Genomic DNA, 144179 nt, shown 5'->3' with positions numbered 1-144179 from the left:
TTGGCTTATGTGCTTGCATAACTGTTACAAACTCTTTATATATTTTTTTATATATATTTCTGTATGAATATTGAATGTTTTCTTTTACCATTTTAGAATTGTCACATATATTATAATCACTAATATACTGTTCATACCTACAATACACATATTTACCATTTTTTAACCGTTGTTTCATTCATCTCACACATACAGACCATTTAGTCTTTCGCCCACATACATACATCAGGTGATCATGTGCCGCCCGTGGTACCTCATGCTTGCAATATGCAAAACTAAGGAATCATACCTTAGTACTCTGTGATTTACATTTTATAAGATAGAAAAAAGAAAGAAATATCTGAGCGTGTACTTAAAAAGAGCGGTAGGTAATTGGGAAGAAAGAAAAGTCATTAAAAACAATCTTAAACAATAAATTCTTCGGAAAGTTTCGGATTTGAATCTCTTGTCTGTCGCAGATCCTTGATAAATGTTATGAGGGGACCGACTCTACATTTAACGAGGATTTTTTTTCTTTAGGATATTGTATATATAGATGGCCTCAGTGGTACAGCGGTTACCACCTCTTTACTTCCGAAGGTTGCGGGATCGAAAAACATGTTACTTATTTTGTAATATTGTAAACTTATTTGATATATAGTTTATTTTTACTTACATATATGACGGCCGTAATGGTCTAGTGATTTAGCGAACCGCTTTACTTCCGATGGTTTCGCAATCGATTCCTCGCACGGTACAAATATTTGTATTCTAGTATGTATTTACAAAAAATGTATCCATGTGTTCATGTCAGTTGTCTAGTACCCATAACACAAGCTCTGCTTATTGTAGGACTAGATGGCGCAATGTGAGTTGTCCTAAGATTAATCTATACATATAAATAAAATTTGAGTGTCTGTTTGTAATATTGAATTAACCGTTTTTTACTATGAATATAAACACCAAAATAATATTTTTACAATTTTAGTCCATCTGTCTGTCTGTTTGTTCCGGCTGTTATGGCTGGACCGATTTTGACGGGACTTTTTTTGGCAGGTAGTTAATGTAATAAGGAGTGACTTAGGCTACTTTTATTTTAGAAAAACAAAAGTTAAATTCTACGCGGTCAAAGTCGCGTGTATATATAGTAGTAAGTATATATAGAGAGAGATATTACCACAGAGAGAGATATTACAGAGGTAGTAATATATATATAGACAGAGAGAGAAATCTACTCTAGTCAAAATATAATTTAGTATTTGAAGTCTGGTCAAATTGCATTACTGAATCATCTATACATCAGGCTTCTTGTTATTAAAATTACCAATCGACTAATAACATGTAATTTTCATATAATACATTGAATACTCTGCTTGAGGCTATAGGGGATGTTACTATATTTTCTACCCCAAAATTCACCCTAAGATTTTTCGAAAAGCTTTTTATATTTAAATTCGATTCTTGGCTCGTAATGAAACACGATGGAAAAATTACTACCCCCTACGTATATATTAAAATGTATTGGAGAGCAGCGTTTCGTATGAGATTTCAAAGGGAAGGGCTTCTAAAGAAAATGAGCTAAGATCTATGGGTACAAAATTCGGTACAATCGGGGAAAACATACTTACTTATATTAATTATTTTATTAAAATAAACTTCAATAAAATGACTTTACAGCTTAGTTTGATATAAACCATTTGATCTATAAACAAAATAATGAAAATTAGAACTAGCAAAATCACTAAGAACTGTTATTCGTATCCAGAATGTTGTCTCTTCGTGAATTGATTAAAACATTATCCTAAGAAATATAACATGACAAAACAGTTGGTTAATATTTTGTATGTTTTATAGAATATATACAATTGTAGAAAAAACAATCAAATACAATCTTTGCTCTATATTGTTTCATTTTAACAAATTTAAATTATTTATATTTTTCCATACTTTTGTATTGTTAGGTAATATAATACATTCAAACCTATTAAAGTTTAACTAAACTTCATATCGAAAAATTGATTATAATATATTACAATTAATATATATATAATATATTAATTGTAATATATGCGCGTCCGTACTGAGGGCCCAACTGAAAATTAGCGCTGGAAACTATTTCTAGCATTATGCTGAGTTGTGGCCAAATTGACTCTGGTTTTTTAATGTGTAAATTATTCTTGTACTTCTTATGTCATTACTGTAAAAACGAGTTAAAAAAATTCTACTCTATTCTATTCTAATCTAAAAAAAATACAAAATCGACATTTTAATTATTCGACCAATTTTGTTTATTTGTGTATTTCAAAATCAAATACATATTATATTATTCTTCTGTTATTATGATTTTCTTCAGTAATGTTCTGCAGTTCAGTAATGTTCTCTTTTTTTTTTAATACACACCCATATTAAACTTTAACAAAACGTAATTTTCTATTAATCTGTTAAAAATAATAACATTTAACTAGATGTATAATTCATTAAAGAATACTAAATTATAAATGTACTGGCGCAGAACTTGTTAAATCAATGCAATATATTTTCAATTATGTTAAACAATTCTCATCTAAAAAAAACGCGACATGCCAACAAGACTTCGAACAGTTAACTCATGCGTAGGTAAGTTATGACTATTTTCCCATACTGAATACAGGTTAAAAACAGCTACAGTTTACGGGAAGTGAGTGGAAAATAATGACCGTGATGCACGTAAGGAACACTATTGTCTCATGCTCAGTAAAGCATCCATAAATAGCACTATTAAAATAGTTTATCACGTTGATTGAGTATTGAATGTGTGAAATTAATCAATTTTAACTCCTCAGATCATTTTTATAAATGAACTAGCTGTACCGGCTAAAATTAGCTAAAAATAGAGGTTGGTGGTAGAAAGCTAAAAAATTACTGTTGAATGTAACTTTCAATGCTAAATCATAATGAAATAATATATAAATTTTTTCGACAAAAATATGACAAAAAATATTTAGGGAAATAATACATAAATTTTTTGGACAAAAATATTTAAAAATAAATATTTAGGGGTAAAAATATATGTATGTTGGCCGATTCTCAAACCTACTAGATATGTACATAAAATTAAAAAAAAAATCATTACACCAGTTTCGGAGGAGTTTCGTAACAAACACCGCGACATGAGAATTTTATATATTAGATATATATATAAAATGGTGATATCGCCTATTGTACGGAATTCGCTAAAAGATTGTAAGGGGAGCTCAAGGGGGTTTATTTATTTAAGGAGGAGCTCTAGGGGGACCGCGTGGACTTCCAATTCAACCTGTCAACCTTATATATTGCTAGTAATGGCGGATTTAGCATTAGAATTATTAATTGGAGGATGGTTAATGGTAAACCAGTGGAAAATGATATGATGGGCTTCAAAATATTTTCGGTTTGATTCCACGTACGGCGCGAGGAGGTCAACCTCCCATTGCTAATAATCCCCCCTCCTACTCGTTACATTAATTTAAATAGTTAAAACAGAATGAAAATATTAATAAACACTGTTTTACATAACTAGTTATTTAGAACCAATTTTTTAGGTTAAAATCCTCAGATCCTAGCCCTCAGATGATCTCAGACTAAAGTCATATCCGTTATATATATACAAAGTTGGGGTCCGAAACTTGTCTACTTATATCCCAATAATCAAGGTTAATTCAATGTGATCTTCTACTATTAATAAAGAAAAGAATAAGTAAAGAAAAAATATAAATTAACAGACAAAATATTATTTTTACTCCGTGTAAGTAGATATTTATTTTTGTAACATTTTCTACCTCGCCTGTACTGAACGGCACACCCCAATAAAGACGGGGTTTTTCCAAATCAGATGCACTCCCCCACGGCTTGTTATTGCGCATTATTAGATTTCCTACGTGCCCACCTCCTTATGTATACGCTTATATACCTGCAAGCGAATATCGATCTTATTACTTATATTTTCAGTTTCCATTTTAGTATTATTAATTTTACGGTAGGGAAATAATTATAATACAAAACATTTGACGTTCATAAGCGGACAAAATGTCTTATATGATAAAGGATTTTTATTTGATTGAATTGATTAATAAACTAGATACTATAACTTACACCCGTGACTATATCTACGTATATAATAAAATACGAATTCAACATTTTGTAAATTCAGTGATTCATAATTTAAGAGCCACGCTCTTGTCGGTTAAGCTCTTGCCACTTTTCACGATCATTCTCTTTATACGTTCATATGTTATTTTTTATTTCTATAAATAAAGTTTCTGATCTAAAAATAGTCTAAGCCTTTTTTTTCCTTATACTCACTAAACGAATACTTGAATGACGAGCGTGCATGGCAATAGTTGTTCATGCACTGGATTTTCATTTAATGTTATACATAGTCACCTATATAAATATACATTGTAAATAAACTGACTTTAAAAAAAAAAGTAATACAATTGAGTTTCTTGCCAGTTCATCTCAATTGGATCTATATACCGAACTGGTCGGTAGAGAAAATATTAAAATTATAATATTAAGAATTAATGTTCATAAGCGGCTAAAATGTCATATATGAATAATTTTTTGAATTTGAATTTGAATTTATAGCATTTACTATCGACATTTTTTTTTTTATATTTAAATACATTTTTCCACAGACATATTCGTCCGTGCCTTTTTTAATTTACTTTAATATTATTATATTTATTTAATTTCCATTTTTGTACAACTCCAGCCGAGATGTTACAATTTGCCTAACAGTGACACCGAGGCAGACCTTATCCGTCTGGCCCAGAACCACCGCTGGCCGGCCGAGTGAGTTGACAACATGCAGTGTCACCCATCTTTATTTGGAAGATTAGATTTATCAATATGCATATACTATCGACATTGACATCTCTGTATTCGAGTCACCTAGTGACCACAGCTAGTGAAACATGGTCGAAACTTCAAGAAGTTTTAACAATAAAATTATTATCTATATAAATAAAAGAAAACTGACTGTTTGTAGTTTCCAATTGACAGCTTTTCACTTAATGCATATGCATTAAAAGCAGGTTTACAACTAAACGACAGGTTATTGATATGAAAAAAATCACGAAAACGGACATATGTCCTTTTTTATCTTGAAACACAGTAGACGAAGTGTCTCGGGTAAGCTAAGTTAATCTTTTTGATTTTTTCATTCATTTTAGATGAGTTTAGAATCACAATAATGAACATTATATTAGTATTAGCTCGGTCATAGCTTCTAAATTAATTATATACTTAATTTACATTTATATTACTTCCAAACTTATGTAGTGTATAGTCTACCAACCACATTTATATATATAAAATATAATATATATAGTAAATAATGCAGTCTAAGTCTAATCTCTCTCGGCGTAGTGATTTGGCCTTCTAACCTTACACTAAACCAAACAAATATAAATATTGCTGATTGAAACTTTTGTCTATAAGTTTTTCAATATTATAGTTTGCGTATAATTTTATGTGCCGTATAGAGACAGTAGCAAGAAAGTTAGAGATGGCCTCTTAAATTCTTATTACTGTCATTATTCCTGGATATACCACATATAATGTTAAATTATATTGATACTGTTCAAAACAAATACTGTTATAGTTTAATTTACTTTGATGAATTAAGAGAAATATAATATAATAGTATTAATAAACATACTACGCCGACCCCAAATAAATGGGTTAAGGAAGAAGGAAATTAAGATAATATCTAAGAGGAATAAATTAGAGTATTAAGAATGTAGAGTCTTTAATATGTGTTTTCTTGAAAAAATGGTCTAGTTTAATTCGCTATAAATATTATTATTATTAAGAAAGAGCTTTGAAAAGCGCCTGACAGAAGTGTCCATAATGTGACTATTTTGAAAAAAAAATAATTCGCTAACAGATAATAAATACCAGCTGCATATCTCAACCATAACGAACCGTACCACTAATAAAACAAAAATAACAACCGTTTGTTAAAAAAAAAACAAAGCCCAACCAGCACAATGCGGTCCCAACGTCCGAAACAGAAATAGGGTCAGCGATTCCCACAAAACGAAACTGCGTGACTAAAAAAAAACTAATTTTAATACATCTCATCTGCATATTGCACCTTTTCCGTATTAAGACAATATCGAATCCTGTACCGGTCCCGGCATCTGTTCTAAACTTCTAACCCTAGTGGAGTCATTGTTTATAGTTGACAAAGGTAAAATGACACAATGCTTTCCGTTGACACAATTACTGCAACCCCTGGAAGTAGTTGTGTTAAAACAAAAAAAAAAGATTGTTATAGCCAGGAACAGGTTTGCATTATCATCAGAAAGGGTAAAGTGAGATGTAAACTTGTGAAGTGTTTCATAACTTAGGGTTGTCTATCACATATTTATAAAAATATATCGACATGCTTCTATACCTGAATGGGGTAGTCAGCAATATTGACAACTGTCTACGTTATGGTGAATATAACACTTTATGTATAAATATATTATTATTATCATAAATTAATAGATGCTTGCCCACGGCTTGTTAAATTCAAAATCATTCATTTTAGCCGCTTTTTAACGTCAAGTTTTTGTATTAACATTTTCCCACCTACCGTCCAGTTCAGTACACAGCTTCAATGAAGATAAACTGGCAAGAAACTCAACTGAATTTCTTTTTTATTATTATTATTTTTGTTATTGCGCATTATTAGATTTCGTACGATCCTTCTTCTTTATGCTTATGTACCTGCAAGCGAATCTCAACCTTATTACTGTGTTGTTAATCACATGTTAACGTGACGTTCGTGTATGTTGGCATCGGGTACCACTTACCATCAGGAGCCATCGTCACCGTCAGGGCTGTCAGCGTGGTTCATCTACATAATAATTAATGAGTATTATTTGCGCAATTTTACCTAAATAACAAAATAGCTTTAAATATTACACAAAATTAATGATTGTCGAATATGAAATTGTATCAAATGTTACACATTACTAGCGGAGAGTGGCAACCCTATAAATCCACTCATATTTTAATTATAGCTTCCTCTTCCCCAAGCTCCTCGAAGATATTGTCCCTTTTATAATTCATTCGTATACAGCGTTAGAAATTATTATAAACAGGGACCGCATGCAAATGAGTTAAAAATTAAAACTCATAAACAATATGAGTTTTATTGTAATATAAATAAATAACATACGAGTATGTATATGTCACAGTTCGTTCTCATAGAATTTGAATTTAATAATTTTGTCATTGAAATTTTTATTTTTTTTTATTTTTATGGGACTGTGTGAATGGCAACTAAACAAAAAGTCATGTTCGTCGTCTACAAACATGAATATCTACAGATATTATAAAAAAAGAGTGGATGATGTAACGCTATGGTTTCCTTTCTGAGGACCCATTGTTGAGGACTAAGATGTTACTTTCATATTTTTATAATTATATTACCATAATATCTTATCCTTCAAACTAAATACTGTTTGCAAAGCTGCTAGTGACAAAATTATGTGAGAGGATGAAATTCGAACAAATAAAAACAACGATTTTTTTACTTTTTATACAGAATAAAAGTTTATCTACACTTTAAACATGTTATACAATATATTCCAAATTTGGAAACTTGACAAATTAATTGCCAACATAGCATTATGTATACTTTTTGTTTGAGGAATTTCATACAAGGTGACAAAGAAAGCAAGCTGTTTGGCGGCTGAAATAAGTGAGACTGAGGTACGACTTTTTACACTCTGTAAGTGTTATTATTTATTTATTTCAAGAACTTAATATTATTTATATAATAACTAGCTACTCGCCCTGGCTTCGTCCGGGTGTACATCTATTATACATACAAACCTTCCTCTTGAATCAATCTATGTATTAAAAATGAAAACGCTTCAAAATCCGTTGCATAGTTTTAAAGATTTAAGCATACATAGGGATGGACAGACAGCGACAGCGACTTTGTTTTATACTATGTAATGATATTGATCCGTAATAGCACATTTAAAGTTTAGGTATATAAAGAATGAGTACATAAGCAAAGATTTTTTTACACACTATCATGTGGTTGACCCACAGAATATTTTTTTTTTAGGTCGCGGTATATAGTGGCACAAAAAAAAGCGTAGCATGTGTTATGGGTATAAAACAACTGATAGAAATACATTTTTTAATATACATATATTATAAAGAGAATGCACCCAGACCGATACAAATAATCTTACTGATGAATACAAATGTTTGTACAGTGCGAGGAATTGAACCCGCAATTGGAAGTAAGGCGGTGTGCGAAACCGCTACACTACCGAGACCATCATGCACTTAGCCTTTCAACTTCATAACTTAAAATTTAAACGAATTATCGACCAATTTCGACCACAGATGACCTCAATTTAAAATAAGTTCTTAATCTTATTACTGTCATAAATTTAGAACTTACAACTTGGTATTGGAACAAAATGGGTTGTTTACGAGCAAAAGGTGCATCAAAATTGCCGCAGCCACCTTTAAAAATATTGCATTTCAATTAGCGATATTGACTTGCTGTGAAAGTTGTACAACCTGTTGGGACATCGTTAATATACAATTCCTTTACTGACCGCAATAATTATAGTAATTGCTTATGCATTCCCATATTTCATATACAAGCTGTATCTCATGGTGTTGCCTATGTGAATTCAAGTACAAAGTCCTTATATACTTCTTCCTTATTTCATTCATTTGGAGTCGGCGTAATATCTTTTCTCTTCCATTCATCTCTATCGCAGTCATTTGGTTTCTTGCTATGTCATCTTTCACACGATCTCTTTTCCTCTGCCCTTATAACTATCCATATTCATGTACACCACTTTCTTTGAATATTCTCTTCATTCCTACGAATTATATGCCCAAGACAAAATTAGTTTAAAGCCTCTAAAGATACTACTACATCATCATTATATAGTAGAAAACACCTAGACCAATACGATTTTACTCATGAATACAAATGTTTGTAAAGTAACCGCGGCCATCGAAAGTAAAGTGATATGCTAAAGTAATTAATATCTTTTATATTAATTTAATAAAAATATGATTATATACCTACTATAGTTACTTTAGTAATAAAAGAAATGAGTCATAGTTATCAGAACAGACCAGTCCCTACAAGTATTTGTTTATCAATAATATCAGTTGTAAAAAACATAGATACGTTTAGTCATAGTGTAGAAATTATTGATTTTTACCGTTTTTTACCATTAACCACGCCATAAATGTTCACCGCTTAAATGCAGTGGCAATAGGCAATCATAATGTCACATTAACACGATTTATGAACACAACGTGGCAATTTAACGATGTTATTGTAAATAGGCAATCAATATCCGTCTTAAATACTTTTCAATTTTGCAACCTTACACGTCTAACGCTGATGGAACTCCCATTCGAATGTCGATCTTATTTTCAATGACATAAAGACTCAAAATTATACATCATCTGTGGTAAAATTGTAGGAAATAATTGTTTAAGGTATATATTACTGTCGGATATGAAAATTTACAGCGTGACATAACGGAAATAAAGTTTTTAATTGGACATTCAATTATAATCAAGGAACACTTGATGTCAGTAATCGCTTTGTTAATTGACTGATAGTCTACTATTTTATAATGAACGTTATTCAATAAGAAAAGGAGGGGATTCTTATATGCTGGAATATGGGAAGGTGTACCTGCTGGAGCATTATTATTAGGATAAGTTCTTTTTTTAATATCCTTAAATCCCTTATATCCTTTTATCCCTTCCGTCGTTGATTCTTAACTCGTTATTACGCACCTCGTCTGAAAAAACGGATTAAATATAAAATTTAAAAAAGTTTAAATTAAGAAAATTAAATTTAATATTACAATGAAACTTGTTATCAAAAAATATATATAAGATTAAAGGAGCTACAGGCAATTTCACCAGGAATGCAGCGCAATGATTTTCAGGATCATGGAGGTCAAGTTAACGCGATTTTATCACAGTGGCCTAAGTAACTAGATTATCATCTTAGCACACAGTATTTCAGCTTACATATATTCAGGCAAAGCCAAAAGAAAAAGCTAGAATTTTTGTATTGTATACAAAAAAAAAATTAGACAATTACTGAATAATGAAAAGTCCGTTCTCGTTGTTAAAAACAAAAAAAACATTAGTTTATGAAATAGAGAAAAATTAAAAATAAAACCAGGCAATTACTGGAAAGTCTGATCTTGTTGTTAAATTTTACTTATTTGATCAAATTACAGTCAACTATTGTATCTCTACTTACCTGTCAATACCTATGTACGGAATTTATACAAACCATTATACATATAAAATTATATCATTACATAGTATAAAACAAAGTCGCTGTTGCTGTCTGTCCGTTTCTATGTATGCTTAAATCTTTAAAACTACGTAACGGATTTTGAAGCTGTTTTTTTTAATAGATAGAATGATTCAAGAGGAAGGTTTATAATATGTATAATATAAATACACTCGATCGAAGCCGGGGTGAGTAACTAGTATATATATAAAAAACTATCCTCATGTTAAAATTAAATTAATATAACTTCAGCTGTTTGGTCATGAAGAGGTAACAAACAGACCTATTCTCGACATATCTTTCTTTTTTCTCGGCTTTGCGGTGAGACATTACTTCTCTGTCAATTTTCTACCGCATATATCACGGAGAGTGTTCAGATTATTACCGATACCAATTACCATCAGTTGAATTTCACCGTCATACTACACCCCAGAAACTAAAGTACCATCCCGATCATATAGGTGAATGATGGTCCACCGTACGTTATTCATGAAACTTTTTGCCACAACCACACTGTGGAATCACCTTCCAGCTATGGAACTGATACGATATTGAAGCCTTCAATATATACCTATATAATATTATAAACACGTAAGTTTGTGAGTATAGATATAGATGTTTGTTACTCTTTCACGCAAAAACTACTGAGCGGATTTTGATGAATCTTTACAATAGTATAGCTTATACATTAGAAAAACCTAAGACGGGTGAAACCGCGGGCACAGCTAGTATATATATTCTTTATTTATTTTTAGCACTTTGAAATACAGTAGTAAATATAATTATAGACAAAGTGAGCATATTATAGACAAAGTGAGCATATTATAGACAATATAAAACATTCCGATAAGAATCTTAGATACCCGTCTATCAATTGCAGCTGCCTATCACTTTTCAAACATATGCCGCAATTATACATACAGTCTAGGCTATAATAAATACTTTTTTGTCCTAGGTTATCTGCTTACGCACCTTTGTAATAAATAACCATTAAAGTGTTTGACGGGTAAATTTCTTTTACGATGTTGTACATTTCTTTTAATTTACTTCAAATCTAATTAAATATTAACGGCCTCAGTGGTCTAGTGGATTAGCACGCCGCTTTACTTATTTACTTTACTTAATGTGTGTTGCAATTATGGGCCCCATGAACAAGCTCAGAGTCACTCAGAGGGCAATGGAGAGGGCTATGCTCGGAGTTACTCCGCGGGATCGAATTAGAAATGAGGAGATCTGCAGAAGAACCAGAGTGACCGACATAGACCGAAGAATTGCAACTCTGAAGTGGCAATGGGCGGGACACATAGCTCGTAGGACAGATGGCCGTTGGGGCAGTAAAGTCCTCGAGTGGCGACCACGGACCGGAAGACGCAGCGTGTGAAGGCCTCCAGCAAGGTGGACCGACGATCTGGTCAAGATCGCTGGAAGGCATCGGATGCGAGCAGCGCAGGATCGATCGTCGTGGAGATCTTTGGGGGAGGCCTATGTCCAACAGTGGACGTCTTCCTAGTTGCGATTATGATGATGATGATGAGGACCGGTCGCCGCGCCGTGGAGTTTCTTGGGGGAGACCTTTGTTCAGCAGTGGAGGACTAACAGGGTGAAATGATGATGATGACGAAATTAAATAAAATAAAACAAAATGAAGCGGAATATATTCTTATATATTTATTATAAACGCGGAAGTTTTTTGAGTGCGAATGGATGGATGTATGTTACTCATTCAGACAAAAACTACTGAAAGGATTTTAATTAAACTTTACAATTATATAACTTACCAATCAGAGAATAAGAGATAGGCTTAAAATTTATGCGGATAATATCGCGGGCACAGTTAGTGTAGAATAAAAATGCGAATATAATTGAAAATTTATTGAAATGAAAATATTTTGAGATAAACAGAGAGTAAACAGGAGAGCTGTGATAACAGAAGAGAATATTTGCCATATAAAGGGCTAAGATTGTCATTATTATCTAAGTGTTACCATAAAAAAATTTGAATTCCATTTTATGTAAATTAATACATTATATACAAAACACTCAAACCGATATAAAAAATCATACTTATAAATGCAATGTTTTCGTCGTGCGAGAAATCGAACCCTTACCATCGAAAGTACAGCGTTCTGTTTAATCGCTAAACCACTGAGACCAAATAGATTTAAATTTTTATAGAGGCTAAAAATAAATTGTTAGGTACAATGTAGTAATTTCTACGGTCTATAATCTAAGTTCTATATCTAGACGTGCCGTTAGAAATGAAGCATCGTTTTTATGTGAACCTAAGACTTTTTGCTGCGAATACCGTATTGTAACAAGATACGTCATGGTAACAACATTGTAACAAATTGTATGGAAATTCTATACAGTTGTAGGTGAATGTATGTTTTTTATTTGATACTAGCAATTGGCCCTGGCGTTACACGAGTATTATTTTATGAAATTAGAATGGCAAACAAACTGACGTACCGCCTAATTAAAGTGAATCTATCGGCTATATACATAACATATATAACAGTCATACACCAACTTAAATGATGCTGGAGGTTTGTAATTATACTGCCATATGTCACTTAAAACATATTTAATGAAGAGATGAAAGAGTGCAAAATACAAAACCAATACTTTGTTCAAGAAATACCCCCAGGTTTTTGTTGAACAATGTATTGGTTTTGGCATAAGTGTGACAGTGTTTAGACGTTTAAAATTTTTCTTTTTTTTAATTAAATCGATAATTGTATTTTATCAATGTTATTCTTGTAGATGCCCGTTTTTTATTGATTTGATGTATTTTTTATGCATAATTTTAAAAACATTGGCATTCTGCACTTATTCTCTATATAAATTAAAAGTGTGCGAAATTTCATACTTCTTTTTCTAACACTGTTATAAAACTAAAAATTAAAATGTAATTAATGACATGAAAAAATAAACTTGTAATAAAATAAGATACTTTATTCCAAGAAAATTATTAATTATGAACATAATATTATCTTATCTGTGACAATAGTGACGCAAGATTTTTTAATTAATTATTTTGTTTTTTCAGGGGTCGCGACATAAAAATGGTTAAGAAACGATGGTACCCAGAACATGATAGTTTCAGAATATTAAAAAAAAACAAAAAGACCCTTGAAATATGCGATGTTACATTGTTGTCGCAACGGGGTGGTAATATTGGAAACATAGCATTTAGTTATCCCGCGAAGTCACGTGATATGTCAGATGACGCCCCACTGGCGCTACTAAGAAGTCACGTAATTTGTAATATTATCTTGTAATACATAGTTAAGTAGTGTAACAGTATATTAATTGACAAGGATAGAAAAAGTGTATTTTTTTAATAATTTTTTTTCAGGCAACTAGTCCCATATTATAAATATAATAATAATAATCTCAGGACAATTCACACAGCGCCATCTAGACCCAAGTTAAGCTATCTAAAACTTGTGTTATGGGTACTAGACAACTGATACATATATACATAGATATATTTTTTTTTTGTAAATACATACATATTATACATAGAAAACACCCAGACCGATACAAACAATCAACTCATGAATAGAATTGTTTGTGCCGTGCGAGGAATCGAACCCGCGACCATCGGTCGTAAAGCGGTGCGCTAGACCACTAGACCACCGAGGTCGTAAATATCTTATTGACTAACATACATATAATATTTAAAAACTATTATATTGATATTGTCTGTGTGGTCATGGTACTAAAGACGGCAGTTTGCCACGGTAGTACCGATATACCACCTTTCGGTCAGTCCTCCTTTATGAAGGTGGGCAGCATGTTGGTGGGGACCAAGACCACAAACGCTTGGAAACTCGCATTGTAGCTCGACACCAGCTGCTTCACTCGTGTATAGAAACAATTAAAGTTATATGACGGTATGTTGATTTATTAGAGTTAAACCGGACGACTCGTACCGACGACGAATGGCGGACTACTACTGGTTGGTTGGTTTTTCCTGAGATCCACTTTGTTAAAAATCGTATGAAGGACCACGTATTTGAGCTGACATGCGGCAAGCTTTGTAAGTGATGTTTCGGTTATAGGGTGCAGATTAGGCAATGAAATTACGGGATAAGAGGCGTGATATCTTAGTTCTCTGGAATGGCAATACATAAATAGAATAGAATAGAAAATTATTTATGAAAATAAACTTAATTTAAGCACTTTTGAATCATAGTCATCATTCTTTTAATCTACCGCTCATTCGGAATGCTGTCACACAACAAGAAGAACGAGCAAGAAACTTGCGTGTTGCTCTTTTAAATAATTATTGTTATTTTACATTTCCAATTCGAAACGTGTGAAAACAAATCACCAACTAGCATTAATTTTAGCATGAGTGGTATCACGGGTGCCACATGATAACGTGATGGCCGTAGCATTGTTTATGTAGTATATAGGCGATGGTAACCACTTACCGTCAGATGGCCATTAGCTTTTTGCCATCCCAACTACATAAAAGAAATGATAATGTGGATCCAGGATAGATGGTAGAAGGAACTCAAAATAATTATCTCGTTTAGGACAATCTTTCTCATTTATGAATGTTCTCATTTTTTATTACTACCCCTTCTGTACAGTTCGATTAACTACTTCATTTGGCAAGAAATAATTTTAATTTTATTTATTTTTTAAATTTAGAATTCACCAAATTTTTTTCCAAAACAAAATATGAAACAGACTTTTTTTATACTAATGATAGTGGTAAACAAGCACACGGCCAATCTAATGGTAAACGGTAGCCTATGGACGCCTGAAACACCAGGATTGTCACATACCCGTTGCCGACTTTTAAGAAACCGTAATATACCCTTCTTGATAAACCCCATGCTGTAGTTATTGACATTTTTCTTCCGAAAGGTTTATATGTAACCATCTTGGCTCATAGCTGGTTTTACCGTTAGTTTACCATGAAAGGTTGACAGAGCTGACCTCATTCTCATCCCATCTTTCTACTTTAGTTATTTCCATAGCATTATGTCATATGGTATACTACTATGGGGTAAAGCAGCCGATATAAATACTATATTTATTTTACAAAAGAGAGCCATACGTTCTATTTATGGTATGGGTTCAAGAGAGTCATTACGTCAGTGTTTTAAAGATTCAAATATCCTCACCGTTACTTCACAATACATTTATGAGAATATCATGTATACACGGAAGAATTTAGACAGTTTTAGAAAACTTAAAGACTGTACAAATAGAAGCTTACGCAATAAAAATAAGCTAATTTTACCTAAATGCCGCCTGCACAAAGTCAGTAATTCATTCTATGGTAATTGCGTAAGATTTTATAATAAACTGCCAGAATCTGCACTAAATCTGACAGAGAGGCAATTCAAATCTTATATTAAACAATTTTTGTGTAAGAAAGCCTATTACAGGATAGACGAATTCATAGAAGACAACATATCAAGTAAATAATTAGTTTATTAGCATACAACGTTATAATTTGTTTATCTCATTGCTTTCTTGATTCAATTATTTTAGAAATATGAAAGCGTAGCGGGTTTTGTATTAATTGCCGCATGCATTCTTATGTGAAATGTGAATACTATAAACATCAGATGGCAATTGTGAGTAGCTATGACGTGGTCTGGTGTTTTGAGTAGTCATGCTCACTAAAATGTCCAGACTTGTGGCGGCGTGGTGGGCCGGGTCATTGGGCTCCCTAAAATATGGTCGAGCGCAGTGATGGCTGGCTCATCCGTCATACTCGTGAACGGGTGCTGCTTGTAGGGACTGGTCTGCTCTAATCACTATGACTGATTTCCTCTTATTAATTGTTTAACCAGTTGGTTATGTATTCAATATTTTTTTCTTTTTGAGTATTTAATTGAATTAGTGCTAATCGGTGGTTTGTATTCACACACTTAAACTTAAATTGTAAGTAAGAATAAATTATTTAAAAGAGCAACACACAAGTTTCTTGCTTGTTCTTCTTGTGATGAGACAGCATTCCGAATGAGCGGTAGATTAAAAAAAAAAAAAAAATGTTATGACTATTCAAAAGTGCTTCAATGTAAGTTTATTTGAATAAATGATTTTCTATTCTATTCTATTCTATTCATCATCCTCCACTGGTGTTCCGCCAGCATATGCTGTTAGCGCAGATGGGTGCATCATTCCATCATCAAGTAATCAGAACAAATCCAAAATCATTCATTCGTATACGTAAGTTATTTCAGCTTATGAACGTCACGTTTTTTGTATTAATAGTTTTACCTTACTAAAATTAATTATTTTTAATTATCTACACGGTAAATGAAGTTTAATTATATGTACATTTTATTTGCCCTTTTTTTTAGTTTGTTGTTTATATTGTATTTTTTACATTGCACTGAATAAAATATTTTTCTTTCTTTCTTTCTTTCTTTCTTTCTTTCTTTCTTTCTTTCTTTCTTTCTTTCTTTCTTTCTTTCTTTCTTTCTTTCTTTCTTTCTTTCTTTCTTTCTTTCTTTCTTTCTTTCTTTCTTTCTTTCTTTCTTTCTTTCTTTCTTTCTTTCTTTCTTTCTTTCTTTCTTTCTTTCTTTCTTTCTTTCTTTCTTTCTTTCTTTCTTTCTTTCTTTCTTTCTTTTTTTCTTTCTTTCTTTCTTTCTAAAATAATAAAGTCCCCTTTAGTACTAATCCCTTCCGTACTATTAAAAACATATTTTGTCTACATATAAACCTATTGGAATTTATATGTTCGAGGTGGATAATGATAATGTATACAAATAATTCTGTAGTTTATTGACAGCATCCTCATTTATATAGTACTTAATTAACCAAGAAAAGATAGAATCTTTGCTCTATACTTAACTAATTAAATAAAATACAGAAACGGATAGTGTTAAAAATAATTATTTCTGTATTCTCCGTTTAATTAAATATAACATTTATCTTAAGCAATTTTATCTCATCTTTCCTGTAACCGAGATACAATGAGTTCAAAGAAAACGATACGTACGGTACAGTTAACAAGTTTACTAGCTAATAAGTGGAATTAAAAAGTTGCAAATTATTTCAAGCTACCCAATTACAACAATTATTATGCAGATATATATATACGACTTGAAATATTTCTGTGCTCACGCAGGAATCGCCCCCGGCAGCATTTCGTACACGCAACTGCCGATTACAAATTAAAAAAAAAACAAAAGCTTACGCTACTGGCAGGTAAATCAGATACTAAGCGATGCATGAAAAATGACTCCGGCCTGTTTCTAATTAAAAAAAAAGTAGTGACAATAGAGTTCTTAATTCAAATTCAAATGCTACAAAAAGTGGCGTACCCTTATTTTGTGTCACTGGCATGAAACAATGGACGCGCGAAATTTGACTACACTCCTTTTGATACATTTTTGATTTAAAGCCGTGCCGTGAAAGAGTCCGCGAACAGTGAAACGAATGGCGATGTTTTAGACAAAGGAACGTTTTTTTCTAGGCGTTTTAAAATATTATAATAAAACTCACTGAATGGCAGCACTTTTGATTTTAATCAGTTTCTAACGGGAAGTTGTATTTTTTACTACCATAAAAACTTTACTACGACCGGATTTAAGTGAAATTAAACTTTATATTTTAATATAATTATTTAAGAACTATATACCTTACTAGCTGAATCATCCACGAGTTACTGCCGCTTAGTAGTTCTAATAAAATATTCAATAAAATAATTAATTTGACCAAATTAAGTAATTTTGGTTACTTATTTATTTATCATTTATTGTGATACACCACTTTAATATTTAAGGTGTTACATTCGGTTGAAGTTTGAGGTAAATGAAGAATAAGATCGGGACACTTTTGTCATCCGGAATGGTAGAGCATGATTATTTTATTATATGTATTATGCGAAGGAAAGAGGACTATGTTTTAAAGAAAGCATATCACATGTGGATTGACCGAGGATGGATGTAAAGGAAGATGACCGAAAAAAGATAGATGGATTGTGTGAAAGATGATGAAGCGGAGGTTTGATACCTGTGTCTGATGAGTGAGAGGTGCTGAGGGTTTTAATGAGGAAAATATGGAGATAAAATAAAATGCGACTAGTATGACAGCGATATATAATAGAATGGTAACAAAAAGAATATGTCAAACAATATATTATTATAAAATTAAAAAATAGTATAAAAATGTATCAAGGAGTTCGCTACAGATAATATGAATAAAAGGAGAGTATGCTCAGATATGATGACCGATAGGAATCAATGGAAGATCACATGCTGCGCCGACCACGAATAATAGGATAAGGGCAAGGTAATGATGATGTACGTGATGTTCTTGGTATTGTTCACGTATCTGACGGCCTTGATGGTCTACCAGTTTAGCACTCCCCTTTACTTCCGATGGTCGCGCGTTCGATTCCTCGCATGTTACAAACATTTGTATTCATGACTATGATTGTTTGTATCGGTCTAGTTGCATTCTTTGTATATTCTGTACGTATGGAGAAAAAAATATCTATGTACATGTATCAGTTGTCTAGTACCCACAACACAAATAGCTTCTCTTAGTTTCTGCATAGCTTGGTACTAGACGGTGGTGTGTTAATTACGACGGTAACCATTTACCATTAGTCTAGTCAGTCCTACAGTTTATATAAAAAATGTACACTCACTTGTCCCAAGATTATTATAATCCATGGTTATAGTACGAGTGTTATCGTAGCTCTTTGATTATAATGTATTGAGCAAGACAAGAGGCCTTTTGTATTCCACGTAATGACTACTTAAGCTTTAAGAATCTCATGAGATTCATGCGCAGAATGAAGCCTTTGACGTCCGAGTGACTGCCAACATTATTTTTTATTTAATTTTGTTATGCATGAAGCGGTATGATGTAAGCACTGTTTATAAAATGTATATTTAATTTAGAGTCCTATGACGGGAGATTTAATTGTTTTATAGAATTAGATAGATAAGTTAGATAAAAATATTTATTCACACAAACAAAGAGTACAAACAAAATTCAAATAACACATAAGAATAGTAAATAATTATAAAAAAACAATACATAGATAACACTTTAACTTCCACATAAAATAAACATTAAAATACATATTAGGTGCCACAGGGATACGAAAGGGTTGAGCTACTCAGTGAAAAATTTACTCAACGAGTTAAAACACTGATTTTCAGTAGCAGCCCAGCGGTGGTGCGATCGCATGCAGCGACATATTCACTCAACAATCTTAATTTTCCAAAAAACAGCAATATTCATAATATTAATACAAGATTTAAAGACAAACTTGCTGTCCCCAAGTATCGTTTAGAAAAAGTTAATAGGTCTTTTATGGGAATAGGTATAAAAATTTACAATAAGATACCAAAGGATATGTTGGAATTACCCTTAAATAAATTCAAAACATCTGTTAAATCATATTTACTGAGCAAAGCCTATTACTCACTAAACGATTACTTGAATGACGAGTGTGCATGGCAATAGTTGTTCATGCACTGAATTTTCATTTAATGTTAGACATAGACACCTATATAAATATACATTGTAAATAAACTGGCTTTAAAAAAAAAAAGTAATTCAATTGAGTTTCTTGCCAGTTCTTCTCAATTGGATCTACATACCGAACTGGACGGTAGGGAAAAAAATAAAATTATAATGTAAAAATTTGACGTTCATAAGCGGCTAAAATGTCCTACATGAATAAATGATTTTTGAATTTGAATTTGAATTTGAATGTTACCAAAATTACGTAATACGTTTATGTGGCAGAAATACAAATGTTAAGATATGTGTGGTAACCAGGAATGTATGCGAGGAAGATTGAAAGTTGCATCAGTTATAGACTGTTGTAGCATGTAACCTCAATGTTTTATAATATTTTGATGTCTACTTCTTGTATTACAATTTTACTAATGTCTACATATTTTTATCGTTTTCTTTAATATTATTTTTCTTAAACCCCTAGCGGTGCCCTCAGACTAAAGTCGTATCCGTCAGACAGGAGTTGGCCTTCAGCCGCTCCATAAGACCTTCCGGGGGTTTGGAGTGCCATCTGCACTCGCCTCCTAACGTCCGGTGAAGCTGTAAAGGCCAGCTGGGGCCAACAGCATTAGAGTAGTCCGAAAAAAAAAAACTTTCTCCAATATGGACAAGTTGCGAGGTAACTGATTAGGTTGGTTGGGACATGTTATGCGGCGGAGCGAGGACTATGTGTAAAAGTAAGTGTTTAACATTAACGTGGTTGGATGGAAAGGAAGAAGATGACCAAAAAAGATGTATGGATTGTATGAATATCTTTCATACAATACATACATTTTTTGGTCATCTTCTATACATTTAAAGCGAGAGTAAGCTCAGACATGATGGTTGATAGGGATCAATGGAAGAAGAGGACATACTGCGCCGACCACAAATAATGGGATAAAGGCAAGGTAATGATGAATTATAGAAGAACAATAATTTATTAATTTGTATATTTTTTATTTAATAGTAAAAAAAGGTTTTGAAATAAAGTTTTATATTTTTAATATTTCTTCAGTGATTAACATCTTTTAATTTCTCAATTTCACACAGAAAAAAAAATTAAAAACATATATCTTCCAACAAACCTTATTTTATTTATTTATTTCAAATTGTAATAATATAAATTGTCTTTATGGTCACGGCCCTGACGACGACAACCTGCTAAGGTAGCGCCAATACATCACCTTTTCGGCCAGTAGCCCACCTTCATGAAAGTGGATTGCATGTTGGTGAGAGAGAACCCGGGCCACAAACTCGCGTTGTGACTCTATGAATGACATATATAATGTTATATCGATTAGACTAGACATACCTATTCGTGTACATAAAAAACATTTAGTACTCTAATAACTAGATTGCTATCTTAAGCGATCCGCTATAAATAAATAAATAAACTTAAAGTGTTTGCAAAGTTTCAAAATAATGTACATGCGATAACTGCTCTAAAATTCAGTTTCAAATTTTGACCCAAATAAACGGACAAGGTGTTAAAAGTTTTTAAAAATTACTCTATCACTATGTAAGTACTTTTAAAAGTGTATGCAGTAATAATAATACAATTTTGTAACAATTAATTCCTTATTAAGTTATTTCTTCATTAATAAATGTAATACTTTGGTATAAGACTTATGATCTTATCTACTAAAATACTGACCATAATAAAATGTTTTTCTTATAACGGAGTGGCAAACGAAATGTGGTTAGTCATATAAAAATATAAGTTGTTACTAAAGTGTGTATTAAAATGTCAACTAGAAATAATTTTAAATTTGGCGCCAATTTCCTTTCTCACGCACACATGCTTAAACCAGCCCTTACAATAAAAATAGCTTTGTCAGTAAAGCAGTCCGTAGTCTTTCTATTAGACAATAGATGGCGCGGTATCATTTTTCTCTTTGAAAATTAAATAAAAATAGAAACATGTAAGAAATATTGTACATTATGTCTAATTACATTTTGTATTTATTACATTATTTACGAAATTAATGCATAGATTAAATAAACAGATAATTATTTCCCATAGATATTGTGTTCTATTGATAGGATAGTTCAGGTACTTGTCAGAAGATGGCGTTAGCAGTATCATTCCATAGTATCTCTAGAGGTAAAGCATGAATATTAGCATCCAAGGCCTTGTACGTGACTTTTAATATAAACTGTCTCATTTTCCATCCAAATTGCCTCCTCACATCTCACTCGCTACGCTTTTAGGCATTTATATTCATTTCTCACTGCCTTTATGAAGATGTATGTACTTGGTAAAGTCCAATAAAAGATGGGTACGAGTTAGATTCCACTCTTATTGGAATTTAGTGTATTGGAAATATAAATTCCAATTTAGTTCTTTTATATTGGAGAAAATATAAGGATCATACGTCATGTCCTATTAATTTACAATTAATAGTAGTTTATTTAATTTGATTGTATTTTGAAGCCAACTAATCACTTAAGTTGATTGATATTATTTTATTTTTTAAGTATTTACTTAAACATCGATTAACTTATTCTATTTCCTACTAAATTGCATCCAAGACAGTAATAATCATAGAATAATTAACTATTTTAAGTTTTTTTTAATTATTTCAATAATAAAATCTCTCTAGAAACTGAAATAGGTAATTTTATTATGTAGCTACTTAGTTAGTGACATTAAGTACATTTTACACGGTCTTAACACAGGTATCGGCCTAGATCGCTTACTGCTTTTGTTCTAGTTGCTATCCACCTCTTTATAGTTTGAGACAGGTTTAATACCGAATGTCAAGAAATTTGCAACTTCTCTAATGGACCTAAAGAACTATTTAAACTCTGGCTTATGTTGTATATTATTTGTTATTTGTTTCTCTAAAAATATTATTAGGTATTCGTTTCTGACTAGTTGTGTCCTTCAGCATGTCCTCATGAATGTAATAGGTCTAAGTGAGTATCTTTAATTACATTCCGTCCAACCATTCATAGGTAGGTAATTCCATAACAAACACCTAAACATACAAATTTTATAAAATAATACCTATCTACTACCTATCTAGGAGATTTAGTACATGATCGCGTATTATACTATTTTAAATAATATTTCATAATTAGAACTCATCTTAGAATAGATTTCTACACAACACTAATAAGTGCAAAAATATATTTATCTCTTTCTACATAGTCTAAAGTTATTGACTATATCTTTTACATTCTGCAACTATCTCACTCTAACATTTCACCCTAATCTCCGCCCATTTTTATAACAAAAGGCTTTTTGAGCGTAGTGGGGACTTTTTTCGATTCAATTCCGACAGTAATAATCATGCGCAAGCGCCGATCATATCAACAGATAACGGAACATTAGATACATTATATTTTGCATTCTAAGTAACTATAAGTGAATTGCTATTGTTGTAAATAACATATTAAGGATAAATATTTTAAATTTTTGGAACAAATATCATTCATGAATATATTAAAATAATGGATTAGTGATATTTTGTGAGTGTACAATGAAAACTAGGTAGACATATTATTTTAAAATCAGGTACAAGTAGATATAGTGAAGTCATGTATATTTTGTTACCTTCTGTAGCACTTTTATCGTGATTATTTATTTATTTCAAGAAGTTGATGCTAAAACAGCTTGCAAATGTGTTCAATATAAATGTATCCACCTATAGCGTAGTAGGTATATATAGGACTATTTATATTAATATACAAATGTAAAGCGTTTGTATGTTTGGCTTAACGCGCCGATCTCATAAACGTTGTATAACGCATTTACTTAGGAAGGCTGTATGCTATCACATACATCACGCTACGACCAATAGGAGCAGAGCATCAATGAAAAATGTTGCAAAAACGATGACGCAGATGAAATTGCGCGGGTCAATTGTACATAGCACCATTATATATGTATATACTATGATTACTGTGTATGTATGTACGTGTGATAGAGACATACAATCGCGCTACCAGTCTGCCCTCAATCGAGTTCTTTGTCCAGACTTGGCACCGTGAAGCGATGCCTATCTCTGGCTATCTCGCCCCCTGTGTGGCCAGGTACGGTCAGTCTATCAAATCTATTATATATGTAATGTTTTAAAAAAAAATGTACCTAACAAACCTCGTTGATCCATTGCTTTGTATAGATGTGGCTTCTAAAATTGAATTATGGGATTTAGAATAGATTTCTAATGTTGCGAATGATCTGTGATGTTCGATCATTATTATATGAAGTGCTTCGTTCGAAGATACATATATATTTATCATGTAAAACTGTTAATTATTATAAATGCAAACTCTACCTTTCTATTTGTTCTAACTAAACGGCTGGACATGTCTTAAAGTAAATTGACGTGAAAATAGATTATATCACAGATAGGACAGACATGGCCTATGTTTACGTAAATAAAGTACTACTAGGAATTACTGGTAACCACTAGTCATTAATACATAAGTTAAATAATATTCGTGTAATAAAGTCTGTATATATGCGACAATAAAAAAAATATAATTATTAATTGTTTATAAACTGTAACAAATGAGTTACTTGCCGTTGTCTAATTTTCCTGAATAGAACAAATAACCAATCGTCTCTTCTCTTGTTTATTATGTGTATTATGTATTATACTTATAAACAACCAATCATTACTTTAGCAGTTTCATTTAAAAATAGAAGTGTTCTTTGGAATTGGTATATATTGATAAAAAAAAAATAATTGTAATTAGGTATTTAGTTAAACAAAACATTCTTAATTTAAAATTTCAAGTAAATAAGAATAATCATATCTATTTTATTTAATTAAGAAGGTTAATACTGCTATTGAAACTTGTTTAAATTTGAAATTGGAAATGAGTATTTAAATTTGAAATTAGAAACGAGTGTCGAATTTTGAAAACAATAATGTTATTTCGATAACTTTTTTTTTTCGGTTTATTCTTTAAAGGAAAGGCAAAGGAAATTATTTCGAATTCTATTTTTCGACACTAGTCGGTGTTGCTTGATTTCTTTTTAAACTTATGTGCCATCTGTACACTAATGGATTCACGTTTTCAAACAATGAGTTAATTAATTGCCTAATCGCTGAGCTTATGTGAATATTCCTGTGTTGATTTGTTAACGGCCCCCCGAGTTGTATCAACATTGTTTAGCTTCTGCAATAATTGTTGCCAGTATTGTATATAATTTATAATTACTTATTGTCTACTCAGGATACCTGGGCAGGGGACCGTTAGTAATAGAAAAGCTCCATTGCCAGTAAATTGATCATATCAGTTAGACCTTCACATTGTCACCATTGGGAATCATTGTGGTTAACTTCAGGTGAATTTGTTACGATGAGTTAACTGATCTGACCAATATCAGTCTCGTCCACTAGTGCCTTGTGAATAGCTTTTAATTCTGTTTTATCTTCTTCAGCATATATTAGTCCACTGCTGGACGTATGCCTCTTGCATAATTTTCCACTTATTGCGATCTGCAGCGCATCTTGTCCAGCTTTGTTTTATCTATGAAATAATTTTTAATTATTAGTACAAGAGCTTACAGTCCTGTAAATAGTATTTATAGTAATGTTTTCTTTATAGTCTTACTACGATCGATATAATTTGTTCTGCTTATTTTTTTATAATCTACTGTTATATATTATATACCCCTTTTGATTACCACCATCGCTGGCTGCATCGACCACAGGATCCTACACTTAGTCCCATACATCTATACCTATATACTAAAATACAGTTAAGTAAAACAAAGTTAAGAGCATTCGGGCGAATCCATGGTATGCAACTAGTTCTATATAAATTTGGCGGCCTCGATGGTTTAGCGGTTTAGCGTTTTACTTCCGATGGTCGCGGGTTCGATTCCTCACACGGCACAAACATTTGTATTCATGATTGTTTGTATCGGTATGGTTGGTTTTTATGTGTAATAAGTATGTATTAAGAAAAAAATAAAAAATATATATGTATCTATATGTAGTATCAGTTATCTAGTACCCATAACACAAGCTTTAGCTAGCTTAATTTGGGTCTATATGGCGCTGTGTGAATTGTCCTGAGATTATTATTGTTATAAATAACACCTTTTCCAATTATATCTTCATCCATATTACTGGCAAATATTACCTTCTTATCTCTTTAGATATCCCCATCGCGTGCCATTGTTTCCTATAACAATAAACATAAAGGAATTCAACATTTTAACAATAAAGTTAACTAATAAAGTTTAAGTTCAATTAACTACAGCGACGGATTGTTGGTGATATTAAATGAAAGCTGCTTACTTGTGACAGTATTGTGTCAAGATAACTGTAGAATTTGGTTTAAAATATAAGCGAGTAGCGATAATTAAGTCTAAAAAATTATGTCAGAAAAAGTCAAGCATAAATTTTGACAACTTACTCTATATTTTAGTCACTGACAGACTACATATAGAATGAGAAATCTATGAAATTGCTATGGTCGCTAATTGTTAGGACTAAATATTTATAAGCCATAACACAAGCTTTAGCTAGCTTAACTTGGGTCTAGATGACGCTGTGTAAATTGTTTTGAGATTAATATTAATATTATACATAAACATCGTTTCCAAATCTTCATCCACACTACTGGCCTATACTATCTTCTTATCTCAACAGAGTCTATGTAGTGTGTATTGTTAATTTATTGTATATTATAAATGTACAATTATAAATTTTATTAATATTATAATCTCGGAAGTTTGTGAGTATGGATGGATGTTTGTTATTCTTTCACGCAATAAATGAAATTTTACGATAACAAAACCACCAAAAAAGATGTGTGGGACTGTGTGGGTATAGGGCGCTGGGGTCGGTGCAGCCATCGATGGTGGTAATTAAAGGCGCAATATGTAAAAGTAACAGTATATTATAAAAATATGTCGTAACAAACTATATATGAAAAAAAGAGGCATAATAAAATCAGAATATAGGCTACAATTTTTGATGCGGGTACATCTAGTAAGTAAATATTTCAGGTTGAGCTGTGTTTGTCAACTAACTGTATGCAAAAGGCTGGACGTATGTGGATCAAATTTTGTGTACATTCAATGAGTTTTTGGGAGGTTTAAAGACACAATTAGACCCAGTATGTGGTGCTGCTTTTCTGGAGAGAATAATTTCTTGCGTCAGTTAGTTTTCATATAAAATTTAATATATAATTTCATATATCATATAAAAAACAAATTGGTTGTTCCCTTTTAACTTGAGTCAGGGTGAATGTTAGCACACCTAGGTCCTAAAGTGTGCTGGATTTAAGGTCTCCCTACAGGCATCCGAGACACTCGATCGTACGATAACGCAACTGCCACTAAAATTCGCGGTTGCACAGAGCAATAATAACATTACACTGAAAACTATTTTGATTATTATCTCTTTAAATTTATCTATGTTTTTTACTACACTGTTTTGTTTTCTACGTTAGTTATTGATGTAAGAACTGCACAGGAAATGGTATTTTGGTTATATATGTATTATATTTACTCAATGTGTTTTTTTATTATACGACTAATCAGTGAATCACGGTTCATGTTAGCTTTAAAAACACACCAGAATCGATTCATTCGTTTAGTAGCTGCAGTGACACAGACATACAAACACAGATTCACGTAAAATTTTCTATAAAATATTTTCCTATAGATTTTTTTTATGATGGTGTGATGATAACCGTGACGAGAACCGTGGAAAGCACATCAGTATATGATGTCCGTGATTCATTGTCACGTGTCCGTGACTCATGCATTGTCAATCTAGAGGACTAAGATGTCATGTTTCTCTATATTCGTTTATATGATGAAATTTCAACAGAAACGCAGTTTACAAAGCTACTCTACTCGCCTTAAATACATGCCGATAACTTTTTACAAAGTTTAACCCACCTACCTTAATAAGTCTAACTGTAGATTACTCTATAAAAATTGGTAAATATAACAGTAAGAGGCATTTGGTCAAACAAATAACAATGAGCACTTTAAAAAAATGAGAGACAAATTTCGAAAGAATTCTTACAAAAATAATTACCAATTTTGGTTATCGCCAACGAAATATTCCAATAAACCTCTACGTCCGTCGGTTGCTCTGTGGCTAACGAGACCCGATGTACCGATAAACCAGATTTATAAGCGTGATAACGTAACTCAGTGTTGCATCTCTGTACGTTTTATTGGTCTGTACGCAGTTATAATTGGTCGGCCGATTGTCGTACGTATAAGGTGGTTGACGTTTCAGTTGATAGCTTACCTGGATAACCACATATTCATTAGGTGCCTTTACATATACGTTCTTTCGCGTGCGAATTGGTTTTCACGCAAGAAATAATGTGCATATAAATGTAGAGAGAACAAGATAGACCGCCAGCTCGCGGATTCCCTCATTCTTCAATCGCGCTTGTTTTAGTGCCTTATGTGATAATTAATTATCATTGCAAAATGGCGGACATCGGACTACGAAGCAAAGACATAATTATAGATATTGATAATTTATAAATCATAATCGTCATCATCATCATAAACCCACTTCAGTCCACTGCTGCACATAGGCATTTCACAAGACACGCTACTGTGCACGATCTTCAGCCCTTCAGCCTTCAGCCCAGTTATTACCGAAACCGTATGTCGTCGCTCTACCTAACTGCGGGGCGCCTTACACTACGTTGGCCAATTCAAGGTCTCTACTGTTGAACAAGTCTATTCCAGCGAACATCGATTCTGCGACAGATATAACCAGCCCACTGCCACTTCAACTTGCAAATACGAAGAGCTATATGTCAGTGACCTTAGTCTCTGAATCATAAAGGTATCTGTAGAAAAATGAAATGTATGGAATAAAAAAATAAAAATTTAAAAGACAGTGAAACGACAAGATACATACGAGCAATTACGCGCGAAAGAGTGAACACAAAAAATAGTAAATTGCAATCACTCATGATAGCGCGCGCTGTCTTTTCCGCGCTAAATCGCGCGCGCTGGTTATCCCGCGCTAAATTGCGCATGGTGTCTTTCCCGCGCTAAATCGCGCGCGCTGGTTATCCCGCGCTAAATTGCGCCTGGTGTCTTTCCCGCGCTAAATCGCGCGCGCTGGTTATTCCGCGCTAAATTGCGCCTGGTGTCTTTTCCGCGCTAAATCGCGCGCGCTGGTTATTCCGCGCTAAATTGCGCGTGGTGTCTTCTCCGCGCTAAATCGCGCGCGCTGGTTATTCCGCGCTAAATTGCGCGTGGTGTCTTCTCCGCGCTAAATCGCGCGCGCTGTTTATTCCGCGCTAAATTGCGCCTGGTGTCTTTTCCGCGCTAAATCGCGCGCGCTCCTGATCGCTCGTGAAAGAACGTGCCGTGTAAAGGCAGCTATTCTTTGATGTTTCACTCTGCTTATTTATTGTATTTTTTTATATGGCTGAGTTTATTAAATAATCTGATGGCAAATAAGTTAACTATTTTTGACATATATACCCCACATGAATTTACGAAAATGTTTCGTGTACAAAACTAGAAATTTTATGTTGGAATTATTTAAAAGAAAAAAAAATGTTTATTCTTTTGAAGACAAAATTCATGCTTTATAATTTGGCAGTACAGGTCGTTTTTAGAGACATTTCGTAATATTCTTTTAACCAATTCAATTCAAATATGGCACGCTTATGTATCTTCTGGATTCACTTAGTTTATTGCTAAATAATATTTATATAAATTTGTCAATAATATTACTCTAGATGGGTAAGTAAAATTTGTTTAATTTTCCTTTAGTCTCGGCCCCATGCAATTTTTTTTAATTCTGACAATAGTTTGCATTGCAAAACTGAAAATACTTTTTCCTCCTTTAATGTTTTTAATAAGCCTTTATAATGTAATGTGTTATTGACTCTTTGTTTTTTTTTAACGAGCCATTGTACCTTGTTGATGGGCAGAGTAGGTGTGCCTGAATGCCATAGGCATGACGATCTCTATGGTATGTGGTAACATTGTCATGTAGTACGTAGTTATGGCATCAAATAACCTCACGATTGTATGTAGGAGTTAGCTGGCAACCGTAATTGGTTGTGGTTGATTATTTTACATTATACTAGCTGATCCCGCAAACGTACTTTTGCGTTATAATTTTTTTTTTATTTAATTATTTAATTTAAAAATACCAATGACTTACAAAATTTTGACTGTGTACTTGTACTACAGGGCCGTATATAATGACTTTGTTCTACAGGGCCGTATATAATACAATAATTACTTATCTGCTAGTTTTATGACAGGTATACAAATCTTATTACAACTTACTTTACTATTTTTTTAAACCTGACAACAAATGCTTTTATGATTAGTAAACAAGCAATACAATCTAGAATAATATTTGAACAATTATTAGTAATTGAGTGGGTATGTGTGAGTTCAGTTGAGGTAAAATAATTGAGGGTAGGTATCAGTACCGGTCGTGTACGTCTGGATTTACTCACTTCGTATATAGCATGTTTCAAATACTTATATCACAATTCATAAAAAGATGTAAAGTGTATATTATTAGTTATGAAAATGGCTATTAAAAAATAGGGGTTGCTAATAGAAGGGTGAAAATTTAGGGTTGTATGTATTTTTTAATACCACATTATAAACAAAATAAAAAGACAATTCTAAAAAATATTTTTTTTTATGTTAGTGTTGTACAACCGTTATCACTTAGGGGTATGAAAAATATATAGGAGGCGATTCTCAGACTTACTTAATATGCTTATAAAATTTCGTAAAAATCGGTCAAACCGTTTCGGAGAAGTATGGTAACTAACATGGTTGCAGATTCGATTTCTTGCATGGTACCAACATTTGCATTAATAAGTATTATTGCTTGTATCGGTCTGGTTGTTTTCTATATATATTATGTATGTATTCACAAAAAAATATCTGTATTTTTATAACTTTGTATGTTTTGGGTATATATTTATTATTTATATAAATTTAAGACAAATATTTCAAAAGTACATGTGCCGGACTTAACATCATGTGGGTTTATTTACCATTCAACATGGGTGGTGGAGAGAATGTTGGCGGTGACAGTATAAATAAGTGATATATGATGTGTGATAATGTGATATATAATAGATAAAACATATAAGAAAATATATGAAGACATAGCTACACCTACATATACCATATTTTTCCTTCATTTTTTCAAACTCAGAATTGGTTTGTTTATTAGATATGTATATAATAATAATTAGGGTGGAAGAAGGCCGAAAAAGAGTTGGATGGACCGTGTGAAAGATGATATGGTAAGAAAGAGAGTAAATAACGGACCACTGAACAGGGATGAATGGAAGAGAAATAAAAAGATAGAAAGACAGAACACAGAAGAAAGGTTACAAGTACAGATAATATTCCCGTAATTTTCGGTACACAGATTATATATATATTTACTCTGCAGTAAATTGTTGTAATAAAGTAAAATAAAATTATTTTTTTAATTGTTTAAGTATTTTTTGATTTCGTCCGTTAGAAACATAAGAAAAACCATAGTTCAGTTTCCTCTTAATAATGTTAGTTTAGATAATTCGTGTTGTGCAGTGAGAATACCGCCAATGGATTTAGCTTCTATTTGCCTACCCCATAAAGAATCTAGCGTTAAGACAATTAAACTGTTAAATAATTTGTTCACTTGATGTAAAGAAATTATTAATGCGAAAGCGAGTGTTTTATTCAGTTATATCATGCCGTTTTAACGGCTTAAAGTATCGTCATGAAACTTCGTGTACAGATAGCATTTGGCTCGGAATAGGATTTAGCTATAAAAGTCCTGAGGAAAACTTGTTTAGAACAAATATAATAATCTCCGTTTATCTTAAAAAGATATCCAAAAATTTGAATAGAAAACGCTGCAAAGTTCAGCTTGCTCTCATAATAAAAGATTTAAAGGAGTTTCCTACGAAATTGCACACCGTATTCGTTCAACCCTCGCGAAGTCAAATAAAACCGCGGAGCGACTTGCACGCAACATGACATCGAATCATAAGAAGTCATTAGGCATTCAAGCGAACCTCGAACGAACCCTAATTTCGTAGCGAACACCCGAATACTGCCATATACCACGTTTACTTTAACAGTTTGATAGCATACACTATCTCCGCAAAGTATACTCTAAACCCTTACTTATACAGTCTATTTTGAAATACACAATTTCGATGACAATAATTCACATATCAATAAAATTGTCAATTGAAATTGGACTTTATGTTTGGAGGAGTAAAGTTCGAATTCGCTTGTATGTTGGCACAGTCAACAAAAACACACGAGAAAAAACCAGGCATCTTTTTGCGTCCCTCGCTCCCCTAAGCCCGTGGGGGTGTGGGGTGAAGAAAAATCCGCGTGGCGCGGGGTGGTAAAGGGCCCCCGTAGTAGTTTTTCGTCGGAATCACGCGTTCGCGACACAGTATTGATTTTCCGGCACATACTCGCGTTCAGGTGGCGAAAGGTTTTTTCAACTCCGCAATTTATACACTGTAATGTCAGAAAGATATTTTTTTAATACGTAATACTACGTAATATTAAAGGAATCTTCTAACAGAATATAATCTATTTTATTTCCTATCCTGTATTTTTTGAAGTTAATTCTTATTTAAAAACACAATGATCCCGTACAATTAATACTCAGAAAGACTTATACTTACATTATATTATAGATGAGTATAGATTATTTTATTACCTTTGTTTTATCTGTGTGTTTGTATTACTTATTTCAAAATCATATCATGTGTGTCATATTGTATTCTGAAATGATACTAGTATTAATATTTGGTCAAATTTGAAACAAAACCTTACAACAAACATAACAATAGTTTTAAAATATTTACTGACAGTTTGAAATATGAAACTAATTTATATTGAATTGATATTGTATTTTATTGTATTGAGCGTGTGATATTGTATTTTATAAATTTCAATAGTATTAATTATTGGATAAGATATTGGATAATTAAATGGTGTTTTTTTTTGATTTCGTTGTTTAATAATACAAAGTTTGTTGCTCGTTTTTCTTGTTATGAGTCAGCTATTGTATTTAGTGAAAGAGTAGTAGAATTAAAAAGTATGACTATATTTTTTTTATTTATTTAGGAGACTTACACATATATAGTTCACATTTACACATTTATCGCCAAACTTATAGTAAGTATATCTGAATAAAGATTATTTCTATTTCTAATAGCCAACAGTTATTTATTATATTTAATAACATTTTTATTGGTGTCCAATTGAATCAATCGTCAATTATTAAACTTAATTTCTACATTGTTTATCAATACGTAGTATAAAACAAAGTCGCTTGCAGTGTCTGTCTCTCCCTATGTATGCTTAAATCTCTAAAACTACGCAACGGATTTTGAAGCGGCTTTTTTTAATTGATAGAGTGATTCAAGAGGAATGTTTATATATATAATACATGTACACCCGGACGAAGCCGGGACGAGTAGCTAGTCTGACTTAGTAAACCATGCGTTTGATATTACCTATATTTTTTTTAAGTAATTTGAATAGCAAATAGCTGATTAGCGGCCCTCCTGATAACCGGTAATCGTCGTCTATATTAAGAACAGCACTACGGACATCACATTGTGATATGATACCAGTAATGCTACTCATACGTTGCCATTCTAAAGGATAAAGAACTTATGCCTTCCAAAGCACAATAGATCTATATAGGTCGCAGTGCTACAGGTGCTACAAACATTTGACAATAGCCCAAACAACACAATTAAAAAAATAGGCCTTCCATCCTAAAAATTTCACTATCTAACCTGTACTCTATTGTAAACTGTTTTGGTTATAAACGTTTTGGTTATAACCAAAACAGTTTACAAAGCAAGCTGCTTGGCGGCTGAAGTAGGGCCTGAGGTAATCATGTAACTTTTTACTGCCACTGGTACCTCTATCCCAGATATTGCCATTTCACAAACACGGCCTTCACATTGACAGCCTCGGTGGTCTAGTGGTTTAGTACGACTTACTTCCGATGGCCGCGGGTTTGATTCTTCGCACAGTACAAAAATTATAATCATGAGTATTATTGATTGTATCGGTGTAGGTCTTTTCTATGTATAGTATGTATTTATTTACGGAAAACATATATATATATATGATTTGTAGCAGTTACCTAGTACTCATAACACAAGCTTTAGCTTGCCTAACTTAGGTCTGGATGGCGCTGTGTGAATTATCTTGAAGTTATTATTGTAATATATGGTTAAAATAAGGCAGTTTATATAATTTGCCATAAGTAGGTAGTTGTAACTTGTTAAAGGTATAAATTGTTGTGATGATGATCAACCGTTTGTCGGCTAATAAACGTCTTCCGAGCAAGAGGTGTTTCAATTATTACAATTATTATTACATAAAAAGTTACCTACCTAAATATTATTGTAAAATAAACTTTATAGCTAAAATAATTATCCTATTTATAGTTTACAACTGCGAATTCCCACACATTGCTTATGCAAATATGGCAAAGGTGTGGAAGATTAGCATCTTATTGTGATTTGGCGATTCGTTCCGAACACTTCATGTTTGTTCGCGATTCGCCGCGGCCCGGTGCGACAGCGGCTTAATACTTAACCCGTTTTGTGCTGTTGTCATTTTATATAGATTATTTTTTATATACAGTTTAATATTTAGATATAGGACGACATAAATTTGATTACTTATTACTTTCTATGACCTATTAGTTACTATAGTTATAGAAGACTGTAGCTGAACTGGCGACAGGAACCCTTTTCCTATTTGCAGTTGGTATTGGTTAATTACTGGTATTTTAGGATCAGCTGATATTGTAGCCGATCTATATGTCGTTTATCTGGAAACTATTATTGTTATCTTCTAGTGAATTCGCTAGAATTGATTCAGTAATCAATTTTCATATTTTTCCTTCAATATCGCCACGTCTTTCGTTATAAAATAAACACCTGAGATTTTACCAGTTAAATCTTAGAAAAAAAAAATTCTGTGTTGATAAAACTTTCGTAGCATTGTTAGCTATGTCATTTATCTGTGAACTATATATATAGACCCAACAATGCTAATCGTAATGCATAAGATACTATCAATTTCATCTCAAAAACTAGGTACATTACAATATTAGCTTTATTATTACCTACTTATTATGTGGTTTTCATCATTAAAAGCAATTATGAAACGTAAACAGTCCGCAGAAAGTCCACAATGGTGCAGCAAACAATAGAAGCGAGAGCGAACCGAAATGAATACGCGACAGAACAAGGTGCGCTTTTTGTTTCGACCCAACGATTTTGTTCTCAATTTAAATATTTTATACATGTGACAATAGACAAAAACCGGTACTTGTAACTGTAAAAAATTAAATATAAAAATTATGACGGTTGGCCCTTTGTCTCTTAATGTATGCAAATGCCATACGGATGTGATGCTGTACGGAAGTGGAGACTGATTTTTTTGTGACGTTACGACGCTTGTTGTTGAATTCCTTGTTTTGTGATTTCATGACGGATTCATAATATTTTTTATTATTATTCATATTGTTTTATATATACATACGTACATACTTTATGAGACACATAGCTGTAGTATAAACGTAACACATACGTAGCATATATATATATATAGATAGTGTAGTTTATTTTGATTTATCTCAGGATTTACCATATAGATGTATTTTATATGAATTTACTGAATATATTTTTTTTATAGAAATAGCTGGTACTGAGTTCTATTCGATTTTTTAATCAATGTTTCCACATTGAAAGATTGACTCAAATGGAATAGAATTGGTACGAGTGAGACCCCGTCTGTTCGGGGGTTATTAGGCGTTATCACACTACGTCCCTTCAGAACTACGGTGCGCATTGTCCACGATATCATAACAAATGAATCAAGTCAAATCAAAACAAAAATCATTTATTCATTTAGACGCTTATGAACATCAAGTCTTTTGTATATTTTTTTTTACTTTCCATATTAGTGTCAGCAATTCAGTCATTTCTGATGAGTAAGGTATAATGCCTCTGCATTTGTGATGTTAAAGTTATAATATTATTTCACAATTCTTTTACATTCTAAGTATGGACGTATGGATTCCAATGGGTACGCTTGTGTAGTATTTTTTTTTAACAGATGAATATGAAAAGATTTAACTACCTGCAATAACGATATACGCTGGCGGAGCATCAGTGGAGGATGATATCAATATAAAGTCAGGTTAGTACAGAGAATAAGAAACCAAGAAGGTGGTAAGAACGGCGTGGAGATCGACTTGACATAGAGCAATGCTAGCAATGGGGTCAATAGTCCCCATTACTAACAGTCCCTCCCCCTCAACACCATCAGGTAGTAAAACTGCTTGTTTGCAGTTCCCAGTAGTAAAGAAGTTAATGCCTAATATTTAAAGAATCATAAAATCGGCAAACAACAGAATTGGAAAACAAACGGAAGTAACTAATCACAAACATCTTATAACCGTACGTGTTTACACTAGATAATTGCCGTGACTTTGGTCGTGTAAACGAACTCTATGCCTAACTTGTAAGTACTTATGTACAGGTGTAATGGTATATTACAGCTTAATTTGTCACGATTCATGCCATACTATTATTATTTTAGTGATTACAGAAGAAGAGACATGAAAGCTTGTAATCTGGCCTCTGGAATGTCAACGAGTTGTATAGCGGGTGTCACGTGATAACGTGATGGTCTCGTGTAGAGGCGACGATTTACTAGTATCAGAATATAATTTACAATGAAAACTTACTATGTATTAATTACGGGTTTTTTTTTAATTATATCCGCATTGCAATTAATTTAAAAAAAACCAGGTATTAAAATTTTTTTTACTGATTTCGTGTTGGATCACATGAAAATGTACACATTCCACTCGCCTACTCTAGGCAATATATTTAACATACATATACACATACAAAAAACAAACTTACATAAATAAAATCAAAAATTATTCATTAATTTATGATATTTTAGCCGCTTATGAATGCCAAGTTTTTGTATTCGCATTCTTCCCTATCGTCCAGTTTAGTATACAGATTTAATTGAGAAGAACTGGCAAGAAACAAAACTGTTTTTTTAAAGCCAATTTATTTAGATTAAATGAAAATCTTGTGCATGAACTATTGCCATGTGTGCAATACAAAAGTATCTCTATCTGTCTGTTTCGTTTCCACGACTAAACGGCTGAATGTTTTAAGCCCAGGGGGTTTAAACCCTTAGTTCCGTGATTTGATGCTAATGTTTGCAAACATTTATCTGAAAAGAATACGACCTGAGTTTCTTGTCAGTTCTTCTCATCTCGAAATCATTCCGAATTGACGGTACATTTGATATATCATAAGAGTCTGTAATAGACCTACATGAATAAAGATATTTTGAATTTGAATTTGTAAAATCAGTGATTTTCGTGTTTTAAAAAAGTAAAAATATGGAGCGTCCTTTTCTTCCAGTTCTTATTTTCAATTTAAATTAAATTTTTATAAATTCGAAATTTAAATGGCCACATGTTTTTATTAGTGGCCAGTATTATCAAGCGCCCTTTGCTCCAGTAAGCAAGCCGGTGATACAACCTGCTTATACTATGGAAATATTCGGAATATACAACAATCTATCTATATATATTTATAAACTATTACATTCTGAAGTCGGTCAAAATATACAATAGCCATTAAAATACAAAGTAGTACATTAGCGCGGAGTGAGACAACAATATGGCAGGACAATATTTCAACGGTTATTCACGAACGATTAACCTGCATTACACTGTCTTCTTCTAACAATTTATTCTGCTCTGGGTTTTGTTTCCTTTCCACAGATAAAGACCTTTTTAATACTGTTTCACGGTTTAAAATATAGCTTCGCCACAATGAGCTTGTTAGTTTTCTAACAATATATGTGGTTTAAGAAAGTTTAGATTAATTACTTATAGAAATCAAAGGTAGCGAATTCAGGTCCTGACATCACTACAATTTTTTTTGTGGATCAATTTATTTTATTTCAGTGAATCAAAAATATTTTCATTGTCTGATGAAAAGACCGATAACAAATCTGAAAGCATCCTAGTTTAGGTACTAAACTACTTAGGACGTGAACTTAATTCTTGCTGACTTAATAAAAGTCTTTATTTATCAATTAGACCTGACATGATGCTCATCATATCACCTGCCACTGGGGCTCCACCAGGATATACCGTTAACGTAGGTACTATTCCATATTCGCCCATTAAAAAAATACCAAGTACGTGTTAATAACGTGTAACAAAACACAAGATTAATTGTCAATATTTAAATAACAATGGCGGGCATATTCGTTATTGACGCGAAATCGTTGGAACAAAATGTATTGACTAAACACAACTAAACAATTGTCATTTCATACAGTTTGCAGATAATAAAATTGGGCTTGAATAAATTAATAATTATTCATTCATTGTTGTATGGACATTTTTTTGTATGAATGCAACAGATATGAATATTAATACAATGTTTTTGCGTAAAGAATTTATTTTTAAAAAAGGAATCAATGTTTGTATTATCTGTTCTATTATTAAAACCGTTTTTGTTTTCGATTTACGAATACTGTTGGAGTTCCGACTTTCGAATATAGAATAGAATTTTAATATCAATTTATTACAGATAAATAAAATATAGAATAAAAATACTTTTTAGTCTGTATTAAAGATTATAGATGCGTCATAATTAAGGTTATTTTATATGTAGGTATATAATGTAGCAAAGTAAAATTTTTAATACATAAAAATAATTACTTCTATGTTTTATTTAAATTAATTTCACAATAGTATTTATAGGTTGGTATAGCACTTTAATAGATAACTCACCTGAATTACTGCTTCCTAACAGATTTATTACAAAATGGAGGAAAGCATATTTTCTTATCAATATAATAAAGTTTAAAACGGGCAAGAACAATTTTTTAAAATTTGTTACATAATGGGAGTGGCAATAAAGCTGATGACCCACCTGGTGGTAAGTAGTAACAGTCGTATATATACATTATCAGCACTACGGACATCACGTTATCATGTGATATATCGTGATACCTCATATGCATCACCTCTCCGGAGGCCTAAGGTAATATACCCTATAATTTCACTGCCATATCTCAGTCTTTAACCGAAACACAGTGTATGACTTGTTACTTATTATAACTTTAAGAAAATAACACCATAGTAGTAAATCATCTATGGATAAAAGATGCATACATTACGATACAATAACGCTCTAAATTTGACAACACAACGAAAATATTTGATCTCATTACGCATACAAACAGTATTCCACGCATCAACAGTAAAAATCAATAATACTCACACAAAACTCGCCTTTGTCCCACTGTGCGAAAAGTTAAAATATTCGAGACAGACCCTCCAACTAAGACTTTAGTGATATAGACATGCAAAATAGATCTCATGCATCTTCGTATTCAAAAACGTTCGATATTCAAATGAGCTTCCATTTTCTGTTACAGGATGCGGAAGAGCAATTTTGACACTTCGAAGAATGGTTCGAAACCCTTTTTTACTTTTTTATTCAAATTAAGCAAATGCGTATATCTACCATTTTTTGAGGCCAGTATCGTGAATGTAGATAAAGGATTTTTTTTCTTAATAAACACGTTAATATATTCATGCTCTTTGGTGTCCGTGAGAAAGGAATACCGAGTTGTGTCGTGAGAATTTTGATCTTATAGATGTAATCGATGGGGTTGGATGTTATGGAAAGCTGTGTCAACATCGGTTTTTAATATGCTAATTCATTGATAGCTTTTAACACTCTTCGATTATTGTACTCGGAATCTAAATGAATCTGTAATGGAAAACAGTATGATTGTTACAAAAAGCGTATTTCTTGAGGTAATGTAATTCACATACAGTGATTTTTAATACATATAAATATATATCTTACTTCCTAAAGTAGACTTTCTATAAAGTCACTTGCATAACTACCTCTCGGTTCAAGTCACCCTTATTTTTGCAACTTTGAAATATGAAAGTAATATTACAGGTTACGGAGGCATGACACCTAAAACCTTGGGAATGAGTGGTCTAAGTCTAGTCCTAATTTTAATATTTATAGACATATAACCTAACATTTAAATTGTCTTATTTATTTTATAGGTAAATAATCACAGAATTTAGAGAATGACATAATTATTACTGGCGAGATAGCATCAATGAAATAAAGGTTCCAAATTCAAGCATAAAAAATATTATTTATATTTGAATTTGGAATCCATTTAATTAACCGGTTCAACGTTCATTCGCACAGAAAAAGTTGAAAGATGTGCGTCTTGTACCCTTCCGCGTGGCGGTATTCAAATTCAAATTTGTCCCCTGTGGGCTGCAGGTGCACTGTCTTATGAAAGAATTTCCGTTTACGCCAATGTTTTAAACTATAATTTAGTTTTTTTGTATATGGGGTTAAAGTTATTAAGCAAATAAATTAATGCTTATGATAGAGACCTTCGGTTTTTCAAATAATGATTTGAATGGATTCCACCGGACTATAATGAAACATATTTATACAAAAAAAAAATTAGTACAATTCATGTTCAGTGATATTAGTTTTTAATAGTATTTACAATACCAATATTGTTACAAACAAATAATTTTTATTACAAATTTACAATTAAGTGTTTTTAAAGTGTTTTTAAATTTCAGTTTTTCTTTCGCAGAATATGAACTGTCGTTCACTTTCTAAATAATATGACTTTCCTTCTGATATGAATATTCATCTAGTTTCTAGCAGTAATTAAAATTTAATTACACTATCAACTACATCTATTTTTTTTTTTTTGAGAAAAAGATGCATGATTTATGCATCTTTTTCTTGTTCTTCTTGTTCTTGTTCAGTCATTTAGTCTTGTAAAACCAATAATCAGATAGATAAAACACATTCGAATTTATAATATTAGTATTGATTCTCGGACAAAATTAAGCAAAAAAAACTTACTACTGAATGAAAGGTCGTAGAGCAATCGTTTAAAATGAATTCACAGTAAGAACACACCTGGGCCAAAAAGACCGGTCGTGATTCAACGTCGCATCCGCGCCTCATTTGCATGCAAAGGGTTAATTCTTGCCGATTATTTGAGCTCACGCATATTTTTAATTATTCAAGGGTCACATTTTAATGTATGCACTTTTGTAATGTCGCAAATTTATTTCTCTCGTACAGATTCAGTCTATCTTTGCAGTTTGTGGGGAGTGTACCTCATCATGAGATATATGTAATTAGTTTAAAGTAATGTTTATTTACAATGCTATCCTGTGAGAAGTTATGTTATAGAATAAAAGAATTAAAACATGTTTTATGTTGTCAAACAATGTTTTCTTTTCAAATTCAACCACGTGGTATTCTAAAATCAAAATGAAACGTTTGGAATCACCTATAGGTAAGTATTTTATTTTACTAAAATAAAATGAGATGTACATATTATGTATTTACTGTGTTTCTTAGGGACCGTAAGAAATGAACTGTACTTTTTTATATAATGTAATTTCTGAATTTGTTGTTTTTGCATATTTCTTTGAAAGTATAAAAATATGAAATGAATTAACAATAATTTCATAATAACAAATTTTTAACATATATCATGCAAGTCTTAATTTGTTGAACTTTACAGGAATATTACTAAAGTAAATATTAAAACAAAAAAGTACAATGTTTGTGGTTAATATTTAAAATACGTTTTGATATTTTAATATTTCGGAAAGCAATTTCAAATTTCGAATTTCGAATCCGCAGTGTACCAAATCAGGAGTAGTGATGTACCAACGGCCATGCATCACGGATAATGATTGGATTTGCCCCGCCTACGTCATCAATCACTAGAAACGAGTGACGCCGAGTGGGTGGCAACTTGTCCCAGCGTAAGGTAACCCCTGACTTTGCACAACATTTTTCTCGGCTAGTCCGTTTACGATAAAAGTGAGAGACGGGGGTTAGGTCAAGTTATAGTGGTTGTCCCGTGACTAGGGTGGCACGTTATTTCGCGAAGCCATTGTGTCTTGTTAGAGCTATGGTAATGTCTTGGATGGTTGGATGTAAGTAAATTATGTTTTTTTTTCGGCGTGTGTCAGGGGGACTTGGTATCTAGCGGGCTGGGATATAAAATATTATTATTTTGCGTTGACTGATGGTGATAAAAAAAAGAAAAGTCTTTTGCAACTGTTGTCTATGACATAAATTCAAATTAGTAATTACAAAACCGCAAGTAACATATTTATATAGTATATATTTTTTAAGTTACAAACTTATTATAAAATACTACGTGTGTACCTTTTCTATACTGTCTAGTAATGTCTATATTAATAATTTCGTCAAGGGGTACGGTAGACTCGAACGAAACCTTATGTGAATAACAAAACATAAAAAAATATTGATTTCGAGTCGACAACATATATCCGCAAAATTCGGATTATGGAGTATTTCGTTAAATTCTAATGACACTGACAAACAAACTGCAGTCGCCATCTTTTCATTTCACTAGCATTTTCTACGGTCGTTGACGTTTCGCGAAAATATTGTTTTTGACACTTTTTTATAATAAAAGAGTATGTGTTTTTTTTTAAACCTGAAATTGGCCGATTGCGAGACAAATTTGGCAATTTTTTTTATTAATTTGATTCACGGCTCTGGATACAAGTTCTTTTTAGCCCAACATAAAGTTTTACAAAAAAAATTAAAATTATTTGTATAAAACCTTTTGCACTGTTTATTTAGTATATTTATTAAATACAATGAACGAAGCTTTACAAATCTATGCCTTGCTTATTTTTAATATTCCATGAGGACCGATGACTGCAGAAATATCTACCCAGATTTCACCCGAGCGAAGCCGGGTTTTCATCTAGTATAAAAATAATGTTCCAATTTGTATGCATAAAACAAATATATCTCATTTTTGTCGCTTATATCAATACTCAATTTTCAAAAAATTATATTTTAAAAATGTCTTGTTTATATGACATATATACGTATATTCATATATATATACATTTATAAATATTATATTATGTTAATAGTATATACCTTATTGTTGTTTAAATATTGCAAGATAATGTAATAAAAATCTGAAGTTATCTTTTCTTATAATTTCAAATATACAAATTAGATTTTTTTTCGGTTCTATTTATTATTTAAAGGAAAGGCAAAGGGAACTGCGCCCATACAGCCAATACAGATTTGATATATAGGTACTTAGTTAAGACATTGATACTTGACAACTGAAATCAGACTTGAAAGTGTTATTATCTTTAAATATTGATATAAATAACAAATTCTCAAATAGTAAAGGTAATTTTCAAACTGAACGCCTCAACTATTGCCAACACACTCACCGCGGTAATATAATAAGGGAGAAAAATCACCCGTACGGGGGAGTAATCCCAAGGGGCGGGGGGTTGGGGGGGTGGGTAGGCCGAAATTGAGACGATGTAAAGAAGATTACAGCTGATGTATTACGTGATGAGAAGGTACCCGAAGACAGGTTTATTTTTTTCGGTTCAAATACGGAAATAAAATAATGAGCGGAGACTAGCGCAAAGTCAGGGGCTTAACTATGTATCGCCGTTGCTAGGTATAATTATTAAATTGTAACAGATTAAAATTTATAGGATAATCTGTGGGCCATTTGAGAATTGCAGATTGAAAGAAAGAAAAAAATATTATTCACATCAAATATATAATAAGTAAGTAATTGTAGAATGAACATTCTACCTAAGTTTAGAAATAGAAATAATCTTTATTCAAATAAACTTAATACAATCACCTTTGAATAGTATTTTTTTTATTTTAGCATTTATTCAGAACGTAGACTCATCATCATCATCACAAGAAGAATGTGCAAGAAACTTGTGTGTTGCTCTTTTAAAGAGATGATTTTTTATATAAATAATTACACAATAACAGGTAAGAGGCATGTGATAATCAACATAGAAACGGCTACGCACTCAATCTCAGTGCAATCAGATAATATTGTCTGCGATATGAATTATAAGATTTTCCTATTTTTATTCCTAATACATTATTATTGTTTACTAACAATCTTCAATTTTAAAATAAGCTTTTTACTAAGGAAATGTTTTATACGAAATTTTAATATTTTTTCAGGCATTTAGAATAGATTCTGGTAGTTTGTCACAAAATCTTAGACATGGACCCTATTTTAAATAGGGGTTTTTCAAGAGCACATTACTCTCCTGGTGTTTCAGGCGTCCATGGGCTATGGTAACCGTTTACCATTAGATGGGCCGCATGCTCGATTACCATCACTTTATATTAAAAAATGTTAAGTACTACGGTTCGCAATAGCTACTGTAAAATTGTCCGTACATAATTGCAATGATTTGGACTACCCGATCTAAGATTATACTTAATATAGACAGCCTCGGTGGTCTAGCTGTTTAAGTATACCGCTTTACCTCTGATGGTCGCAGGTTCGATTCAGTTTCGTATATAGGAAGATGATTGTGTGTATGGGTTTTTTTTTCATTTATAAATCATCTACGTATTTACGAATATATCAGTTGTCTAGGTCATATAATACTCTGCTTAGTTTAGGACTATATTGCGCTGTATAGATTGTCCTGGGTTATTATAAAATCATATTTTTTGTAGATTTTAATTTTTAATAATCTAATGGTCACATGAATCTCTGTTTGCCCTATGTCTTTGGTTGACTGGGAGAAAATTCTTCAAGGTATATTTGTGTAGTTGTACATTGAAGTTTTTAATAAATTAATAAATTATTATTTTCATTATCATTGCGAAAATTTCTTCCTGAACATATACATTATATATTACAAGTAGTACACCTGAGATGTATGAAGGTGATTCACTATTAACTCTATAAATTAATGTTAAAACTCTTACTTGTCACAGTCCTCCATTTTGATATAAAACAAACTTAATATATAAAATGGGTGACGGTAAATAAATCGGGGGGCCTATGTGAGTCTCCGCAAATCTCGACGCAATATCTTGGAGAAAAATAAATTCGCCGGAGAGGAGTTTGTGCACACCTGACGTACCTATATTTATGTATTTCTTTATAGGTAACCGTGTTAGGACGCGTTCACCATAGAATAGAACAGAACAGAATAGAATAGATAAATATTTATTCAAATAAACTTGTACTGAAGCACTTATGAATAGTCTTTGAAAATATATTTCTCTGAAAATGGTGTATAATTTTCCATCCTCGATTTTAAGTATAGCGCCTAGGTAAATAATCCTAGTATAACTCCTCTTTACTATACTTACAAAGTGTTTTTGTTATTAGAAGTAATAGATTTCTAAGTATTCTTTAAATTTGATTAGCGTTATAAATATATAGATAACCCAGGACAATTTACACAATGCCATCTAGTTCCAAGCTAAGCCGAGCTTATTTTATGGGTACTAGACAACTAATACAAATGCTTAGATTTCTTTTGTAAATATATATGTAATATCCATAGAAATCAATACAATTGAGTTGTTGAATGTTAGTGCCATACGAGGAATTGAACCCGCGATCATCGGAGGTAACATGGTGTACCACACCCCTAGACCTCCGAGGCCGTCTTTAAATATCTTAATATAAATTGAATCACTTTCGTGTATGTCATTTTTATCGAACGGGGTTTGAACCGCTACAATTATTAGACTGTCATATCTGAGCATACTCTCCTTTTATTCATATCATCTTTACCATAATCCATTTTTTTATATTATAAAATTATCAAAAATATATAAGACATATTATAAAAAATGTTGATTACAGTATGTACGAGTCCTATAGCGGCCCAAGCTTAACCTCCCATTTCCATACATATGAGGTAGGAGTTCGCAACTGCGCTGGAAATGTAGCTACACCCTCTTTGTGGATTTTTTCGTAGCCAACTTGGCTTTGTCTTGACTTTCTATAACCCGCAATCTAAGAAGCCAAGTTGCAATTTCTAGTTAATTCCATAGAAAGGTTGTTTCCAGACATCTCTTTACATATATCAATTTTAAAATTGGAATTGGTTTGAAATTCAAATTCCTTAATGACAAAATATCCTATAAATACTATTGATTGAAATACAAAGTTATAAAGTCCGTTACAAATATATTTAAAAATAGAACGATTTAGTTTTATGTAGTGGTTTCCGTAGTATGAGAATTTCATAATCTGCGCATTTCACAGATAAGATTTCGTTTCGAAATAACGATCTATTTAAATCTATTCTTAAATTATTACTTTTTATACCAAAAACAAAAAGGTTGTGATATAATTTATATATATTACTGTATTATTGTAAAATGTTTATAGCCAGTTTACAATATCAATACGCAAAATTGCAAAATTAGTGATCACGTGACATCACGTAATAAAATTGTTATAGCGAAACTCGTATCATGGTTGCACTACATGACGTACTTAACTAAACGTAAACAATACAAAAATAAACATACCTATACAAACATAGGTATGTTTATTTTTTATGAATGAAAGCAATATATTTACAAACTAATACATCTTATAAATAACAAAATGAAAAACATAATGGCGCCGAGAACCAATATATCACGTAACGTCACGGACGGCGCATGCGGCTGACACGAAAATATTGCGATGCATCAAAACTGCCAAGAAGCACTACGAGAAAAACGAACTTGGCCGTGTTATTGCTGCCCAACTCACAAGAGATAGCGAATTACACAGTAAAGTATTAATGTTACGTAATATTTATTTATATAAATCTGTCTTATTTACATCTATACTGAGATGTCTGTTTAAAGATTACGGTAAAATAAAATAGTTAACGTGTGTTCAATAAAAAAGTAATGCAGATATAATTAATCTATTAATTCATAAATTTGAATAAAAAAAAGGGAGAGAAAATTTAAGAAGGATAATTAATTACTTTTTAAATATGTACACATAAATGTAATCAAAATTAAATATTTTTATTAATATATATTTTATCGTTTGCCTTTGCCATGCTTGCATCTATTCGCCATTTTAGTCATATCATAAATGATGAATCATATACTGTTAATAATATATAAATGTAGGTATTTGATTATTAATTCAAATAAAAATTATCAAACAAATACTTATAAAATTATTGGTAATAGGAAGATGATTAATAATAGCTATATCTATTTTTTAAATTAATTATTTTTATTAAATATTAAACATAAGTCTCCACCAATAGCTTTACATTACTTTAGCCGTTCTCTTATAAATTGTACCATACGGCGCTTAGAAACGTGGGGGTGGATTGTGTCTTGAAAAATGGAAAATGCTTCCCCAAGCTCTGTGCCGATGAATCTTATGATGTATTCTCATTTGATATTCGTGTTTATAGCAGGATAGGTGGGGGTGGTCTGCAAAATACTTAATATCAGGGGGAGACTTTGCACAAAGTCGTTCTTTCAGTGGCTGGTAATCAAACATATTGTGTCCCCATATATAAAAAGTTTGAGATATAGTTTATTTATCAGTGACTATACAAAATAGTCTACGTTTATTGGTCTTTTCTGTGTATATTTTTTATGGATGATAATAGAACGGTTGCCAGTGCTTATGCTCGGTCTGGTCTTCCATTATAATCCATAAAAAAATATACACAGAAAACACGTATGTGTTTTTTTTATGGATGATAATGGAATTATCCACCGATTATGCTAACAGTTAAAACTGTTGCTGGCGGGAAACCAGTGGAGGATGATGAAATGAGCATGAAGTTAGGTTCGTTAGCACATCTTGGTAAATGGAGATTTACTACGATGGTTTCCAGAGGGAACCGCCCTGTCACCCTGACATGGTATATTGCTTACAAATGGGTTTTTAGGCCACATTACTAACAATCTCTTCTCCACTTTGTGTGAATTGTCCAGGGTTATTATTATACATGTGAAAGTAAATATTTAGTATATATATATATAGGTATTAGAGCTAGGTAGACTGAAAAGTTGGCTGCGTCAGTCTCATCTATTTCAGCCGCTGAGCAGTTTACTTTGTAAGCTGTTTTGGTTGTAGGGTGTAGATTAGACAGTAAATTACTAAGCTAACCCACTATACCCAGGTTGATACAAACAATCATATCATCATCTGCTTCTTCCTTATCCCATTTATTTGGGGTCGGCGTAATATGTTCTCTTCCATTCATCTCTGTTCGCAGTCATTCCGTTATTTACTCCCTTTCTCACCATATCATCTTTCACACAGTCCATCCATCTCTTTTTCGGTCTTCCTCTACCCTTATAACCATCCACATTCATATGTAACACCGTCCTTAGGATATGATCTTCATTCCTACGCATTACATGCCCATACCACGATAGACGATTACTCTTTAACTTCTCTGACATCGGTGCCACTTTCATACTTCCTCTGATACAAACAATCATACTAATGAATGAATGTTTGCACTGTGCGAGGAATCGAACCCGCGACGATCGGCATTTAACCGCTAAACTATCGAGGCCGTCAAATCGAACTCTTTAAACATCATCAAAGCACAGGCATATAATCTAATTTCTGACTTTTACACACAAATTCGATTTATCATAACAACACATAATATATAACAGGTATATACATATAATATTTACACCTGTCTGCTTTTCAGCTCGTACGAGAAGCAAAACTCTCAAACATCTATTGAAAACCCGAAACAGGGGGTGTACCCCTCGCTACCACCCCCTCGTTATTCCACTTCCCTTCTCCCCTTTCTTTCCACTAACTTCGCATCGTCATCCGTATTACTTGGGCCTTAACTTATGTGGGGTACATGGGATTTCTTACAGCGTTCAAAATTGAACTGTTGTCGGACCGCAAAAAGTCTATATAAGCTTGCAATCAAAAAGCAATTTACAAATGCGATCAGCGCACAAGTTTGGAATCTATTATTGACGGCATAAGATTGGTTCTGGTGTGTGTTGGTCTAGATCAATTTTTAGATAGTAGTTCGTACTGATTCCTTTGCATTACTTTTTCCTTCTTTGTAGATGTATTTTACGGGAGTTTAAGGTCTTATGTGGATAGAAGCGTCGCGCATCGTGACGCAACTGTTCATGCTATGTTACTATGTTATAATGTATACATACATATAATACGTTATATACATACATATAATATTGGAAACTCCAACAAAAATAGGTATTAAAACCTCTTCAATTATTTATTTTGTAATATTTAATTATATTATGTATTATATATCGTGATTACGATTGTCATTTGTTTTTATGTTCTTCAACATATTGTTACACCGCTAATTATAGCGCCATTTTAATATATATTATATAAAATATATATAATTACAATTAAATTATCAAATTTGGTGTTTTATAATTATTTACAACGAATACATCCAGGCACCTCGTTGAGATTCACACATACGTATCATTATATTAATATGAGAAGTGAAAACTTTGTACCATGATGTACTATGAAATTTCGCACACTTACAGTTTATATAGAAAAATCATTATATATATATATATATATATGTATATATACGTATATGTATATATATATAATGATTTAAGTTTTCACTTCTCATATTAATATAATGATACGTATATATATATACTTAATTATTACACGCATATGTAAAATTTAGAATTGATTAATATTGTTTGTCTTTAATATTATTTGCTTATAATCATACTAAATGTAAAACATGACCATTATTTAAATTAATTATGGTCATATTTCGGCCATTGAACGACCATATAATACTAAGTATAGTGTTTTTTTTAGTAAAATAGACTTTGTATAATATTTTCTGCGTAAGATCTTTGTCTCATTCCCTCATCTCTCCTATATTTCATTTGCTAAGCATCTTGCTTTATAAGCTGTTTCGTTTTAAAGGGTGAAATAATTATAGCCGTGAAATTATCAACGGCCTTTGTAGTCTAGTCGTTTAGAATGCCGCTTTACTTCCGATCGTCGCGGGTTCAATTCCTCACACGATGCTGACATTTATACTCCTGAGTTTCATTGTTTATATCGGTCTGTGTGTTTCTATGTATAATATGTATATATTTATAAAAATGTAGTTAAGTATATCAGTTGGCTAGTATCCATAACACAAGCTTTTAACTTGGGACTAGACGGCGCTATATAAATTGTCTAGGGTTATTATTATTATTATATGATACCAAATCATATTATAACATATTAGTCCTTCGAAATGGCAGTTAAACGTTATAGCATTGGTTCTACACATGTTACATTGCCAGCCAGTCCACCATTTGTATTACATAAAACGGCTATAAAATACCAATTCTAAGTTACAAATAAAAGACGTTTCCTCCTTAAAAATTCAAATGTGACTTAAATCATTATGTATACAAATAACGAAAACAATACACACAAACTTGTTGATCTTTAATGAGACAGAAATGCACAAGGGCGGTCCCTTTCTTAGCTCAATATAACAGGCAATTAGTGAGCATGACAAATATCTCCAGATATCTAGGGAGAAATACAAATTAGGCCAATATAACGACAGGAAATGATCTCTGCATACTAAACAATAAGGTGCACTTTGCGGATGTGATCACGGGGCAGTGTTGTAACAGTGTGCAGCTCAGTTCCTCTTAAAAAGATGTTTTTGTTTGCTTAATGACATCATTAAATGCCGTCGTAATATTGTCCAGACGCGGATTATCCGGATCTTTGGGAAAGTACTCGAATAATTATGTAGCGATTCTCTCTGTTTATCTTTATACGAAGTCGAGTTTTATTGAAAAATAACTGATCCCGCGAGTTCATACCTGTTGTTTTATTACTAATAACTAAATAAATAAATAATAACCGATTAGAATAGAGCAAATAATCACCATATTTATACGTCAAGCAAAAACTTTGTACCCCTTTTTTACGAAAATTACGCGGATGGAGTTTCTACGAACGAACTTCTAGTTTAAATAGAGTGCAGTATGCTAATATTTTATTGAATTATGAATAAAAAATACATTAAATCAATAAAAAAAAAATTACACGTAACCGTGTATTTGACACGTGATTTCCAAACCCGCGGAAGGACTTAGGAAGTGGCTGAAGGCTAACTCCCACCTGACGGATACGACTTTAGTCTGAGAGCACCGCTATGGGTTCGAACCTCGGCTCAGGCCATCGTAATATCGATCCCCGTTTGAATTGGACGGAGGATCGATCGGAGGGGATATATAAGCTTTATTACTGTAAAGTTTCATCAAAATCCGTTCAGGTTCACGCAAAAACTAGCGTGAAAGAGTATAATATAATATAATAAATATAATAAGATTAAAATAAGATATATAAAAAAAAACCCAAAATTAGTATTACAAAAAATAACTTTATAAAATAAGAAACAGCATCCCTAACACAACCGTTATTATTTGCAACATTCTAATCCTCGTTTCTTTGCATTGATTAGTGAGAATAAATTAAGGGGCAGATCACCCTGCATTAAATACTCTACTAACCACCCTATTTGACACCGTAGCCTAGTTTCAAAGTCTTAGGGTTGCTTTGTTAGGAAATTACAGTTAATTACTTGAAAATATTGACTAATATTATAAATATGAAAGTTAGTTTGTTTGTTAACATTTCGCTCTTTAATGGTGCAACCAAAAATAATAAATTTTATGTAGAATACGGTAAATCTGGAATGGAGAATGATATTGTGTAATTTATATCACCGTTAATCACCTATCTGTACATGATAGATCTCTTTCATATACCTCTACAGGTGATCAACTACATATATAAGAAAAACTATAATTAGGAGATGTTATCAGAGTAATACAGGCCAACACAATGATATATATAATTTTTATCTGATTATATTTTTGTTCGTGCGCTTGTACGCGCTAATCTCAGAAATAGCTTAACTGATTTAAGTGCAGTTTCTGATAATATATTCTGGCAAGCTATCACGTGAAATTCGGCGTTTGTTTTATATCAATCGATTTGTAAACAAATATATTCTATGAGTACGAAATCACAGGCTCAGATAATTAAATATTGTTTGCGTAATTAAAATTCAATATAAAATTAAATATGTCAATGACAAAGGATTCATTATTATATTAATTCGTTGATTTCAATAACGTATATTTGCGCGGGAATCTGGTTGTTGTCAAATTGTGTTGCTTAATTGATTTTGCCGCGCTCAGGTATAGTGCTTATACAGCCATATTCAGAACATTGTATTTTATTAATAGAAATTATTAATTCATAATGAGATATGTTTTATTCATTTATCAATCCGTTGAAATATATTCTATATTTGTCTGTTTATTTCTATATAGTTCATATATCAAAACTTTTCCTTTATCTATTTCATCTTCGCTCTATTGTCGATTTTATAATAAATTTGTTGATAGAAAAAGATGCAATTTTCAATGTAATATTTCAAAATTTTTCATAGTTTTAATATATAGTGCTGGATTAGTATTCTAAAATTAATCTACTTTAGTAGTAGATATTTTAAATGAAAAGTCAGTCAGTATCTGTTTAGTTTTATTCTTTTTTTTATATATAGTACCTACCTACATATATGAAGGAAGAGGCAAAGGTTATGACTATGCTGCCAGCAGTATTACGAGTACATAATTATTATACAAAGAATAATATAAGAAAAGAAAAAAAAAATATCCTACAGACTATTTTGGCCAGAAATTATCAAAAAATATTACATAATAATATTTTTTGATAATTCTGGCCAAAAAATAATTTTTACTATAACTTTATTTAGTAGTCTATGGACTGTAATAAATTGAATTACAATTGAGTTACCTAAAAAATATTTTATTCGTTCACTGATATTGTTATGTACAAAGTATTTCAATTTTATAACCCAGGAAAGGGTGTTTTATAGAGACACAAAATATTTAATATTCTACAGTAGGTATTCGTCCTTACAAAATATCTTCGAATATGGTCGTAAAAGTTTACATCCCCCGCCACCGGGGGTGGTTATTATTCATTTTTCTCCAGTCAAATTCAGTGTAGAGCGCACTAATGTGCCACTTCTGATTCAACCCCTACAAGCTTTTCGCGACCATGTTTTTTCCTGCTCAACTTTTTGTTTGTCATTGCGTCTCGTTCTTTCTTATATGGATGAGTGTGCTCTCTCATTCCCGCTATCGTTTATGCGTGGGGTGGCGACGCAAAATATGATACGTTTTTTTGGGGGTTAAATTGATTTTTGGGACGTGTGTGGAAGCCATTTTATGGTGCACGATCGCGTATGCAAAACTAAATGAGGTATGATATTTAATTGAATTGTCTTTAATATTTAACGATCTGTCTTTCAAATGTATTATACATTATTTGGAATAGTCAACATAATTACCCTGGACAATTCACACAGCGCCATCTAGTCCCAAGCTAAGCAGAACGTGTGTTATGGGTACTAGATAACTGACATAAATACTTAGATATATATTTTCAATAAATACTGTAGTAATAATAGTTGTGTATTTTTCTGTACTTAAAGCGTGCAATATAATCAGACAATATTAGGTGAACAGCAATCTTATTCGGATGTTTCCTGTATATTTTTTACATGTATGAGTTTTAGTCCTAGGCTCAGTCGACAATAAAAAGTCTAATAAGGACATACTTTTTTTGTATATATACTTGTTTTTCTAATTAGAAAGGTTCCCATCCAGTAGGTCTACCTGATGGTAAGCTTCTTCACATCATTGCATTGGCTATTTTCAACTCTTTAGATGAAATTGGAAAATCATATTATAAATGCGACAGTATGTCTGTCTGTCCACTATCCTTTACACGACTACACAGCTGAACGAATCTTAATGAAACGTTATATTAGAAGGGCCAGTATAATATATCTTTTGTTTGTTGGTTTTTTTATAAATATACTTTCTTTATATAGTGGTATATAAGAACAGTATATACTATTTATATATTAATAAACTCAGTTGTACGCAGGTTTATCACACTGCTTTACTTTTGCACGCATTTGTATGAGTATCATTGTTTGGATTGGTTTGGGTGTTTTACATGTATAGTATATTATAAGTATTTATAACATATTTTAAAGTATTTATAACAGTTGTCTAGTAATCATAAGAGTTTCGTTTAGCTTGACACTAGATGGCGCTATGTGAATTGTATAGGGTTATTATTATTATAATTAAAATTAATTATTAATACTACATGTATTCTAATAGGATCAAATTGAAACTAAACCACTAAATAAATTAAAAAACGAATTACTTGGAATGAAAATGATTTTACATAACTTACACCATGCGCTTCTGTGCAGTTTCTTTTTTATTGAGTATCACAATCAACATTTTCTAATACTTATCACATTTATCAGGTAGAGAATTGTTGATATTTTATCATTATTTAAAAATGAATATGTTAATTTGAGTTTGCACGGAAATTTCGTAGTTTACTTTGCATATAAACATGAGACATACGATATGATACTACAATTTATATTCTAGTAAAAGTACCTAATGCTACGAGTATTAGAACCCTATTATTATAAAAATAAACTATCCACTACGTATATGATTAACTGATTAAAACTTCTCTTTATATAATATCAACACGTCGTTCCTTCAATTGTTCATATTAATATAGTTTTAAATAGAAAAATAAGGTGAAAAAAGGTTTAACAACAACGTCTAAACTATAGCAGTATCGATTAAACCCCATATCTCTGCATCGCGTTAACTAAATAACTGATGTTTAAAAAATAAACTAGAAACACTTAAGGCGGGTTGCACACGATCCAACGATACAATAATGAACTATCTGGGGTTTTGTCGTACATCTATGGAAATTTGCGACAACCTTGGTGGTCTAGCGGTTTAGCGCGGTGTGTTAATTTTTATGGTCGCGAATTCGATTCCTCGGACTATAAAAACATTTGCATTTGTGAGTATGATTGTTGATATCGGTCTGGGTATTTTAGTTGTATATTATGTATGTATTTGCAAAAAAGTTGATGTATTTATATCAGTTGTTTAGAACCCATAAGACAAGCTCTACTTCTCTTGGAGCTAGATGGCGCTACATAAATAGTCCGGGAATATTATTATAAAATCTTAATAACTAGAGTATTGAAATAACTCATATTATACATAGCAAACACCCAGACGATTATAATTAACCACACTCTTGAATACAATATTTCACATTGCTAGGAATCGAACCCGCGACTATCCGGCAGTGATAAATCGCTTACCATCAAGGCCGTCAAAATAAAAATCGTACAGTGTAGAGCAGCACTAATCTGCTGGTACGTGTAGTGGCCATATTACAAGTTGCGTGTTGAAATAGCCACCTATCAGATAAGTTCTAACGGTTAGACATCGCTCCGTTCACAATTAACCATTCAGATTAAAGATAACAGTACAAATGCAAATTAACCGACGAAAAAAACTGTTTCAACACACTTATACTATGGGTGTCGGTCACCGGGTTTTTTTGTTATAAAAACGTTTTATGGTTTGAGTAACTGCATAGTTAATGGCCGGGTTTTTATAACAGATGATATATTGAGTTGTTATAACAATGTTTATTTGTTACAGGTGTACAAGTATGGTGATATTATAATTTGATAGTTCTTCGGTGCGTTAGAAAAATGGTAGATTGGTAATAAAATGTTTACTGAATTGGTTTATATTAGTTTAATTACTGCGACACGTCTTTCTCCTCTGAACATGATTATCAGGCAACGATTAGAGCTTGGACATTGCTCTGAAGCCTGGTGTTGACTGTTCAGTCACCAGATTAAGCCGAACATGACAATATGGGTGTAAATTAATTAACTGGAGGAATTTGATCACTGCTATAAAACAATAACCTTGGACAATACACATAGTGCCATCCAATCCCAAGTTAAGCAGAGCTTCTGTTATGGGTAGGTACTAAATTACTAATACAAATACTTATTTTATTAAATAGATACAATCATATTCATGAATACAAATATTTGCACCCTGTGATGAATCGAACCTGCAACAATCGGAAGTTAATCTGTGTGCTAAACCACTAGACCATCGAGGGCGTGACGCTTCTAGTAGCGGTGGTCGGACACCTGACCACCGCAACGCCATATAATACATTTATGAGCTTATTATAATTACATACTCGTTTCCCGTGCTGGCTCTTCCTGATTCCTATCTCCTCACAAACTAATTGAACGCACTGTGGAAACACCGTAAAACAAATTTTTATAACAAAAACGCGGTAAAGAATGTGATAATAAAACTAGCCATCATATTTTTAATGTAATAACTTGATTTATAATATTATTTTAGGGGTATTTCGGGTACATTCCATTTAATAAATATGTCATACATTTGTTACGTTTTATGGGTTTTTGTTTTGTTGTCATTAATAATAAAAAGTTTAATGATATTTCATAATGAATTATTCCATATTTAATGTTTTTGACGACTATGTAGTAGGTAGTGTTTAATTGCTTCACGATCCGATGGTGGTGAGTTGGATTCCTGTACAAAACAAATATGTTTAATAATTATTTTTTGAGTTTAGGCGTCTTTCTGTATACTATACAGATGTATAAAGAGAAATGTATTTAAGTGTGTCTGTCAGTCGTTTAGTACTCACAGTACGAATTTCATAATAGTTTGGGACTTGCCATGTAGGACAAAATATCATTATCACCATCGTTATCACATTGGTATTTATTTATTTTTTTAAATAAAAAAACGATATTCTAATTGTAATAGTATCATATACCACATTTATTATAATACTACTTTAAAGATAAAAATTTAGAGTGGACTTTCCAAAATTTAATGGTTTTTCACAATTTATATTTAGCGTGCATTATATACATTTTTTTTTAGTAACAGTGTTCACTGTATGTAAGTTATGTATATATACTACACATATACTATTAGTACATTTCTAACTTTACAGATATCAAATTTGAAATAAAACATACAAACATCCTTATTATTATTTTATATAAGATCTTGGCCCGTTTTAAACTGCAGTAAGTTTTAACTAGCAGAGTCCTAATAGATTTTGCTGGCCAGAGAAATACGAGCGGCGAAGGTGACGACGTACTACGGCAAAGAGGTTCTTAAACCTAAACCCGGGTCACATGTCCCGACAACTGCTCAGAGTTACTCCCAGTCAGAGTCACTCCCACACAATTGACCCGGCTCCCGCACGGTGAATACATAGAATGCTAAGTAGCGGGAGGAAAGGGATAGTTAGTAATGTGGACTGATGATCTCGCTACCTATGTACCATGTCAGAAACCATCGTGATAAATTCTTGATGAATTTATTACAATGGGCTAATTGACCTGACCTCATGCTCATCTTATCATCCTCCACTGGTGCCCCGCCAGTGTAAACCTTTAGCGTAGGCGAGTGCACCATTCCATTATTATCCATAAAAAAATAAATGGTAAGTCTCAATACAAATTACACACATACACAATAACAAATAAACATACATCTTGAGAAAGCTATATGTTGACATTTAACTTGCTGTCCAAGTGACGAGTAGGGTCGTGACACATTAAACTGCTACACTGAACAATGATATCGCAGTACGTTGAAGGAGGTAAAGGTGCATACCGACTGAGTCATGCAACAAACCGTCGACTAAAATAAAATTGCCAGCTGATAATTTGTTAATAAGTGATTGTGGCATGTAGGTAATTTGTTTTTAAAAGATACTTCGAAGAAAACATTGTATGGAAGTTATTTCACAAATTGTTAGCTTAATATGCTTGTTTTTTATTAATCTAAACTAACTAATTATATTAAAGTATATATTGTAATACACAAATTATGATAAATTGAACAGTATTCTGGACTTCAACTGTAAGGGTAGACAAGCTGACTGCCTATCAGATGGTAAGTGGAATCTAGTGTTGTTCTTGTATATAGTACATCTGAAGAATATCCAGATATACTAAATACAAGAACAACACTAGGGTCACTCGTTATTCTAGCCATTTCTTGCCATTCCGTAGGACTAAGATATCGTGCCTCCAATGTCCTGTAATTTTCTGTATGATAAGTTTGTACGTACACAGATATACATTTTTTATCTCAAAAAAATATATATGTAAAAGAGTGTGAAATAAAGGATATAGGTATGTAGGCAAAATCTATTATTTCTCAAATAAGTGGTATAAACCTCGTCATAAAAATTATCATAGGCTTTTCGACTAATAATTACGAGACGATATCGCTCTTATCAACTAGAGTCTACCTATAGCCTAATAATGGACATAAAACTTAAAATAGGTAAGTAGATATGATGAAATATTAGATAATATTACACGGTCGTAACTGTGGCAATACTTATTAAAAATATCTGCTTCTTAGTCCGTTCCTCAAATCTGAGTGTATAACCAGGGATGCTTCTTTCAACCTGTACTCTCCAGCCATCTGTATTATGTGCCGAGTTAAATACATACAAAGTCTGAGAGTCATTGACCACCAGCAATACTTCTTCCAACCACTACTCGCAAGGAAACGCTATTCTGTACCGTTTAAAATATATCACATTAAGGCACAACGCCTTGAAACTAATTCAAGGATAATAATTAATTATTATGTTAGTCGATAAACACCTTGAAGGACTCCCGTACTATGTTAACGCTTTCACTGTGCATGTATTACCATTTTAAATACTTATAAATATTTATACAAAAAGCACTGTAATTAATGACCGCCGAATTATCGCGCTTTTTGGTTGGAAACGAGAATTACTCACGATAGTAATCGTTTTATCGTTTGATCTCGTGAAAGATTAATTTTATGTGTTGAATTTTAACTATTTCACCCTGTTGAAAGTAATACAGCATTATCAAGATAAGCATAGTATACGCGCTTGTTCCTTGAGATGATAGCACTTCAATTTTCAAATTAAATATTACGTAATAACCGGTTAATAACAATTAAGTTAACGTTTAAGTTAAGTTTAATTATTGATTTAATGGATATTGCTTTTGTTGTTAATTTTAACAGTAAATTAGATTGTACTTTTAATTTTAGATTAGAAATAATTGTTATAATTATATATTATAATTAATAATTGTTTCTAAATAGTATTACGTCATCTTTACATAGTATAAAATGAAGTCGCTTCCGGTGTCTGTTCGCTTAGATCTTTTAAATTACGTAACGCATTTTAATGCAGTTTTCAGCGATAGATAGAGTGATTCAAGTTTATACGTATAACACAAGTACACCCGGGCGAAGCCGGGGCGGGTAGCTAGGATTGTAAATGGTAGTAAAATTGGTGTCATTTACAACCTTTTAAGGTATATAACAAATGTTGAATTATATCAATGTGATTAGGGATGCTTTTTAGAAAAGATTATCTTATCCACGCAATTTCATCTGCCCCATATTTTTCAGTTACAGTTTACAGTTTTCTGCTATTATTAGTCGTAGCGTGCTGGTATGTAGTCTATAGTCTTCCTCGAGAAATTACGTGACATTTACCCAAAGTATACGAACACACAAACTTTACCATTTTATAATGTTAGTATAGAGGTATTTCTATCTTCGCTAATGATATAGTTGCGCTGATGTAAGAAATTAGAAGATGATAGGGTGAATGGAAGATATAGGAGAATAAACGAATTAGATGATAGCGAAAATCGCATGCATGATATGACAGTAATAATAATACTCTAGACAATTCACACGGCGCCATAGTGTAAGTAAGTAAGTAAGCTTGTATTATAGGTAAATTTGTTTCAGTTGTATACATAGTATAGACAGTTGATGTAAATACATAGATACATTTTTTAATTCATACACACAGACAGATACAAACAATGATACTCATGAATACAACTGTTTGGACCGTACGAGAAATCGAAGCCGCGACCATCGGAAATAAGGCGGTATGCTAAATCGCTAGACCACTAAGGCCGACATAGCAATGACCCCTCATTGTATACTAGTCTCCAATATAAATTGTATACTTACAAACCCTAACTTTGACGAAAGTATCAAGAATACGACTAACGAAAATAAACGAAACCGGTTGTAGAAAAGTTGCGAGAAAACAGATTGAGCTGGTATGAGCCTGTTATGCGGAGGAACGAGGATCACGTGTTATGGAAAGTGTATATATAATATGAATGTGGATGGATGTAAAGGGAGAGGACACCCTAAGAAAAGATGGATGGATTGTGTGAAAGATGATATGAATAAAAGAATAGTATGTTCAGATATGACGACCGATAGAGAGCAGTGGAAGAGAATGACATACTGCGCCGACCCCAAATAATGGGATAAAGACAAGACAATGATGATGAATGATGATTACAAATATCTAAATAACGACAACAAAACCTTGTGAAGTATAGCTACATAATACGTAAATAACTTCAATATAACATCAGTTTCAAAACCACCTATGATAACTCAATATTAACATTCGTTGCAGATGCCCACATAAAAAGCTTGAGAAGTATTAAGATGCACTTGTTCATTACCAGCTATATATGTATTATATATAATTTTAAATATAAGAGTATTTTTTATTTTACAAATGTAAGAATATTATGTAATGCAAATTTTTGTGATAATAATAAATAAATAAAAAAAAATTAAAAATATATATAATCTACATATATAGCATAGATAATACAGTAATTTAGAGGCAACGAAAGCAAAGGTGGACATATCCAGTCAGCCTAAACAGTAGCATCACAAATGTGGTAATGGTGTTATCAGTAGTCGTGTTAGTAAATAGTGGGTAATAATTGGTGTAAAAAAAATAATAAAGTAAAAAACTAGTAATAAATAATACTAATATTAAACAAAGTAGACCTTTTCAATTGAAAAAAGGTGTGTATATGCAATTAGAATAAAGATAAGTGAATATTGTCCGAAACACTGCACTAATGACGGCCCGCAGTTGACGGGTTAATGTGACACGTTAATTGTTTGTGAAATGTCACTTCGGGTACCCCACGAATTAAAGATGGCGCCCATAAATTGTACTTAAGGACCTCCGAGACGGTGGAGCTGTTTGATTTAAATGCATTTTGGTTTAGTCAAAAAAATTGTCTTATTGTACTAATTCTTAAGTTGAGTTTAATTGTAAATATTCTTTAGCTTAAGTTAGTTTTTTAAGTAACCCGTTATCGTGATCCAGTTACTTGAGGGTTGTTGTCTCCGGAGTTGATCCGACAAAAGGCTTGCCATGAAGATCCATCTTTTACCCCCTTAGGGGGTATAAAAGATCCAGATTCAGTGTCAGTCAGGATTGCTCAAACTATTTGGACATTGTACATCCTAACATTTACCATTTTCATATATTTTAGAGAACAAATATCTCTGATGCGCTACAGAACCGAGGGAGCTCCGACAACATCCTAAATCCATCATTATATTATACGCGAAGAGCGTTGTATGCCCTCTGCGTTTACCAGTAATGTATTGTTTGAGGTGACCGTTACAGACTAACAAATATATATTATATTAGTAGAGATGATACTATGTCTATCATTGAACATACTGTGCTGCCTGCAATTAAAGAGAGTACTATACACACAGTATACACGTACTGTGTAACTGGTACTAATGATGATTGCTCTGGTTATCTTTACGAAATCGGTAGACTTTACCACAGATATGTAATATTATGTTATCTGTGCCACAGACAAACAATACCTGTACGTTTAACATACTCGTAGTATATATGTATATAAATAAAACGATACTGTTGTATTTATGTGGAACTCTGACGCTATAAAAACAGTGAGTCAACAACCATTTGGCCAAAGTCATTTTAATAGTATTCCTGCTCAATAATTTCATATATTAATAATAATAATACCCTTGCACAATTTATAGAAAACACCCAGACCGAAGCAAACAGTATAACTACTCATCAATACAAATATTTGAACCGTGGTAATCGAACCCACAACCATCAGAAGTAAAGCAGTGTGCTAAACCATTAAACCACCAAGGCTTTCATTAATGTAGATACCTACATTATTGATCTATATACTGAATATTCCCTATCTGTTTTCATTCTCTGTTCCCTGACATTAGAGGTAAAAGCCTAGCTTTATGAATGAAGCGTACGGGTTCGTCTTCTAGGAAATATCAAAATTCCATGATTTCTTATTGGACATCAGCACTTGTTTATGGGCTGCAGAAGACCATCAGAGTAAACTATAGGAAGGTACTTGAGTGAGCACTAAGCTTATGCAATTTGTATGTATTCTATCTAACATAGAAGTCCTGATATTTGTATACTTAAAAAGGAGTTTCAACGTTCAATTAATTAAACTGACGTGGGTTTTAAGGATTTTTTTTACAAACCATGAAATACATTTATTACTCTCGTTATTTGCTGTGAAACAATATGTTTAACAACAATTCTGAAGTGCCACAATACTAGTTTGTAATCACATTAATATGCATTTTAACGTTCGTTTAAAAAAATTGTCATAATTAACTTTCTCAACAACAATGTTTATCAATGCAGTAACTCGTGGCTACGTGACGTAATTACGGTAATAAATTTAAAAACAATATGGCGCCCACAAGATGGCCGCGGCGATAATCAATGGGAAGGAGCAATAAACTGTTTTTAATGACAAAACGTGCACCTGCACGAATTTGTCTCCGGTATATTTTTGTAAGCCTTCTTCAACAAGGTATAAAACCGTAAAAGTTAGGTTTTAAATTTGACATATCACAATGGATGTGGTATAAACAAAAACGTAAGTTTTTTTTTATTAAGAGTGTTTAGTCTATTGCTAAAGAGAACCTGTAAAACTGAAACCTGCCTACATGTATATATATATTGTGTTTACCCATTTTTAGAGATCGCAGCCTAGGCCCGTGAGTGTCAAGAATTGAAGGATACTCTTAAGAGCGATGGTTTTTATTTCCTCAGGATAGTGTGTACTTGTTAGTTTTTTTGTATGAATGAATCCGCATTCATCCGAATGATATATGAATGATAAGATAAATTTGCAGCAAGGGTAGTTAGCCTATTATTATTATTGGTCGACCTTTAAAATGTGATAGTTCTCCTTGGAAACGATCACAGTTAATTTCTACTTGTTTTGTCCTAAGTAACTTCATTTACCCTTTGATGCAGCATAAAACTGACTCTCGTGTTACCATATGAGTAGGAATGGCAGTTTATAAGTACAATGCAACTTTCTTATTCTTCAAATTCTCAGTTATACAACCTAAGAAATCAACTTGGATTCTTAATTTATTGTTCCATCTGCTAAAGCGATGTTTCCATACATATGTCACCTATATTTATGTGGAAAAATACACTCCATGCGATGCAAATAATGCGCATTATGTCTGTCTTCTTGTACCGAACCCTAAAAATAAAAAGGTGCCATTTGTAAATTGAATTAATTAGACCATCAACAGGTGGGTAAGATAACTTGGTTACTCACAGCCACGTTTAATAATTCTATTTCTACTTTCGTCGGGAGAGTTTTAACGATTTCGTCTTAACTCGGGTTTAAATGAGTGGATGAGGCAATTTTATTGTTATTATAGTATAAATATATCATGTAATAGGAATGGCAAACAAGGTAACGAATCATCTGATGGTAAACGGTAACAGTCGCCTATACACATGAGCAGAACTACATGCATAAAAATTCAAAATATCTTTATGCATGTAGGTCTATTACAGACTATTATGATATATCAAATCTATCGTCAGATCGGAATGATTTCGAGTTGAGAAGAACTGATAAAAAACTCAGCTCGTATTCTTTTCAAATAAATGTTGTATATGTTTACAATACTACAGATTTATTTACATTCAAATTTAGGAGAATAGGGTACCACCAGTATATGGTATTATAATAAACTTATCAGTTAACATCTGTGAGTGTATAATTAATGCGATGATGTTATGCTTCTCATCATGTAATTGCACTGCCTAATCTGACTGAACAAAAACACATTTTACAAAGCAAGCTGCTTGCTTGCTCTATTTAAGTTACAAAGTAAATTGGTTGTAGTGACTAAATCAAATTAATTCCTATATGTAGAGCCCAAATAAAATGTACCTTATCCATTTAAGAAATGATTTGTGATCCACGAATTGCAGTTACAGCAAAATGCTCGAGGCATTCGTTTTTTTTTCTCAATTTACTTAAAGATTGCATTTTGTTTTTCTTTCTGACATGTAATTAGTGATTAGTCTGCACCTGATTACAGCCAGGGGTCGCCCCGGTTGCGGCAGACGGCTGTAATTTCAAGAATTTGTCGAGATTTCTTATTGGATTGTAATCTTCTTTAACACCATTTTAAAAAACCACGATTTTGTTGACATTGTCTTTTTGGAATTATCTGTTACAAGAAAAATTAATGTTTTCTGTTTGGTTAATTGTTTGGTGATTTTATAACCCTATATATGTTGATTAGATTAGAGATACAGTTTACGTATGTATATATAATACAGTTTTTTTGGGATTTTGGCTATGTCTGTCCAATATTTCAATATATATATACTTTATTAAGTTACGTTCCCCGCTTATATATTATATATATATACAAAATATGAACAGGAAATTTAAAATAAAAATATAGAACCGTATCTAATTTATCTGACATTCTTTATTTTCTTATATATAAATGTACTTTTAATAATTCACAATGAAGGATGACATAATATTATTACGGGTGGGGGGGGGGGGGGGAGGGGGTTGTAAGATATGGGGACTGTTATCGTTGCTAGGTACGTACCTTGTCGGTTTCCCCTGGAACCATCATGATAAATTTACTAAGTTATTCTTAATAATATACGAATAAACATAATTCACGATGGGCTTACTGACCTGACTTGTCTGACTGAATTGTTCACTGAGTAGCTCAACCCTTTCGTATCCCTGTGGCACCTAATATATATTTTAATGTTTATTTTATGTTTTTTATTTTATGTGGAAATTAAAGTATTATGTGTTGTATTTTTTTTTTATAATTATTTACTATTCTTATGTGTTATTTGAATTTTGTTTGTACTATCTTTGTTATCGGGATACGAATAAAGATTTTTATCTATCTATCTATCTGACTTCATGCTCATCTTATCATCCTCCACTGGTGCCCCGTCAGCGTAAACCGTTAGCGCAGGGTGCACTATTCTATGTATACATAAAAAATATATTTAATGTTATAAAAGCACTATAGTCAAGAAAGGCTGGCTTTAACTAACTTAATTATTTGGTACAATATTTTTTCTGATCTATAACATTCAAAATTAAACCTTATAATTTGTTATTAGAAAAATATTTTTATAGTATTAAGAAATTTTTTGACATTTAAGATAATTTTATTTGTTGTCATATTTTAATATACCTACAAACAATTTAATTTAACTGTTAGAAATATTTATAAATTTTAATTTAATTATTAGATGTAATAATGTTTAGAATTTTTGCACACATGTATGCAGGCTGTGTACTGTGTACATTGAACATAATACCAATATTGTAAGGCTTGCTTATAATACTGTATTCTGCAAACAAATAACCTATTAAATAATTAAAACGACGGATTCGAACTTAATAACTAGGCTCTGCATGCTAAAGCCATATCTACCTGTCTCCCTCATATTCAAGAAATGGCCACATATATTTTTAATTCAAATTTTTCTTATATTACATCTAGGTTGGTGACACAATTTATGGACCGCATTTGTAAAATTTATTGCTCTGAGGAAATGAGGCTTAGGGTGCCTTTGTACCCCTTGGATCTTACCCCCACTCCCATTAGTATTGATGTTAAGCTGTTTTTTTATACAGCGAATAATATTTACAAAAATGACAATAATACCAACGTCAGAATAATAATAATAATAATAATAACTCTATTCTTTATTCTCACAAATTTGAATTTAGACATAAATCTGTATTATTGTAAACATGTACAACATTGATTTGAAAAGAATACGAGCCGAGTTTCTTGTCAGTTCTTCTCATCTCGATATCATTCCAAACTGATGGTAGATTTGACATATCATAAGAGTTTGTAATAGACCTACATGAATAAATATATTTTGAATTTGAATAATAACCAAGCCAGGTACAGCTTGTGTTATAGGTGCTAGTTTTGTAAATACATACATAATATGGTAAACAAGCAAGTCAATCAATGTTTGCATACTGCGAGAATCGAACCCGCAACCCGTCGAAAATAAAACAGGTAGATAAACGCTACCAACGCCTACATGAAATTCTAACAATATTTATAATTAATAATATACTTTTGCTATATTTTCCAATAGCCTCTATCTGATAGCAAAATTCTGGTCCAAATTATAGGACACCATACATCATACATAACATCTTAATCTTCTAGAGTGTTATCCCGGATGTCATATTTTAGTGAAAAGCTGTTAATTTAAAAGTTACAAACAGACACTTCAATTTCATTTAGTTATATATATATATACAGGTAATTGTAACGTTAAATAAAATTGTAATCATACATAACAATAAAGCTGCATATTATGAATTGAATACAGATCAAATATTATCAGAGGGCGTGCAGTATAGAACCGGCTATGGTAAGGGTATTGTAGTAGAATTAAAGAGAGACGTCTCAGTGCCGATATAAAGAAAGGAGGGTATTATTAACATGGATATCTGTATACGTAAATACCATCCTGTATAAAGATCGAACAACACCGGCAGCTATAATATATACGGCAGTCGCATCCAGTAGGCATAAAAATACATGATTTTAACTTAAACTTAATTTTATAATGAAATACTACATAAATTCTTGGTAAATAAAACTATACCTACAATTGGTGTGACATCGTTCGATGTTTGATCGTCAGATGTTTGAATCTGTGAACTCGTAATGCAAACTACAGTTGCCACAAGAATATAGCTGACTATATTGCTTGCTAAATATAAATGCTGACATTTTATATATTTAATATAAAATTACAATATTACAATAAAATAGATAGTAGTAGTGGAAGTGGAATGGATAAATATTAATAAATAGATAAACACTACATTCAAATATTTTAAAAAATGGAACATATAGGAATTTTTGAAAATAAATAATTTTACAACAAATCTTATATACATATATATTTAGTACTTAATAACGGAGGCCACAGCCAGAGGTTGCAAAAAAATGCAATTTATAAAGATATATTTAATTATATTATAAAATGGTTACATTTAATGTTCTTATAATTAATTAAAACTATGTGATCCACGATGAATAAATCAAATCTACTGTCTTTTTGTGAGGTGCCCACCTGAGCGAGGGAGATCACCTTTGATTCGGCAACTTTCTTAGAAGCGTACCGAACACGGAACGCTGGCTGAGCGGTATTGATGAGGCAATGTGGCAGGGATCCCACTGTTTGCAGATTCAGGACTGTCACTCTATGTAACAACTTAATTTCTAACTAGGTACATAACGTCACAATATTGTTAAATAATGTTACGTGTTATTTATAAGTGATTCTAAAAAAATCGTATAAATACATTCAGCAGTATCGAAATTATAAATGAAGATGTAAGGTTAGCATAGCGTAGCTTTTAGTGGATGAGGTTATTAAAAAGAAAATGTTTTTCCCGTCCTTTGTTCCTCTGGGTGGAAGATACAGTAGCGTTCACACACGAATGCGTCCCTTTTTAATCCGAGGAAGATTTTTCTTGGGCAAGGGAATAACGCCCCGTGAGATTAAGGGGAAGTTTCTATAAATACTAAACGAGGTGCAATTTTTTATCTCTGGTATTGGAAAGGTAAGAGATCAAAGAAAATTTAATTCATATCAGTATAGATTAACGTTCAATTTTAGAGTATAATATTTCAGATATGGTAACGAAATATAAAAAGTTTATAATTATATAAATTTTGTGACTACAGTATTATTATTTGTAGTATCAAGATGTTGACTTCACAGTTTATAAAAAAATGGCCGAAGTAGACTTTGTAGAAAATCATGTCTATCAATTAGTCAGCGACGTGGCTTCAGTCATAGCATAATGACGTGATGACGATGTTCCAAAGTGGTGGATAAAAATTTAACTTTATAGTTATTATTTTGGTATTCGTTGTTTATTTGATTTTCTTGTTATTTTTTCAAGGAATGATTTTATCTCCAATTTAATGCCTGTATTATTTCCGTTTATATGATATAATAATTTCATTCAGCATTATCAATGTTACTTTGTTATATGATAAAGGTATTCTATTCTAGCAGCGCAGGACCGATCATCGTGGAGATTTCTGGGGAAGCCCTTTGTTCAGCAGTGGACAACTTCCGGGCTGAACTGATGATAACGACGATGCTTCTGTTCTATAATATATTTTTGCTACTGCTTGCAAGTAAGTTATGTTTCAGTTGACGGGTATTTTGTCTTATGGATGGTGTGATGGTGCACCCGCTTTCGCAAACGGTTTACGCTGGCGGGGCACCAGTGATGGATGATAAAATGAGCATGAGATCAGGTCAGTTAGCCCATCATAGTAAATTCACCATGAATTTATGGCGATGGTGTTCAGGGAGAACCATATGGAGGTCAACCTAACATTGCCATTAATAGGGTTATTAATCTACATTTATATGAATACTTTTCCACCTGAGTTGAAGAGTTAAAGTATTCGTGAAATTAAGGTACGAAGTCATGATAGCTAGTGTTGTTAAATAACAACCCACAAGTACTACGACCGGCATATTAGGACGTGATATCCGTGGCACTGTTCATGTATACTGACGTCTATTACTACTTAGCATTAGGTTGTTATTTGCATTTCAATTTTTACAATTATGATATTACCTCAAAATATAACTGCCCCTTAACAATTTTTTATTTTTCTTTTCTTATAACTTAGAAATATGTTACCCCGATATTATAATGTTCTTTGAACGCATCGAGGAAGCTTATACCTTTTATAAATGCACTATCCTTCGCTTCTGTTGATTTAACAAGTTCAAAGCAGACTCTTAGTGGGTCTAATTTTAGACCTTTAGAAGAATAAACGCTTCGACTGATCTATGACGCCTTATTGAATTTTAATAAATTAATAATTCATAATGAACTGATGGCGTTGGTGGTCTAGCGGTTCAGCACACCGCCTTACTTCCGATGGTCGCGGGTTCAATCCACGCACGGCATAAACATTTGTATTCATGAGTATGATTATGTTTTCTATGTGTATTACGTATGTATTTACAAAAAAGGTATCAAAGTATTTATATTAGTTATCTAGTACCTATAATACAAGCTCTTCTTGCCTTAAGGGTAGATGGCGTTCTGTGAATATTTTAGATATATTATTATTATTATATTACTATTTAATTAGGCTATTAAAATTTACTCCATCATCTTATCGGTACGTGCATTTGAAAATACAACTGTCAGTTGATTTTTTATTATTTAAGTAAGTCTTATATAAATAGTATTATTTATAGTCAAAATATATAATTTATTATGACAAATTTACTCATCAGGGATTTTGATTGAATGAATGATTTTGAAATATCGTGAATGAAGGTCTTGTGGGAGCGGATTATTATAATCCTGACGGAATTTATTCTTTCCAAGAACTTTTCAGTCTCAAAAAATTTACTATAGATATAGCCTATTAATTTTATGCACAGACTAATAAGAAATCGAGTGAATATTTAATATTGAACTCTAACATGTCCTTACATATAATTATAATAAATTTAAGTTGAGATCCGTTATATGTAACTTTTCTTTTTGTGCAAACAGTCATTATAGTTATAACATTTTATAATAAAAATGATAATAAAGGAAATTATAGACGGTAGGTAAATGGCGTTCTATATAGGTTCATGAACTGTGTTTAAGAGGGAACCCCTCTATAATGTATTTGGGTTCAAATTTGCAAGTAGCACCTTTGTAATAGTATAATATATTTAAATCGGTATCATGTTTATAAAATGATTTTCAGATAGAAAAAGTAATCATCAAAATCAGTTTATAAATGGGTAAAATATGTCATGCATGACAACATTATTTAGGTACTTTTTATTTTTTGTTAAGATATTATTTGGTGACTATATCTTTTAACTACTACTTTATATGTTTTACTAGGTTTGTATATTATATTATACTATAACGTTAATTAAATATGTTGCATATATTTATATTTATTATCTTAAGTACGTTCCTCCATTTTGATTTTAATGAAGTTAAATTGTAATTTGAGTAAGAAAAAACTTGATCTTTTAGAATTTATTTCTTTCTATTTCTTGTATAAATTTGCATTATATACTATAACACGTTATAAAAGTATACATGAAAATAATTTGTCCTCTTTTCTAACGAAAACTGCATTGCCGTCGGCAAGTTCAAAGGGCGATCCCGCCGGCGCATTGATCTCGCCGCCCGTCGGTAACTTTGATCTTGCAACATCTAATAATATTGTTTCTAAATAACACAATACTTGTATTAAAATTTACATATTATTTTAATTAAATTTACATTTTCTACTTTATTAATTTATTTAATTAGTAACATAAAGTTGTAAAAAGTTGTAAAATTTGGTTATTGAATTGGATTAGTTTATCGACTATATTTAAATGGAAATATAAATATAAAATCATATTAATATTAATATATTATAAATACTTTAAGTAATAATTATCCAGTTTACTAGTCCAAGAATACCACGGTTACTCTCACAAGCTCGCAAAGAGTCATACAACAGTAACAAATCTTTTATCACTATTGATTCTAATAAGAGTTTATATTTTATATAAGTTTCGATATTTCGAATACGATCCCTAAGATCTTATGAGGCAGTAAACAACAGTTCTCTAAAGCATCAGATATTAAAAAAACACGTTAATTATTTCAATTTTCATTGTAGTATTTGTATCAAATATTTGAATTTTATTTATTTCCAACTGCCGCTTCCCAGAATATGTTATTAAAAATACATTAAACATGAAAAACAGTTGATTTGTTTCTTATGTAAATTGCGTCGCTTGTTACCAGGATATCAGGATATTAAGAAAGTAATTATAAATGTTTGTTTCACGGTACCTACACACGGTATCTTTATATAGTATAGAATAAAGTCGTTTCTGCTGTCTGTTCGCTTAGTTCTTTAATGTAGTTTTTAACAATAGATAGAGTGATTCAAGAGGAAGGTTTATATATATAATACTGTTCTTGAATTGTTATAAGAAAAATCTTATATTATAATAAACCAGTCTATTTGACTTAAAAATCCATACTAACATTATATACGACAGTATGTCTGTGATGAGCTATTTTTTATATCATATTTTTTGTATTATTTCTACATATATCTAAATTTTGTATTCACAATAATCATAACTGTTCACGTTACCAATATATGATATAAAATATTAAGTAATCGTAGTTGTTATTTAAAACTTTTTAAATATAAACTGTTTATTTAATAAAATAGGTAAAAAAAACTAAACAATAGTTTCAAGATTATATATACATATAAATGTTGTATCCTAGTACCAGGGCAGAAGAACTGGGTGAAAGGTCAGAACTGGTCAATTGATAGTCTGTGTCCATGCACTAAAAAGTATCATCAGACTCAGTACAATAGATTTTGTGAATACAACACATGTTAAGTGTTGTATTTACAAATTATAACAAATAAAAAATAAGGTAGACTAATTAACCTTCTCGTTTTTTAAGTCGGTTGAAAGGAATGTGGCATTGAAATTAAACCCTAACCTCGTAGTCGCGTCGTAGTTGCTACCAGGGCAGCAGCACTGGGTGAAAGTATAGAGCTGATCAAGTTGATAATCATCCTAGCACTAAAAGTGATCACCAGAATCAGTACAGAATTAGACTAATACAGGTACAAAAAATAAGGTAGACCTTTTTTTAAATCGGTTGAAAGGAAAGTGGCATTGAAATTAAACCCTAACCTCGTAGTCGCGTCGTAGTTGCTACCAGGGCAGCAGAACTGGGTGAAAGTTCAGAGCTGGTCAAGGTGAAGGCGACGCCCATTAACGTCTCCACTTAGAACAACTCCGCTTGCCGGCACCGTCTTAAGATTTACACGGCGACCATCTCATCTTGATAATAGAGAATAAATATTTAACTACATTATTCAATATTAATTCTATGACCACAATGAACCAAATAGTTTTACACTATCACCATCAGCAAGATTTTGTTTTGTTCTCATATTTAAAATCAATGTAGTAACTATGTTTTCTTTTTGTAATGATCATATATTCTCTTGGAATGAATTACATATATATGCGCATAAATATGCGATTAAATTTTTCTTTGTAGGATTAAATTTTACACATTTTTCTTTTATAATATTTATTATAAAAAGAAAAATGTGTTAGTCTATCTGTTATCATTTTGATATTAAATAGATCTTCATGAAATCTAACTAGACAGATTGTATCTCGAGGATTAATATAATAATAATAAAAAAATAATTTAAAAATACGTGAAATATGATAACAAAAGTTACAGCACTATACGTACACACTACACACTGCACACTAACGAAATTACGTTACTATTATCCAAACGGCTACTGAATTATAATTCTTAAAATTTGAAAATTATTATATTACATTAATTGTATTGTTAATTCTCTGATATTTTTACTAATGTACATAATTAACTATAAAAAGTAGCCAGGTTACTTAAACTATACCTTATCATCAATTTCAACAAAAAAAATATTGCTTAATTGAACATTTTTTTTTATTACATATATATATAATATATACAGAAATTTTAATGCTTTCTGTATATAATATATACAGAAATTTTAATGCTGATAATGACTATAACCTATAAATTCTTATTTACAATATGTTATATATTTTGAATATATAAATATTTAATCAAGTCAAGTATCAAGTCATCCCAATCGAAGTATACAAAGTTGGCTAAGTAATAAGATAATGAAGAACAGCGGGTCGGGGTACGAATTAAAACGAGCAAAATGTGCGTCAAGTGACTAATACCTGTATGCTGAATCCTTTACTGTATCTATATTATTAATATTATAAACGCGAAAGTTTGTGAGTATAGATGGATGTATGGATGAATGGATGTTTGTTACTCTTTCACGTAAAAACTACTGAACAGATTTTGATAAAACTTTACTTTACTTATACATCAGAATAACATATAGGCTACAAATTTCATGTAGGTGAAACCCCGGGTAGAGCATTTAATATACCTGAAAGTACAGTCATATGTACCAAGATGTAAGTACATACACTTACAGTATTAGAGTCAAGATATCTTACTCCTCTAGAATGCAATGCATCAGTGATATTACGAGTGTCACATGATAACGTGATGTCCGTAATGCTGTTCATGTATATAGGACACGGTGGCCGATTACCATCAGGTAGTCCATAAGGTTGTTTGCCATATCAACTATATAAAAAAACTTACGTTATTTGCCAATAAAATACAATATAGACAGTTTCATTTCATTGCAATAACATTACATTAAAACATTGCAATATTAAAAAATATGCAAGTTATACTATGCAAAAGCGTAGTATAAAAATTATGTTTAACTCTTTAACTTACAGCATTTTATTTTCTAATTAGAAAATTGATCCTATATCAGATTTTTTACAATGTTATAGGTTGTTATAACTATACATAAAAATAATTTTTATTAGATTATGATAATCACAGTAGAAATATAGTCTATCTGTCGAAATGAACCTAATGTAAAAGTCCATTATGTTAAATAGTATTGTTTAGTTTAGCGTAATAACTAGTTATCGAGGGTTCAGTTAAGAGCAAACGTTCTCAGCGTCGATCACCAACGCGATGGGTTGACCTTATCAAAACGGCTATACAGCATTGTACAATGATCTCGTACAACCTACAACCCTATCAGATAGAAACAAGCAAGGCGCTCTATCATCGAAGCACATAAAGAGAATCTGCTGATAGCATTATGAAAACCTCGACCACTCTTTCAAGAGTTGACAACTAAAGAGAAGCCATGCCAAAAAACATGCCATATTACAGCATTTCAATTTATACTATATTGTTAATTTTCTTTCTGACTACTAAGAATAAAAGCACAATTTCTATGAAGGTGGTAGTGGCACCCAAATGCACTTTTCAATCCTTGTTTATTTAATGAGTGAATCGGAGGCGACCTCGTTATGACGTCACTACTTCTTGAACATTGCGCCAGAGAGGGACAGAGGATGGTCCCGGTGCAATGTCCAACGGTCGGGAAAGTGACAGCAATACCAGCTGGGAGTGAATGAATAGGTTTTCTTAAGACGTCCGATCTTAATGAAATGGAAATTTAACAAGTGTCAATGTCTCGGAAGTTCACTGTCTCCACGTATTTGTGTTTCAAGGTGACGTTTTGTGTATGTCTGCACTTCCCAAAGGTTGATGTGGTTTTGCGGTTTAGCACACCGCATTCCGATGGTGGCAGGTTCAATTCCTCGTACGATACAAATTTTTATACTCATGAGTATAGTTTGTATCAGTCTGGATGATTTCTATATATGTATGTATGGCGTAATATGTTTTTCTCTTCCATTCATCCCCGCAGTCATATCGTTATTTACTCCCTTTCTTAGCGTATCATCTTTAACATAGTCCATCCATCTCTTTTTTAACCTTCCTGTGCCCTTATAACCATCCACATTCATATGTAACACCTCATATCTTATTAATATTATAAACATGAAAGTTTGTGAATATGGATGGATGTTTATTACTCTTTCACACAAATACTGAGCGGATTTTGATGAAACTTTGCAGTAATATAGCTTATACATCAGAATAACACAGGCTATAATTTATAAAGATATTAGGGAAATTGGGCGATATCATTACATAGTATAAAATAAAGTCGCTGTCGCTGTCTGTCCGTCCCTGTGTATGCTTAAATCTTTTAAACTACGCAACGGATTTTGTAGAGGTTTTTAATATATTTTTAATAGATAGAGTGATTCTAGAGGAAGGTTTATATATATATACATGTACATCCGTTCAAATCCTGGGCGAGTAGCTAGTATAATGATAAGTGTGACGCCGACGAAGTTGAGAGTTGAGGTTCAGCTAGTAATATATATAAATACAGATCCACATACAAAGTAATATAATATTTATTTGACCATAAACAAGCAGGGTTCACGTGTCTCTTTTTTAATTTTCTACCAAATTTATGTTGATTTCGTTACTAACGTAAACCCATTTCACGATTTCTTTTTTAACATTTGTGAAGTCCCTCGTCCTATCTATAGTCCGGTCGTGTTTAAAATAAATACATTAAATAATTATAATATATTTATATTATAGTTGCATATATATATAGTAGCATTTCAATAATTATAGCATAAAAAAAAATGTAAGATTAAAAAGCATGTATAAGCTTGTCTTTATGGTACAATTTAACTTCAAGCCAAATCTCTTCTTATTAGATATACTCTTGACAGAACGGTCGTGGTCATTATGTTTTTTTTTTTATAACACAGGGTACAAACGTGCATGCGGCTCACCTGATGGTAAGTGATTACCGCCGCCCATGAGCACCCGCAGCACCAGGTGAATTGCAAGTACGTTGTTGGCCTTTTAAAAAGGAATAAGCTCTTATCTTGAACATTTCAATATCGTATCGGTTCGGAAATACCATTGCTGGAAGGTGATTCCACAATGTGGTTGTGCGGGGAAAAAGAAAGGTCATTATATAGTGGAGTGAGACGTCGATATTATCCTCCTTACGATACTTCGTCATTTCTCCCTACTGGCTGTCATTGTAGTACCCTCGCGGAGTGGATAACAAAAAAGAGATGTTATATTAATTACATATTAGAATAAAAAACATACACAGACAATTTTTCTTTTTTTTTTTGTTATAACCCTGACTACGGTTTCGGCTGCCAGCATTTTTCATTAGGCTACGATCACATTAGGCGGGCGGACAGACGGCCGGATTATTGGATCGGACGGACGAAAGACTTCGATCCGTTGCCTCTTTTGCCATTTTTTTGCCTTTTTTGCCTTTACCCCCGGTACTACCGTCTGGAAAGCCTTTTCCTCTTATTTATTGCTTATACGAAGCCCGAATTGGATATTTGTGAAAGGTTGGGCTGTTAGGCGATAGCGAGATATTAGGTTTCCATTTGTGCGGCCGTTCTTATTGACTTTCCAGAATAACTAAATGGATTTTTGAAATTGGAAATAACGAACACAGTAGTAATTTCATATAGAAAGGTGCCTGTGACTTGAATCGCTGAAAACTTGTTTTTACTGAAAATTTATTTCATATTTCACTCTTATATATTTATGCTATTTGGTAGTTTGTATTCATACAAAGCATCAAAAATTTTATGTTCAACATTATTTGTTTAAAATAGCATGAGGATATATAACTAATTAAAAATGCTTGATTTTGTTTGAATAAAGATAATTAATACTATAATACTATACTTTGAACTAAAAATTTATAAGTATTCGAAATCAATATTTTGCGGGGGTCATCTAACAACAAACTATACCTATGAAATAGCGCCTTTCATATTCCTATCCAATAAGAATCGAACCCGAAACTCTAGTATTTCTAGTTTAGAGTTTGAATTCGAAATTCATATGCTACCTAAAACTATCATATTTCACCACTTTCCAGATAATTTGAGATGAAAGATAGCTTATAATATAGCCTACGATAAGTAAAGGCAGAAGACACATAGTCGGATATACTTCAGCTTTTATAAAACTAACTACCTTTTGCCCGCGGCTTCGCTCGCGTTAACATATCCCCGTAGGGGTGGAATTTATCAAAATCCTTTCTTAGGGGATACCTACGTCATAGTAGCTTTACGCATGCAAAGTCTCAGCCCGATCGGTTTAAAATTGACAAACTTTCATCCCCTATTTTATTCCCTTGGGTATATAATTAATCAAAATCCTTTCTTAGCGGATGCCTACGTCATAACATCTACCTGCATGCCAAATTTCAGCCCGATCCGTCCTGTGGTTTGAACTGTGCGTTGATAGATCACTATGTCAGTCACCTTTGAGTTATATATATTTAGATATGATAATACAAAAAATGTACAAATAATTTATATGTTGTTTGATATAGGAGTCAATAGTCTAGGCAAAAAATATGCCTGTAAAGGCATGAGACGATTTAGAAAACTCAATGAAACGATATTTGTGTGTAAAGATTGAAGCACAGACACTGTCTCTCTGTCTATTTAATAGGGACATATACATGAAAATATATAGTATTGTACTTATACTTGAAAAATAATACATAATTGTTAAAAGAAAATAGCGTTATTCAAAAAAGCAATCTATTATAGTAGTTAGTATGCACATTTTGCAAATTTACTCTCATCTGGAATGGTAAGACAGCACCATCATACTGCTTAAATATTAAAACTTAAAGTGTACCTTAAAGTAAGGGTTATTCGAAATCAAAATTCAATTACACTCATTTTAAGGTTATCATCCTATTAAAGCTATGGGCAGTATATTTAATAAAATGCTTATAAGAAAAGAAATCTATTCACATTCCAAGAAAGACATTTATGCCTTAAAACAATCTAATTAGAAAATCTGTTACTAAAATATAATAAACGCAATAAACTATATTATATATACTGTAACGTGAAAAAAATATATAAAAATAAAAAAAATGTCATAGGAATAAAATGATAAAAAAAATTTTATTCCTATTACAATTATTATATCTACTTAGAAGGAATGATTTTCATGAAGCCACCTGTACGTCTAATTACCAAAAAAGTGGTTACTAAATATTATATGTTTCATAAATTATGGAATATCAAAGTCTAAATGGAATATTTAAATATGACTAATTAGAAATAATTCTAATTCAGAAATTTCAATATTAAGTTAACAAGACTAATATTAGTTAACAAGACTAATATTTTCATTGTAAATATTTACATATATATAGAAGTTTTGCCTTAGGCAAAAACTCCATATTTATGAATTATTGACTAGGATGTTGATACATATATATATACTATATCTATCTATATATCGTCAATAATTCTAAATGATTACTACTGAAACTTAATAAGCAAACTTCCCACTCAAGGCAAGTCAAATTGACATCGTCTGTACATTCACGGTACCTAATTTAAGAACTCGAAAAACACATTACACGCAACGGAAAATTCCCCAAAAACTTATCTGTGGAGAACCACAGTACAATCCATCATCATTATGCCAAAACTCCCTTGCCAAAATTCAATAAAAAAAAACTTTCTATTTTACCCCCATCTAGTGGCAAAGGCGAGAACTTCTACGCGCCCCCACCCAGACGAGGGGTGGCTACCACCCCACATCGTATCCCTTTTTTCTTCCCTCCACACCCTTATCCATACCTGAGCTTTCTTTATCCGCGGCCTGAACTTTTTCTTTACGCCCGTCTCTCTCTAACACGCTGCAGGGAACGGCCAAAACGTGGCAGGGGTTTAGCCGTCTCTTTCGTAGCAAAGAAAAAAATCTGTTTAGAAAAATGAGCGCGTAGAGATATGTTTGGGCCATGGCTCTATTGGACGTATTGTGGGGTAATGCTTCATATGCCGAGGGGTGTTTTTTGTATACGCTTGGATTGAAAAAAAAATGCACCCCTACAGAAGCTCAACTTATTTTAGGTACCTACGGATATATTCGTTTTCCAATTTCGATAACAAAGCTTATATTTTCCCGGCCGTCTTTCTTTTTATTCGTATCTCGTTATAATTGTGCGGGTTCCAGCTAATTCGTATTTTCAAAGGTTTTCGAGATGTATTAATATTTTTGTGTGATCTTGGATGCTCACATGCTTGGTTGGCTCTCAAAAGGCAATACAGATTATAAAGATAGAAAAGACGTGTACATAATTAAGATATTGGGATGAGGTTTTTGTTTATTTTTTCTCTAAGAATATATATTTTAGGGTAGCTTATTGCCTCATGAGACATTCAATAAACGTTATATTCGTGTTCTGTTTATTCAGCAGCTAGTATTTATTATTTATTTATTTCTCATTGGTTGAGAACATATAAAAAAACAAATAGTATATTAAGTCTGTTTACTTTTTTTTATTTACTTGCCAGTAGTTGTAGTTTATACATTTTTTATTAACTATTAATAGAAATAGAAATAGAAATAATCTTTATTCAAATAAACTTAAGATAAGCACTTTTTAATTACTGTAAATTAAAAAAATACGAATTTAATAATATATTATACGAAATTAAAAATATAAACTAATATAAGTTCAAATTATATAAATCTACAAGCCTCATTGTATAAGTATAGTTCATTATTATGGCTATAAGTTTAGTGCCCGTACATTATCGTGTTATATTTAGTATTAGCAGTACCCGCGACTTCGTCTGTGTGGAATTTAACTTTATTTTTCTAAAGTAAAAGTAACCTAAGTTACTCCTTATAACAAGTTAAGCGATCTAAAGCTTGTTTTGTGTGTTCTAGACAACCGATACATATACATAGATATTTTTTTCGTAAATACATACATATTATACATAGGAAACACCCAGACCGATACAAATAATCATACTTATGAATACAAATATTTATACCATGCGAGGAATCGAATCCGCTACCATCGGAAGTAAGGTATGATTAACAGCTAGACCACCGAAGCCGTCATTCATAAATTGCTTACCCATTTCTGCCTACAGGCAATTAATTTGCTACATAAATTAAGTTGCGGTTCAAAGGATATTATGACACCACTGGTACCCACGAGTTCATGACTCTGATAATTAAATGACAATAATAAATACAATATGTATGTTTATTGCTTTATTAATAAAGTAGCGAAATAAACATAGAAACAGTATTGCAATTATAAATTACTAGCTGACCGCAACTTCGTCTGCGTTTTATTTCCCCACCTTTTGCAATATTTCTCATTGCAGCTCCGCTCCTATTGATCGTAGCGTAATGTTATCTTAAACCCTTCCCCGATAAATGGACTATCCAACACAAAATGAATTTTTCAATTCGAACCAGTAGTTCCTGAGATTATCGCGTTCAAATAAACAAACAAACTTCAGCTTTATAATATAGTATAAATATCTAGCTGACCCAGCAAACGTAGTTTAATATATAAATTAAAGTTACTTAAAGCTATTAAAATTGGTGTTGGTAGATTGGTGAAGTTTTAGGTCTGTATGTATTTTTAATGCCGAATCATAGGAAAAATATAAAAATATATGCCCAAAAAAATAAATTAACCCTTATCACTTAGGGACATGAAAAACAGTTTACGTTCTATTTCTCAGACGGACTATTTCACACAAAATTTCATAAGAATCAGTCAAGCCATTACAAATACTGTGACTTGAGAATTTTTTATATTAGATAATAGTATGGATATTAATAGTCACTACAACTGACGAGGATATATTGATTGCTTAAGACAATAAATAAATAGATCAAGTCCTTCTGTAAATATAATTATTCAAATCAAATTTATTACTATAATATTTTTTCTATGAATCACAGTAACATTATTACGAAAGGCATAGCTTCCATAGTCAGTTATTTCATTCAGTTCATATGTAGTTATTTTTTTATTTTGTGCAAGCAAATAGGTATAATGTACTATATATATCTGATCGGGTTACGGTCTGATTACACTATTTCCTCTTGACAAAATTGCAATTGCATATGCAGGTTCTCACTCTATTCTCCCTAATTTTAATTTAAAAATGATTCTATATTTTTATAAACATATACAAGCTTATTTGAAGATAATAAGAACTGAGTTTCTTATTAACTCTTCTTAGCTCGATTGCACTTTGAACATCATAAGAATATCATAAGAGTCTGTAATAGACCTACATAAATAATAACACATTGATTTGATTTTGATATGTCAATTAAGTGAAACCTATAGCTATCTTTAATATTGCCACGTACATTATTGTAAACACAAACTGTGTTTCAAATAAAAAAAATATTGTGGTCACTATATTTTTTTTAACTACCCTGGCTACCATTCGAAAGCTGGCGACCTCCATTTAATAGTGTTGTATTAGAACGATCATTAAATACACATTTGGTGACACCGGGCCGCGTAATAAAATTACTGATGCCACTTTTTACCCAACCCGTTGTTCGGCTGCTCTTAACAAGAAACCGATACAATCTACAAATTGTAATAAATTTACGAATGTGTTCTTTAAAAAAACAGATATTTTGTATCTGTATATAATAAAAATAAGAAAGTAATTGTAACGTTTGAATCACACTATGCATGTAATTTGTATACTTTAGATACTGCAATAATGAGGAAAAATAATAAAAAAAAAATATTGGAGTACTTTTCACAGTGATCCTAAAACAGTGATCATCCGAAATGTTTGTGCGCTTGTGCTCGCTATTGTCAGGACTAAACTGATTTCAGTGCGGTTCTCGTTACTGAATTGTATTAAACTTTACTTAGTATTTATTGCTTATTTATTCTAACTTAAAACTATTGTGGTTTGTTTTATATTATTATAATAAATTCAAATAAAACGAAGTTGAATGCATGTAGACATACAACTTTTTACTTATTCTAACTAAATCTTCTTCTAAAAAAAATAAACACACTACATGCACAAACTATTGGTATTATTTAATATACAAACAACAAAAACCAACAAAACAAAATCTTAAGAACCATTGCACAAATACCATGGTACATAACCAACACTGAAGTCCATGACCACTTTCAAATAAGAACAGTGAAGGAGGAAATTTGGAATAGCAGCCAAATATAAAGAACGGTTGATTCATCACCCCAACAAACTTGCTCGACAACTCACCATAGAACAGCATGTGAGACGACTAAAACGCCATCATATCCTGGAGCTAGAAGATCGGCAGTAGCTCTGGGATGCAGATGAGTAAGGTTTCCAATGGGAAGCCGCTCTACATGACAGCATCCCAGAACATATTCGCTTATAGTCCTGGGACTGATCGCAAATGTACACGGAGAAAAAAAAATTAATATACAATGTATGTAACTCTTTCTAAAATATAATTATGACAGATAGATCTCACTGTCCATCTCTTTAAAATATGTTTATTATAATAAATTCAAGTTCAACGGGTGTAGATAGATGGCTTTGTACTTAGTCTAATCATTTTATAAAAAATAAAACAGATTCATAAAAAATAAAATAAAACACACTGCACTCACAAACTGTCAGTATTATTTAATATACAATGTACACAAATGTCATAACATTAAAGTTAATGTCAAATATTATAAACTGCACACAATAGCAACAATGGTGCCCTTCGACAAATCGATAAATAAATCGGTGAGAGGCGAATAATCGATCAATTTAAATACGAGTCAAGTGGTTTCAATTGATTGGCGATTAGCGGATCGATTCATTGTCAATTCGAATTGGGGTCGGCACATGCCTATTGTGTATTTAAATCTTCTATATATATAAAACTAGCTATGCCCGCGGATTCACTCGCGTTAAACTTCAATAAAAAATATATATGAGTTATTCTGATGCATAAGCTATATTCTGTAAAGTTTCGTCAAAATCCGTTCAGTAGTTTTTGCGTATAAGAGTAACAAACATCCATACTTACAAACTTTCAGTTAATAAGATTAAAATTCTCGTGGCATAGTGTTAGTTCCTATACTTATCCAAAAGGGCTTAAACGATTTTGATGAAATTTTATACGTATACTCTGTAGGTCAGAGAACACATAGAACAATATATGATTTAATTTTTTTATACCCCAAAATTATTACAATAGCACACTCCAAAAAAATTATTTATGTTTTAACAGAAATTTTATATATAGATATAGTAAATAAATTTTGTGACATACTTTTTTTAAATAAAATTTTGTTTGTCAAGCTTGAACTATCAAGCAGTTTTTAAAGCTATATTTAATTCAGCTTTAGGTTTTATATCAACAGCTACGAAATTAATTAATAGACGTAAAAGTAATTCTTGTTAATATATATTCTCCTTTAATTATTAAAATTTCTTAAAGATTTTTATAATTTATTAAGTATGAATCCATGATATATTTATGCGTATAACAAAACGTGGGAATTCTTCCGTCAGGTATCTTACACGAAATGAAATTAGGTAATAACACGAAACATTGCCAATTTGCATAAACGCAACAAAATCATCTCAAAAAAAAAATGCAAAAATGTTATTTCAAATGTAACGACACGCACTTTATTAAAAACTAGATCCATGAAAAGGCGGTTCTTAAATTTCACTTCCTTATAAATATGTATTCACTAAATAATATGCAAATCACTGTAATTATAGGGCAATTCAAGAAATGGGTTAACAGTTTTGCATATCAACCCTCAATAACCAACAGTAGTATGTTCAACACAATGATCACAGGAAATAGATCACAATAACCAAAGTGAATGAGTCGCAAATCGTTTATGGAGTGCGCGGTGTAAAAAATAAAGAATATTTTTAAATTTGCAAATTTCACACCTTGAACTGGGGTCGCGACAGGTTTCTAGAGACGATGGATTTAAAAATAAAGAGCTGTCGCCGTGTGAAGCTTCATTTTACGAGCCATTATAATTTTGTGCAATTTATGCGTGCTTGTTAGACAATTAACGAACAGATGTCTATTTTATTTCGCTACCGGTTCAAGTGTGGGAAACCCTTCCGGCAGTAACAGCTAATAATTGCTGGCTAATTGTAATTCTAAGATGAATATTGTAAAGAAATTCTTGTTATATATATTATTCTCACTGTACGGGAAAGGTATCTAAAATGCCGCATTACGCATTATGATCATAGATACTTATTAGTTGTAGAATTTAATTTATATACCAGATTAGCACGAATATTGAAACGAATTCTTGAATAGGTGCGGTAAAGGTTTCAAAAATTGCGACATTTTATGACCAAAAAATACCTGTATGTTAGTTACTAATTTATAGTTTTATACAAGACTAGCTACCGACCCGGGCTTTCCACGGGTGTATTATACATATAAATCGTCCGCTTGAATCACATTATCTATTAATAAAAACTGCATTAATATCCATTGCGTAGTTCAAAAGATATAAGCGAGCAGACAACTAAAGCGACCTCCTCCACTGGAAGGAGTATCCTCCTTCCAGTGGAGGACATCCATTAAAAAATAAGATGAACATGAAGTCATGTCAGTTAGCCCATCGTGGCAAATTGACTAGAAATTTATCACGATATTTTTCAAGTTGAACCTGACATAGTATATATCGAAATATGTATAACTCAAAGGTGACTAACTGACATAGTGATCTATCAACGCACAGCCCAAACCACTGGACGGATCAGGCTGAAATTTGGCATACAGGTAGATGCTATAACGTATTAATAATATAATAATAATATTCGCTAAGAAATGATTTTGATTAATTCTACCCCCAAAGGGATAAAATAGGGGATGAAAGTTTGTATGGAACTTTGTCAATTGTAAACCGATCGAGCTGAGACTTTGATAAAGCTATTATAACGTAGGCATCCCCTAAGAACTGATTTTAATAAATTCCATCCCTAAGGGGATAAATTAACGCGAGCGAAGCCGCGGGCAATAGCTAGTAAACCATATATATATATATATATACAGGTCATTATTCCATAACTATCACCCCACAACGGCCATTATTAAATACTAGACTTATTCAGTAAATACACAAAAATCATGTTATTTTATAATTTTGAGATTTCGTATTCCCATCGAGTCCGCTGAAATGAAATCAGCGTTTTGAAACTGTTTAAACTTCGATCAGATAACAAAGTTGTAATAGAATTTATGTTTGGAATTATAATAAATATTACGTCGTAAATGAGAATCGTTATAACTTTTAAATTCTGTTATGAACGCTTCTAAACACCATTGATTACGTTAGTTTTATTTTAAAGGTCTAAGGTAAACGTAACTTGTTAGATATGTACCTTATTAATACAGCAAAAAATATATAAAAAAAAACTATGATGATCCACAATATCCTCATACAAACAACTATTATACAAATTCAAATTGTTATATTTTTTGTTTTTTTTTTATACTGTACAAAAATTTGAACATAAGCATTTGCTATTGCTCAAATTTTGTACAGAGTTAAACAATATGCTGTGCTACGTCGTATATTATAAATATTTAATAAATATATGTATATAATATAATATATAATACAATATAAAAAAAATACATTGATTTAAGTTACAGTTACATATTATATCAAATTAGATAGATTTAAGTGTGACTAATAACAAATAATTTATAAAAAAAAACTAGCCTGCCCGTCCGTCCTCATATTACAACCTATCTTCATTATCATGCCATTCAGTTGTAAAAAGGTAGCAATTTTTTTTTTTCGTATTTATAATATTAATCTGGATTATAGCCGAATACATCTAACTGCCTTTCTTTATAAAGGAACGCACCTATATTGGTATTTTTTGTTGTATTTGTAATTAACAGTAGGTCAACAAGGATTGAGTTAGAAAACATACATTATAATATTAAGTATAAAATGAGTAAAAATTTTAAATTAAATATTTTCATATTTTACTGTAATTTATCTCAATTTTAGTATTTATATTTTGTAATTAATAAACATAACGATTCTAAACACAGTATACATGTATACAGTATGTATTTAAGGTGTACAAAAATATAATATATGCTATTAATAAAAAAAAACATTTCAAGCTTTTGACTCCGCAGTCAACATGTAGAGAAATATTTAAATCACACTGTAATCAAACATTACTGAATGGTCGTAAAAGAAAAAAAAAGTCGCAAAAAATACACCAGCTGCGTTCCAATTTCAAAAACACTTCTAATCATTTAGTATTATTCATAGCCTTACCGGTTTTTAGAACAAAAAAATAAAAGGGTATAATCATATGCATGTCCTACTTTCCGTTGAGACAAAAAAAACAAAACTATCTATGAATGGCATGTTTTTTTAATAGTTTGAATTTAGAATGTCGCTCTCAGGGATATCAGTTGCCAGTGATGCTCGTACTAAATTTAAATCACAACGGAGCTCATTGTTTTGCCCTTTTTTGAAAGAGAAGACATTTTATTATAGTTTTCAATGGGTTTGTCTTCGATAGTGTATCTTTAATAATAATGCAAATTTGTATTAAAGTAATTTTAAAGTGTTGTTTTATTATGCAATAGTATAATGTTTGGTTGGTGTCGTATGTCAGTATTGATCACTGATCAGTTATGTCAAACAAAGTCTATATACATAATAAAAATGTAAATGATGTACATGGAAGATACTGTATAATAGGGTGATTTTATAAATGAAGAACCCAGAACAATAACTGTTTGTCTGCAAAAAAGTTTGTACGCGCTAATCTCACGATATATTGTAGTAATCTTCAATTAAAATTTTGTATTATTTTTCAATCGACTTCTTAGCAATTCGTTATAACCTGTTGTTATTTCAGTAATAATATTTTAAGGAAAATTTAATAATTTATATATATATATTTTTAACTTTGAAATAAATTATGTATTTTATTTCACAACTTTTATTAATTGGGATTTAGATGTTATAAGGAATTTGCAATAAAAGTAAATATAGAATTAAACAAGCGAGTGCTTCAAAATTTATTTGCTAATAAAAATTCAAATATCGCTCTGATCACAGCCCTAATGATGAAAACCGCATAGCGAATTTTCTTTGCCACGCCGCGCCGTTGACGGCAATTAAAAGTACATAAAAAAATAATTATGAGTAAAACCGAAATAGCGCAATTCTCTTTGGTTGGCAACAACGCATTTCTCTAATCTAACCCTTCCGCTGTTCGCTGCTACATTTGCATATATTTTTTTCTTAACTTTGTTCCTTTACTTTGTTCGAGTGCCTCCTGCAATTATTTTATGGCAACACAATGAAGAATTATAACTGTAACCGTGTTGAGATGTTAATAAGTTTTTTGTGCGCGACCGCGTGTGTTATTTCATTTTGGAGTTTCCATTAATGTTTGTGCACGCAACAGATGTTTGGTGTATGACAAATTTTGTTTTTTTTTTGTTACTATTGTAATTAGCTACGGCAAGTTTTGATTATGAAAAATGTGAAGTAATTTATAAATACATTCGAAATTCGAATTGTAAATATTCTGGGTAATAATTACAATTTAAATTTCGAATTTTGCCGAAGACATGTTGTAATGAAGAGAAACATGAACCAATATATATAGTTCAATATATTTGAAAAGATTCATTAAAGATATTCTGGTAGTTAAATCAAATTGATTTTGGATTGCGACCTTACAAACTTCTTTTTTAAACTATTTTAGATGGTGGCATAGATAATATATTTGTTACGATCTAATTAGTGCTATACCTACTCTTATAAAACGTAGTGTGCAACATAGGCTCTGTGAAAGGTATCAAGAAAATTATAAAAATACGTTTTATCGTTTTAAATAAGCCATTGTGAGGGGGAATGTGGACTAATAAGCTTAATGCTAGCAATGTACTATGTCAGGTTGACCTCCACGTGGTTCCTCCTGGAAACCATCGTGGTAAATTCACTATGAATTTATAACTGATCTGATCTCATGCTCATCTTATCATGCTCCACTGGTATCCCGCCAGCGTAAACCGTTAGCGCAGGCTGGTGCACCATTCCATTATCATCCATAAGTATTCCTTATAGGTTATTAACCCATTGTTGTAATTTTAAAACTATAAAAGTGAAATTAATAATATGAACAGTCCCTCAAATTATAAATATATTAAAGACAGCTGACGGACATGTTTGCAATAATATACGTATTTAAATATTTATTACCACTGACTATTTAATGGAGTTAATTTATTCCCGTGCAATGCAATTATAATTATTTATAATTTACACGTTATTATAAAGCAGCTTGGCAAGAAACTAGAGAGATGGCAATTTGAGTTAAATATTCAGTTATTATCTACATTAATATTATAAATTCGTAAGTGTATCTGGCTGTTTGTTACATTTCTACTACTAAATGGCTGAACGAATCTTAATGTAAATTAGTCTGAAGATCTAACACGAGGAAGGAAATCTTTTAGTAAAAAAAAAACAGACAGAGTTGTATGTAACAGTCAATCTTAATTATATTTATATATATATATTATATTTCCCGTTTATAATATTATAAACGGGAAAGTTTGTGAGTATGGATATTTGTTACTCTTTCATGCAAAAACTACTGAACGTATTGATTCTATATACTGAACTGGGCGGTAGGGAAAAAATAATAATATAAAATATTTGACGTTCATAAGCGGCTAAAATATCCTTCATATCTCTTCCTATCTATGATGTATTAATTTTAATTTCTTTGGATTTTGATGAAACTTTACACTAATGTAGCTTATGCATCAGAATAACACATAGGCGTTATTTTTTACTGAAATTTAACGCGTGTGAAACCGCGGCATCAGCTAGTAAGTAATAATTTCAGTTTTAGCAAAATATTTTTTTTTTATGTAATTATTATTTAGGATGTCTTCCGGGCTCGAATGATGATGATGATGATGATAAGACCGTGTTTTCTATTCCAGTGACATAAAAAATCACTGAGATTTGGTGTTTGATGTTTGCTTGTCTCCACTGAGAGACAGTTGACTAGTTAGTAAGAAACAGGTTTACCACTTTCCATCTGGTGGGTCATTTTTTCTACTCCAGTGGCACTAATAACCACCGAGTTTTGGTGTTTGATTTCTGCTTGCCTCCACTGAGAGACAGTTGACTAGTTAGTAAGAAACAGGTTTGCCCTTTCCATCTGGTGGGTCGTGTTTTTCCATTCTATTTAAATAAACCACTGAGATTTGGTGTTTGTCATTTACGTCTGCTTATCTCTAAAAAGAGACCGTTGACTAGTTAGTAAGAAACAGGATGACCACATTCCATCGGGTGGGTCGTGTTTTTTATTATTTAAATAAACCACTGAGATTTGGTGTTTGTCATTCGTGTCTGCTTAACTCTATAAACAGACAGTTGACTAGTTAGTAAGAAACAGGTGAATTCCTCTGCGTATTTCTTACACGAGTTTGAATATCGGACATAGGTTCTCAAACATTAAATATGAGTAAAATTTGTTATTTAAATGAAAATATTTATATACATTTTACCATGTATATAGGCTCAGGGTCAGTCTAAAAGATTATATTTACGAAATTTAAACACTTTCAACAAGAAAAAAAACTAAAAATAGAAAATTGATAGTAAATTAATAATAATATATTTATACATATACATTAAATTTCAATATCTGAATAAAAAAAACTCTTGTAAATACATATATTTATATTATATTATATTGTCCATGTTACACATAGCCTATATAATTCAAAAAGATATTATGTAAATTGGATGAAATATTAAGTGCGATGCAGACAAAGTTGCGCGAGTCTGCTAGTATAAAATAAATTGATAGATAATTAAAAAATAATAATATCTGATATACATTTAAATGCGATTGAGTAGCTAATATGATTTTATACAAAGTCTACTTCAATAATGGTCCAAAAATACAGTTAACGATGTTTTAGAAACTCTGACTTTACCCTTTATTTAACGGCCGGAATATTTATAAGTGGAAGCTCGCCCGTAATTTGTCCCGGGTGAAGGTAATGCGCATAAAAACTGGAATTCATTATCAAACCCAAAAAAAATATATACAAAATAGTTCGGCGGCAGTAAAGAGTTAACCCGCGCATTATGTGACCGTTTGTGATTTGTGAAAGACGTGCCAGTTTGTGGAAACAGTGTTCTAAATTTGAAATGTTTTTTTTATAATTTATGGATTTTAATACTATCCAGCCAGGATACTTTTCGTATGAAACTGTGATACTAATGTTCGTTATAGAATTGTCCGCATATGCTAATCCGCGTTACTTAAATCTTTGTATCTCAAATTGTTAGTAAGGATGGATAGATAGATGTTTATTACTCTTTCACACAAAAACTACTGAAATTATATGGACGAAACTTTACAGTAATATAGCTTGGACATCAGAATAGCACGCGGGCATAGCTAGTGTTGTTTATATGCAATTCTATAAGGACTGTGGCGTCTCTTAAAAAACGTGATGCTAATGACGTGGTGCTCTGTGATAATGACGTTCGAAATATAAACAGTAGTTCTCTTTGACAGAGAATCTAATCCAGTGAACAGGTTCATACGAAATGAGCGCATTTTTATTCGCGGATCAAATAAAGACAGGCTTGTTATTCTGTTTGAATGAAGAACAATTCTGTTTGAATAAAGAAGCCTCTCTAAAGCTGTGTACACACTAATCGCTACGTATATAGGACCCGCATATAAAATTGAACGCATTTTTAGTAAACACGCCTCGCGAGGGGAGAGGGCGCGAGTGGCACACGGAGGGTCGGAGTAATGGCTGCCGAATGTCGCGAGAATCCATTTTGTGCCCTCCTCCCCCGCCTAGTGGTAAAGTCGCGTTAGCGGGAAGGATATGCAAAATTTTTAGAAATTGATCGTTATATTAAAATCATTTATTGTAATTAAATTTTAACTCCACTTTATTTCATATGTTTATTATTATTTAAGTTGGATTATAAAATAGTTATTTTTAAAAGAATCATAGTAATGAACTCTGTACCTATTTTCTTTTTGTGATATTTTGATTTGAACATTTATAGAGTTTTATTCTAATTAATTTATTATAAGATAGATATTATAATATATTTTTAATAACAGAACATATAGAAATATTTTAATTAGCATCATTATAATACGAAGGAAAATAAATGTCAGCTACTCTTTTAAATAAGTACTGTTAATTTTGCTGGCATTGCGAGGACACTGTGTAGCTACATATTATATATACATATAGTATTTATAATAATTTAAAAATAAGAAAATAAACTTAAGAATATTGTATAAATATTTATTTTTAGAATATAATATTATAAAGATATGTCGTTGAATATTTATTTATACACCTACAATGCTCTTAACATAGACATAATTATAAAATAATTTATCTATATATTTATACAGATTGGGCAGTCCGTAGAATCGTTTGTGTTGATAATTGAAATATGTTATTATAATGATCATTGTTCTCCAATGTATTTATTGATATTACAAACTGTTTTATAATATTACATAAATGTACTTATGTAGATAAACTACGTAAGTGTATATTGTTATTACAAAAAAATATGATAATTACAACCATAACTTAAATCACAAATAATTGGTTGGTTTAAGTTATGTTTACAGAAAGATCGAGTTTGTAGAAAGAATAACTTTTTTTTAATAAGTTACAATAATTCAATATCTCGCAGATTAGGCTTTACAGTGCTAAACCTTAGCCTATCATAAAATTATGATAAAAATAAAAATGCAACTTTGAATTTAGAATTGAATTACAATAGCGTATCTTTCTGTCACCTGTCATTGCATATACTATGCACAGAGCATTGCTAAGTATTGTACGCTCTTCGGGGTGGCAGATTTTTTGCTGAGTACGCCGCGTCACTTGTCAGCAGCCCATCTGAATAGGTAGATTGATATGTTATTAACTTCATTCATATAGCTTTATTTACCCGGCTAATGTAAATCTATGTACATTATTGACATCTCTATGTATACCTACAAAAAAGCAGGTTTCATGTACTATGTTTATAGGTTCTGTAACCTTAGAGCTTAAACAACGTCAATTTGTATGGTCAAATTGAGTATATATTAATATTGTTTCTTTAAAATTATTTGACTTATAGGTAGTTTTATTTAATGTTAAATTAATTATGGTCGAAATTTGATCTCTAGGCGACCACTAGCAATAATAAAATGTTCAGGGTCTGCACGTAGTACGTACTATACGTTACAAAGTGAAGTTTTATATACAAAATATTTAAGAATTTTTGACTGTTAATTTTAATGCATTTTTCCTACATTTGATATAGCAAACTTCCCCATAAGTGTTTATATTGTAGTTAGATAAACAGTTAAGTTACATAAATGTTATGTGTACTACCCGCTGAACCCGCAAACGTTGTTTTGCCATATAAATTGAAATCGCTAATAAAAAATAAGGTAGTGTTATGGTAGAAGGGCGAAATTTTAGGGTTATATGTAGTTTTTAATACCAGGTTATAAAAGATAAAACAAAATTGTCCAAAAAATAAATGTTAGGGGTGGACAACCCTTATCACTCCCTAACTGATAAGGGTTGTCCACCCCTAACATTTATTTTTTATAAAACAACAGTATGAAAAATAGATAGTAGCCGATTCTCAGACCTACTGAATATACATATAAAATTTTGGAGGACTGTGGTAACTAACATTGTGATGCGATAATTATATATATAGAAGGTTAGCAAATCTAAATATATATAACTCGAAGGCGACTGATATAGTGATCTATATCAGTCACCTTTGAGTTATATATATTTACAGCCCAAACCACTAGACGGATCGGGCTGAAATTTGGCCTGCAGGTAGATGTTATGACGTAGACATCCGCTAAGAAAGGATTTTGATTAATTCTACCCCCAAGGGGATAAAATAGGGGATGAAAATTTGTATGAAACTTTGTCAATTTTGAACCGAGCTGAGACTTTGCATGCATAAAGCTAATATGACGTAGGCATCTCCTAAGAAAGAATTTTGATAAATTCCACCCCTAAGGGGATAAATTAATGCGAGCGAAGCCGCGGTCCAAAGCTAGTAGTTTATAATTACCAAATATGTGTATATGTTTTGTACGTCTATACTATACCCGTCACATCAGAATAGGCGTGTTGTAGTGAACTGTCAATCTGTTACTTTTTTTAGGCCGCTTTTTCCCTTTGCAGGAAAAGGCAAAAAGCCATACAGCCATCAAACTGTCAATCCTTTTTCGTCACCACAGTTAGTGCGTTTTGTTTTGTCTGCTATGTCAATATAGAAGTACAAAATCTTTAATAATAAACATTTTAATAGTCCACGCTAATAAATCGTCACGCCCTATTTTATGTATGTAAGTATAATAATATACTCTTAAAATCGAATTTATTATCATAAAATTGATTTTAATATTTTAAATATTACTAATTTCATGTACGAAGATAACTTACCTACTAAAATCACCTTTTTTTAGATTTGTTGTATAACAATATAGTAATATATAATAAGGATATCTCAGGACAATTCACACAGCGCCATCTAACTCCAAGCTAAGCAAAGCTTGTGTTATGAATACCGAACAAATGATATAAATACTCGTATTTTTTGGAAGTACATACATAAAATATATATTGAAAATGTTGTAACTGGCTAATCAGAAATGTATTTATTATTCTAAATGTGTATTTAAATTTCTAGTTCTTTTATTGTACATTCTTTTATACTTAAAAATTCTTTTTCAAAATCGTTTTTACCAATATACATCTCCGTATACCTAGTCTTTTCGTTTTACCTATACACAAATAAAATAAAACTACAACAGAAAACACCCAGACCGATACAAACAATCATAGTCTTGAATACAAATGTTTGTACTGCGCGAGGAATCGAACCCAGGACCATTGGAAAGTAAATAGGTATGCTATAAGTAATAGTAATATACGGCCATATTGCCACTCATTTTACAAACAAGAAATGCGCGAGAAAAAGTATCGAGAAGAATACTACTATTACTATACTATTATTCCGGAAGAGGGCACTAGCAAATCAGCACTGAATGAAGATGGCGGAAATTGTTCCGATTATTCCGCATACGTACTGACAGTTGTAATAGCTGCCAAAGTCATGCGTTGAGTATATGTTTACACTCAACCCATGACTACGTTATGGTGAATTCTAATAAATTTATAAAAATAATAAATGCGTGTGGCCTTAGTGTAAATAGTTTAATAGATTCGGGTAGTGATTGTAGCCTTATATCATACTGTTTATTCTCTCCGTTATCGATGACATATAAAAGGAGGAAACAGTGTTAACCGGCTTCGGTTAAAAAAAAAAATTACGATGGCTTACCAGCCATCATATTTTTTTTTTTATGTGATTGCAATAGCAAACTAGCTTATGGTTTATATAATAATAAACCTATATATTATCCTTATATATACATTACTAGTGGTTCTTCTTTAGTCACATATAAGTTTTATCAAGATCTGTCCAGTAATTTTCCTAGATATCTTTAATAATTAATACCTGGCCTAAATACGTTATTATTACTGATGTTTCTTTTTGTTTTCATTAAGACGTCACATGCGGACTAAAATATCAACACCAAACACATTTCACTAGTAGTGTGCCGTAATAATTATAGATTCACTTTAATATAAAAACGGAAGTGACCCTTCCAAACATTACATACAATTAAAGACAAAATTAACGGCACACAATTTAACACTCATAAAAAACACTCCATTAAAATAGGATCTTAATCACAGTGCCGACGAAATTAATACACTCATTAAGAAACCGAGCTGTCAAATTAAAAAGACCCTTGGGCTCTCTTTTTCGCCCCATCATCGTATTAGAACATACCCCTTAGTCGATTAGACCCAATTAAAAGTGTACGTAATTTTGCGTGTTGTTGTTCCGCGGTAAAGTTTTTGTTGTAATAAAATTTCGCCTCCCTTCAAGCCTTGTTATGGCGGTGACATCTTATTAAAATTCAGCCTAGGGCCAATCCCTGATGCTTTCTTCAGCTTACACTGCCTGCCAAAATTTATGGACATTACGAAATCTTAATATACATACTTTTATTTACGTTTCTTAATAATAATAATTGATAGTCTCGATGGTCTAGCGGTAGCACACCGCACTCGCAGTGTGCAAACCTTTGTATTCATGAGTATGATCGTTTGTAAAGGTTTGGGTCTGTATATCTGTGTATATTATATATGTATTTACGTAAAATATATATTCAAGTCGGTTGTCTAGTACATATAACACAGGATCTGCTTACCATGTGACTAGATGGCGCTGTGTTAATTGTTCAGGGTTATTTATTTATTCTTTTATTTACTTTATACATAATATACCGGATTTCCTTGTAAGTATAATTAACCATTTGTAATAGGAGATTCCGCTCTTTATATTTTTTATCATTACCTTTAAATATGCACTTAAATATAATATTAAACATTTTTATATGAATTTTGTTAATAAAGTTGTATGTAATTATACGCCGCCATTTTATTTATACAATATAAGCAGTGAATATTTCTAATTAAGTATAATATATCAATATATTACTTTTATATTAATAATTAATATGTATATTAGTCTAATGTCTATAAGGTATTTATAATATGGGCCTAGTAGCCTGAAATAAATAAAGTAATTATTCCTACAGATGATGAATTTTGTCTTGTTGTGTTGAATATGAGTACTGTTATAGGTATATGCTGTATGTGTTTTTTTTTGTTATGCCAAATCTATAATATATTGTATATATATTTAATTGTGTTTTGATATTAGATTATTATTCACTAAATGAGTTCACGCGCGCTTTCGAATCAGAACAATATAAAACTTTTTTTGTTTGTAACCTATGAAAATAAATAAAATAAACACTAAATTACAAGTGAAGCTTATCACAAATATTAGTGAATGTCACACTCAATTGATAGATAAAAAATATATAACAATTATTGGTTTCTATTACCTTAATAAAGTCCCACAATAATATTTCTTATATATCTTACATTTGCAAACAACATTAAATTATTTATAAGAAAAACAAAAAGTTAGCGATATAGTTAGTTGAGTTGTAAATATTTTAATGTTTTTGTGTAAACAGAATGCAATAACTTAATTTTGTTACTTTTAAACAAGCTTAATTATTATTACATATACTAATAAAATTAACTAAAATATGTCTTCACATCTAAGAGGCTACAGTTATCATGTATATAAATTAACACCTTTTTTAATGGAATCCCACGTAACATTTAAGTGGGTAATTACGTGTGATAATTACGTTTTTAAACGCATCCTCTCCACTTGGCCGCAAGTGTAACACGTCACCTTTAAACCAATTTCGAAATTCCCATTTTCTTACTTTTATTTCGTTTCAATAAAGCGCAATGTTGACGAGTAGTCAGTTGGAAATATTTTTGTTGTTTACCTATTTTCGCTTGCGTTGCAAATAGGTCTTTTTAACGTTACCGTAGAGGTTATTATTGCATGAAATGTCTTTTTAAAGGAGAATTGTATTAAAATATTTCCTAATAACGTAGCGTGCGTAGCGGGGTGGGGGTCAGCGAAATTGGTTGTTATTTGAAATAAAATTTATATGAGATGTAAGGTCCCCTCTCGTCTGTTCGAGTATGCTCGTATTTTTCATCTTCATTTTGCTATTCTCGTTGAAAATGTATTAAGTACATAATTAAGTATAATACATATATAATATGTTTACCCACCTTAATACATATAATCATTTATAGGTATAGGTGGACTTTGTAAAGTCGGTCTACACCTCAGACGCACCCATTTCAGTCGCCAAGTAGCTTTAACTTACTTTGTAAGTTATGTTATGATTGGAAAGTAATAATAATAATACACCTGGATAATTCACACAGCGCCATCTAGTCCTACGGTAAGCAGAGTTTGTGTTATGGGTACTAAACAACTGACTTAAATACTTAAAAATTATTTTCTGTAAATACATACGTAGATACATATCGGTGCGGGGTAATAATACGATGTTGTCGGTTGAGACGATGTATATTACAGATGATTATAGACTGACAGTATGTACATAAAAGTATTGATCTTACATACTAAATAACAATACGTAGAAACCACAAAGACTGATACAAACAATCATACCCATGAATACAAATGTTCGTGCCGTGCCAGGAATCGAATCCACGATAATCGGAAAGCGATGTGTTAAATCATAAACACGATATCCAATATGTCGGATTGTCCACTTCAGGGGCACTGGATATCGCTGCATTGCTGCGGACCCAGGGCTTCTGGACGTGGAAAAAGACATAAATATAAATATATGAATTAAATGTATAAAATTGTAATTTACTAACATAGTTTATAAGTTGTTTACTAATATAATATGGATGGATAAATATCCGAAATAAATGGAATCATAATAATAAATCGCTGGGCCACCGAGGCTGTCGATGAGGTGAAGTAGATAGATATGTGACAGTAAAATTACACAGTATATGTACATAACATTTTAGTTCTCAGGAAAGACTACGCATGAATGGTACCTCTGTCACATGATGTCGTAAATTTCATAACCTGCGGCATATTTAGGCGATAGTTACCAGTTACCATCAGGTGAGTGGTCAGCATCACCATCCCAGCTACATGAAGAGAGTAGAACTTCTTGGCATTCTATGGATTCACCATGCCGTTGCCAAGTCCATCGTGTGGCAGAGAGAGTAACTACAGTAATATAGTGTATATATGCGGGTGAAACCGCGGGCACAACTAGTAAGTTCTATCTATTTATCTAACACGCATTGTACAACTAAGAACCTACAATTAAAAAGCTTAAAAAAAATAATAGTATGATGACTAAAATATATTATTAAAAGGGGTCCCTTTACGCAACGTTCCGAAGATACTGGCAGCGTTCCCTCTTTGAATAGCTAGACTAATTCTTTGTCCAAGGTAGCTGCCAGCTCTTCGGTCTTCTGTGATGTCGACTAACCTTTTCGTTATTTATTTATTTAAACTTTTTTGTCCTTTAGACTGAAGGCATTCTCTACCAGTAAATTCTTAATGAGGAAACACTATTCGAGTTCTAGTTAGGCAGTAAAATACACAAATTAATTAAATACCTAAATGATATATGCTAAAATAAAAATGAATGTAATAATAATAATAATTCTTTATTGTGCACAGAAAAATATAAATATGCTAAAGAAGGGAAAACTTATCGCTTATAGCAATCTTTTACAGCTTGAAAAGTGCGTTTTATGAAATACACAGTTTTTAACACGTTTTAGTTATAAGCTGACGAGTCTGCATTAGAGGCCAATGATAACAAATAAAGAAGGCACAAAAGCTTTTATCTGTATTCTCGTATAATGCACCGAGCGGCATACATTTGTGGGGGAGGCAAAACACCATTAATAACGGGATTAGGGGGCCGGCAGAAAGAATAAATTGGGAGGAAACCGCCTTGGGGGCCCAAGATTTATCGGGTACTTAGCATAAGTTCGACGGTGATTCGTTTATCATTAATTTTTCATTGGCCATATTTGAGGTTCATGTAACATGTACCTATATGTCTATTCTAAATTGGAGACTAAACCGCTTTTTATATAATAATAATAATCTCAGGACAATTCACACAGCGCCATCTAGACCCAAGTTAAGCTAGCTAAAGCTTGTGTGGGTAAAAGCGTGGGTGGGTGTATGGGTACTAGATTACTGATACAAATACATAGATTTTTTTTTCGTAAATACATACATATTATACATAGAAAATACCCAGACCGATACAATCAATCATACTCATGAATACAAATGTTTGTGCCGTGCGAGGAATCGAACCTGCGACCATCGGACGTAAAGCGGTGTGCTAGACCGAAAATTTTTATAATTAGACAATTCAGCAGCGACATCTAGTTGGAAACTTAGCAGAGCTTATATTACAATCATTATCTGTACATCTATACATATAAATAAAATTGGAGTATCTGTTTGTAATATTGAAATAACCGATTTTTACTATATGCATATGAACATAAATACAGTACATACACCAAAATAACATTTTTTACAATTTTTGTCTATCTGTCTGTCTGTTTGTTCCGGCTAATCTCTGAAATGGTTGGACCGATATTGACGGGACTTTTTTTGGCCGGTAGCTCGTGTAATAAGGAGTAACTTAGGCTAGTTTGATTTTAGAAAAAAAAAATATTTTAGGAAAATAAAGTTAAATTCCACGCGGACGTATTCGCGGGAGCTAGTATATAATATAATTATATAATATAATCAATCATCTAATCATCTTTTTATAAATACATACATAATACATATAACAGAAAATACCCAGACCAATACAAAACATTTCATGAATTCATGTATTTATACTGTGCGAGGAGAACAGAGTTACCGGTGCAAATTTCCGCTGTAAATCATCTTAAAATCTTCTACGAGGAATCGAACCCGCCACCATCGGAAAGTGTGCTAAGCCACTAAACCACCGAGGTCGACGTCTTACTTACCACCTCTATTTAAATAAACTCAATATAAAGCACTTTTGTATAGTCATATTTTTTATTCTACCACTCATTCGGAACTTGTACGTTGCTCTTTTGAATAAATGTAATTTAAAATAAATAATTACATAATAACAAGTAAGAGGCATGCGATAATCAACATAGAAACCGCTACGTATTCATTCTTAGTGCGAACAGATATTATTGTCAGCGCTAAATATATATATATAATATAAAATTAATCATTGCGATATAACATAATCATTAAACAAATGAGGCGATGATCAACAAAGTTACGTAAATTACGAAAATTGAGTTGAATTAATTTCCTTGTGAGTAAAAAAGAAAAAAGGGAGCTGTCTAATCAAATTTCGTATAAAACATCTCAATCACGTTCACCGCAAATTATATGCATTTATCAAAGCATTTGCTTTTACCTACTAGACGTATCTCTATAGAGCTGTCATTACGTTACTTTATTATAATTTATCAAAAGTAGACTTAGTAAAGTCGTCTCACTAGGTACATCTCAGGCTCACCCATTTCAGCCGCCAAGCAGCTTTGTTTATAATGTAAAAATTATAATTCCTGGACAATTAACACAACGTCATCTAGTCTCATATATATAGAAATGTATATATAAGTAACTTTATTATATTTATACGTATATTGAAACGTCGAAATAAGTAAATTTTGTTTAACAATTAATTCATATTTTTTTTTTTATATATTTATATGCTTTATTACAGAAAAATATTGATGACTGACTGTACGTGTCAGAATAAAGATTATGTAAATAGTATAATTTTCTATAGAATAATTCTAGTTAATAAACTAAATTTGATGGGTAATAACATCTTTATAATTTCCCAAGATGAGACAAAAGCGTGGTCCAAGTTAATTGATAATTACCAGGTATTAGCGTGCCCTCGCCTCAGTGCCGAGCAAAAATTACAGATCCCGCTGGGAGAATGAATTATTGGCAGGCTGATTAGATATTGGCCAATTTATTGTTCGTTGCCATTTGTTTTATCCGACTTACAATAGGAGATATTTCATGTCTGTGTTTGTTACTCACTTAAGCACCGATTTCATTGACTCTTTTTGTTATTGATAGGATTTACCGAAGTATCGCATACTTGTTTTGACGACAATCATGTCTGTATTTGACTCTCACTCAATTAGCTCAATTAGCCACCGATTTCGATGATTCTTTTTGTAATTAATAGGATTTAACTAACACTTGGGTTAGTCACACAGGTACTTATTTTGATATTGATGAATAACTTCATTCGTGACAATTGAAGTATTTTTAGTACTGAATTTTAATTATTATACTAAATATATATTAATTCATAGTTATGTATATAAAGAATACAAATGGGGAATCGAACCCACGACCATCGAAAGTAAAGCTCTTAAGTACCGAAATATATTAAGTACATACATTACATCCATAAATAGATATAGAACCCACACACGTATATCGGAAGCCTCCCAATCTTCGGTTGAGTCATGACAACGTCCCCCGTACAATTTAATATAGCCGGGGTGCCGCCCGGGGGTGGCGACTTTTTTTTAATTTTCATCATGACAAAACTCCACATTTTTTGTTTAATCATATCTCAGAATAACGCGGCTCACGATGTGATCTTTGTCGAGGCGATATATTGTTTTTGTTACAATTTTCTCTATATATTTATTTTATATTAATTATATTATAAACGCGAAAGTTTGTAAGTATGGATGTTTGTTCTCTTTCACGCAAAAACTACTGAACGGATTTTGATGAAACTTTACAGTAATATACATATTATATGCATCAGAATAACATATAGGCTATATTTACTTACACATTTATTTACACTTATTTTTTTAACGAATATTTGTTGTAACTTTACATATTTTTTTAATTTAAGTTGAAATGTATGAATAAAATCTACCAACTAGTACTAATTTACTAGAGTCAAAATATTAATATACAATCGACTGGTGAAGTAACTCATCATCATCATCATCATCATCATCATCTACTTCTTCTTTATTCCATTTATTTGGGGTCGCCGTAATAAGTTTTCTCTTTCATTCATCCCTTCACGTAGTAATCTCGTCTCTATCTAAAAAACTGGTTAAGTAACTAAATAAGATTAAATCGTAGTGATTAGTGCAGAGGGGTAGCAATGGACAAGATGCTTCTGCGCTTCTGGGACGAGCTTATTTGCTATAACAGTCTCGGCTCTACACGTACAACGGCCCAGACAGGAAGCAAAATTAGACTCTAATAATTTACATGTACCCAATTGAGCTGATATACCAGCTGACAAGTCACCTGATGGTGAGCGGTGACCGTCGCCATGAACAGCGTTACTATATGTAACATCTATATGTACATCACGTTATCATGTGACACCCGTAATGTCTTACATGTGATACTCATACATTGCCATTTCTAAGGGTTAAAATGTCATGCCTCTTATCCTTTAATTTAACTACGTCCAACTTACAAAGCAAAGCAAAACTTCAACCAAAAACCAGCTTATAATACAAAGCTACTTGTCGGCTGGAATAAGTGGAACTGAGGTACCCACGTATTTTTCATTGACAACTTCTTCAAAATTTATTCAAATAGTACGCATATCTATGAATAATTATTCTGAATTGATCCATAGCTACTCTGTACATTTTCATAAGTAACTGAAGTCTATATTCGACAAGCAAACACATCAATTGAACGGGAAACATTACGTCTCACCCATAGCTTTTTTAAGGGCGCAATTAGACGAGCCAATTTAAATAGAGCTATCGATTGCAGACATCTATAAAGCAATATCTAAAACGACAGAGGTAATCATAAATTGGTCTTTGAATCATACCTAGTTTATGATTTGAATCACTGGATTCGTTAGGTTTATTTGAAAAGGAACTTTGTCATCAGACATGGATAGATTAAATTAGAATGGCTTTGAAGTTTGCTACTTCAGTACATAGACCAGTTAACTGCACCTTAGATACAAAGTTAAATGTGCAGTCAAAACTTATAAGAGGATTCTGTCGATGGATTCTTATTTTGATTAAAGTACTTGGTGAATAAGTAATTGAAAACACGTTTATTTTCTTTTCATAAATATTTTGTTTCAATAAAACATTATTGGGAGGACCTAGTAAACATAGTAACGCATGTATCAGGTACATCAGCTTGTTCTGTATACATTAGAATATAAAATAGAATAGAATATTCTTTATTCAAATAATTTAAAATTAAACATTTCTATCACTGCGCGAAACCTCGCCTGGATGAGCTAACTGATATGACTACATTCTCATTCATTCAGCCTATGATCATCCACTCGGGGTACCACAAGAAGATGTAAGTAGGTTGGAATATCTGTCTTCTTCTTTTTCACTATTTGGCTGGCAGTCTGTCTACACTTCTTGTAGCCTCACTTTATGCTATGAATAATAACAATTTGGCAGATTCCATGTATCCATCGTGTAGCTGAGAGGGAAACACTGAGCAATTTCCGGGACTTGTGACCCGGATGAAGGTTTAAGGAACCCCTTGCCGATGGATAATAATACTCACCTTCTCTGTTCGTGTTTATCTCCCTGCCCATCCTTTGGTGGTCCACACGTTCTAGTGCAGAATTTCTGCTCAATATCTTTTTGAAGATTGTAGATTGTAGAAAATAAATCATTAGGTATTTTCTGTTATACAATTCAATCAGGAAGTTACAATAGTAGATCACATGAAAGCTAATTACAATTAGTATAACAAGTTCATTCGTGAACAATAACAAAAAATAACGGAACTCGCCTAATTATAACAAAACTTTCGTTGACAGTTATCAAAGAGCTGATAATCAAATAGACCTGTCACGAGTCACGATCTCGTAATTGACAACAACTGTCACAGAGAGGTGTAATTACGGTGTAATTTTCTGTAATCAACTCAAATTCGTGATCGCGTCTATTTTATTAAAGTATAGTTTTTGTTCTGTTTTAAATAGGAAGCGGAATTGACAAAGAAATGTGTTATGAGACTGATTATACTTTAGCACTTTCATATTAAAATGTAAGTCGGTCTCCATTTTCCGCAATCAGCCCATCATAAGGGCCGTTGTTCGTGTAGAGCCGAGACTACTAAAGTAGTCAACCAAGATCCTCCTAAAAGCGCAAAGCTGGTGTCTTCACAAGCTTCACGGAGCGACTTCGCCATTCCGAGGATTTGTGCTCGTTGTGTGGCCACTGCTACGCACTCCAGGATTACGTGAGCGGCCGTTTCTTCGGCTTCAAAGCAACCCCAATTTCATATTAATATTATTACTATAATAATAACCATAGACAATTCTCATAACTTCATCTAGTCCCAAGCTAAACCTGTGTATGAGTACTAGATAATTGATATAAACAAAAATATCATTATGTATATACATATATACATAGAAAGCACTATAGCTAATACAAACAATCATTTTTTTGTTTGTATCGTGCGGGGAATCAAACTCGTGGCCATCTTGTAAAGCAGTGTACTTAACCGCTAGACCAGCAAGGTCGTGAATAAACCAAACATTATGATAGTAATTTTAACAATAACAATATTATATAAAATCGCGATGTGCTTCTTGCCTCTGTTCTTACTAAGAATGTAGGTTGCTATCTATACCAATAAGAAAAAGACGAGTAGGTATTTATCGAAATTATCATTTACAAACAAAAATACAAAAAGAGAATAATTAAATGTGGTTATTATAAACTATATAATAATTTTATAAAAATAAGAATAACATTTATTTCTTAAAACTTAACTTAAGTAACATTGTAACTATGACTCCACATTAGGCTATGCCTGTATCATGGAGATCAAAGCAAGGTTGATAGTTAACGTAAGTCAATTTAGAAGGAATTAAATAATTATTAGAATTGTGTTAAATAAAAATGAAAATAATTACATGACAGAAATAAATTATTAACAATTACAACTATTGTATACTATGTGTAATATTAAGTTATTTATAATCTCATAAATTTAAAGCATTTTTTTTTGTTGTTTGTATGGCACAATAATACTAACTGTAAAACTGTCTAGTAACTGCTATACTGATATATATATATATATGCATCAAAATTTATGACATCATTTCATGATTCTTTTTGCAATTATTATAATACATACCAGTGTTCATTCCATACGTAGATTGTATAGCTAGTTTATTTTTTGTAGAGCAATCTATATTAATAATATAGATATTGATTTAATTTCGTAATCCTTAGATAGAGTATAAATATTGTTTTAGTTTAAGAAAGTCGTGTCTTGAGATGTACACAATATAATGTATTAAAATTTTAATAAAATACACCATCTACAGAAATATCTGTAATCCAGGCTGTTGATTCCCCGAGGCGCATTATTAAATTAATATTTTGTTGAAGTACCACAGATTTACGTAAAGTTATCTACTAAGTAGGTATATACCGATAAAAATAGTCGGTTTCTAGGAATGCAAAAGAGCTGAGGTGTATTTTAATTAGGTATATTTTTTAAAACTACTAAATTTGGTAGTTTACTGGTTACAAGTAGGCCATAAATGAATATTCGACCTATGTGAAAATCCACAGATATCTTTGATAACCAATAATCGTTTCTTAAAATTTCTTTGTGTGTTTATTTAATTGAATTAATTACGTATCGGTTTTATTTTAATTTATTAAAATAATATATAACTTGCAAAATTGTTATCTGACCTTTATAAATACGTACATACGCTTACTAACTTTAAGGTTAACATTCATAGTTTAATATGAAACAAGTAAAAGTTAAACAAAATTAGGCGGCATGCGAGTTTTTAACCCCTAGACAAGAACGACCCACACAAATCAACTATTTATTGATAAACGCAAACATAGACAAAATGCAGTAGTGTTGTTCGAACGTCCCGAAGTATGCGTTGTACTGTTTTACCGACATCCTTTATTCAGTTATTACTGCAACTATTGAACAACAGATGGCGCGACGCATCTATAAAATTCTAGTTGGAATTTTTATTTAAGTGTTTTTGGAAAGGAACTGTTTATCGCAATAATAATTATATTTCGTTGTAAGTATTATATATTTTTAACTTATATATTTAGAGAATTGTATTATATAAGTATTAATATTATTTTATATTTAGTTATTAATTCCGTAAATACATCGAAAATTTCATTGCATTGCTATAAACATTGTCTCTATAATGCCCAGAGTTCATGTCTAATAATATTCTTATAAGTATTTTATTTACAATAGATTAATAATAGACTATTCTCATAAAGGAGCACAGAAAACTATGTTTTTATAACCCTTTCAGAGATGTCGCCACCAGGTCTGAAACTTGTAAAATAAAAGTACATTTCAGTATAAAAATCCATAGATGTCGTTAGTAGATGTATACAATTTATTGGTAGTGTTATTAAAGAAATTGAAGTAAATTAAAAATATTAAATTCTTAGCACTCATTTCAGGTATAGTTTTGTACAGAATCATATTTTTTTTTATGTTATAATACACGCTTAACTTTTGTATTAGTATGTTACCCTATAAATTGTTTACAAAGCTAACGGTACCATAATGTCATCACCACAGACATCGTTAAGTTTCATGCAGTAGGTAAGTACTCCTCGTGCGTTGTCATACCTAAGGAAGGACTAATATAACATGCATCCATGTCCTATTATTTAACTGCCATATCTCACCATCCAACCAAAACACAGCTTACAAAGCATACTGGCACCAGACACAGATGAGACAAATGTACCCCCGCTGTTAATTTAGAACCAACTGCACCACTTGGATTGGCAAAAGTCGCCTATATGATGAACAGCACTACGGTCATCACGTTATCATGTAACACCCGGAATCCCATTAATGCGTTGTCATTCCAGAGCACTAGGATATTATGCATATACAGTAATTACAAATTATTATTTTAATTCTATATATCGATAAATTGCGATGCGGTCGTCACTATTCTGTAGTCGAAACGGAAACGGTTTGTGTTCAAGTACAATCTTCACCCTTATAACCTTTTGGCTTGAAGAGTGTTGTATGTCATTGCTTATCTATATATATCTCAAAGGTGACTGACATAGTGATCTATCAACGCACAGCCCAAACCACTGGACGGATCGGGCTAAAATTTGGCATGCAGGTAGATTTTATGACGTAGGCATTCTGCATAAAGCTAATATGGGGATGCCTAAGAAAGGATTTTGATAAATTCCACCCCTAAGGGGATAAATTAACGAAGCCGCGGAGAATGAGCGAAGCCGCGGGCAAAAGCTAGTATATACACTATATTTATTAACACTATTTTTATTAAACGGCTTGGTGCTGCTAACAGGTAGAACAGAGATGGTGATAACAACATGGTGACAACTTTGTTCAAAGTTTAACTCGTTAGTCAAGGACAGAAGAAAGTCAAAAAGCGATGGATGGATTGTGTCTACAATATGCCAAATAAAGAGATGATAGCGTACGGATGAATGACATAAAAAAACATATCACACCGACCCCAAATGAATGGAAAAAAGAAAGAAGCAAAAGATGTCTACCTAGCTAGTTTTTTTTCGAACTATTAAGAAAAGAAAGAAAGAAAATTGTTTATTTGGTACACAGAAAATAATTTTTAAAATTAAATTTACATTACATACTATTCTAATGCTGTTCGCAGCTGGCCTTTACAACTTCACCGGACGAAAGGGAGCGAGTGCAGATATCCCGCAGAATGACTTATGTACCGGCTGAAGACTAACCATTCACTTGGAGCAGCTGAAGACTAGCAATTCCCCTGGTGTTGCGTGTGCTCATGGGCGGCGGTAATCACTTACCATCACGTGAGTCGCATGCCCGTTTGTCCCCTTATAAAAAAAAAACTCCTGCCTGACGGATAAGAACCTCTGTAGTATCATGAAGAAGAAGTAAAGTATTGGAATCTTTAAAAGATTTTAAGATTCACTTACAGCTCTCTGCTTACCCTGTAAAGGATCCGTGAAGATACCTATATAAAGATTGGGCCGGCCGCAACCGACGTCTAGGGGGCTTCTAAAATGAACTTGTCATCGATTTTCCTCGTAAGAATCTAGTTTAGCGTCATGCATGTTCAATCACAATCTGCATGTATTTGTTCCACCGCACATTTACATAATATCGATGGTACAGTCGCCCGCAAAATCGTTCCTCTAACATAAAATGTATTATTTTAATAGAAATGTTGCTAAGTTATGAAATTCGTATTCCTAATTACTTACTTATTTCATTGTTGTATATACCTTAGTATACATAGATTGCCATTAATACTTACTATAGGTTCGGTCTCTTCTGCAGGAACTGGTGTCATTATATCCATATGTCATTTAATAATATTGATTTTTTAAAGATTTTTTATTCATTTCAGTTAGTATCATTTTTAATATAATTTTCAACAATATATAAAAATTATAATAATATACAAACAAAAAATAAACAACTAGATTAAATATTAAAATCCAATTAGAATGTCGTTACAAATAATCCCAATACACAATACTTACATCTCCAATATGCGATTCTTATTGGTGAGTTTTATTTGAATTTGTGAGTGTAAAGCATTTTGACATAATGCTTTTTTAAGCGCATATAATGATTGGATTTTCATTTAATGCTAGATATATAAATAAACACTGTTAATAAACTGGCTTTTAGTTTAAATTACAATTGAGTTTCTTGCAAGTTCTTCTCAATTGAATCTGTGTACTAAACTGCACTGTAGGGAAAAAATAATACAAAAAACTTGATGTACTTACATAATCTGCTAAAATGTCCTACATTAGTAAATTATTTTAACATATTTTATAGAATTAGGTGTTTTGCGGAAATCTATTACATTACTTAATGGTTTTATTATAGATTTATTTATACGAGTATACTCGTATTTTTGATTAATCATGCTTCATCTTCATACAGATGAAGCATGAGTACTTACCCATATCTGCGTATTATTACCTTGAAGAGTCCAGAGTATCACGTTATACTCTAGATGAATTCAGAACTAGAAAAGCAACCTCTTATTTTCATTTTGTAACTCCAGAGTATGAAATCCGTAGTTTTACGTACGGAGTTGATTATAATAGGTATAACAAGTCAAAAGTCAAAAGCAGAATTCGTAATTTGAACCAGATATATAATAACAAGACATTGAAATCAATAAAAAAAAGTAATCAATTCTTATAACAATATAAATTTGTGTGAAAAGTTCAAAATATAACTTTCTTTCCCAAATGTAATTGTATTATTATAATTAAATTTGAGTGAGTATTTTGAAAGTGAGTACTTTTAACCCCTTACAGCCCTTTTCTCGCATTTAAAAGTAGCCTATGTTCTTTTTCAGGGATTTTATTTTCCAAACTATCTGTGTACCGAATTTTATATAAATCGGTTCAGTAGTTTGGCGTGAAAGTATGATAGACAGACAGACAGAGTTATTTTCGTATTTATAATATTAGTCCGTACAATTTTCTCGTTACCTGTACTATCTATAGATAGATGGCGCGGTGGCGCCGACTTCACAATCCACCTCATAATAGAGTATTCAATATATAACTATTTATATGTTAATACAACAGAGCCGCCTGATGCCCATAGTGATAACTAGCAATCGTGAAGTAACTTAAAAACCTATAGGCTTGATGATTCTTATTTCTTATGTTTTTATTTGACTTGATTTTATTTATTTGGTAAAGTCCTATATTTTAATAAAAAAAACTAGCTATTACCTACCCACAAATTGGTGTACAAACTTTATTATAATCACTTCTAGATTAAATCAGATAGAATGTTCTGTTTATATTTTGTTTCTCACTTATACTTAGCCAACAATTATTCTCCGTACAATGTTTGGCTGCTAGAAAATACCGCATGGTGTATATTGGTAACATTTAAAACATTTAACATTTGTTTAGAAGCGAATAATTGGTACAAAACTAGATTGTAATCCAACACTATGTAGGTATACATAGACAAACTATATAGATACTCTTGATAAATAATAAAAAGTACAATAAATAGAAAGTATAGTCTATGTAATATAATTAATTATGCGGATAGATTTTATGAACATATATTTATGAAAAAATAAAGAGGTACAATATTAAAAAAAAATACATCAATATATATGATTATCTACGGTGGGATTTCAACTGTCTACGGAACTGGAATATTGTTAAATGAAAAATATCGATATTCCTATCCGAAACAAGAATTTCATTCTATTGGCGACACATTGGGACTATTCGTTTTATTTTCATGTTTTTCATTAAGACACTCTTTCACTTAGTATGAATATAGATAGTGACGTATATAATCCTATAAAAATGAACTAAACAAATATACAAATAAGACTAATCCTATAAAAGGACACAAACGAATTCACAAGTCGTCGACCTCTACATCTCTGCCTTACCTAGGTATATGTCTAGTGTTGCCAATTGCTTTGGGCTATATTTCGGTTTGTAGGGATATGACAGTACCGCGTCACTTACACTAAAACTTAAACGAACCCTAACTCTCGAATCACTCTATCTTTTGTGAAAAAGTGCATTAAAATCAGTTACAGTTTAAGAGATCTACAGTGACTCACAAAAATGCCCCAATATTTGACCATTTCGCATTCCATCGCCTGTTATGATGTGAGGATACAATTAATAACCCTGAACTGCTAGTATGTGATAGCCCTGCTTCTTGGCTTTTGAATAAGCCGCCAATGATGAATTACTATTGGCAGGCTATGATCTTATGCCACTGTGAAATATAAAAACTATCGGGGCATTTTTGACCGTTTAGGACAATCTCGCGATATATGTGATATTCCGTTCGATCTACCTATCCACTGAAGATAAAAACACTCGAATAGCTAACTGGAAATATATCTACTTCCTCCCTCTCTCATCCAATACTTTTCATCCAACTTGCTGACCATGAAGCCTATTTCTCCTGCCCTCAAATCCGAAGTTATCAAGCGAATTAACGAAGGCGTATCCACTCGTAGGGTGGCCCAAGAACTACGTAAGCAAGTTTACTGTTGCAAGGATACGAAAGGAACACTGCGCCGCTGTTGCCCCACCCTCAAAAGGGCGCCCAAGGAAGTTATCAGAGTCCAGTGCCCGGTATGTGGTGAGGCTTATCACTTTGGGGGCCATGGATACTGCCGTAGAGGTCCAACGACACCTTACCAATGCCATGGACGTCTCCACAAGTGCCGAAACTATACGTCGGACACTCAAGAAGGCCAAGCTTCGATCTGGTAACAAGATCCGCAAGCCGCTTTTAACGAAGCGTCATCGGCAAATACGGCTAGCATGGGCTAAGATGTACCGCCATTGGACGGTGGAGGATTGGCGTAGGGTCATCTTCTCTGACGAGACGAAGGTCAATCTTGTGGGCTCTGATGGCCGCAAGTGGTGCTGGAAACGACCAGGTAAAACGCTAGAGACCCGCGTCATTGAGTCGACGCTGAAGCATGGCGGAGGAAATATCATGGTATGGGGCTGTATCACTGCCGATGGCCCCGGATATATTACTAGGATCATTGGAAATATGAACTCGGAGCTCTATCAAGGCATCCTTAAAGATGAACTTCTCCAGACCATTGAATGGTATGGCTTTGAAAAGTCACGCGTCATCTTTCAGCACGATAATGACCCAAAGCATACAGCTTTGGCGACCCAAAAATGTCTCCGAGACCTGCGTCTAAAGGTTCTGGCATGGCCCCCGCAATCTCCCGACATGAATCCAATCGAGCACATGTGGCAGAAGGTCAAGATTCGTCTTGCAATTGACCCAAGACGACCGAAAAACAAAGACCAGATGTGGGCTAAGTTTCAGAGAATCTGGAATGAGGTAAGCAAGGAAGATTGCAGTAGACTGATCGACAGTATGCCAGAGAGGGTGCAGGCGCTTCTCCGAGCTCGTGGGGGACATACAAAATACTGAAATGAGGAAATAAAATGAGATGTTGTGAAATTTGATCAAACGGTCAAAAATGCCCCAATGCGTTTTTAACTTTGTAATCATTGTAATGTCATAACTAGTTTAGTAATAATCATGCAACTTATATTGTTTAATAGTTCAATGGGAGCACTATTACATACTAAAGTATCAGCTGTGCATCTATTGAATTTATTGAGTTTGACTACTTTTTGTGTCGAGCTACACATCATTGGGGCATTTTTGTGAGTCACTGTAAGCAAAGAGACAGCGGTAGCGAATTATTTTATATTATGTAAAGATAAATAACTATAATCTACTATCAAACATATACAATACATCTAGGTATCTGTTAGCTAAAATTAGAGAGGGGAAAGTAGAAATAAAACAACTGGTTAGAGTGAATAGTTTTATTTTTAAAGTATAAATTACATGAACTATTAGTGCGGCAGCTGCTCTCTTTACAGGCATATCAATAATTATAACATACGCTTTATTAATGTATAACGTTTTATATCGCCAACAATTATATATGCAGCGCCCTTCGGCGTTGCATCGAACCATGCTCAAGTACAAATATGTTTGTAGTTAGGTATATTAAAAAAGTAACCAAGTAATTTCTACCTTTTGTACTGTACACAATATTTAAATATACATAATTGTCACATATACCATGAAATAAATGATTATATAGGTATAGTATTCTCATATAATTTTTTTCTCAGGACAATTTACACAGGGCCATCTAGTCCTAAGCTAAGGCGAGTTTGTGTCATGGGTAGATTCTTTTAGATAACTGATATACACAGAGATAAAGTTTTTTTAAATACACATAAACCCAGACTAATATACACTATCATACTCATAAATGTTTGTACTGTGCGTAATATCGAACCCGCGATCATCAAAAATAAGGCGCAGTGCGAAACCGCTAGACCACCGATCTCTTATAATTGTGAACCTCTATAAAAAATAAATTTTCCCTTCTTTAGGATTACCTATATTATTTTTATTTCTTTTAAATTATTATCTGTGATACTGTATTCAGATATTCTCTGATTTAAATAGGAAAATAATAAATAATTTGTTACAAACAAGTAACAGATACACCGACAAAATGCAGATATAATTTATGTAACCATTCAGTAGGCTAAGGACTCGTTTGATCGTTTCTAATAAAATACCTTTAACATTACAATCTATTAAACATGGAGTAAATGGAATGTCATTTTGCATTAAATAGATATAAATTTCCATTAAGGTAACATTTACAATTTAATCGGTTGGTAAAACAACATACAATGTTGCCACAATTAGTCAAATGCTCTCCAATCACGAGAACAAACGATGCAGCCCTGGACGTTACATCAAATCAAATCAGAAAACATTAATTCATGTAAAACATTGTTTTCTATGTACAACATATACAAAGACACACACCGAAGTATTTATATCAGTTCTCTAGTACCTATAACAAAAGCTCTGCTTACCTTTGGTGTAGATGGGGCTGTGTAAATTGTTTAGGGATCAAATCAAATCAAATCAAAAGTCATTCATTCCTGTAGGACATTTTAGCCGCTTATATTTGTCACGTTTTTTGTATTAATATTTTTTCTCTACCGTCCATTTCAGTATACAGATTCAATTGAGAAAAACTGGTAAGATATTCAACAGATTTTTTTAAAGCCAATATATATATATATACATTCTACACTTATGTATGTAGGAATCAAGAAAATTGCATGAACAACTATTGCTCTGCACGTTTGTCATTTAAGTAATCGTTTAGTGATTAATATGCTTTGCTCAATAAGTATGATTTAACAGATGTTTTAAATTTATTTTATAGACATTCCAATATATCCTTTAGTATCTTATTGTAATTTTTTATACCAATTTCCATAAAAGACCCATTATCTTTTTCTAAACGATACTTAGATTATTAGATACGCAGTCAGGCGAAAAGCGAAGAACACCGCAGCGGAAAACTAGTATATAATAAACACGAACTATCTGAACCACGAATCTTGAGCATTTAACACTTCAAATGTGGCCATTTAACAAAGGCGGTCGTTGAAGCCCTCGGGGCTATTTCCGTCCTCCATTTAATACAACGTGTAATAAAACAGATAACAGGAAATTCAAAAAGCTGACACGATAGTATTAAAGGGTTAGATAGCCTACGGTCTTAGAAAAAATATGCGGCGAATAAGGACCTAAATGATTTATGATGTTTAAACGATATTATTACTTATTGTAAAGGGAGAAGGCTTTGTTTTAAATGAATGGTGTGTTTTTAACCCGTCGGACGCCGGCGATACCCCGTCTTACGATGGCAACTCAGTTACTGACTGAATAAATAATCGCCTATAATGATATATTTCTTTTATCTGTCCATCTACTTGTCTACGCGGTTCCGCGGTCCGTAGATATGTATCTAACATTTACGACATTCTCTTAATTACTCAACGTTGTATTTTTATATTATTCACTTAAAAATCAACGATGCGAATTCATGCATAAATTCCTGTAACAGACAAGTTGAAAATTTATGTTAATGTTTATAATTGTCTTATTACCTTAAACAATAGTTGTAAAAAGTGTTATTTGTATATTTGTTTAGTTCATTTTTTATCTGATTTTATTTTAATATTATTGTATACAATTGGCATTAATTACAATAATAATATTGACCCTTGACAATTCACACAGTGCCATCTAGTCCCAAGCTCCGCATAGCTTGAGTTATGGGTATTAGACAACTGATATAAAAACATATATTTAAATACATAATGGTACGTATACATATTAAATATATGTGGTAGAATAAAAAAAAGTGACTATTTAATAGTGCTTATATTAAGTTTATATGAATAAAGATTATTTCTACTTCTATTTCATACATAATTTAAATAGGATACACCAGACGAATACGAAGAATCATACTCATAAGTACAAATGTTTAAACTATGCGAGGAATCGAACCTGCGACCATCCCACAAAAGTTCTTAAAAGAAATTGCCAGTCTTTATATTATTTTATATTGTAAATAATATATAACATTACTACTAATAAATAACATTAGACAAATATCAACTATAAACCTAGTAAACGGAAGTAACGACAGATGTGCGTGATTTATATTTAAAAAAAAACGTCACATCCGTATGCAAATGTCGCCTTCATTTGCATAATACAAAAGTGTTCGCTTTCAATCGTAAAGCAAAAAGTTAACCCTTTACCTTTTTATATATTTTTTTTCACGTCAAAGACCGTTGTAGTTCTATGCATAATTAGAATAATACGCGTGCTTTGTACAGCGTGTGTCATTTTTTGTCGTACAGATGTGTGAAGCTCAGGAAGTGGGTAAAACCGGCCCAAGATCGAAAGTGGAGGGTTAAATTACTATTAAAAAAGTTAAAAAGGGTCAGCTCAGCGGATTCTTTTTTACTTTTCCGTGGAAAGGGGTTTTATTAAAATTGTAGTTATCATGTCCTTTGTCTGCCATTAGATATAATTTAACAGTGGGTAATTAAATTAATTATAGTATAGGAACTAATGATTCCATAAAACATGTGTCTATTACCTTATATCTATGTTCTTATTATATGTATTTGCTTCGAGAACATATTTTGAAAACAAGAGATTATATAAATTTCTATAAAAATTTATAAATAATTCATTCTACGATGGCCAGCATTATAGTTTTAACAATATATTATAACTATCAAAACAATAATTATATTGTTTCTATGTTCTCGAAGAGAAATAAATTTCATCAAATAATAGATAACTTAATATTTCTTGTATCTACTTAAAAGTAATACTTAATTATTGTTTATAGCACAGGGGACAAACGAGCTTATTATTCAACATCTTTAATAAATAACACTCAATACATATTTTTTATCCCAGAGGTATATTTAGAAAAAAGTAAATACTGTTAATAATTACTCTGCCAATTTTTTATAGTGGTAATGAATACATTCACAAATCTCATTATAAATATATACTCTGTACTATTTATTAAATAAGATTTTGAAATTTATTCACTGAACACTATTATTGATTTTAATTGTTTGTAATTTTTGTATCAAGAAATGATACAGAGTACTTCTTTAATAACATTTGTGAATTTATTAATTAATGAAATAAAAACAACAAATTATATACTTCATTATGTTTATAAAGAATAATAAAAGTCAGTTCGAGACAGTAATAGATACAAAAACACTTGTAACTCCTGAGAGGTTGTTATAGAGAAATGACTCGACAAATTTCTACACACCGATTTATAATATAACCCACAATTCACTTTAAAACATTTTACATGTAGAAGTTCTATGGCTATCTAAATCGAACAATGTCCCATTTGATACCTGCCGCGGAAGGGTTAAAAACTATTATTACTTCCCAATTTAATGGTTTTGCAACAGTGCACCTTGAGAACAAATTTGAATATGCATTGTGTGCGTAATTTATTCAAATTCGAATACAATGAAGATTGTAATTTAATAATTCTGTTGTTAACTGTTATTTATTTTTATTATTATTTGTGTGATTACTTTCCTGTGCCTTGAGAAATTGCACCTTACTCTGTGCGACTCAATGCTCCGTGATTTTTTTTTAATATTGCCAAAGGAACTACAGTTGGCTGGAGTGGCAAACAGCTTACAGATATTTATTATATTTATAAATACTACATCGTAATATTATTATCTGTCCTTACATCTCATGTGTTGCAGTACACACAGGAATACCTGTTAACTAGTGGGGTCTGTAAGGTAGTATTTTCATATTATAATTGTAGTTTAATATAATTGTGTAATTTCTCTGCCATATCTTACAGTTTAATCTGGAATTCATCTTGCTAGGCAGAAGTGATGTCTGTAATAAGTAAATCGAATTAATATTTTATAGGTATTTTCATGAGTATGTTACTTGTAGTCGTTGGTATGGAACCAATTTTAATAGTTCTTTTTAGTGTACAAAGTCCCAATCTATGCACATAAATAAAATTGGAGTGTCTGTTTGTAATATTGAAATAACCGTTTTTTAAAACATGCATATGAATATAAAAACGGTACATACACCAAACAATTTATTTTTCAATTTTTGTCTGTCTCTCTGTTTGTTCCGGCTAATCTCTGAAATGGCTGGATCGTTTTTAACGGGATTTTTATTGGCAGGTAGCTGATGTAATAAGGAGTAAGTTAGACTAGTTTTATTTTAGAAACATTGTTTTGTTTTAGACAAATAAAGTAATGTTGCAAAATTCCACGCGGACGAAGTCGGGGGTAGAGCTAGTTTATAATATACTTAAAGAACTCATTAGATAATTCACACAGCGCAATCTAGGCCCAAGGTATCTACGCAAAACTGGTGTGGGTAGTTATGGAAGTACTTAATTTTTTTTTTATATTACACAGGTGACAAACGAGCATGTGGCTCACCTGATGGTAAGTGATTACCGCCGCCCATGAGCACCCACAACACCATGGGAATTGCCAGTGCGTTGGTGGTACTTCATGGTACTGGTAGAACTACTTAAATATTTTTTTATAAATACACACATGATATACTTACAAAATACCCAGATCAATACAAATAATCACAATCGTGAATATAAAATGCAAGGAATCGAACCCGCGACCATCAGATGTAAGCCGGTGTGCTAAACCACTAGACCACCGAGGCCTACAAAATATTTTTATATTTATAATTAAAAATGTTATTTTTCTCTGTAAAATAACATTTTTAATTATGAACGAACGTAACTTTGAGCAGATAATGACATTACTGGCAGCGGTGGGCGGGATCTGTGACAGAGAATATCTGAAACAAAAATAACGGAAACCTTTTAGTTTTTTAATATAAAAACTGTATAAATGCTTAATATTTTTTTATATGATGACATGACGGGAAAAAATTCATTCATTCATTCATAATTAGTGCATCATAGATGTAACAAAAAATGAATAGGCATATTAACCAAAACAAAAATTTCTTTAAACAATAATTTTGACAAACATTTATCAGAATTTAGAGACAGAAGATTTTTTTAATTTACATTTTTCTTTTATGTATTTACTAAAAGTTATTATTTTGCTTAAATAAATATTGTATCTTTTAACCATTAATAACACTAAGATGTTGTTAAATAATAACTTAAAATAAAAAAAAATTCAAATTCTGTCTTTACCATACTTAACAAAATATAAAAGCTGGTAACACTTCATAGCTCATATATTCCATGAAGAGTAACTTCGGTTAGTGATTACTTCCATATCATTCTTTTTTATTGATCTGTATGTAAATATTAGTATCTAATGATCGACTATAGAAAGGTTTTTTAATATTTTATTACATAATCATTTATATTACAATTAAAACAATAACTACTATATGTACGCAGTTTTCCCTATACAGGAATAATATAAGTTCATGACAAATCATATATAAGTATTAAAACATATTTATTTTTTATTAATATTGTAACTCTTTAAGCAATCGACTAAAAATATCTTATTCAATAATGATATTGAAATGATGAGGGGATCAGTGGAAAATAAAAATGAGCATGAAGTCAGCTCAGTCAGCCCATGATGGCGAATCCATCAGGAATTAATCATTAACCGCAATACTTTCCAGATGTGCATGGATCCGCATAGAGGTCGACCTGACATGGGGTCTAAAAAGCTCTATTACTAGCAACATAGGCCCAAAAACATCGTACTTATTATTACTTATGTAGCGTAATAGTCAATACAACACAATATTATCTAGAAAGAAGATGCGATTGACAAAACAATTCATAAAATAGTATTTAATAATTATTACTTAATATAATTACGAATCCTAACACTTAAGGCTACTGAAATTAAACTTACCTTAATGAAACTTGTGAAACTACCAAAAATTGTCGTACAAAATAAAACCAATATGGCGCGAAGCAGGCTTACGAAGTGCCGCCATGTTTGCAATGCGCAAAACCCATGCGCAGTGGACCGAAAACTAACAACCCCTTTCGGACACTATTGTTGCTTCGTGAATTCACCCACGCAATATTCAAAATTTTATATTTGGTCAATGAAAAATGAATCTTACGTTTGGAACTCGAGAATTGATTTTGTACTGTATACGATGTTGAACATTTTTATACGGACTGAGAAAAGAATGACGCATCGAAAGAATCGAATATAAACTTTAGTTATAGCAGCATTTGAACTCAATTCATTTGCTTTGGTGACAATGTTTTCCCCAAGAGGAAACTAAAATTGTGTTCTACAGCAAGTTTGTTTAAAGTTGATATTCGAAAAACTTTTGTAGTGGAAAACAGTAAGTTTGCTAGTGTGTGAGTGTACTGTGTATGCACGAGAGGAAACCTTGTTATGACTGCTTTTGTGTGAGTATTTGATAAAGAAAGGGTAACGTCACATCTCGTTGAATTTTTACCTATGAATGTGACATTCGGCGGAATAACCATACATTTACATGATTAGTATGTGTGGGTGCGTCGAGTCGGATGCTGTCTGTATACAATTTTCCGAATGTGTGCGTGGGCGTGTTTTAATAATATTCATTTTTCCATGTCACTGAAAGTCGGTATTCCAAGAAATACGTATCTTAAAGGCTAATATAGAATGTTAAGAATTGACGAATTTTTTATTAAGTGGTTTCTGCGGCCATAAACGTATAGCTTTCTTATGAATATGTGAACGAGTGTAAACTTTTTTATTCAATGAGTACAAAAATTAAGAGCAGATATTATATTATACGGCCATAAATTGAAATGAGTCCATATGAAAACATTTAAGAATTGCTGTCCTTTTTATATATGCAGGTACCTATATTTTTTATTGACTTTATTAAATGAATTCTACACTTTGATCTTAGCCAAAACGACGAGAAGCGATATTCTAAATGGATACTCACGATAAATAACAAATACAAGTAGTCAAAATATCTTTACAAAAAATCTTATTTTCTATAAAAACATAAAATGTTTCTATGTTTGTTATATTGTAAATAAAATAAAAAAAAAAAATTTCATCCTATAAATAAAAATGGTATCATTTTACCATCCACACATATAAAGAAAACTGGATTCTGTTTTGCTTTACCTAACCAGTAACATACCTATATATGTAATATAGATACCATAAAGGTAACATTTATTAAAAGTTACTTTTTTATAGTCTATACCCAAAAGTACATGCAAATATAAACAAAGGCTTATCATCATCGGGGGCTCAAGCCACACAATCCGAAACCTTAGCAAATAGTAAAGTAAACCCCTATCTTTGAGTAGTCATAAATAAAAACAAATGGTCTGTTCTTACGAGTGTTGCTTTACGAAAACGTAATTGATGGAGAGCCGTCAGGAGCAAAACTGTACGCATTTATAGTGGCCCTGAAATTGTACGCTCCAACGCAAACCGTTTCCATGTCGGCTGTCGGCTACGGAATAGTGATGCTCCTATCGCAATTTATCGATACTACTAGTTGAAAAGTGGTTGAAATTCTAACTTAATAAAAAAAAGGAATATTTGGTAGGACACAGAAATGAAACTCTTTCTCTCACAACGCGATAGCGGACTTCCCACTTCCCGCGCGCTGCGATAACGATGACCACTCTCCGCAGTCAACTCCCTCCACGCAATGGTAACGCTTATTCGTGACTGAAAAATTCCAATATGGGATGTATTACGATTTTTCAGGCACTAAAAAACTATATAAAAGTATCAATGCAAAAATACAAATAGATCTGTGAAGCAGCAATAACAGTTAATCAAAAGAGTATTTATGCATATGTGTGTTTCTTTTGTTAATGGTACATTTTACGCATAATTAAAAAAAAATAGCATTCTCTATATAAAGTACAAGTTTTCGAAATTTCATACTCTTTCGTCTGCGCAATTTTCATAAAAAAGGGTACAAAGTTTTGGGTTCATGTATTCATATAATTATTTATTAGAATTAATATAGTAATTTCAAAAAAAATACAGGATGACACCCACGACATCCTAGTCCTCTGAAATGGCAACGCATGGACGGCATCGCGTATGTTATATGATAACGTGATGTCCATAGGGACATCACGTTATCATATACACTACTGCACCGTGCACTGTATCGCTTAATATCAGATGGGCAGTCAGCGACTTCATCCCCGTGAAATATTTTTCTAAGATAAAAAAAAATTAAGATAAAAGTAGCCTAAGTTACTCCTTATTACATCAGCTACCTGCCAAAAAAGTCCCGTCAAAATCGATCCAGCCATTTCAGAGATTAGCCAGAGCTAAACAGATGGACGAAAATTCTAAAAATTGTTATTTTGGTGTATGTAACGTATTTATATTCATATGCATGTAGTAAAAACTGTTATTTCAATATTACAGTCACTCCAATTTTATATATATGTATAGATTAATGTCTAAAAATCTTTTAAAAATAACGTAAGAAACTGTAAAAAAGTGTATAAAAACATTGTTTTACCATTTCTGCGGCATATAATATAGTGGGTAATCATAGTTAAATGAAATGTAGGTACATTTAATATACCGTCGACCACCATCGGCAGTATTAATTATAGCCTGGCGGGCATCAGATGCATGTAAGATATTAAATTACCCATATTTACGCAGTGCATTTACCAAGTTGTTCTTTATAGATACAAAATTTTAAAAAAATTGTACGTATGTTGTTATTAAAATAAATTTAATAATCGACTAATTGAAAATAAATCAAGATACAGATATATACTTTTGTCTATATAAAGGGATTGTGATATTTACAATAAAAGGGTATTTTGAACTACTTATTATTAGTTTTTTTGTACACGTAAGTAAAATATTACATGCATCATATAACAAAAAGAAAACAACGTCCACCTATGTACATGAAAAATACGATAGAAACAGCACTCTTATTCATCCAAATATTTTTTATAGAATAAGAAAGATTTCCATTCAAAATAATCATCATAATTTCTATATCTCATTCGACATCAAGAAAATTATGACATTTATTAAAAATACTAACTACTAAATCTAGAAGCTATTTTCATATTTTATTATTCTAATAAAACAGATAGCATTTCCTCATTTTCAGTAAAAGTATATTAATTAATATTTTTCAATTACATGTAATAATATAGTCATATCGTTAATCCCTTTTACTATTACTGGGAACAAGTGAGAGGGACGATACATTAAAAATGATTGAAGTATTGCCGCTCTTATTTACTATATGCCTGGTTTTAACATTAACTGCATATAGAGCTATAATAGTTTTTAATATATTTTAATTGCTGATGCGATGTTACCATAATTGATGGGTATTCAAGATAATTATCATAGTAAAGCAACGCGATGTAAGCCGTAGAATTTATTATGTGGTGTACCAGTTTCTGTTTTTATTACGACCCCGTAATTTCTAAGGCAAGTATTAATTATGCACTATACGGAAACATCCGTTTTATGTAATATGCAAATTCATTCCGACAAAGGAAGTACATACATATCTTTAAATAAAACAACTATCTGGCTAACAATACAAAAAAATAATGTAATTGCTATAGCAAACAAACTGTAGCCCCATCTGATGGTAAATGGTGGTGGTACCACACATGCATTGTCATTTCAGTGAACTAAGATATCAATCCCCATTTTCTATAATTTCACTGTCTTATCTAAATTACTTCACTGTCCTTCAAGTGAAACACAGCTTCCAAAGCAAGCTGTTTGGCGGCTGAAATAAGTGTGACAGAGGTACCCACGCTAACCACTTTGTACAAAGTCAACATTGGTAAAAACATAATAGTAAAACCGCATATTAACGGTCATTAACAATATTTAATTATTAACATTTTTAATTTATTATTATAATATAAATAAGCACCTCTAATTTATCTTCTTAATTATGAAATGGCTGGACTAAGACATTAAAAAAATCTACTTACGTTATTTATTTATAGCTTTCTTTTTCTTTGTTAATAAAACAACAAATATTAAAAATAATAATCAGCTTCACTAAGCGTAATGATTTAAACACTATTTAAAAAATATATCGGGCAAAATATGAGGCTTCTAATTGAACTGACACAACATTATACTAAAGCCTTTACCAAATAAATATAGAGCTACAATTTAAAAAAAAAACTGAGAAAATCGATATTTTATTAACGTAAAATAATCAGCGCATCCCATCCCTATGACAAGTACGGATACAACACATTTGTTTCAGTCGGGAGTCGATTTCACTCTTTCTAGCGCGGGTATCCCCGAAAATAAGCGCTGTGCTAAATCGACGAACAAATTACTTTCCCTCACTAGAACTCCGTTCAGAACTTTATTGACCGTAAGGAGCTATTTGTCATGTTTTTGTTTTATTATTACCTTAAAGGAAAGAGTTAATAATTTATATTACGTATTAAAATTAAGCACTGATATATACTACATTACTACCTTAATCAGATATTTTTTGGATATATGTAAAGCTTAATACAATATAATCAAAGATTATTCTAATGCTGTTGCCCACAATTGGCCTTCACAGATTCACCTGAAGAAATATTATCTATCTAGTTTAGAGACAGATAAAATTAAAAAAAAATATCTAATGAATTGCTTTTTAATATAATTGTTTGTTTTCTTTCATATAGAACTTTCGTACTTGTATATTGAACATAAGTTTGTCTATCTATATCTAGATTATTTGTAAAATTTAAGACTAAAAATATCTAGTAAAATTTATAACGATGACTATATTCTATAGATTTTATATTTATTTATAAGTAAATCTATAAATGCATACTAGTCTCTGCATTACGTACGTACTCGACGAGCAATATATTTTATTTCTTTCCAATTCCGCAGCACGCAAACTAAATTTTCCAATAGTGACTACCAAGATGGCGGCCGACCCCATATGAGCGGGTGTGCTTGTTATCCAGTCACTCTTTCTCGAATATTTCCCATTCGTTTTGACAGAAGCGAACGAGGGTTAGATGTGCGTCAATGTAAAATATAATATTCCATTTTTAAGTGAGTACATTTTTAAAAATTGAAGAATATATTTTGTTGGCCAGTATTTAGTATTTTTTAAAACTAGAATAGTGGAACGATAAAACTTGTATGTAACTTGTAAATAAAAATAGTAATTTGACTGGCCAGTATTTTACAAAATTTTACAAAATGTAAAATGTATTCATTAAATTGCTACACCTGAAAATGAACGGGAATATAAATAGGTTCTTTTATTTTTATATGTGTAGTACTTTTATGTAGTATGTACTTTTATTATTTGTATATACTTTTTATTATAGTGCAACTAAACTAATAAAGCTTAAATGACTTTAAATTATATTAATAGCTTAAAAAAAAATTTACACTCATATGATCATTTTGTGATAATGATCATATTACATAATTTTTATAGTAGGTAGGTAGGTAGGTTTTTTTTAGTAGGTAAACTAATTTGTCTACTGAACTATAGGTATATTGTATTAAATGAAACTTTTATTTAGATTTCTTTAATAGGTTAAAGAACTTAGGCAATATTGTATATTGCCGTATTTAACCTACATATCAGCTCTATTTTTTTTTAATATTCAGTATACTTCATAGTATATCACGATTTATATAATGTGCACTTTTTACAAAAGGAAATATCCCTTTTTATTTTTTCCTTCAATATTCATAATAAATTTCCACATACGTCTTTACAACAGTGTCGTGACGTTGCCTAGCCGTCTCTCTCAAGGGTTGCTCGTTACAGGACAATATATTCCACCGCCGACTGCATGCGGGCACCGGATTTACTGTATTGACTAATATATTCGATATTTTATATCACTAACAAGCAATTACAATGATTGTTGAAGCGAGAGAAATGTAATATTCTGTAAATTCAATTAAGCTTCTGGTTGATGGTTTTTTTATGTAATTTTCCATGCAAACAAACTGACCGCCCATGTGGTATGATGGTGTACAGCAGTTTGGTATCGTATTATCATGTGTCGCCGGACCAGATAACAGCCACTTTGACAGTGGTAAGTGGTAGCTGTCGCCTAAATACATAAAGAATGTAATGTGTTATATGTCACAGACATGATGTGACTGTGATGCCACTCATGCGTTGCCTTTCCGGAGAACTAAGATTTCATGCCTCCATATCCTGTAACTTCAGCCTTATCTTACCCCGACGACGACTTCCTATAGAGACTACCTTGTTAATTTTTTTACATTATCATAATATTAATATGTGAAGTAAAAACTTTGTACCCCTTTTTACGAGGGGGAAGTGGATTATTAGTAATGGTCAGGTTGACCAGGTTGACCTCCACGCGGTTCCCCCTGGAAACCATCGTGATAAATTCTTTGTGAATTTGTCACGATGGGCTAACTGACCCGACCTCATGCTCATCTCTTCATCCTCCGCTGGTGCCCCGCCAGCGTAAACCGTTAGCATAGTTGTATGCACCATTCCATTATCATCCATAAAAAAACCCTTTTTACGAATATTGCGCGGACTGAGAAGTATGATTTTTCGAACACTTACAGTTTTCAACTAAAACTAAGGTGTGCTTACAAGCTGCTTGACTGCTGAAAATGGTGAGACAGAGAAGACACACGCAGAATATTTCTTATAGAGTCTAATTTTTTTTACATTATCATAATATTAGTATTTTAAAAACTTTGTATCCCTTCTACGATTCTTGGGCGGACGGAGCAGTATGATATTTTGTACACTTATAGTTTATGTAGAGATGAAGTACAGAATTATTGATTTTTTAATTTATGCTTTAAAAATATATTAAATCAATTAATAAAATATTACAGACATTAAGTTATAGGTACGGCTGATAACAAAACGTCAATGTTAAATAATATCAATATTGTTAATTTCCAAATCAGCTAACCGAGATTTAATCTATATGAAGCAAGACTTTGACAACAGAATAATGTTATAATTTATATTAATTATGGTCGATTTTGAATCAATTGGCGACTACTAGTCTTAGATTATAATATGATATATATAATATGATAAACAATTTTATTAAACATTTCTGAACAGCATCGTAAATAAAATACCAAATTTTTTTATGGATACAACACATTGCAAAATTCGCGTATTGAGTTCAAGTCGACGCGTTGTAAAAGTGGGCACGTTCATTTGCTTAGTAAATTTTTGACACTTGTCATATCCCCCGCATCACAATGAGGACGGGGGCCGGGAGGTCCCACCCCACACTCCCGGAGCTTCCCACCTTTATATCTTTCCTTTATCAAAAGCCTTTATTTTGGTATTACAGTATAACTACTTGTATATGTGTTTGGGTTACTGAAATTTATCTACATATTTATCGAATTTATATTTTTGTTAGACTCTCAATGTAATATTTGTTTACGTAAGTATTTTTATAGTGTTAATAGTTTACCCTAGAAACTTATTTTGTAAACTAATTTCAATATGTAAAACAGGTTTTCTTTTCATTTCAAAGCATTAAAATCCTGGCGTTCTATAAATACTTTTATTAGGTATTGAAATCAAATTGATTTTACTTTAAAATAGAATAAGAATAACAAATCTTTATATATAGTAATAATTGTATTTTGAGTGAAATTCATTAATTTAATAACATTCAATAAAAATAACTTGAAACCAGATCATAAAACAGAAGGCGAATATTTAATCACTCCTACAAATTGTATAATGTACGCAAAATCACCCCCAAATAAAATCAGTTAACCCAGTAACCGACTCGCTAATAAAATACCTACACCAATTTAACCTTGACACAGCCCTAGTTAGTATGCACAGTCTTTCTTTTAAAATCTGATGTATTAATTTGCAAACTTTACTAATAAACTAAAACGAACCTAACCACAGTGATATTTAGATTCAGAATCAAAAGCTGTCGGCCTCGAGTACCACGTTTCGTTTTCAAAAATGGAAAATTGTAAGTAATATTTCTTCATTCTGAACGTAACTCTGATTTCAACTCTAATTTTTGTCCATAAAGTTTAAATTTGAGAAGTAAAAATTACGGACATAGACCGTTTTATTTATACAATGGTTATTTAGCACGTGGTTCTCGTGACGACGTTCGCAATTTGAGTATAAATTAGAACACTTATCTCGTCGCGGTCTTGGTTTATGTCTCTTTCTGGCTTTCAACTTTTGAATAATACTATTTCTTTCTCTCCCCATATCAAGTAAGTGTAGGGGTGTCTGCCTTGTCAAAATTTTGCTTTATCGATATTCCAAGATAATACTCTAACGTCGAGGGAGGAATATGTAGCCAGCTTATAAATAGGAAAATGATAAATGTACGCAATTTATGGAATAGACTCGTTACTTACGGATTCAATATCGATATGGTTCAAAGGATAAAATCAATACTTTGTGTAAGATTTTGTATATGAAGTCAATCTAAGTAGAATTCAAATTTGAGCAACGTTAATTACGATAATATATTTAAAATTCATAATTTATATCGATATATCGATATTGTAATTTGGGTTGGCTCGCTCTCGTATTTAATTTAGCCGACGGAAGCAACAGGTTATTAGCACGGAGCTTTCCCGCCTAACTTTCCGGGCGTTCACTTTTTAAATTCCTCTCTTTCCCTTTCTAATTGGATTGCGTTCTCCCTTGCCCGTGAATGAATGAAACTTGTTGCTTGCTGAATCATTTCACATTTATTTTAAGACGCGTTCGAATTTCGAATGTTACGGCAATGCAATGCTGCGCTCTTATCACCGAACGTAACTACCTACTCCAAAATCGATCGATTAGATTAATTTCTAAAGGTGTTACTTTGAACCGAATTTTCGTATCCCTATTATCATTTTACCGTAAAACTTATTTTAGCGTATAATTTTACACGTGAATGCTCACACTTTAAGCGTGAAAATTAACACGTCCGATGGCTAATAATTTTCCACTCATTACTTCTATTGAACCCTTTACCCTAAACGAATGTGTCACAACAGCGGATGTTTATCGTTAAAGGTGAATCAAAATACCTATCCGTAAATAAGGAGACAAAAGATGGCGGCATAAAAGGAAAACGTATAAACGATATTGCTTACTCGATACAATATCTCATTTTGTGACAAATTGCGAGACATATCTACATATCAAAATTCACATTTTACCGCGCAGCCCGCTTTTTTCCATTTTGTTCGTACGTATAAAATAGAGCCCTACAGTCACACGTGAAACGAAGCCCACACCATATCTTACTCTCGAACCTACACGAATCTACATACATAAATATATTCCTACTCACCACCCAATACATTTTATCTATGTTACCGTTGCCTTACTAGAAATATTGATTAGACAAAAGGGAACATCACTAATATGAACACATTTATAATTTGAATTATATTTCCGTTGAGAGTAAGTTGAATTTGGAATGTATTACGTACGTCAGTTGGATTTCCAAAGCGCAACCGTCGCTCGATCGAGTCTCACGAGGTATTCTCAAGGGGTGAGCGTAGTTCTTGCGCTTAGATATAAAGAAAGGTAGATACTTATGAAATTCGAAGGAAAAACCACCCTTCCCTATACTTACACAGCGCAGTCGATTCGGTTTTCGCAAAGGAAATTGTAGCGTAGTTTGAGCGGTACATTCGCTCACCGTACGCCGTCTGGAGACGACGATTTTCACGAATTTCCTTCGGGACGCGTCTCCGGTTTCCAAATTTGAATTTGCTATTCGAATTTTATTTTCTTTTTTTTGTTCACATTCCAAATTTTAGTGAAGACCTCGTTCATTATTCATTCTTTTTTTATATATTTTTCTTTTTTAAGCACGTTGTGACAAAATAAAAATTCGCGCCGCAGTAAAATATTTATCTACTTCAAAACTTTACTTCGGAACATCGTGGAGGTAAGATTGTTCTCTTTATTACTTTAAGTTTATATTAGAAGTATGAATTATGAAGTATAGCACTTAAGAGGGGTTTTTAAAGAAAATTGTTTCATCAGAACAACCCTTTATCAAGAAGAGAATTTATTCTACAATGCCGGTAAGGTTAGTATGCGACGACTAATCATGGGGTATTTTTTCGAGCTTTTCACTTCTTGCACCGAGGTATTCGTGCTTTAATCACCTTTTCTAACATGCTGGGTACCAGGGGATGAAATGACGTGAACCCTTTGTTATATTGTGTTAGACCATCTGGTGATGGACGAAGAAAAGTTGTTTGTTAGTAAAGTATATACATGTATTGTATGAAAGTGTTTATTCTATATTGACTAAAATAAATTAATACTAAGTACTTTTATATTCTAAATTCCTATATATCTGTTTGTTTCTCTTGGTGAAATTTGAGATAAAGGTAGATTTTATCACGAGAAATGGTAGAATATTTTTATCACAAAAAATAATAAAGAAGGGTTGAAGTAGGGATGAAAGTTTATTGTTTATATAAAGACAAAAGCATGGGTAATGGTTGGTAATATATATTTTCAATCGTTTACGTTTATTTAACTCAATATTAATTTAACAGAGTTAACAATGTTGTTAGTACATTTACTATATGTAATAAACATATATGTAATATGTTTGACTACATTCCATTTCGCTGTAAATTGAACCTATGGTATTTTTAATATACTATTAATACTAATTATTATAGCTATTACTGATTATAATAATTAAATGTAATCCATTACATAGCTATTATAATTATCATTCAACGATGTATACAGAACAAAAAAAATGTATTCAATAATGAATCCTAATAGTAATATACATAAATGTACTGGAAGAGTTTGGCTGGCTACTTTAATAGTCTTGGCTCTACATGCACAACGGCGCAGATGATAGGCTAAATGAGGAGAATAGAGTCCATAGTATATTACAACATATATGTATATACATATATGTATAATTTTCGTGACACATGGACACACTAATAAAAGGCGTAATTCTGAATAAAAGTTATAGATTATTATTTATATAACTTTAATGCACATAATAATAATATTCTTTGACAATTCACATAACGCCATCCAGTCCCAATCTAAGCAGAGATTATACTATTGGTACCGGAGAACCGATAGAAACAAACATACTCCTGAATACAATGTTTAAACCGTGCAAGGAATAGAATCCGCGACCACCGGACGTAAAGCAGTGTGCTAACCATCGAGGCCGTCAAATAATAAGGTAAAACAACATTTGGTGGATACCACAAGGCATGGTAAAAATGTTTAGTCCTACATTAATAGATAAGATATATCAAGAGATCACGCAGACAGCGTCGCGGGACTGGGTAGCATTAAACCCCTGTTTCATATATATATTCTTTTTATGAAGTAGGTATCTATGGGAAGAAATGTCGCGAAAATCCTATAGAAACAGGAGGTAAGAGGTTTTTGCATAGGCGACTAATCACTAGATATTATATGACTAAGGCCCGCCTTGAAAAAATGCAATGTAGATACTATACAGATAAACCTCCTTCTTGAATCACTCTATCTATTGCTGAAAACTGTATTCGATCTGTTAGGTAGTTTAAAAGAACTAAGTAATACGTACCTGTTACTATTATCTGTTTCCAATCTCATGATACAATCTATATATATATATAATCTCATTAAAATTAGCTAAGCCGTTTGGACGTGAAAATGAAAAATCAGACAGAGTAACACTTCTACTCTTAATTATCTATATACATACAATTAATTATATATAAAGTTAAAACACGTAGTATCTCCCAAAATATTTTATTTTGACTTTATTTATATGTTGTATTATATATTTGAAAAAAAAATCTTTACTACTTTTTAAATAAATTTTAGTCGCCAAGATTTTTGGTTAAATCATCCAACCGTCACACGGTTAAACTTTATGGATCGGAAAACTTAGTATCTTCTAGGTAAAAAAATATTAAACCACGCAAAATATACGGTTGTAACGGCAACACTATCAGAATATCCAGACTAAATAATTTCATGAAATAGAAATAATATTTATTCAAATAAATTTATATATACCAAGTAATTAGAAATGTAATATATTTTTTTATTCTATTTTCTATTTGCTCATTCGGAAAGCTAAAACGAGCAAGAACCTTGTGTATTGCTCTTTTAAATAAATGTTATTCAGCATCACATACTTAAGATTTTGTGTGAATATAAACTGCTAAATGGCAAGATTCACAAATAAATATAACGTCTACTGAGTATAAAAAAACCATCATAGTTAGCAGAGAAGATCAGCACCCGTTTATGAGTATAATGGGTGAGCCAGCGATCACTGCTGTAAGAACTCCTCCCTCAATAAACTCAGCCCATATAAGACATAATCGTAATGATCTTTCAGACCCAGCAAGTCAATTTTCTTGAATAAATTATAAGAAAAATCCTAACAAAAAAATGTATTCTACGATTGTATTGATATCTTTATTGGAATATACAAAGCATTCAAGAAGCTAATACAGGAGCCCGTTCCATAATAAATTCATCCCATTAGAATGAGACACAGAATCGTAATTTTCTTAAATTGGAGCCGGGTGGGAATCGTTAACACTATTTTCATATATAAAATACAAGAAAACTAGTTCTCCGAAGTCTAGTACTCTCTAGATGCAAGGATCTAGATCATAGAGATAGTAGAAGGTATTTTAGATCCATTCGTCATCATTGCTTTGCTTTTATATAAGGGATTTTTTTTACCGGAAAAATATTTTTTTCAGATGTTAACTCGTTGCTTATATCCAATGAAATATTTACAATTTGAATATTTTTGTGGTTATAATTTTCCTGGTGGGGCCTAACATCTATATATAATTCTTTTTAAAATTGATCGAAAACATCAAAAATTGTATTTTCCAGCAAAAGTATAAAATTTGGCATATCTTAAATTTATTCTTCTGAATAGGTATTGTTTTACCGTTTGGTATTGATATAAAATGATATATCTCATATTATCTACTAAAGCATACCTAGTTAGTTTTAGCTATGTTACATTCTCTTGTCTATTTTAAAACAGCATTTGAATTGATTTAGAGCTTACTTCTGTTTTTCCTGTTTGCTTTGGATTATGTAACTATACTATATAGCCTTATTGAGCTAATAATTATCGAATTTAGATATCACTATTCTAAATTAAGCAAAACTGCCAAAAACAGTCGGCCTTATAAAGTAAGTATAAATCTTTTCAATTACTCAATGAAAATTGAAAATCAATATTCGAATTTTGAATAAAACACCGTTAATCGGTTTTACTAGATATTCTATTTGTACTCGTAGCTTAATTTTTACAAACTTTATTGTTTTTTTTTTATTTGTAAAGTTGGGCAAAGGTATAACGAATACCAATCACAAAATAATGTCGGATCCGAATACTATTGATGGGGTGAACGACATATAATTTATATACATACGCATATCGGATAGTGCGACCCACCCTCGTACCTTCGACCCTCCAACGCACGCATACATACACGCCACATATACATGTATGTAAACGTAGGGTTGAGGACAAAATCGATAGGGCTAACTCCTTTGTAAACCTTCGGCTTTGCACGATTTTTGAACTGTCAGCTTTTCTTTTTAAACAGTCTGAGAGTAGTTTTCATGTAAGGTTATCAGGATTGAAACATAAAAATTGTCTTCCATTAATTGTAGGTAAGTCTTTCTTAAATATTTTTAGGTATAAAAAAATATCATAATGTATAAATGTTTTAGGATAAATATTATATTCCAAAAAATAGTTGAGCATTTTGTACCTATGGTATTCGTGACAGGTTACAACTTTTTTATTTGTAAACCGTTATTGAAAACCGCACCTAAATCGGTTAGGCTGCTTTTAAAATAGGCGTACAATATTATTATTATTAGGTATCTAATGTTTAATTATAACAGTTTTTTTAGATTATACAACAGCAAAGGAATTCCTGACACCTCCAAAGCAATTTAAAAAAATATTTCTTCTACCTATTCTCAGAGTTGATCATTCTGTGGAGGTTCCCTCCAAAATTTATAATCTGTTTTCTTAGGGAACAGAGTATGTTAATTCGAGAGCTTGATAATTGACGTGTGAATTTATTGATATTATCAGATTCGCAGGCCTATGTATAGATATAGTTATTGTTTTATCTTATTAGTAATTATAACAGTTTTTTCAGTATATACAGAATAACAGCAAAGAAATTCATGGCAACTCCAAACCAAGTTAATAAAAAAATCTCTTAACTATTCTCAGAGTTAATCATTCTATGGAGGTTTCCTCCAAAATTTATAATCTGTATTCTTAGGGCACAGAGTATTTTAATTTGAAAGATTAATAATTGACGTGTGAATATATTTGTAGTAGGTATAGATAAAGTTATTGTTTTGTCTTATTAGTAATTACAATATTTTTTTTAATTATACAACAGCAATGAAATCTCGAAAACTCCAAACCAAATTAAAAATGAAATTTTTTAACTATTCTCTGCCTTGATTATTGTAACGACATTCCCTCCAATATCTGTTATTTCTTTTTTATACCACAGAGTATCTTAATTCGAGGGTTTGATAATAATTGACGTGTGAATTTATTCGTAACGTCAGATGACGTAGTTATTCTTTTCTCTATTAAATTTAGTAGATTTAGATGGTTGTTTATTAAAACACTTTTTTTATTATATATCAATGGCCCGATGAGTTTCTCACGGGTGGATATTTTTTACATCTCGGGTAACATCATTGAAGTTTTAGTTGAGATCTTAATTGTTTCTAGTACTAAATATAGCCTATGTTCCCTGGGGATAATACAGCATTCTAATGTTGAAACAATTTTTGTAATCGGTCTGTAAGTTTATTTGATGTGTTTATAATATTAGTGTAGAGTAGATAACAATGCTATAGAATTAATAAACACTGTTTTAAACTTTTGCCACGGTTGTTCTCAACACATTTATGGATATAATGTGTATTTATTTATTTATTAAATATTAGGTATACTTGTCGGCGTTACATAATCAGGATCCAGTTTATATAAAGTTTACAATTTGTATTCGATAATTTACAACTAATATCTACACTTATATTATCAATTTTATTTATTGTGTATCTACATATCTATAAATTACGTTCAGTACAAGAAAACAATTTTTTTGTGCTAAAATTAAAGCAAATGCCGAAAATTCAATTCTAAAGACACGCCGAAAACATGGTTTGACAGTTTACCTTTAGTCGGCCATTAATTAGTGTGTACACATAAAATTGTCCATCCGGCAATAAAAACTGTTTAGACATTTGCTAACTAACAAGACCTTAATTAGACGGTTAAAGACAATTTATGATTACACAAAAGGTAGGAGTAATGCATTACCGCCGTTTTTACTTGAACGAATAGAATGTAGTTGAAACACAAGCAGATATTGACATGATGCTGATTTTTTTACGGAACACAACATTGTTGTGTTTAATTATTTAAAACAACTGTTTTTTACATGTGTCTGTTAATTTATAGCATGACCAAACGGGGTATCGAACGCGTAGCTATTTATTTAACGGTGACGCGACGACTTGAATCATAAAATTTTATTTTGTTGTTTGTATTTAAAAGATGCCTAATAAAGAACTGGCTTAATCGACTATGATCGCTACCGACGATTATCGAAGCGTTTTTTCGTTTTAAAACGGGTCGTTCGGAATTTGAAATTCGAAAGTCGTGGGTTTTGAATTTGGAATTTATTGTTCATCACGCTAGAATCTCTTTTATGGCTGTTGTAAGGAAATTATATCTATGTTCAGCCAGTATCATTAACATCGAATTGCCCTATCAATTTGATTTTAATTTGATTGCTTTTTTGTTGTATTAACCATTCATTTGGAAATACAGTTATGTTTTGAATTCATTTCTGTTGTTTATGATTCGAAGTAATAATACAATTAAGTTGCATTTATTGGTTGCATGCTTGTTTATTAGTTTAGAAACTATACAATTAAATATATCGGTTATTTCTAAAATTTGTTTAGGTACTTAATAAAATACATTTCTAACACTTTCACATCAAAGGTTGATAATAATGATAAGACATTTTATATATCATTAAAATATACGCCAAGTCGTATAGCATTTTTTTTCCTTTTCTCAACATTACATATATGTTAATAATATACAAAGCTCTTTGTGAAAGAACAAGTAGCATCATTATAATTCTAACATTAAATATACTCGTTTAGTTTCTCAAAACATACAAAGCAACTAACAACACTTTGATATAGGATTCGAGGGTAATATTATTAGTAAACCCCACCCCCAAGATGTCAATCGATCAAACATGTGCAAACATAGAGACAGAGTTTACGACAAAATGGCGTAGCTGCAATATTTTTTACTCGCAATATGAACCTTATAATAGTAAGGATATAAGATACAAATTTGTATATTCTGTATCGGTTTAGTACATTCGGTTTTTAGCGATATAAGCATATTTCTTCATGTACATAAGAGTCATAGGACGATGGAAAATGTATTGACAAATATATCGAGTTACAGTTTCCATTAGGATATTGTTTATTCCAATTTAAGGGCACACAGTACAAACACCGCTATTACAGTATTTTATTATTATTTATAAGTATTGTTTGCATCTTAAATAAAGTAAAGCATATAAGAATAATTAACAAATTTATATTTATCAATTTGTATAATATTCTTTACAATATACAGTTTTTTTGTTAAAAGGTTTTGATTATTACTCGGTACTGTAATATTGCGACCTGTATAGATCTATTGTGCTCACCCTTTTTTAGAGTTCGCTGTCTAGGCTGGCTGGAGTCTGGGATAAGAATTGAAGGATATTAGGAGCGATGGTGTATATTTCCTCAGGATAGAGTGTCTACTTTCCAAAGGAGATTTTTCATTTACGCATGAGTGGACTACAACCACTAGAATATGTAACGGTAATATACAGATATTTTTGAATATTTTTTCATTAATAGTTGAATATGGTATGGTGCTTACATTATATGCTGGCTGGGTAGAGGATGAGCATGAAGTCGTTACAAAATTATTAACCACGATGTTTTCCAGAGGAGACCACGTGGAGGTCGACCTGTCATGGTACTTCTATAGTCCCCATTACTAACAATCCCTTGCCCCCACCAATCATTCCATTATAATGAAATTTTCGCAAGTTATTCTAGTAACTAATTAAAAAGGAAGTCCTTTGTATGCAACCTTTATGCTTTTCTAAACAATTCACCTATGATAATCGCACCCATGCAAATCCGGGGAGAGTCACTAGTGTTGTAATAAATTAACTAAAACTTATTCATTGTTTGCTTATACCTATATGGGTTGATATGTAGAGTAATAACAATGAAGCTGTATTATACTGCCATAATCGGTGCTCATTTTAATTATTATAGACTAGTCTCTATCTGCGACTTTGTTTGTATTAATTATTCCTCGCTATGACTGATAAAATGTAGTTAATATATGTATACATAATCTATCTCCAATAAACTAAATATAAGCACTCATGAATAGTAATTTTTATTATTTATTTATAATAATTATATAATATTGTTGAAAATATAAAATTGTGACTTTCTGAGTATTAAATTTCATCTAATGAGATAAGAATAATATTATGTAATGAAATTAAATTGTAAATGATTAATACAATAAAGTAGTAGAGTTGTCAATTATATAGAATCGTGAAATAGTACTAAACAGACAGACAGAAAGAATTTTACTTCAGAATTTATAGCTAGATTAAGTCATTTGTTTTAAGAAATTTTAATTACTTATTATGTACATGTACTTACAGAACATATTAGTGTAATTGTTCACGTCTCTGACAAGAATACGAAATCTTATGCTAGTAATGGCAACATCGTAATACAATTATTTATTATGTGGCAACACTGAAAAAAAAACACTTTCGCGCCTGCGCACAACACACCAACCAATCAGATTACCCACAAATGAATCTAGATTTGAATATCGAACACTAGAACACGTCTGTACACCGTTATCGAACATTTTTGAATGCGGACGAATATGTCCTGTGACCTCAGATATCTCGACGTGAATAAATTATATCCATTTTTTGTCCCCCTCACAGTGAAAGGGTTAACTATTTCTATAGAAACTTATGGCTCGTGAATTTGCATATAATTTTTAGTTTATTATTTATATTGAAGGGCTCTTTTGTTATGTTAACGTTTTCAGGGTTGATGTATTGGCTGTATTAATATGGATTACGTAGGTTTTTGCCGTGTCGGTATGTTGGGTTGTGTGATATTTTAACCCTAAATAACACGCATAGGACTACTTCCTTACTATGGATAGCACGAGTATATGAAATAGAACATTAAGTTTTTGTTTTATTTAAAATTGTTAAAATTCTAGGAGTCCCCTAATAATACCTGTTTATTGAGGAAGACTTTATAAAAAATATCTGCATGGGTACCTCAGCCTCACCTATTTCTACCGTGAAGCAACTTTATTTATAAGAATGGCGAGATAAGGCAGTAAATTGAAAGATAAGAGGCATGACACCTTAGTCTTTATGATTAGCGACGCATGAGTTTTATTGCGGGTTACGTGATAACCTAATACCTGTACATATATATACATGTACATATACATGTACAGGGTAATATACATGTACATGTACAGGGTAATATACATGTACATGTACAGGTATTAGGTTGTCACGTTTACTGCCTTATCTCACCATTCTTATAAATAAAGTTGTACCATCTACCATTTACCATCAGATGAGCCGTTAGATTGTTTGCCATTACAAATATAAAAAAAAACAGAAAAAGTACTTAATAATATTTTATTATTTTAAACTTACGGCCTTTTCGTTATAGGAAATTACATAAATACTGAAAACACTAATACTAATATTATCATCTAATATCCCACAAGGAAAAAGAGCATAAGTCGATAAATAATAATAACGATGATTTGATATCATATTATCCTTCGTTATTAATGTATGCAACCACAATGCATGCGCCGAACCGGAAGTTGGATCTTTTGTGATGAGAGCTCAAACCCTTCTGATGATTCCTTGAACGAGACCGGTTTGTGTCTATTCATTTGACCCTAGAAGGTACCTACTATCTACCGATAAAAATAATAATGTTATATTGCTTACTAAGTTTGTATACAGTAAACTAAGATTATAAATTTTCGACCTACAATATAAATGTACAAAAATATCAATTTATTAAACAAATTGTATATTCTTGTATCCAAATTAGAAATAGAAGTAATATTTTTATATAAACTTCTCTCATAGCAGTATGCTATATTTAACGTGTAAAAATTTTTAATCATATATCGTTACTAAAAAAATTATACTTGCAAATATAAATTATAATCTATTCACTCTTGTCTGAAATTGATTATAAAACTAAAGAGCACAGATAGAGGGACAATCCTAGCAATCACTGTATTGGTTCTTATAATTTGATAGATGATAACGAAGGGATGCTTTTAGACGTTTACTATAACAATGCTCAGTAACAGAAATGTATAAAAAAAAACAAATATAAAGAACACTTCTATTTTAAATATGGTTAGAGGAACATATAAAACTGCTAGCGATTCTCATTGTAGGTAATAGACTAATGGATAGAGTAGGTACCCCAATCATAGTTGTTTCATTTATATATCTTCCTTGTACAAGGAAAGTTAGATAAATAGAATATATAGATGTAATAAAATAAAATAAACACGTTATATATTCGGTAAACATTCAACACACTTAATATAGAAACAACAAACTCGTAACGTTAAACCATCGTAATTTAATAATCATATAATTTTAGATTAAGAAAAAAAATATATGTTATTTTGATACCTTACATTTGAATGATTAACCACTTTGAAGTAACTTCGAGGAATAACCACGAGTGTTTCCGTAAATATTTGCACATATCAAAAAACACACTTCACGCACACAAAACGCTATTAATGTGGATGTATCGACACAGAATATATAATAGTTTATCGATCAAATATTAGCCGCAAAAAATCGCAAAAAGGCCTCTCTCTACACACGCGCAAACAAAACAAACATTTCACGGGTTTATGACAACAAAAAAAAAATTGCTCCTCTCTATGCACAATAAGGGCTGTCCCATTGTGCCGAATTTGACTAACCTTTGTTTAAAATACTGATTTATAGGCTATTAAACCCTTTCTATTAATGTATGTATAGATAAATTTATGCGTATTATTCTCTATAAAAAATTATTGGTAATATTTTATCTGTGGCATAGACAACAAAGGAGTTAGATCGGCAGGGGTGCGTTTGAGCATACGTTAAGAACAGTTGCGCAACGACTCTACAGTCTTCAAGGTACATATAGTTTATGGTAATTGAATTTTATTTTAATAGCTATTGGATAATAAACAATCTATAAGGTAGGTTCATATAGTATGCACGTCTTCCGTATTGGATACCTGATTGGTTGCATTAATTAGTTTATATTCAAATGTACAATAATAAAATTATAATATTCATGAAATTCTTAACATATTTATTATTACAAATTAATATTGACTATTATAAAATAAAAAATATTATGAATATAAACTGTGAGAGCCTCATGAGCTTGGAATAAAGGTTTGGAATTCGAATCTGGTAGACCGAAATCTTAGCATGTCAATTTATAATTCTGATTTCATAATTATTAATATTTATTTTTCAGACAACATGGTCCATTTTGTTAGTAAGAACTTAATAATATAACTTATCCTATGTTAGTAACACCACAGATAACATAATTGGTAATACAATATAAGGTAAAAATACAAACAATTTACTATCTGGTCTATACCTATATCAGGAGAGGAAGGGGATAATTCGCCATGGGGACTAGAGACTACATCGCTGGGCACGTGATTCGTGGAGACTAGATTGTGGGGACCACATTGATAGGCATGTCAATTCAATCTCAGCGTAATCCCCACTGGAAACCATCCTGGTTAATTCTTTGGCGAATTTCTTGCTATAGGTTAACTGAACTGACCACATGCTCATTTTATCATCCTCCACTGGTGCTCCATCAGTGTAGAGTGCACCATTATCATCAATTAAAAAAAAACACCGATATCAACCCAAATTTATCCTACAGACAGCGTCGCCTTAGGCTCGCCTTCAGCCATTTTGGATCTAAATATACCCAGCGAAATCTCGAAGTACTTTCACTAGAACGTCGAATAATAACAATATCTCTGACTACCCCATCTTAAATTAGTCGTGACGGTATATATTTTTTAATGGATGATAAAAGAATAGCACGCCCACCTGCGGTAACGGTGCCACTGTTACCGCAGGTGGGTGTGCTGCCAGTGGATGATCATAAGAGATGAGAGACTATGATGTCAGGTTAGCCCATTGTGACAAATTCACCGTGAATTTATCATGATGGTTTCCAGAACGAACCGCGAAAAAGTCTATCTAATATGTTATTTTGCTAGCAATGGATTCATCTGTCCTCCTTGCTAACAATCCACTTCTGTGACTGTATGTTAGTATTTTAAAGATCTCTCCTACATTTAAACAACTTTTATTCCGATAAATTATTATTAATACACGATCAATAAAAATGCTGTTAACTCTTTTCAAGAAAGGATATCCCCTTTTTTTGTTAGTGCCGTGAAATATTTGAAGACATTAAAATGTTTTTTTCAACATTAACAACGGAATATCGGGTAATCTTGTACTATTATCTAATAACATAAAAATAAATAGGGATACCTTTGTCCGAGTGATAGTATATGTATGTAGAAAAAAAAATATTTTTATCTATATGTGACAGGTGCCGTGCAAGTGTAAGTGAATTTATGGCTGTTACCTGCGGATTTGTCTGGTTTTCTGAGATAAAATATAATAATAATGTATCAATTCTCAGCGCCATCTAGTTCCAAGCTAAACGATAAAGCAGAATACAAACAATTGTACTTATGAATAAAAATAAAAAAGATTTATTAAATCATATCATTGCCATTATTAAACCATAATCATGATTTACTTACATTATTTACAGTCAATTGACCAACCTCCCTCCGATTTCATAAATGGTCATATTTTTATAATTTACAAATTAGTGTTTTAATATTGTACATAAAAATTAAATGTAATTTTGCAAATTCTAAGAACCTTTTACCACTAGAAAACAACCTACTCGGTACTTTACAGTAAGTATAAATTAAAATTTAAGTATTATATTATATTTATTAAAAAAAATTGGTTATATTAATGGTGCCCATATTCAGGGTGGTCTTATTGGGGTTTGAATCATGAGTAATATACCCCTGGAACGAATACATCTATTCCGCATTCGTTTTCCAAATAGATCTCCTAGATGGCGCTGTGCAAAAAGTAAAACGCGCTATGAAGTTGTTTTCGCGTAATGGTATAACATAATATGCAATTGTAATCTTCAGCTTGTTTGCCATTCAATAATTATTGAATGATAATTATTTATAATTTTTGGTACTCGGTATTACACTGAGTAATAAATACTTAAAAACTTCTTATGTTAGTTCGTTTTAGATGTATATTTATTTATTAATTTAAATAAAATTTAACGATAAATATGGCAGTGATGTATAATATTATGATATATTATTTCTTTATTAAAATTATACAATAATTATTAATATCACAATGTATTTCTTGATTATTAATTAAAAATTCAGATTAATCTATAAAATCATCTCTGGAATAGTAATAAAGTTTTGATTGCGGATTTATTCCATATCTCAACTTGACAAAATTATAAAATATATGTTCATATTACATAATGTCACAACCATAGGTCTGGTAATATAATTAATTAACTATATGCTTACAAAGTAAGTATACTTATTATAATAAATATAGATAACTTTCGGAATCTACCTAGAGGAAGTAACACGACTGCCCTACTTAAAAACTGAACCCAAAACAACTTTCACCTTTCCCTGAAGAAAAAGAAGCTACAAAACTAACGTCCCTGAACTGAGTAAATGGCGTGAGAAAAAAGTAATTTTCATTCATAAAACCATTTTCTTAGAAGCACTAGACGGGGATGGAAGTATCGAGACTACATAGCACTGTCCCACTCACACCCACTCATTTTTAATGCACTTTCTCCCGAACAGTTTCTTTTATATCTCTTTTTAAGACTGCAGGCTTGAGCATCTTTAGTTTAGTGTTTAAATGCTTGTGAACTCACAAGTGCGTTGGCATTCTAAAATATAAAATTTGAAATAAGAACATTTTTGCCGCCTTAATTTTTTAGCACAGAGCAACTAATGCTACTATTAGTTGCTCTGTGCTAAAAATATAGTTATAATAGTTGGCAGTCCCGTTATGACAATTTAGTAGTAGTAGTGGTATATTTTATCCACAAGTGGATAGGCAAAGGTACGAGACCATACAGCCTAATCTTCAGTAGTATTATGACAATTTAATCAAAATAGAAACTATGTAATAACCTGTAATGATTAAATATATTTTTTTTTTTAATTTTTGCTAGACAAGGAGTGCTAGCAGAATTTAAAAAAATATATATTTTTAAGAAATGTAAGTACTTACATGTCATAGATTAATGATCGTCAACAAATATACACGCGGACGAAATTGCACTTAACTCTAAATTAATCTATGGATAAATTTGAAGCTGCTTTAGCGGTTTAGCACACTACTTTACTGTTCATGGTCGCGGGTTCGATTCCTCGCACAGTACTAAAATTTGTCTTCAATAATATGATTGTATCTGTCTTGGTGTTTTCTACCTATATAATATATTATATTTACAAAAATTATATAAGTATTTATATCAGTTGTCTAGTACCCATAATACAATCTTTGCTTACCTTACTTACGAAGTGTGAATTGTCCAGGGTTATTATTATTATTATTTGCTTGCTTTAAACAGATTTATAAAAAAAAATAACGCGATGACACGACATTAGCGACATTAAGTGCAGTCAATAAAGTACTATTTAAATAAACCAATCAGTTGTAAACAATTTTGAATATGGATCGTGTATCGACACATTTTAATCCTTTGAGTGGCACTCCACGTTGAAAGGGATTCCACCCGTGTCTTTGTGTGATTTAATTTATTGTCATCATGCACCGGTTGAGAATGTTCTACATATTTTTTATGTCACTATTTCAATGCGTGAAAAATGGGGTAAACCGTTACAATGTACAACATTTGAAGTTTGCTCAGTATTATATTAATTGGGTCGATAAGACCACTGCAGCAAAATGGGGTTAAGTTATTTTATTTATTAAGAAAGTACAGCGTATTAATTAGTACATTTTAGGTAGATAATGTTCTTATAACATACTTATGAGGTACTAGCTTTTGCCCGCGGTCTCGCTCGTGTTAATTTATCCCCTTAAGGGTGGACTTTATCAAAATCCTTTCTTAGGGGATGCCTACGTCATAGTAGATTTATGCATGCAAAGTCTCAGTCCGATCGGTTTAAAATTGACAAAGTTTCATACAAACTTTCAACCAGTAATTTATCCCCTTGGGGGTAGAATTAATCAAAATCCTTTCTTAGCGGATGCCTACGTCATAACATCTACCCGCATACCAAATTTCAGCCCGATTCGTCCAGTGGTTTGGGCTGTGCGTTGATAGATCATTATGTCAGTCACCTTTGAGTTATATATATTTAGATATGAGATTTCGTTTACATATATTTCATTGTATAATAATAATATACATATATGTACAAGGAATTATTTCTTCAAATAATAGTATCATGCATGAAATGACAAATTTTATTGCTCGTTATATCGTTTAAATTAAAAAAAATAAGTAATGTGTTGTATGTGTATCGAATCAAACAACGTTTGGATGACAACTGATTTATTTAACTAATAGACCTACCTTCAAGTTCTACAATAATAGTTATATGTTAATGTACAACATACCCACTACATCTTCCTTCTACAATAATAAAGTTATATTCACTAGACATTTTTTTTTTTTTTTTTATGTAAATTAGGAATACACTGTATACAATGTGGCTACAAATATTTATTAAACATACAAACTATTAACTATCCCATATTTTTATTAAAATCTTATTATTTTAGAATCAAATAGTTATTAAACATGTTTTAGAATCAACTGTAATCAATGAGCTGTAGTATAACTATAATATTAGACTAAGCATTGATGAAATAACAATATGTATGAATTTAATTAATTTGAATTGATGCATGCAACACATTATAATCAACACTTGCTTTCTTTTTTTTTTTTTTTACGATAATCTACTGTATGCACACAGATGAATCAGTATTCATAATTAGGGCTACCTAATATGTTGAAGGTATATATGTATGTATTATTACGCATCTTGTATATTTCTATTGACAAACAAATCGTTCGGGTGACCTTACTACGCGGCCGCTGCTCGTAGTTTTTACCTGTGCCTGAACACCCTGAGTATTGTCCTCCTGAGTTTTGGCCTCGTTGCCGTGTCCCGTTACGCGAAAGGATGAACTCGTTGATGGCACCGTCTCACTATCGTCCCAATCTAAATACTTACTATAATAATTATTCTCTTTACGATTTATTACGCAATCGCTTTTCGAATTAGGTAATTTTAAAATATCCGTACGGTTTCTACGGTACCTTCCACCATTTTCAGTTTCCAACCAGTATGAACGATTACCATGCTCTTGTTTTTTAACCTTGGCCTTTACCCATACATTTTTCTGCCTCATGCGTACGTTTTCGTGGGGATACACTGGCACTAAATTTCGTGTACCACGGTCATAATACTTTTTGCCTTTTTTAATATTATTTAATCTATATTTAAAGTTATCATTATAAGAAACTGGATTGGATTCTAACAACTTATCGGTAGTAGGTAGCTTGGTTTTCAATCGGCGGTTCATTAATAACTGTGCTGGTGAATAAACCTCCCCTGTAATTGGTGTATTTCTAAAATTAAGTAACGCTAAATGCCAGTCTTCACCATTTTCGTGAGATTTAAGTAATAATGTTTTTATAGTTCGTACATTACGCTCTGCGAGACCATTTGACCTGGGATAAAGTGGCGAGCTAGTCACGTGATTGAATTCCCAAGACTTAGAAAAATTACAAAATTCTTGTGACGTAAATTGGGTGCCGTTATCAGTAACAAGTTTTTCCGGTATTCCAAAGCGACTAAAAATATCTTTCATGACATGTATAACCGATGAAC

At 31.8% G+C, this 144179-nt stretch overlaps 1 protein-coding gene across 1 annotated transcript in view; it reads right to left on the bottom strand.

Moving 5' to 3' along the window:
• Positions 1-143337: 143337 nt before the first annotated feature.
• Positions 143338-144179, bottom strand: part of LOC131854568 (uncharacterized protein K02A2.6-like) — a 4092-nt gene continuing 3250 nt past the window's right edge. Inside the window, exon 1 of the mRNA XM_059205686.1 lies at positions 143338-144179. This exon is cut by the window's right edge and continues 3250 nt beyond it. Within this exon, the coding sequence (XP_059061669.1) occupies positions 143338-144179 (842 nt within the window).

This window comes from Achroia grisella, unplaced genomic scaffold, assembly GCF_030625045.1.
Source record: "Achroia grisella isolate CSIRO2021 unplaced genomic scaffold, CSIRO_AGI_Agris_v1 utg1239, whole genome shotgun sequence".
In the NCBI taxonomy this organism is placed as follows: domain Eukaryota; kingdom Metazoa; phylum Arthropoda; class Insecta; order Lepidoptera; family Pyralidae; genus Achroia; species Achroia grisella.
This window is presented reverse-complemented; position numbering and strand designations above follow the sequence as displayed.